Source organism: Adiantum capillus-veneris, chromosome 23, assembly GCF_014529385.1.
Source record: "Adiantum capillus-veneris isolate H3 chromosome 23, ASM1452938v2, whole genome shotgun sequence".
Lineage (NCBI taxonomy): Eukaryota > Viridiplantae > Streptophyta > Polypodiopsida > Polypodiales > Pteridaceae > Adiantum > Adiantum capillus-veneris.
In genome coordinates this window covers 72,180,282-72,324,460 of record NC_140953.1, presented here as the reverse complement: position 1 = coordinate 72,324,460, position 144,179 = coordinate 72,180,282, and the positions used below count along the sequence as shown (strand labels likewise).

The following is a 144,179-nucleotide window of genomic DNA, read 5'->3' as shown; positions in this document are numbered from 1 at the left end:
ACCATAGTATCTTTTTGCTAGTTTAGCATAATTCTTTTGATGGCCCATAGGGTTTTTTCCCGTCGTTTGCCTCAATCAAGCCTTAGGAAACTTAAGTAAGACCCAATCATTTTCTTTGAACGTTAAGGCCCTTCTGTGCTTGTCAGCAGCAGATTTTTGCCTTAGTTGGGAGATGGATATAGCCTCCTTAATCTTTTGAAAAGATGTTTGGAGGTCACGGCTATACTCATCGGCAGCGAAGATCTTCCCATGTACTTTAAGTAGCAAGGGACTTTTAGGTCTTCCTTCTATGATTTCAAAAGGTGCTTTTCCCGTAGAAGTATGGATAGTATTATTATACGCATACTCTACAAGAGGTAAGTACTTTTCCCATTGTGAGCGTTGATCTACTTCTGTAACATAGGTCTTTAGTAGATCAAGAATTGTAAGATTGGCTATCTCACTTTGGCCATCCGTTTGTGGGTGATAGGCCGAAGAGAAATTCAATCTTGTACCTAGATTTTCGAAGAGACCTTTCCAAAAATTACTTGTCATTCTAGGATCTCTATCTGACACAATGGAGGTTGGCAATCCATGGTGTTTGAAAATCTGTGATATAAAGAGAGTTGCCATTTGGTGTGCCTTAATAGTCTTCTTGACAGGGATAAAGTGTGCTTGCTTGCTAAACCTGTCGACTATTGTCCATATTCCCGTATTCCCATGGATAGATTTTGGTAATCCAAAGATAAAATCCATGGATATACTCTCCCATGGTGAATTAGGAATTGGCAATGGCTGGAGTAATCCAGGTTGCTTCCCTCTATCATACTTGGTCTTTTGGCATACTACACATTTTGAAACATACTCTTGTATGTCCACTTTCATGGTAGGCCAATAAAAGTACGTCTCTACTCCTCGAAGGGTAGGTTGAATGCCTCTATGGCTCGCATAGGGAGGGGCATGGGATTCATACATGACTTTCTCACGAAGGGAGTGGGTAACACATAGCTATTGCCATGGGAGAAGATAACCATCCTGCAAGGTGAATGGTTCCTCTTTCTTCCCCAAGCAAGGGCTGAGACATTATATCTTTAAAGTCAGGGTCAGTAGCATACTCATCTATCATAGAAGATAGATCATTGTGCGTTGCTGTTGAAACACAAGCATTAACTTTTGGTCGTCGCGAAAGTGCATCAGCCACTTGATTGTGCTTACCAGCAATGTGAGCAATGTGGAAATTAAATTGTGAAAGAAAATTTGCCCACCTCATTTGTTTGTCGGAAAGCTTTGTTTGCGTCATGAAGTACTTGAGACTTTGATGGTCTGTTCGTAAGATGAATGGTGTCCCCAATAGATAGTGCCTTCTTCATGTGTCTAGGGCATGTAGAACAGCTAACAGCTCTTTCTCATAAATGCCTAAGACCCGTTCATCCGTGTTGAGCCTTCGGCTCTCATATGCTATGGCATGCCCTTCTTGAAGCAAGACTGCTCCAAGGCAATCACCACAAGCATCACATTGGACCTCAAATGGCTTTGAGAGATCCGGAAGCATGAGGACTGGTTGGGAGATAAGTTTCTCTTTGAGCTTGTCAGAAGCACTTTGCTCCTTAGCAGTCCATGAATACTTAATGTTTTTCTTTGTTAAGTCATGTAATGGTCCTGCTATTTGAGAGAATTTTGCTATGAAGCGTCTATAGTACGCACACATACCAATAAAGCTTCTTAGCTCATGTAGATTCCTTGGATTAGGCCATGCTTTTATTACCTCCAACTTTGATGGATCCATACGGATACCATCTCGAGAAATAATGTGACCTAAGTATTGAATCTCTTGAAGGAAAAATTCGCTTTTCTTTTGATTGAGAAAAAGCTTATTCTCCCTTAATGCTTGAAAAATCACTTGGAGATGTTGCTTGTGTTCCTCCAAGGAATTGGAGTAGATGATGATATCATCAAAGAACACTCCAGTGAATTTGCGGTAGGGTCTAAAAATTTTCTCCATTAATCGATTGAATGTAGCTGGTGCATTAGTCAAGCCAAAAGGCATGACTAGATATTCATAAAGGCCAAACGTTGTTCGAAACGCAGTCTTTAGGATATCTTCATTCACTATCCTTATTTGATGGTAGCCACTTTTAAGGTCAATCCTACTAAAGTAGGTAGAGCCTTGTAGCTTATCAAACAGATCTTCTACCCGGGGTACGGGAAATCTGTTTTTGATAGTGATATGGTTTAGTGCGCGATAGTCCACACACATGCGGTATGTACCATCTTTCTTTTGCACTAAGAGGACTGGAGAGCAAAAGGGAGAGGAGCTAGGCCTCACCATTCCTTTGTCTACCAATTCTTGTACTTGCCTCATGATCTCCTCCTGTTGAGCTTATGAAACTCGATAGGGAGGTTTGTTAGGCGGTGAGCTTCCTGATAGGAGCTCAATTCGATGGTCATCATCCCCTCGTTTTGGAGGTAAGTCCATAGGGATATCATCAATGAACACATCTTGGAATCCTTTTAGAAAGTTAGACAAGTCTAACTCTTCTTGATTCCTACCATTCACCTTTGATGAAACATTAGGACCTTTTTGGGATTCTTTGACAAAAATCATGTACACAGAAACTGAGCTTTTCATTGATTTATCAAGGGCGAAAGGATTTACAAGTGGTATAGTACGACCAGACTCATTAGCATCTATATACATATTCTTTCCCTTGTAGGTGAAGTAGATTCTCCTTTCAGGGAACTTCATGTTGGCAGCCATGCGGTTGAACCATGGTATCCCTAGGATAACATCCTCATGTTGGAGAGGAGAGATGAAGAAGTCTTCTTTGTTGACATAGCTTTGGACATAAAGCCTCAACTTCCCAATCAAGGGAGTAACGGAGGCTTGTTGTCCCTTGAAAGCGGCATCGGCCGTTACAGCATCTCCCATCTCAAAAGCTTGAATGCCCAACTTGGTGGCCAACTCCATTGATATGAAGTTGAGACTAGAACCAGGGTCAAACATGATGAAAGCATCATGCTCCCTTACCTTTCCCCAAGCATAGGAGAGAGGTGATCCTTTGCAATGAGTATCCTCTTTTGAAGCTTCGATAGTGGAAGCTCTAAGAGTCTCATTGCGAGCATTTCTTTTGGGGCAAGAACGATAGCCATGTCCTTGCTCCCCACACTTAAAACATTTGTGATCCTTGAGAAAAGTTTCAAGCTCTTCAGGAGAGAGTTTATTTTTACCTTTGTAAACTCCTTTCTCCTTGGACCGATTGTTGTTGTTGTTGTTGGAATGGCCGTGGGAAAAATTTTGGGCATTAACTTTTCCCTTTGCATCACTTTTGTCTTTATTTTCCATGGGTTTGACATTCCGTCTAACCCCTTGTTGGAAATTGATGCGTGAAGCAACCATGGTATGGTGGATTACTTCGCTGATAGAGTCAGGCCGTTGAGAGTTGACATACTCGGCCATCTCCTCAGGTAATCCTGCACAGAATTGTTGTTTTTGCTCAGCAAAGTCTATCTTTTGAAAGACAATAGCCTTGAGATGTAAATCCCAAAACTTGTCCACATATTTGTGGATAGACTCATGAGAGAGAAGCCTTAAACTCCGCCATTCGGTGAGCACTTTGTCCTTTGCATCACTTGCAAGGAATTGCTTCATGATGGAAACTCATAGAGTTTTCCATGTCTTTGGTGCTTCGCCATTGCCTCGAAGACTAGCCCACCATTGACGAGCCGATTTTTGGAAGTGCATAGCTACATGGCGTAGCTTGGAGGACTCCGTGAAGCCCTCGTCTCCAAAGGCCACATCAAATTGTTGGATGAAGGCTAATACTTTGTCGGTAGCACCAAAGGTTCCATCATAGGTGAGAAAAGAGATACTCTTTCCTCCCTCTTTGAACTTCTTGAGCTTTTGTGACCTTTGCCATGCAGGGTAAGATTTGCGATGTCCTCCCCTCTTATATTCTCTAGGAGAATAGCCATAGCTTTCATCGGTATAGGAGGAAGGTGAAGAAGAAGGAGAAGAGGGTGACCTCTTTCTTGCCCTTTTCTTCCTTGGTTTCCTCTCTTCCCTTTTGGAGTGACGAGGGGAAGGACTATGGGTTAACCGTTTCCTCTTAGGAGGAGTTGGCGATCGTTTAGTCCTCCTTCTTCGTGGAGCCACATCTTCGGAGGAATTTAGGGATTCATTGCTTTCTTGATCTTTGGATTCCTCCTCTCGTATGGGAGAGAGTCTTCTTTTGGGGGTCTCTTCAAGAGGCCTCGTAAGCTCTCTCTCCTCTTGGAGAGGAAAGGAAATCCCATAAGCACGAAGTTGTTGAGTAACTTCGGCTTGCAAAGTGGGGTTGCCCATAGCTTGTTGCAACCTAGTGACAAGAGAATTAACAAACATGGGAGCATCATCATTGGCACCTTCATGTGCAAAATCAAAGTTATCAATGTTCATTCTCCTCTCTTGATTATTGTCAGCCATGCTAGTTATACTTACGTGTTTACTTAGTGTATGCTTTGGCAATTCAAAACCTTAGTTGCTACTCCTCTTAGCTTTTGAAAATAGGCACTTAAGTATCTACACCCACGCCTCGAATTGGTTAATCATAGAGAGTAGTGGAGTGAGTCTAACATAGCGAAGTTGTCGAGGGATAGCTCCTTTCGGACTTCTTATGGCTCAATAATGGTAAAGCCATAGACAAGTCTAAATAGACTCCATTATTAAGTCCAAAGCTCCCGAGGTGTGCACCATATCCCACATAGTGGGCTCAACAAAACCGATAATAGATCCCAGTCCCACTTACCCTAATATAATTAACAAAATCAACCATTAATAGGCTACTTAAGGACCTCTCTTCTTAAGCAAGAAAAGAGAAACCAAATGCTCTGATACCAATGTAATGGAAATGGCCTATGAACTTTGAGAGTAGCGGAATTAGGAAAGTAGGTGAAGCACTTTTAAGAGATTACTTTGTGAGCATAGCGGGTGAACTTAATTGATGGTAGAAACATAAACATGGTACTTAGTTAACTTGGCATGAACAATACTTTTGCAAGAGAGAGAGAGTTTAGAGAACATGACAATAGTTGAGGACCGGATTCATATGGAGCCGGTCCCCCCTCCAATAGGCATTTGTATTATAGTTTCTCCCATCAAGAGAGACTTGGTACAATACAATCTTTGTGTTCCTTGTGACCTTGGTGATGCAATGAAGATGGAAAGCTTCATGCATCACAAACATAACATAACATAAACTTGAAGAAAGCATTAACTATCCCAAGCCTCAGTCCCAAGGCCTCAAACACCTTCAAAGGTGTAGAGAGCTAGCGGGGAATGAGGATAGGGAAGAGGAAGAAGAAACATTCCATAGAAGAAAGAAGTAGTTCCTCACATATCATTACTATTCTTGCTAGCATACATAATAGCATAGTAATGGAGATGGAGAAGATGGCAAGCTTAAGCATTGAAGCATGACTCTTGGTTGGATTTGCATTCCATAGCCAAGAGTGTTGGTGTAGGCTTTCACTCTCACAAGCTTAGAGAAGGAGGTGGTGTTCCTCAACTTTCACCAAGTGAGAATAGTCTTGCCAATGAGTGTGTGTGATGGTGTATACCCCCCTAGCACCCCCCTAGCTTGCTTTGGGCGAAATTTGTTCATATTGCAAGCTCATTGGACCCCTCTCCCCTTAGCCAATCACATGCCACATGCAGTCAAGCATATGGGTATTGTTTTGACAAGTGTCCTCCTTACCCCTTAGAGAGAGAGAGCTTGAAAATATCTAGATATTTGTTAGGTGGAAGTGAAATCTCATTGGACCCCTCTTAATCCCAACCAATAGCATTCAAGCTCCCATGTGGTTAAGCTTAGTGAGAGTCTGACATGTGTCCCATGTGCTCTTTTAGAATTTCCCTAACTTTGAGATTTTTATGCATAGGAAGTTTCTCAAGCAACTTCCTCATTAAGTGAGTAGGTTCTCTTTTTGACTGAAGCATCTTACCCCCCATGCATCGGAAGCTTCTCAAGCAACTTCCTCATTAAATGTGACAAGTACCTCAAGTACCTTAGTCATCAAGCATGACAAGCACCTTAGGTGGGGTTCCCACCTCAAGCACAGTCTTAGCTTTCTTAAGATTAGGTCAGGTTCCCACATCAAGCATAGCCCTAGCTTGCTTAAGTTTAGGTCGAGTTCCCACCTCAAGCACAACCCTATCTTGCTTAAGGTTCCCACCTCGAGCACAACCCTAGCTTGCTTAAGGTTCCCACCTCAAGCACAGCCCTAGCTTGCTTAAGTTTAGGTCGAGTTCCCACCTCAAGCTCAGCCCTAGGTTGCTTAAGGTCAAAGTACTTTTAACACTAACCATTGGAGGTCTTTAATGAAGCTAACCCTAAGGTCTTTTAAGCTTCATTAGTTAACCTTGCTCTTTGACAGACCATCTCTCATTTGGGCCCCTTTACCATTGGCCCCGTGTTGAGATAGATCCGTAAGCCCATGTCTATATCCTAACCCTTGTTCCCGTTTATTATCCCATATTAAGTGATCAATTTAATATGAGAAAATCATTTGGGTTGGTTAGATATTAGATATTTGATGACACTGGCTTATCCCTTACTATTGTTCTTTCCTTGGTTATTGGTTTTACCGATAAGGAAACTTTGCTAAACTCACAGAACAATCATGGATAAATCTTGGATACGGGTAATTGGTGTATCTGGGCTATACGGACTATTTTTCGGTCGCATGTAAGTGTACTTTGGCTGTACTTTATGTATAAACTATATTAAAGCATCGGATGGCCTTTCAAAGATAAATGCCAGATTGGGAATGCCTACTACTGACCCTAATCATGGTTTTTGACTTGATCGGATGATGGGCCGAAGTATACTACAAACTCATAAGTAATTTCTAGTCAGTAGCAATAACTCAGAATATGGTTTGACTTTGAAGCACGGATGTTGGCTTATCCCTTACTGTTGATCTTCCCTTTTGCTGGGATTAACGAGAGGAGACTATGCTAACTCACATAATAATCATGGGTAGATTTTGGGTGCTGGGTATTGGGATATCTGGTATATACGGTCTCTATTTCGGCCTTGTATAGGTTTACGTAGCTGTAATCTGTGTATTCTTTATTTAGCACAGGTTGGCCTTCCAATGATAAATACCAAGTTGGGGATGCCAACTACTAACCCTAATCATGGTTGTTTTTTTTAGATCAAATGATGGGCCGAGATGTAGTGAAAACTTATATGGGATTAGTAGTTCTACAACTAACGAGATGTTCTTTGATGATTGATCATTCATATTGCTAGTTTTACCGCAATAGACTATGTTAAACTCATAGATTGTTTTAAGCTTTATCTTGGATACTGGAATTTGCATTATCTGGGGTATATGGACTGTATGCGGCCCTATATACGATATGGTTTTGGCCTTTTATCTGATCTATTTGGATATTTTAGCCTTATATCTATATTCATGTCTCCTCTATGTGGTCTATTCGGGCTCTTTTTTAGGCCTATGATATGGTATAACTCTATTAAAGGAGGTTGGCCTTCCATTGATATAGCCATGACAGAATGCCAACGACTAAATCTTATCATTATTTTTGCAGAATAGGTAGTATTCCCTTATTGATTGATCATACCTTATGATGATTTTATCAACCATAGACTATGTTAAAACTCACAAAATATTTGAAGCCTTTTCTTGGGTACTAGGAATTGAATTATCTGGTGTATACGGGCTATATTCGACCTTGGATACAGTATAGCGTAGCCTTGTATCTGGTCTATACATTATTTTTTTAGCCTTATGTATCTCTCTGTGTCTGGTCTAGACGGGCTCTTTTCGGCCTGATATATGATATTACTGGAATATGGCACCGGTTGGCCTTCCAAGGGTATTGCCATGATAGGAATGCCAACTACTATCTCTAATCTTGATTTTTGCAGATCAGGTGATGATGTAAGGTGTACTGGGACTTCAGTATTTACAGTAACTCGCTAAAATACGCTTTCAAATGAAAATTTTAGATGGCAGAATAGTGTATGGGAATGAGAACTTTTTTCAGTCGACATTATATGTCAAATTGATCTAATTTGAGGATTAACTTTGCATTAGAATAAAGGAATGTTGATTTAAACTTCGCATTAGGGTACGGAAGGTACAAATAACGAGTGGTTAGTTTTGGACATAACATTATGTGGGTTTGATTCTAGTTTATGGAACTCATGATCTGTGAGAAAAGCTTTTACACATCACTATAATTTTAGCAGCATGATTTTCTCTTTGGTTAATGCCTGGGTGACATGGATGAAAACTAGGTCACCCCAGTTACCTGTTATGCTGTTTGAAAACTAATCAAAAGTTTGTTTTCTTACTGTGGATGCAGGTAAGGGTGTCCTCTCCTTGGCAATTGATTAAGAAGATGAAGTGATGTACTTGTAACTATTGGACTATAACAAGACCATCCTACCCTTTAATGGCCTGTTACTATGATGTATTTGCTTTGGATAAACAGTCGAAAGAAATACATGACTTTGTACTTTATCTGTAGGCCAAGGTCTTTGTAGAATATCTCATGTGTTATGTATATTGTTACTAGTTAAAACTCTCTCTCTCTCTCTCTCTCTTAAATAACAAGTCTTGAGTTCAACTCTCCTTGTCGGATAGACCTTTAAGGTCTCTTGAAATAGTTTCCTACAACGTTAAAATTCTCTCTTCTTCTTCCTCTCTCTCTCTCTCCTTCTCAAAACTCATTTGATAGTATGTCTCCCTCAATTATTTATTCTGGTGATGTTGTTGTTTGTGTGTGTCTCTTATTTAAGCTATGGAATAGGATGACTCCTTGTGCGAGCAATGTTTGGAGAAAGTTTACCTAAGCTTAGCCATTAAGATGTTAGATTAACCAATTCCAAACCGGGTTGAAAGGAAGTGAAGTGGGTAAAAATAGTCCATAATGCTATAAAATTGCCGATTTTAGAGATTATTAGTACTTTTGGGTGTGCATCTTAATTGGAAGGAGATGGGCATTGTAGCTACATTAATAAAATGAAGGCCATTTTGGCTACAAAGGGCAAATGCCAAAAGGTTCTTGAGGCTTGAGAGAGAGAGAGAGAGACATTGCCTACTCAAGGGGACACACACGGGGCCACTACTATTTGTTGATACACTGGACTATCAGCATCTTCTCTCAACGACACTATGCATAGGTAGAAGGAGAGGGTTACGTGAGGAGAGGTCAAGAGTTTAGGAAACTTGTCATTTCAATAAAGAAGCTATAGAATATTATAACGTCATAGAAACAATAACAAATTATTTTAAAGATTTGAAGCATTTTAAAAAATTGAAATGATACAAAGATGACATGCATAAGTTGAGATCTCTCTCTCTCTCTCTCTCTCTATATATATATATATATATGTGTGTGTGTGTGTGTGTGTGTGTGTGTGTGTGTGGCCTCTTGCTATTGTTCCAATACAGTACCCCCCCTCCCCCCCCCAAAACCTCTCTCTCTCTCTCTCTCTCTCTCTCTCCTCCCAATAGGTATATCAATTGTTGGACCTCTTGCTATTGTTCCAATATAGTACCCCCCCCCCCCCCCCCCAAAAAAAAAATAAAATAAAAAAATCTCTCTCTCTCTCTCTCTCTCTCTCTCTCTCTCCCCTCCCGATAGGTATATCAAATGTTGGACTTGTCTTGTAACTTTAACATCTCTTTACATTGTTCCTACTCTCTTATAAATTTTTCACTCTCTTTCTCTCTCCCCTCTTCTCCTTGTCGCATCATTTGTTGGGCACTAAAAATTTTCCTCTCTCTCTCTCTCTCTCTCTCTCTCTCATGTTGATTTTTTATGAGCACCCTTGCATGCCATAAATTTAGAGAATTTATACATTTTTACGCATAACCCATAGTTTAACTCTTGAAAATAAAAAGGACAAAATAACCCAAAAATTGGTAAAAGCCCCCTCAACTGAGCAATCTCTCTCCCCATTTGGGGTACCGATGTACGTGTCTCTTTTTGTCATGTGTTTTATCCATTTTCTACGGGTGAAAAACATTAGCTACTCTTTTGAAAATACACAATGCTAAGCAAACCATAATATCCTGGAGATTTGAAGGGTGCCCTTGGTGAGACAGAGTCTCTATGAGCTCGATAGTAAAATCATTCTCTCTCTCTATCTCTCATGCATGTGCACATGCATGCACACACAGACAATGCTCTCTCTCTCTCTCTCTCTCTCTCTCTCTCACACACACACACACACACACACACACACGCACACACACTCACATACACATGCACACACAGGCAATGCGATGGTCTCTCTCTCTCATGCCCAATAATGTGAATAAGGCCCCCTTTATTTGCATGCATGTCCTCAAAGTGAGACAACCCCAAGTCGATGTTAATCGACCTTTTTTTTTTCAAACTCTTAACAAAAATACAACCTTTTAATATCAATATTGATCTTGAAAAAAACCCTTGAAAAAATAAAGCCAAATATATTTTCCAAATTTAAGTTCTTATTAAATAACAAAATCTCTATTAAAAGTATTCCTTTTTGTTATGTGCATTTAAATTGGAACATTTCTTCTATGCTATGTAAAGTGCAAAGTCATTTGACTTTAAGGTTTGAAAAGCTAATGCTTTTCATTTCTTACAATGTTACCCTTCACTTTTGCATTCTCAATCTTACCCTTTACTTTTACATTTTAGAGCATATGTTTTGTAATGCTTTCTTTCAAGTGAGCCAATGAGTGACATGTGGATAGGCTCTCCTTTCTAGAAAATTTTAAGCTCCATTATACACTATCAATACTCTCTTCTTACATGTATAGTCTATTGCATTTCTAAAAGTAATGCATGACACAACCTCTTGATAGATTCTAGCAAACATGAATATATGTAAGATGCTGCAAAGCATTCTTTGATACTAAGCTTGGGAGCTTCTCATAGACATTATTTTTCATGAGGTGCTAGTGCTTGTTCAAAAAAATCAGAAGTGTTGTACTTCTATTGAGAGAGAGAGAGAGAGAGAGAGAGAGTCCTTTTGGTCTATCTTGGTCAAACAATGCTATGAAACTTGATTATACAGATTAGATAAGTGAACATGGTGTGAAGAGACAAAAGCTACTAAACTTCTTTTGAGAATGGAGTGGGTTCTAGAATTGGTTTCAACAATAGAAACACAATTGAATTCAATTTCTATGCTCTACTCTCTTACTTGCTTCTATCCTTGCATCTTTCTTATGAGCAAGGCTTGGTAGTAGTGTACATCATAATCTCCTATGTAGTAAGAAGGACGTTTTTCCCTTGGTCTACCTAGGGTTGAGAAAAGTGCTACCAAGTTGAGAAGGACAGAATCGGTAAGCCAGTAAGTTTTTAAACATGAAGGCCATAACTGCTACATTGTGTAATTATAAAACTGTTCATGTCTAAGAGTACAATTGTGAAAAGATAAGGGCTCATAGTTCCAATATACCAATAAAGCTTCAAGTTTTAAAGACCTGAGTTGGCTTTCTTTTGTGCGCAAGCATGGTAATGGTTTACATCATCACCTAATCACAACAATGCATAAGCAGCTTAGACTGATAACGTGCATGCTATTTGTTCATGTACACTTTCACGTCATTTGCATCTTTAATTGTGATAGAAATGAAAGAAAAATAACTTCGCATAGTTGTTTATTTTTGTACGAGTTTTGGCCATTATGGTAAACTGAAGGATGTGGTTCAAAATTGAGGCTGTGACCTAAAATCATGCATTTCATTAATCTCTATCTCCCTCTCCCCGAATTACGATAGCATGTTTCTCTTTGAGAGAGCACATTGTATTCAACCATTTACATGCTTGGGCTTATTCTCTTACACACAATCTCTACTATACCAACCATTTAGCTTAGCTCCTTCGCTTAGCTCCTACTCTCTTAAATGTGAAACCGGACATTAAGGCAGTGTAGGAGAGCCTCCTTTTGTATACACATTATGTCCCTTTAAAATTTAAGAGTATGAGTATTATACCCTACTTTAGTGCTCATCTTTTCATCACATCAAATTTCTTTTCTGACATTTTAGCATGGACCATTGCCTACATTTCTTTCTCTCCCAAAACCTCCATGGATTATATTTTTAGTTGCTACCGTTATATCTATAGTCTTCAAGCATGCTACATGTTGAATTTAGTCCCATAGGACAATCTAATCTTTAAGAATGCAATGTCGGGTCTCTCTCTCTCTCTCTCTGTCTCTCTCTCTCTCTCTCTCTCTCTCTCTCTCTTTGAGGTCATTCTCTAAGATATTAAAAATCCCACCCCCTTTCCCTCCTTCAGAAAGTATGTGTGCATGTAAGTAATTGCATTCAAGAATTGAGACTCATTGCCTATATTCTTTATGTCTCTTATGTATTTCTTCTTCTTCCTCCTCTCTCTCTCTCTCTCTCTCTCTCTCTCTCTCTCTCTCTCTCTCTCTTAAATAACAGGTCTTGAGTTCAACTCTCCTTTGTCGGATAGACCTTTAAGGTCTCTTGGGATAGTTTCATACGACGTTAAAATTCTCTCTCTTGTTCTTCTTCTCTCTCTCTCTCTCTCTCTCTCCCCCTCTCAAAACTCATTTGATAGTATTCTCCCTCAATTATTTATTCTGGTGATGTTGTGTGTGTGTGTGTGTGTGTGTGTGTGTGTGTGTGTGTGTGTGTGTTATTTAAGCTGTGGAATATGATGACTCCTTGTGTGAGCAATATTTGGAGAAGGTTCACCTCAGCTTAGCCATTAAGATTTTAGATTAACCAATTCCAAACCGGGTTAAAAGGAAGTGAAGTGGGTAAAAATAGTCCAAAATGCTATAAAATTGCCGATTTTAGAGATTATTAGTACTTTTGGTGTACATCTTAATTGAAAGGAGATGGGCATTGTAGATACATGAATAAAATGAAGGCCATTTTGGCTACAAAGGGCAAATGCCAAAAGGTTCTTGAGGGCTTGAGAGAGAGAGAGAGAGAGAGAGAGAGAGAGATTGCCTAGTCAAGGGGACACACACGGGGCCACTGCTATTTTTTGATACACTGGACTATCAGCATCTTCTCTCAACAACACTATGCATATGTAGAAGGAGAGGGTTACGTGTGGAAAGTTCAAGAGTTTAGGAAACTTTTCATTTCAATAAAGAAGCTATAGAATATTATAACATCATAGAAACAATAACAAATTATTTTAAAGATTTGAAGCATTTAATAAAATTGAAATGATACAAAGATGACATGCATAAGTTGAGATCTCTGTCTCTCTCTCTCTCTCTTTCTATATATATATATATATATATATATATATATATATATATATATATATATGTGTGTGTGTGTGTGTGTGTGTGTGTGTGTGGCCTGTTGCTATTGTTCCAATACAATACCCCCCACCCCCCCAAAACCTCTCTCTCTCTCCTCCCAATAGGTATATCAGTTGTTGGACCTCTTGCTATTTTTCCAATATAGTACCCCCCCCAAAAAAAAAAACTAAAATCTCTCTCTCTCTCTCTCTCTCTCTCTCTCTCTCTCTCTCTCTCTGTGTGTGTCTCTCCTCCTGATAGGTATATCAAATGTTGAACTTGTCTTGTAACTTTAACACGTCTTTACATTGTTCCTACACCCTTAAACATTTTTCGCTCTCTTTATCTCTCTTCTCTTCTCCTTGTCGCATCATTTGTTGGGCACTAAAAAGTTTCCTCTCTCTCTCTCTCTCTCTCTCTCTCTCTCTCTCTCTCATCCTCATGTTGATTTATAATGAGCACCCTTGCATGCCAAAATTTAGAGAATTTATACATTTTTATGCATAACCCATAGTTTAACTCTTGAAAATAAAAAGGACAAAATATCCGAAAATTAGTAAAAGCCCCCTCAACTGGGCAATCTCTCTCCCCATTTGGGGTGCCGATGTAGGTGTTTCTTTTTGTCAAGTGTTTTATCCATTTTTTACAGGTGAAAAACGTTAGCTACTCTTTTGAAAATACACTCTAATGCCAAGAAAACCATAATATCTTGGAGATTTGAAGGGTGCCCTTGGTGAGATAGAGTCCCTATGAGCTCGACAGCAAAATCTTTCTCTCTCTCTCTCTCTCTCATACATGTACACGTGACTGCACACACAAACAATGCTCTCTCTCTCTCTCTCTCACACACACACACACCCACACACACACACATACACACGCACACACATGCAATGCGATGGTCTCTCTCTCTCTCTCTCTCTCTCTCTCTCATGGCCAATAATGTGAATAAGGTCCCCTTTATTTGCATGCATGTCTTCAAAGTGAGACAACCCCAAGTCGATGCTAATCGAGCTTTTTTTATCTCAAACTCCTTAAAAAAATACAACCTTCTATTTTTTTTTTAACATCAATATTGATCTTGAAAAAAACCTTTGAAAAAATAAAGCCAAATATATTTTCCAAATTTAAATTCTTATTAAATAACAAAATCTCTACTAAAAGTATTCATTTTTTGTTATGTGCATTTACACTGGAACATTTCTTTTATGTAGAGTACAAAGTCATTTGACTTTAGGGTTTGAAAAGCTAATAGTTGTCATTTCTTACAATGTTACCCTTCACTTTTGCATTCTCAATCTTACCCTTTACTTTTACTTTTTACAGCATTTGTTTTGTAAGGCTTTCTTTCAAGTGAGCCAATGACTCACATGTGGATAGGCTCTCCTTTCTTGAAAATTTTAAGTTGCAATATATATAGTATAGATTACGGTTTGAAAAGCTAATGCTTGTCATTTCTTACAATGTTACCCTTCACTTTTGCATTCTCAATCTTACCCTTTACTTTTACGTTTTAGAGCATATGTCTTGTAAGGCTTTCTTTCAAGTGAGCCAATGAATGACATGTAGATAGGCTCTCCTTCCTTGAAAATTTTAAGCTGCATTATATATAGTATAGATATAGAAGTCCTTCCTCAAGTAAGCTTTACAAAGAAGGGCATACCTTTTAAAAAAGTACACGTCTTTAAACAAAAAAACAAGTATGTTCTTTTACGTTTTGTTATAGCGTTGCTCAATCCTATACCCTTCCTCTTATGTATGCTTCTTTCCTATGCCTTCTCCCTTTTTGCCCTCTCCCTTTGTTTTTCACTTGTTATGGAGAAGGTATAATGATGAAGCGGAAGATAAAGGCCCAAAAGTCCTTGGTGTGTTAATACTCAAACGACAGTCCCTAATAACACATAATAAAGGTATGTCAGTGATCTCTCTCTCTCTCTCTCTCTCTCTCATGCCATATGTTATCATGCTTCATACTTTGGTATGCCCTAGCTTGTATCCTATAACTAGTCTTGCTTGGTGGGCCTCGCTATGTAACATCTAGATAGAATACAGTAGAATATATGCAAATTGACATTTAACATCACGCACTAAAGGAAACAGAAGCATGAATAATTTGGCAATGGTGGCACTGCGTGAAAGGCATATATACATTTGGAAAATGCTCTCTGTTTTTTAGAGGAGGAAGAGTTTAGTGCTTCAATCAATAGAGATTTTAGGAATGATTGTAAATCTGTTATTATTTTAAAAAAAATGGGAGGATACAAAGTTGTTTTAAAAATGAAATAATAGAGATTGATATGAGTATTTCAATAATGAAACCAATGTACTTGATGTGAATTTTATAGATGGGTTATGGGCACAATAATTGAGGAAAGAGAGAAAAATTGTTATTATGTTTTTTTTATTATGGGAGGATACAAAGTTAAAAAAAAAAAATGAAATAATAGAGATTGATATGAGGATTTTAATAATGAACCAATCTACTTGATGTGAATTTTTCAAATGGGTTATGGGCAAAATAATTGAGGAAAGAGAGAAACATGATATTGTGTTAGTAGAGAGAACATCAGCTTTCAATGAGACATGTATGGCAGTGGCAAGGAGAACTTAGATCTTTTTTTTTTGTTTCAAGAACATGTATTTCTTGCAGTGAGGGGGATAAGCTCGCAGAACATTATATCGAAGAAGACTTGTACTACTATGTCTATTGATGAATATTTTTTCTAGTATACGTGGTACATGTAAATTCTTGCAAACGGAAAGTATTTCAAAAATAAAATTTTCATCAAATGGTTGGTAGCGAAGAACGTCGTATCGCATTTTTGAAGGTGGTTGTCGAGTGTGCTCTGCACTCGTGCATGTCCAGGCACTTAGAGTAGATGCATATCCTATGCTGACGTGGCTCGAGTTGGGGGTGTTTCTTCGAGGCGATGTTTTGCTTGAATATGGTAACAAGTCTCTGCAAGGTTATACAAATGTGATCAGTATGTGCATTTGTGCACATTGAAGAAACATAATGTGATATGTTTTATAGAGCAGTATACCTTCGAATTGCTCATTTTGTTCTGCTAGTTATCTACGTTGCCTGCAATTGTGACATGATTAGATTTTGCACCGAGAAAACAAATAGTAGAATTATGCAAAACCGCTGAGAAAGTGGTCATAAGAATTGAGACGAAATTAGAGCGCATGACAATGTTCTCGGGGGGTGCACTATGTAATCATGTTAATTTATGACGTGAGTTCAAAAGGAGGGGTTTTAAAATGCAAAAAATTTAGGCAATTTAACAGAGATACATTAAAATAAGGGATTTTTATATTCAATTTTGGAAAGATTTCCTAAAATAAGGGGTCATTTATTCATTCAGACATGTAAAAAGAGGGGGTTTTTCAATACCCCATGAACGCACATTATATAGGGGGGTACTAGGTGGTGAACCCCCCGAGACAATGCAATAAAGAGTGGAATTGTAAGTTAACAACGTTTTCGAAAGATCAACATAGAGAAAGAACTCTTGAGATATCAGTTACTTATGTATAGAGTATTTGTTGCACGTATGCTGCAAAACAAAGTCATATAGAAATTTCATGGACTATTGGAATACCTGATCAAGTGGGCACCAAAACTTTCCTAATGAATTCCATGTACAATATGAAGTGGAATAGGTCGAAATATATCAAGAGTTGGTAGATTGAGAATTCGGAGATTTCGACAATCTGTGATTCGCGATACCATGACATATGCAAGCCCCGGTGCAAATGCATCTCCGAAGATAAGAAGAACTTTGTGGAAATTGTTGCACCATATGCCTTGTGTCCTATCATGGAGTATGCAATCAAGGGGAATGTGGATTTGTGAAACCATGTGCCATTGGCCGAAGTTCGTTTATGCTTTGTTCGACGAAGCGCCATCTTTTTCCCGGTACATTGAATGAGAACAATGATACATGTAAGTTGACCTTCGGCGTTATGTGTTATGGCATCAACAGTGCATGTTGCACCGTGTTGCTACACCGATGGGTTAAGTAGATGTTTTTAGTGATCATGCAACAAGCCCCAATTGAACTTAGGGTCTAGGAGCCATGGTGAAGTACATTTATGTTACCCGCGTTCGTCTTCATGTCAATTTTTGTAATGTCAGTTTGATTGTACAACTTATTCAAGGCAAGGTAGTTGTAGTGTTGGACGTCTGATCTATGAGTGCAAATTATTGTAGTGGAGTTGTTGATGTAGTCATGCACATGCATTTCATCTATAATGCATGCACCCAAGGTACAATTGATCTCATCTATGGTTGGTCTTCTTTCACGAATAATGGTCAAGAAACTTGGAATTAGGGTTGCAAGAAGACACACACATCTTGGAGAAGACGAAGGATCTCAAGGCACACAACAGAGAGTGTATTACTTAGTGTGCAATGGAAAGATAGATAGCCATAGAATGAATGGGCGTATATACAATGTACGGGGGGAAAAACCTCCTAGTGAGGGAAAAAATGCCCCAACGGTCCTAAGTGTGTTCACACACATCACTACCACATATATATGGTAACAAATCCCCCCTAGAGTGATGCGGTGAACGAGAGCTGGCACATGAGTAAAGGGAAGTGCCATGCCCTGAGGACATGATTAGTCCACAAAGGGGAGTAAGCTTAAAGCTTTGCGAAAAGCTTCGAATTTCTCACGAGACAATGCCTTTGTCAAAAGATATGCAAGGTTTTCTTGTGTTGGCACATAAGCCAAGCTGATCTCTCTTGCTCAGAGCCTCTCCCTAAAATAGCGATAATGCACCTCAATGTGCTTTGTACGAGCATGAAAAACTGGGTTCCTCGCAACTGCCAATGTGCTCCGACTGTCAGTGTAGATAGTATTGGTAGTGTCTTGTCCAACACCCAAATCAGCCATAAGGCGTCTGAGCCCTACACACTCAATCATAGCTGTGAAGACTACCCTCCTGTACTCAGCCTCACAACTAGAAGCGGCCACAATAGGTTGCTTCTTGCTCAACCATGATATACAGGAACTGCCAAGCATGAAACAAAAACCACTTGTGGACACTCGCGTGTCAAAACAACCAGCCCAATCTGAGTCTGAAAAAACATGTAAGTCTAGCGGCAATGATCCCCCCCTTGGGATAAAACAAGCCAAGATGTAAAGTGCCACTCAAGTAGCGGAAAATCCTCTCGACAGCTTGCCAATGCTTAGACCTTGGTCTATGCATAAATCCGTTGACCTGTGAGACTGCAAACTGAATGTCCGGCCTTGTGTTGCATATATAAATGAGGCAGCCAACAACAGTTTGGTAAAGATTGACATCAGCAAGATCACTAGCATCATGTAGACTCAACTTCAAACCTGTTTCCATGGGAGTGGCAATAGGTTTGCAATCCTCAAGTCCAAACTTACATAGCAATGTCTCTATGTAACTTTTCTGACACAAGGAAATACCACCATCACACTGCTTAAACTGTATGCCCAAATAATGATGCAATAGCCCCAAATCTTTCATCTTGAAAGTAGCATTCAAATCAACGTTAAATTGAGCAATATGTTTCTCATTTGGTCCAGTGATCAACAAATCATATACATAAACAACCACAATGAGAAGTACATCACCCTCACGCTTTACATACAATGTGCTTTCTGTTGGACTGTTACGAAAGCCTCGTTTGACGAAATGAGTATCTGCCTTCTCATGCCAAGCACGAGGATATTTCTCAACCCATACAAAACTTTGTTACATTTGCACACCTTATCCTCTTGTCCTTTCTTGACAAAAAGGCGAGGCTGTGTTACATAAACTTCCTCAAATATGTCACCATTCAAGAAAGCAGTAACAATGTCTGATTGATGTACATCCCCAACCAAAATAAGCTGCCAATGCACATAGAAAATGCACAATAGTCATATGACAAGTGGGAGTAAAAGTCTCTTCAAAATCTATGCCTTTTTGTTGTGCATAACCCTTTGCAACAAGTCGAACCTTATAGCGATCAATCTCACCATCCGGCTTGCATTTCAACTTGTAAACCCACTTCGTACCAATGGCCTTTTTCCAGGAGGCAAATCACATAAAGTCAATGTGTCATTTTCTATAAGTGCACATATTCTGTTTGCATGGCAGCCATCCAATTTTTTGAACTATGTGCTTCATCAAAAGACAGAGGTTCCTCAACATCATGTAGGCTAGACACAGCCAAAGCATACCAATTTGATGCATAAGAAGCATGGCGAGAGCGTGAACGTGTACGACCAGACAAAGGTGCATCCAATTTACTGTCACGCAATGTATGCACCAGCCATTTTCGCATACCTCTAGCCTGCTCATTTTCAGCCCTTTCCTCATCAAGTACATCATGTACATCTACATCGATAATAGGCTGATTTGTAACATTTTCAGAAACCTCCATTGGCTGTACGTTTGCCTCATTGGAATTTACATTAGAACTTCCACCACTGAAAAGAGGCAACAAAGTGTCATAAATGTCCTGTGAGCTTACATTACTGTCTCTAGTACATGACAACAAGGGTTGAACAGAATTTTCCACAAACACAACATCCGGTGAAACCAAAATACGCTTTGTTTGTGGATGATACAACCTGTAACCTTTGCTTTCAGCAGTATAACCAACAAAAAAATTTTGACAGCCTTATCATCCAATTTTTCGCATTGTGTTTGTGGCAGCAAAGCATATGCCAAACAACCAAAAACACGCATGTACTCAATAGAAGGCTTTCTATCATGCCATGCTTCATATGGACTAATAGACTACAAATCTTTAGTAGGACACCTGTTTAGTACATAAGTGGCACTCATGATGGTCTCAAGGCAAAAATAATGCGGCAAAGCTTGACTTTTGAACATACATCATGCCATTTCTGTAAGTGACCTATTTTTCCTCTCAACAACGCCATTTTGTTGAGGCATATAAGGAACTGTACATTGGTGTTTTATCCCACAACTAGCCAAAAATGCATTAAATTCATGAGACATATACTCCCCTCCTCGATCGGAACGGAAGGTGCCCATAGTACATTTCGAGACTTTTTCAGCCTTAGCTAAAAATTCTTTGGAGCACATAAAAACTTCGGACTTCGCTTTAAGCGGAAATACCCATGCATGCCTGGAGTATTCATCAATGAAAGTCACGAAGTAAAGGTAATTTTCCAAGGACGGAGTTTGCATGGGTCCATAAACATCACTATGCACAAGTTGCAACCTGCATGTGGCCCTAACTGAGCCATCCTTTGGAAACTTAGAACGCTGCATCTTACCCAAAATACAGCCTTCACAAACATGTTTGACAGGTGCTTCAAGAGGCGGTAAAGAAGCAACCATATCAGATTTTTGCAAACGCAACAAACTACCAAAATTTAGATGACCAAAACGTGCATGCCAAAGTTTTGCATTTGAAATAGCCTTTGAATCCAAAACTGCATTTGCAAAATTCTGCCCACACTTGTCATACAAAGTGAGCTTATATAGCCCACGACATAAAATGCCAGATGCAACAATTTCATCACCGAAACTAAGATCATGTACTGCGCATCTTTCATCCACAAATTTGACTACAAGACCAAGTCTAGCAAGTGCAGATATAGACAAAAGATTCTTCTTGATCCCAGGTACATAAAGTGCATCAACAAGTGTGAAAGAACTACCATTTGCAGTAGTAAGCACAATCTTCCAACTCCCTGAACTGCATAAGAGGCATTGTTGGCACAAGCAACTGAATTCCCATGAGGGACAGACTCAAGAGAGGTGAACAAATCATGTGAAGTAATGTGCTTTGTAGCACCACTGTCAAAATACCACACATGTGAATTTGCAACAACTGACATGCATGCATCATGGACAGTAGGATTATAGGTACACTCTACACTAAAAGCCCATTTTGCATCAACATTAGCAACATAGTCTCCTTTTATAGAAGACTCAACAATAGCTGCATTTGTAGTGGATCCAGCATTTGCAGTGGAACCACCCTCTTTCTTCTTAGCCTCTTTGGCCTTCAACTTAGGACACTCCTTGATTAAGTGATCCTTAGCTTTACAATAAATAATGGCAACGCATCTTCTTTTGCCCTTATCACCAAAATTTCCAGACGAATTGGTGCCAGCAGAAGCATTAGGAGCATGCAATTTTCCACTCGCAAAAGAACCATAAAAAGTGGCTGCATTGCTATTAATACCCTTTCTTTAAGCAGCAATAAAAGCCTGTCCAACTGCTGCAGGCTGTTTAGTCCCGTTTTTCTTGGAAAGTGACTCTTGCAACAGCAATGTGCATAATGCATCAAACTTTACAACTTCAAGATTTCCTTGGGTTATAAGTCTCCAAGTACTAGCAAAAGTCTGGTAAGAATCTGGTAAGGCATCAAGAACATGTTGGAATTAGGGTTGCAGAGAAACACACACAGCTTGGAGAAGACGAAGGAAGCTCAAGGCACACAATAGAGAGTGTTACTTAGTGTGCAATGGAAAGATAGATAGCCCTAGAGTGATGGGCGTATATACAATGCACGGGGGAAAAAACCTCCTAAAGAGGGAAAAAATGCCCCGGCGGTCCTAGTGTGTTCACACACATCACTATCACATGTATATGGTAACAAATCCCCCCTGGAGTGATGTGGTGAACGAGAGCTGGCACATGAGTAAAGGGAAGTGCCATGCCTTGAGGACAGGATCAGTCCACAAAGGGGAGTAAGCCCAAAGCTTTGCGGAAAGCTTCAAGCTTCTCATGAGACAATGCCTTTGTGAAAGGATCTGCAAGGTTGTCCTGTGTTGGCACATAAGCCAAGCTGATCTCTCCTACTGAGAGCCTCTCCCTGACCTAGTGGTAATGCACCTCAATGTGCTTTGTGCGAGCATGAAAAACTGGGTTCCTCACTGCCAATGCGCTCTGACTGTCAATGTAGATAGTGTTGGCAGTGTCCTGTCCAACACCCAAATTTGCCATAAGGCATCTGAGCCATACACACTCAACTGTAGCTGTGAAGACTGCCATGTACTCAGCCTCACAACTCGAAGTGGCCACAGTAGGTTGCTTCTTGCTCAACCATGATATACATGAACTGCCAAGCATGAAACAAAAACCACTTGTGGACACTCGCGTGTCAAAACAACCAGCCCAATCTGAGTCCGAAAAAGCATGTAAGTCTGGCGGCAATGATCCCCCCTTGGGATAAAACAAGCCAAGATGTAAAGTGCCACTAAGGTAGCGGAAAATCCTCTTGACAGCCTGCCAATGCTTAGACCCTAGGCTATGCATAAATCTGCTAATCTGTGAGACTGCAAACTGAATATCCGGCCTCGTGTTGCATACATAAATGACGCAGCCAACAACAGTTTGGTAAAGAGTGACATCAGCAAGATCGCCAGCATCATGTAGACTCAACTTCAAACCTGTTTCCATGGGAGTGGCAATAGGTTTGCAATCCTCAAGTCCAAACTTACATAGCAATGTCTCTATGTAACTTTTCTGACACAAGGCAATACCACCATCACACTGCTTAAACTGTATACCCAAATAATGATGCAACAGCCCCAAATCTTTCCTCTTGAAAGTAGCATTCAAATCAGCCTTAAATTAAGCAATATGTCTCTCATTTGGTCCAATGATTAGCAAATCATCAACATAAAGAACCACGATGAGAAATACATCACCCTCACGCTTTACATACAATGTGCTTTCTGTTGGATTGTTACGAAAGCCTTGTTTGACCAAATGAGTGTCAGCTTTCTCATACCAAGCACGAGGAGATTGCTTCAACCCATACAAAACCTTCTTACATCTGCACACTTTGTCCTCTTGTCCTTTTATGACAAAACCGCGAGGCTGCGTTACATAAACTTCCTCAAATATGTCACCATTCAAGAAAGCAGTAACAATGTCTGATTGACATACATCCCAACCAAAATGAGCTGCCAATGAACATAGAAAACGCACAGTAGTCATACGACAAGTGGGAGCAAAAGTCTGTTCATAATCTATTCCTTTTTGCTGTGCATAACCTTTTGCAACAAGTTGAGCCTTATGGCGATCGATCTCACCATCCGGATTGCGTTTCAACTTGTAAACCCACTTCGTACCAATGGCCTTTTTGGCAGGAGCCAAATCACATAAAGTCCATGTGTCATTTTCTATAAGTGCATCATATTCTGATTGCATGGCAGCCATCCAATTTTTTGAATTTTGTGCTTCATCAAAAGACAGAGGCTCCTCAACATCATGTCAGCTAGACACAGCCAAAGCATAACAATCTGATGCATAAGATGCATGGCGAGAGCCTGAACGAGTACGACTAGTCAAAGGTGCATCCAATTTACTGTCACGCAAAGTGTGCACCAGCCATTTTGCCATACCTCTAGCATGCTCATTTTCAGCCCTTTCCTCATCAAGTACATCATGTACATCTGCATCAGTAATAAGCTGATCTAAAACATTTTCATCAGAAACGCCCATAGGCTGTACATTTACCTCATTGGAACTTACATTCGTATGTCCACCACTGAAAAGAGGCAACAAAGTGTCATAAATGTCATGTGAGCTTACATTACTGTCTCTAGTACATGACAGCAAGGGCTGAACAGAATCTTCCACAAACACTACATCCCGAGAAACCAGAATACGTTTTGTTTGCGGATGATACAACATGTAACCTTTGCTTTCAGCACTATAACCAACAAAAATACATTTGACAGCCTTATCATCCAATTTTCTACGCTGCACTTGTGGCACCAAAGCATATGCCAAACAACCAAAAACACGCATGTGCTCAATAGAAGGCTTTCTATCATGCCATGCTTCATATGGAGTAATAGACTACAAAGCTTTCGTAGGACACTTGTTTAGTACATAAGTGGCACACATAATGGCCTCAAGCCAAAAAGAATGCGGCAAAGCTTGACTTTTGACCATACATCATGCCATTTCTATCAGTGACCTGTTTTTCCTCTCAGCAACACCATTTTGTTGGGGTGTATAAGGCACTGTACATTGGTGTTTTATCCCACGACTAGCCAGAAATGCATTAAATTCATGAGACATATACTCCCCCCCTCGGTCGGAACGGAGGGTGCCCATAGTACATTTCAAGACATTTTCAACCATAGCCAGAAATTGTTTGAAGCACATAAAAACTTCGGACTTCTCTTTAAGCGGAAATACCCATGCATGCCTGGAGTAATCATCAATGAAAGTCACGAAGTACAGGTAATTGCCCAAGGACGGAGTTTGCATGGGTCCACAAACATCACTATGCACAAGCTGCAACCTGCATGTGGCTTGAACTGAACCATCCTTTGGAAATTTAGAACGCTGCATCTTACCCAAAATACAGCCTTCACAAACATGTTTGACAGGTGCTTCAAGAGGCGGCAACGAAGCAACCATATCAGATTTCTGCAAACGCAACAAATTGGAAAAATTTAGATGACCAAAACGTGTATGCCAAAGTTTTGCATCTGAAATAGCCCTTGAATTTGCAACAACACTTGCAAAATTTTGTCCACACTTGTCATACAAAGTGAGCTTATACAGCCCACGGCACAAAAGGCCAGATGCAACAATTTCATCACCAAAACTGAGATCATGAACTGTACATCTGTCATCCACAAATTTCACTACAAGTCCAAGTCTAGCAAGTGCGGATACAGACAAGAGATTCTTCTTGATCCCAGGTACATAAAGTGCATCAACAAGTGTGAAGGAACTGCCATTAGCAGCAGTGAGCACAATCTTATCCAACTCCCTGAACTGGATAAGAGGCGTTGTTGGCACAAGTGACTGAATTCCCATGAGGGACAAAATCAAGAGAGGTAAACAATTCACGATTTGAGGTAATGTGCTTTGTAGCACCACTGTCGAAATACCACACATGTGAATCTGCAGCAACTGACAAGCATGCATCATGGACAACAGGATTGTAAGTGCACTCTGCGCTAAAAGCCCATTCTGCATCAACATCAGCAACACAGTCTCCTTTCACAGAAGACTCAACAATGGCTGCATTTGTAGTGGAACCAACATTTGCAGTGGAACCACCCTCTTTCTTCTTAGCCTCTTTGGCCTTCAACTTAGGACACAACTTGATCAAGTGATCATTGGCTTTACAATAATGGCAACACATCTTCTTTTTTGCCCTTATCACCAGAATTGCGAGACGAAGTACTGCCAGCAGAAGCATTAGGAACAGAATTTTTGCCACTCGCAGCAGAACCATAAGAAGTGGCCGCATTACTGTTACCACCCTTTCTTTGAGAAGCAATAAAAGCCTGTTCAACTGCACGTTGCCTAGTCCTGTTTTTTCTAAAAGTGACTCTTGCAACAGCAATGTGCATAATGCATCAAACTTGACAACTTCAGGATTTCCTTGGGTCATAAGTCTCCAAGTACTAGCAAAAGTCTGGTAAGAATCTGGTAAGGCATCAAGAACAGTCTGCACAAGGGAACTGTCTGAAATGACTTCACCTGCAGAAATAAGCTGCTCATTGATATCCTTGACACTAGCAAGGAAAGTGTCCATATCATCTTCCTCATGCATAATCTTTGACTCCAGCTCTTTACGCAGCAAAGCAATTTTAGCCTCATTGCGGCTTGCATAAAGACCTGCTAGAATATCCCAAGCTTGTTTTGCAGATTTTGCTTAACGGATGTGAGGAACAATGGTGCGCTTCACAGACAACGCAATCAATGCATGAGCCTGCGCATCCTTAACATCCCAACAATCTTGTTCTGCCGTAGGCAAAACAACTCTAACAACTGCAATACTTGCAGCAAGACCTGTAACATCCTCAACATCAGCTACATCCTCAGAACCAGGACGTACATCAATGCCCTGCACAATGTTCCAAACGCCTTTTGACACAAGAACATGTTGCATCATATAAGCCCACATAGGGTAGTTTTCCCCATCCAACCTGTCCTCAGCAGTAAACATCTTGAACACATCTATGTTGTTGTTGTCAGTCATGGTAAATGCTGCACCTGATGTGAAAACTGCCCGAAAATAGGAGAAACGGAGCGGGAACAACCTGTGCTATATAGCACAAACCATAGAAGACTATAAGGCACCTGTTATGCAGAAAACGGAACTGACAGAAATTCTGCACAAAATGGTGAAATAGCCTGTGCAGTATTGCCTGTAGTGGAAACGGAGGCCGAAATGAGCCCAAATCAAAATTCTGAGCAGACCGAGCTCTTCGAGCATACTGAAATCGGAGAAAGTGAGCAGGCGTGTGCTGGAGTAGCTGGCGACTAAGCTCGAGATGACGTGACCTGCTCTGATACCAATTGTTGGAATTAGGGTTGCAGAGAAACACACACAGCTTGGAGAAGACGAAGGAAGCTCAAGGCACACAATAGAGAGTGTTACTTAGTGTGCAATGGAAAGATAGATACCCCTAGAGTGATGGGCGTATATACAATGCACGGGGAAAAAAACCTCCTAAAGAGGGAAACAATGCCCCAGTGGTCCTAGTGTGTTCACACACATCACTACCACATGTATATGGTAACAGAACAGTCTCCACAAGGGAGCTGTCTGAAATGACTTCACCTGCAGAAATAAGTTGCTCATTGATATCCTTGACACTAGCAAGGAAAGTGTCCATATCATCTTCCTCATGCATAATCTTTGACTCCGGCTCTTTACGCAGCAATGCAAAATTTGCCTCATTGCTATTGGAATTAGGGTTGCAGAGAAATGCACACAGCTTGGAGAAGACAAAGGAAGCTCAAGGCACACAATAGCGAGTGTGTTACTTAGTGTGCAATGGGGAGATGGATAGCCCTAGAGTGATGGGCGTATATACAATGCTCGGGGGAAAAAACCTCCTAAAGAGGGGAAAATGCCCCGATGGTCCTAGTGTGTTCACACACATCACTATCACATGTATATGGTAACAAATCCCCCCTGGAGTGATGCGGTGAACGAGACCTGGCACATGAGTAAAGGGAAGTGCCATGCCCTAAGGACATGATCAGTCCACAAAGGGGAGTAAGCCCAAAGCTTTGCGGAAAGCTTCAAGCTTCTCACCAGACAATGCCTTTGTGAAAAGATCTGCAAGGTTTTCCTGTGTTGGCACATAAGCCAAGCTGATCTCTCCTGCTGAGTGCCTCTCCCTGACCTAGTGGTAATGCACCTCAATGTGCTTTGTGCGACCATGAAAAACTAGGTTCCTTGCAACTGCCAATGCGCTCTGACTGTCAGTGTAGATAGTGGTGGCAGTGTCCTGTCCAACACCCAAATCAGCCATAAGGCATCTGAGCCATACACACTCAACCGTAGCTGTGAAGAGTGCCCTATACTCAGCCTCACAACTTGAAGTGGCCACAATAGGTTTCTTCTTGCTCAACCATGATATACATGAACTACCAAGCATGAAATGAAAACCACTTGTGGACACTCGCGTGTCAAAACAACCAGCCCAATCTGAGTACGAAAAAGCATGTAAGTCTGGAAGCAATGATCCCCCCTTGGGATAAAACAAGCTAAGATGTAAAGTGCAACTAAGGTAGCGGAAAATCCTCTTGACAGCCTGCCAATGCTTAGACCGTGGGCTATGCATAAATCTGCTGACCCGTGAGACTGCAAATTGAATATCTGGCCTCGTGTTGCATACATAAATGAGGAAGCCAATAGCAGTTTGATAAAGAGTGACATCAGCAGGATTGCCAGCATCATGTATACTCAACTTCAAACCTATTTCCATGGGAGTGGCAATAGGTTTGCAATCCTCAAGTCCAAACTTGCATAGCAATGTTTCTATGTAACTTTTATGACAGAAGGCAATACACTGCTTAAACTGTATGCCCAAATAATGATACAACAGCCCCAAATCTTTCATCTTGAAAGTAGCATTCAAATCAGCCTTAAATTCAGCAATATGTCTCTCATTTGGTCCAGTGATCGACAAATCATCTACATAAAGAACCACAATGAGAAGTACATCTCCCTCACGCTTTACATACAATGTGCTTTCTGTTGGACTGTTATGAAAGCCTCGTTTGACCAAATGAGTATCTGCCTTCTCATACCAAACACGAGGATATTTCTTCAACCCATACAAAACTTTGTTACATTTGCACACCTTATCCTCTTCTCCTTTCTTGACAAAAAGGCGAGGCTGTGTTACATAAACTTCCTTAAAGATGTTACCATTCAAAAAAACAGTAACAATGTCTGATTGATGTACGTCCCAACCAAAATAAGTTGCCAATGCACTTAGAAAACGTACAGTAGTCATGCGACAAGTGGGAGCAAAAGTCTCTTCAAAATCTATGCCTTTTTGTTGTGCAACAAGTCGAGCCTTATAGCGATCAATCTCACCATCCGGCTTGCATTTCATCTTGTAAACCCACTTCGTACCAATGGCCTTTTGCCAGGAGGCAAATCACATAAAGTCCATGTGTCATTTTCTATAAGTGCATCATATTGTGATTGCATGGCAGCCATCCAATTTTCTAAATTCTATGCTTCATCAAAAGACAGAGGCTCCTCAACATCATGTAAGCTAGACACAGCCAAAGCATAACAATTTGATGCATAAGATGCATAGCGAGAGCCTGAACGAGTATGACTAGTCAAAGGTGCATCCAATTTACTGTCACGCAAAGTGTGCACCAGCCATTTTGCCATACCTCTAGCCTGCTCATTTTCAGCCCTTTCCTCATCAAGTACATCATGTACATCTGCATCATTAATAAGCTGATCTGTAACATTTTCAGAAACCCCCATAGGCTGTACATTTTCCTCATTGGAACTTACATTCGTATTTCCACCGCTGAAAAGAGGCAACAAAGTGTCATAAATGTCCTGTGAGCTTACATTACTGTCTCTAGTACATGACAGCAAGGGTTGAATAGAATCTTCCACAAACACTACATCCCGTGAAACAAGAATACGTTTTGTTTGTGGATGATACAACCTGTAACCTTTGCTTTCAGCACTATAACAAAAAAAAAAACATTTGACAGCCTTATCATCCAATTTTCTACGCTGTGTTTGTGGCACGAAAGCATATGCCAAACAGCCAAAAACACCCATGTGCTCAATAGAAGGCTTTCTATCATGCCATGCTTTATACGGAGTAATAGATTGCAAAGCTTTTGTAGGACACCTGCTTAGTACATAAGTGGCACACATGATGGCCTCAAGCCAAAAAGAATGCGGCAAAGCTTGACTTTTGACCATACATCATGCCATTTCCATAAGTGACATGTTTTTCCTCTCAGCAACACCATTTTGCTGAGGTGTATAAGGCACTGTACATTGGTGTTTTATCCCACGACTAGCCAGAAATGCATTGAATTCATGAGACATATACTCCCCCCCTCGATCGGAACGGAGGGTGCCCATAGTACATTTCGAGACATTTTCAGCCATAGCCAAAAATTGTTTGAAGCACATAAAAACTTCGGACTTTGCTTTAAGCGGAAGTGCCCATGCATGCTTGGAGTAATCATCAATGAAAGTCACTAAGTACAGGTAATTTCCCAAGGACGGAGTTTGCATGGGTCCACAAACATCACTATGCAGAAGCTGCAACCTGCATGTGGCCTGAACTGAACCATCCTTTGGAAACTTAGAACGCTGCATCTTACCCAAAATACAGCCTTCACAAACATGTTTGACAAGTGCTTTAAGAGGCGGCAAAGAAGCAACTATATAAGATTTCTGCAAGCGCAGTAAACTGGCATAATTCAGATGACCAAAACGTGCATGCCAAAGTTTTGCATCTGAAATAGCCCTTGAATCTGCAACAACATTTGCAAAATTCTGTCCACTCTTGTCATACAAAGTAAGCTTATATAGCCCACAACACAAAAGGCCAGATGCAACAATTTCATCACCAAAATTGAGATCATGAACTGTACATCTATCATCCACAAATTTCACTACAAGTCCAAGTCTAGCAAGTGTGGATACAGACAAAAGATTCTTCTTGATCCTAGGTACGTAAACTGCATCAACAAGTATGAAAGAACTGCCATTAGCAGCAGTAAGCACAATCTTTCCAACTCCTTGAACCGGATAAGAGGCATTGTTGGCACAAGTGACTGAATTCCCATGAGGGAGAGAGGTGAACAATTCACGATGTGAGGTAATGTGCTTTGTAGCACCACTGTTGAAATACCACACATGTGAATTTGCAGCAACTGACTAGCATGCATCATGGACAGTAAGATTGTAAGTGCACTCTGCACTAAAAGCCCATTCTGCATCGACATCATCATCACATTCTCCTTTCACAGAAGACTTAACAATGGCTGCATTTGTAGTCGAACTAGCATTTGCAGTGGAACCACCCTCTTTCTTCTTAGCCTCTTTGGCCTTCAACTTAGGACACTGCTTGATCAAGTGATCATTAGCTTTACAATAATGGCAACACATGTTCTTTTTGCCCTTACCAGAATTGCCAGATGAAGTGCTGCCAGTAGAAGCATTAGGTAAAGGGGATCGGGGAGCACCACAGACGGAGAGAGTGAGAGAGATAAGGAGAGACACACACACTCTATGGGTGGGGAGATTGTGAAGTGGCAGCTCCCCCTATACAGTATACTCACTATAAGTATAGGGTAACAGTGGACGGGCGCCCATGACTTGGGCGACCGGTCAAGGCACATAGGCCTTAACCCCAACAACCTCCCACTTAAAGGCCAATGTGCCTTTAAGCAAGATCTACTATTGTACAACTAATAGAAGGTGAGATATTCTTTCAACCTATGCCCACTGACTCTCGATGAGCTAGTCTATCCGGATCTACTGATAGACAAACATCCCGCCCTGCGGAAGCCACACAGAACTAGCTCCAAGCTCTGCAAATAGTCTACAAGAGCTCATGCACTCCTGCAAGTATCGGTCCAATACCTGCAAACCTCCCCTATGCTCTATGCCGAGATCAGTCATTGAACAACTAATCAACCCTGCTGCAAATGCTCCCACTGCAGCTGCTATGTCAGGCCTCGAGATCAGCATCTCATACATGAGGACACCGAACGTTGATGCAACCCTGGAAACCTCTGCCACCTCCAACTCAGAACTCAACTCATGGCAATCCTATCCCCTATCATAGAGACCATGGCACTCTGACTCCGAGCTCTGGAGTGACTCCTCGTGCCCACCACACATCACATGTGTACCAAGAGTATCCATCTGTCCTGAATCTGCATCAAGCTCTAGCATAAGCATATCAAGAAACGACTCCACAATAGCCGACATCTCAACATCCATGTGAGTGATCTCTGTCATCAACTCTGATGACTCATCCTGTTGTGACTCACTAGAGCTGTCCTACTCTACCTGTGCATCCGTAGACGCAACCTGCACAACAAGGTCGCTGCTCTGCACTCCATGCAAAGCATCCTGCAACCCACAAGCAAAAGAGACTCGCCTGCTCTCTCGCTCTCTACCTGGCTGCATGATCACAGAGATAACACTGTCTCTCCTGTGATCCACATGCAATGGGTAACCTGTACCACTCCTGGCACCTCTTGCAATCACTAGCGAACCCAAATGCATCACAAAATCTCGCTCTCGTAGCGAAAACATCCACAATCTCTAAGCTGACCAATCGAGATCAAACTCACTGTCAAATCTGGTACATAGCGCACATGTCGTAACAAGTAAGATGCACCACTCGGTAATGACAGTCTCACATCTCCTGCACCTACTATCGTATGCACCGATCCATAGGTCAAACGTACACTGCCAAGCATCCCGCTAGAATAGCTACAAAACCATTCACGATGCGGCGTGAGATGAAACATAGCATCTGCGTCTAGCAACCACTGCGAAGGGAGTGCACTATCCACATGTATAGCATCTCCTGCATAGCTCGAGGTAAAAGTGACATCCCCATCACTAGAATACTCCGACACTACATCTGCCTCAACTGTCAAAGCAACTGAGTCCATGGCATCACTACATACATCTCTGAGACTACCATGTCTCATACGATGTCACATACGACGAAAACAATGCCGTCTAACGTGTCCAGAATGACCACAATACCAACATGTCACCTGTCGGCGTGCTCGTGAATGTACATGTCTCACACGAGTCCGTGATGACTCAGATCTATCATACATATCATGTAATCTGCGCCAAAGTGCTCTCGAAGTAGTCTCATACATAACAAGAGCATATACAGATTCCGCAAGGTGCAAAGAGAGTGTAGATAGTGCCATCTCCTCTAGCTCCTGCCACTGATCGTCGGACATGTTTGAAGGTCTACCTGCATCACCACTCAATGGTCGATGCAACCCTCGCTGTGTCAATGCATCCAGCATACACACTCTCCATGATGCAAAGTCTGACCCATCAAACATGCACATTTCGGAGAGATCATAATCTGAGAGATCACCTGTCTCTGCCATGAGCACAATGTAGCAAACTAGAAAGCAAAACCACCTCACCAACAACACCTGGACACTGTCTACAAATATGGCCAGAAACACAATGTAAAACCTGTGAGACACACTCCAAAATAGAGCTCCCGCAATGTCAATACAAGCCTCACCTTCTCTAGTATCACACTGCAATCTGTGAGCTAATCACCAAGCCCACACTATGCGGTATCGATGCATACACATGCACAAATCTCCCACCTACAGAGAACACCACACTCAAATGCTGAGTGCAACCCGCAATCTCTACCTAGATCGCATAAATGATACGCATAGAACTCCTGGGAAAATTTCACTAGAGTTTCGACGCACAATGGCTATCAACACAAAATAACCATTGTCCTGCAAGCTCAATACAATGAGCAATCAATGCGCATCAAACTACACTCAACATACATGCATAAGCTCTGCAAAACTATGGCAAAAAATGCTCGAGATCACAAGACTCTCCCACCCAAGAGCAAACCACTGTCTCAAGCAAAGAAAGATACACAACTCCTCACTCCTACAAGAGTGGGTACAAGAACACCAAACTGTGTCCAAACTGACAAAACCTGTCAATGTGAGAGCCAAGCTCGATCACAAACTATGGCGAGTAATCTCCAACCACTATCCCAAAAAAGCATACACAAAGCAAAAGCTCAAGACACCTGCTGTGTCGAAACCGGTATGCAAGCCAAAACATTGCAGAAGATGTCCTCAACTGCAAATGGCAACACCTGTGGGAGTACTAGACTCAACCTGTTAGCCGGGAGTCAAAACTGGAAGCTCCAAATGGCCGAGCACACACAGCTCAAGACCAAAAAATCAGAGCAAAACATGCTCGCAATGCACCACCCAAAAGGAAAAACACTGCACACAAATCCTGAGTGCTATAAGCAATCGCAATCTCGATCGCACCAACAATGCGCATAAAACTCCTGAGAAAATTTCGCCAGAGTTTTGTCAGTAAAACAGCCATAAAACCAGTAACCAAACTGACTGCACGCTCAAAACCATGAGCAACCAAAGCCCATCAAACCGCACTCCAAATGCATGCACCAATCTCCACACTTTGCATACATCATTGCAAACACCTACAAATCTAGTACACAAATATCTGCTCTACCTGTGACTGCCAAAAAACATATACATTGTCGAGCTCAAAATGCAATCACATTAGTCTCTCTGAGTATCAAACCACATAAGGCATACATTGTATCCTCCCACCTGTGAGGAAACTTGCAGCAAATATCACTCTCACATTTGAGAGCAAACCATGTGTGGAATCCTCGACACACAATAAACAACTGCTGCAGCAAAAAATTCAGCATTCAGAATTTTACAATTCTGATATGACGAGCGCGTCCGGAGCGTGCCAAAACCCCAAGGTAGACTCCTGGATCACATGTATCTGAGTCCGGGTGTGAAAGCTATGCCAAAAACCTTCGTTTCGACCCAAAAACGCAGCATAAACTGCCAAAAGAGGGCTGAAAAATGCAGCTCCTCAACCGTAGCTCGAATGAAGTTTTTGATGGCTCGAATGGCTTCAAAAGGGGGGTGAAACGCCAGGACCATAAGAAGCAGCAGCAGAACCATAAGAACGTTGTTTATTGTGTGTCTCAGCAGAACCATAAGAAGTGGCTGCATTGCTGTTACCACCCTTTCTTTGAGAAGCAATAAAAGCATGTTCAACTGCACGCTGTCTAGTCCTGTTTATTCTGGAAAGTGACTCTTGCAACAGCAATGTGCATAATGCATCAAACTTGACAACTTCTGGATTTCCTTGGGTCATAAGCCTCCAAGTACTAGCAAAAGTCTGGTAAGAATCTGGTAAGGCATCAAGAACAGTCTGTACAAGGGAATTGTCTGAAATGACTTCACCTGCACAAATAGGTTGCTCATTGATATCCTTGACACTAGCAAGGAAAGTGTCCATATCATCTAATATATCCCAAGCCTGTTTTGTAAATTTTGCTCAACGGATGTGAGGAACAATGGTGCGCTTCACAGACAACGCAATCAATGCATGAGCCTACGCATCCTTTACATCCAACAAGCTTGTTCTGCCGTAGGCAAAACAACTCTAATAGCAGCAATCCTTGCAGCAAGACCTGCAACATCCTCAACATTGCCTACATCCTCGGAACTAGGACATACATCAATGCCCTGCACAATATTCCAGATGCCCTTTGACACAAGAACGTTTGCATCATATAAGCCCACATAGGGTAATTGTCCCCATCCAACCTATCCTCAACAGCAAACATCTTGAAGACATCTGTGTTGTTATGAGCCATGGTAAATGCTGCACCTGATGTGAAAACTGCTCGAAAATAGGAGAAACAAAGCGGGAACAACACGTGCTATATAGCACAAACCGTAGAAGACTGTAAGACACCTGTTATGCAGAAAACGGCACCGTGAGACAGAAACTCTGCACAAAAGGACAAAATAGCATGTGCAGCACTGCCTGTAGTGGAAACGGAGGTCGAAATGAGTCTGAATAAAAAATTTGAGCAGACTAAGCTCCACGAGCACCCCCAAAATATTTTTCAACTTGCGAACGCTCACCAAAGCTCACTAAAATCGGAGAAAGTGAGCAAGCGTGTGCTGGAGCAGTTGCGACTAAGCCCGGGAGGACCAACCTACTGTGATACCAATTGTTGGAATTAGGGTTGCAGAGAAATACACACAGCTTGGAGAAGATGAAGGAAGCTCAAGGCACACAATCAAGAGTGTGTTACTTAGTGTATAATGGAGAGATGGATAGCCCTAGAGTGATGGGCGTATATACAATGCTCGGGGGAAAAAACCTCCTAAAGAGGGAAAAAATGCCCCAGCGGTCCTAGTGTGTTCACACACATCACTACCACATGTATATGGTAACAATTGCGGCTTGCATAAAGATCATTTTAGAAATCCCAATCCTGTTTTGCAGATTTCATCGAATGAATGTGAGGAGTAGTGGTGTGCTTCACAGACAACACAATCAATGCATGAGCCTGCGCATCCTTTACATCCCAACGGGCTTGTTCTGCCATAGGCAAAACAACTCTAACAACAGCAATCCTTGCAGCAAGACCTGCAACATCCTTAACATCGCCGAACCAGGACGTACATCAATGCCATGCACAATGTTCCAAACGCCCTTTGACACAAGAACATGTTGCATCATGTAAGTCCACATAGGGTAATTGTCCCCATCCAATCTGTCCTCAGCATCAAACATCTTGAACACATATGTGTTGTTGTCAGCCATGGTAAATGTTGCACCTGATGTGAAAACTGCCCAAAAAGAGGAGAAACAAAGCGGGAATAATACGTGCTATATAGTACAACCGTAGAATATTGTAAGGGACCTGTTATGCAGAAAACGACACTGACAAAAATTCTGCACAAAATAACGATTTAGCATGTGTAGTACTACCTATAGTGGAAACATAGGCCAAAAATGAGCCCGAATAGTAAATCTGAGTAGACTAAACTCTATGAGCTTGCCCAAAATTTTTGTCCACCTACAAACACTCACCAAAGCTCACAGAAATCAAAGAAAGTGAGCAGGCGTGTGCTGGAGCTGCTGGCGACTAAGCCCGGGAGGACGCAACCTGCTCTGATACCAATTGTTGGAATTAGGATTATAGGAAAACACACACAGCTTGGAGAAGATGAAAGAAGCTCAAGACACACAATAGACAGTGTATTACTTAGTGAGCAATGGAAAGATAGATTGCCCTAGAATGAATGTGCTTATATACCATGCACGGGGGAAAAAACGTCCTAGTGAGGAGAAAATGCCCCGGTGGTCCTAAGTGTGTTCACACACATCACTATAACATGCATATGGTAACAAAGAATTGAAGCAGTTCAGGGTCTGTTGCATGTCGTATGGAGCATGACATCTCGTAGAAAGTTGCATCCAGCATGCATTACAAAGCTCATGTGCATGATTACAAACTGGGGACAACTGTGCAAGGTCACAAAGTAAGAGAACACATTTGTTGTTGAAGGGATTTGCCAATGTCAATCTCCAAGTGGGAGATTGTTAAGTATGGAGCCTGATTTACCCCTTGTAAATTTTTGTGTTAAAAACGTACATTTGTAAGGCCCCCATTATGAGGAGAAGCCATCGTGCGTGAAGAAAAAGAACTCGTCGAAAACTAAAATTTTCACGCCCAGTTTGATCCTAAGCTCGAAACTGGCTTCACGGAAATATTCCTTTTTGTCGGAATATTATGGCAGGGCGACGGTCGGAAAGTGGTTGGAAAATGATCGGTTGGCCGGTTGGCCAGTGGTCAATGGCCGGTGGTCGGAATTCAATGGCCAATGGCCGATTTCAAAGGAGGACTTGTCTTCTCAAGGGCGGCCACACAGGGGCGGATTGGAGTGTCCGACTTGGACTTATCTACACAAGGGCGGCTACACATGGCTGCCTCTTATGAGAGAGTGCAACCCTTTTGGCCTATGAAAGAAGGCCATTTCTACATACATTTCACAGTATGAAGTTGATGCAACAAGGTGGGTGTGAGGTGGTGAGAGTGAAGCAAGACGGGAGCTCCAAAAGGTATAACCCCTTTGTAACCTACTTCTTGTTTTGAAGTACTAAAGCCATTGAGTGGCTGCTTTCCCGTGGACGTAGCCCACATTAGGTGAACCACGTTTATCGTGTCTACTCTCTCTCTCTCTCTCTACTCTATAATCTCTTGCGTGTGAAAATTATCTCTTTCCATTAACTACTTAGCTACGTCATATTTCCTAACAAATAAAGTATTCACTTTCTTGTGGATTTTCCACTTTTACAATATTAAAGGCATAAAATATTGAGTGGCACATAAAAATTATAAACATGATGTGCGAAGAGTGTGGGGGTACAACTTCCAAGGAGGTCACCCATCTTAGTACTCTCACTTCACACATGACTACCTGATTAGGATTTTCGACATTGGTCTAGTCATCTAGGTCCAAATAACTTAGAATCTTCCACATCTTAAGATGATATAGACCTCTAACTAGCCAATTTGAGTCCTCTGGTAGGTTGGCAAAACTTTACCCCATCCCCCCTTGGTATCATAAGAAGATTTAAAAAATTTCTCATGTAGGAAAACGGAGTCTTTTTCATACAATGCATAACATCATGAGCTTCTGCTCGAGAGGCACCACATACCTAGCTAGGTACGATTGGGGGCAGGGGACCGCCAGTCCCCCACTGGGCCGACAATCCCTTGCCCCCAATCGTACCTAGCTAGGTATGCGGTGCCTCCCTCACAGAAGCTCATGATGTTGAGGTAAGTCACAATCTAGGAATTATTGTGAGAATTTGTCCAGAACTTCTTGTGTATTGACGTTCCAAGCATCTACAACTATACTTGCACATCGTGTTGAGGGCATGTTTCTAGCACTCAGCTTAAGAATCTTTTAGCTCATAAGGGATAAAGCATTAGTGTACACTGCCATACACACGACAAAAAAACGAGGAAAAAACGTTTTTGATAGAGAGGGCGAAGTGTATGCTAAGATTTTGCCTAATAAATTAAGGGTCGAGAAAATTGCATGTGCATCACACATGTTTGGGGAAGACTGTGCTAAAGCTATGGTTAGTTTTGATGTACATCATGTATAGGCACAATAAGTATTGTAGGTTTTCTTCAATCACTACTTGATGATAATGGTTTGCAACAACTTGGCATCATTGATAAAATTTTAGATCAGCAAGTGATGGCTTATAATGTTGAGAAGTTTGTGCAATGGAGCAAGTGGCTCCTAGGGAAGACCCATTCATGCCTAAGTGGGTACCAAAAACACTGTGGGATAGCAAGTTAGAGGCATCATCGCGATGCAAAACATAGTTTTGCCAAAGAGCAAGAAAAATTGGGCTTACATGAGCACTCTTTATGATGTAGATGAGCTTGATTTATTGAGGAGGCCCAAAGGTGACCATTGGAAAAAGCTATGCAACAAGAGATTGATTATGTCTGAAAATCTTTGTTTGTTGGGATCTAGTGGACTTGCAAGAAGGAAAGAAGCCTTAATCCTTAAATGCACTAGACATGCACCTTGTCTGATTTCCAACCATCTAAATAAGCTGAAAAACAAGGTCCTGGAGTGGATAGACCCAAAAAACCAAGAAAAGTCATCGCTAAAGATCACAAAATAGAGGGTAGTATTCATTGCACCACATACATCACCATGTATAAGCTAGTCCTTGTGTAGCTCTCAATAAAACCTCCTTTGGAATTTCAAATTACTGCATCTTACTCAATACACAACCTTCACATGCATGTTTAGGTGGGATTTTCAAAAAAGACATATTCCCCTCAAGCCATTCCCTTATGATTATGATAATATTTTGTAATGGGATTAGACACTGCCTTGGCGATTATGATGACGTCAGCGGTAAGACCTTCCTAATGCACCGATGCGAAGCCTCATTTTTGTAAAACACTACTAGTGAGGTTATTGGGTACCGCACACAGGCATACGCACCCACCCACACACAGCTTGAATGCACATACACCACCTGTCATCCTCAAAAATGGCTCGACAACCATTCTTTGACATAGAGGTTTATCCTTGGAACTGAAAAGACATTTGATAAGCATGAATTTGTACCATCTTATGTGGTAAAGAAAATCATGCCCAAGCCTTTGACAAGATAAGAAGAGTTGTTGTGAACATTCTTTCTAGTATGTCTCCCTAATTTTGCAAGCTCGTCAAATTAGGGAGAATCAGAGGAGATGCTTTTTTTTCCTTTGCAGGAAAAAGCTAGAGCGGGCATGTGGCGGAGAGAGAATGGGACAAAAAAAATATTCATGTGGCGTGGAGGAGAGTGGGAGATGATGCGCGTCGGGACTCGAGACGACCGTGGAGAGAGATTTTTTGTTGTTGTGGCCCTTGTGGATGCGTCAGGCAAGCATGCCCTTGCGCTCCAACTCCACCCCTTTTCCTTGCAAAGGCGGAGGGACAGAGATCGTTCGCTGCATGATCGGAGGGACATACAATCGGGGTGCGTGGTCTTTGAGCACGAGGCCACTGATGAGAGAGCCGAAGCCTGCGATAACTAGTTCTGATGTTGGGGATGGAGCTGATTGTGATGCAGGTGGTCATGTAATAGCAGGGTTCGAGTTGATCTGAGGTTGGACATGGACTCTCTCTCTCTCTCTCTCTCTCTCTCTTGTTTACACAGATGCATGGATGGCAGAAATGGAAGTCGACTGCCAAATGGTGGGTGACAGTGACCAGCGAGCGTGTGTAAGGCGGAGAGGGGGTATTTTTTTGTTGCAGGTCTGCGTGCGCCATAGATGCGGACAGGCGCAGCTACCAGAGATCACCTGCTGCAGCCCATTTTTAAAGCCCTTCAGCGTCCTTCTCACACACGGACACAATCCTGCCACCGAACCGAAGCCGAAGCAGATGGAAGTGAAGATGGTGAAGGAGCAGGGCAGGCTGTAGTAGCGATGGAGCCGAAAGGGGGTTTAACAAGAAGGTTGAGATTTGAGACGGATACTCTGGGCAAGAGAGATGGATACTCTGGCGACTCAAGGGATGCAAAGCCGGTGAACTGGAAGGGGCAAGCAGTGCGGGGTCGTCAGCCAGGAGACAATGGAAAAGGGGGGGGGGGGGGGGGGGGGGGGAAAGAGCGACAGGCATCCTTCGAGCTCCATGGTGACCGCAGAGGAGGCGCAGCGAGACGAGGGGTCTTTGATGTGGAAAGCGACTTTTGCTTGCGACTTTTGCTTTCCAGTTCATGATTCCAAAAGAATCATGCACAAAAATTAATTAATGAGATGCACTTTCAGTATAGTTAGTATAGTTGAAGCTATACTGAAAGATGAAAACAAACCCTTTCTAATAAGAATATGAACATATGCATCACTATAACCATAAACAACACAATCGAAACAAACTAAAAGAACAAAATCATGCTACACAAGGTTATTATACACCTCTTTCTTGGTTGCAAATGTACTAAAAGAAGCTAAAATAGCATTGAACTGTGAAATCACTTGCAATGATTTGTTCCATTGAGTTGTGCAGTCCAATACATTGCCATTATGTTACGTAGCCAGTAAAACGTTAGAGGTGACCTTAGTAAAGGCCAAGGCCACCCTATTCTTATAATGGTAAACCTACAAGAATAAATCAAATGGAGGCACATGTTAAAGGCTTGGAAGAACAAATACATGGTGTGGCCAATTGATTTATGGCCAAAGCAATCACATCCATAGCCTGTGCAATAATAGCTCTAGGTTCGACGATAATAGCTTGTGGCCCCCACAAGTAAGCGTTTATGAGATACCTCATCACCAAAAACACACTCCCATAGGCGTTCTGCAACCAAAACAATCATGATCATCAAACTCCATGAAAGTAATTAATGCCACATGGCTTATTGTTAGATGTGAGCATTTTGAAGATGTCTAGAATCTAAGCCATATTGGATACACAAAAAAAGATCAAAGCAACTGTAGATAGATAGACAAAATATCCTCCTAAAATATAAAAAAAATATGCATAATATCTCAGCGCACACATTTTGGCTACAACTTCACTGTTTATTGCAAGCTCTCTAAGTAGCACAATTTTCAACTAACTTTGGCAAGTTTTTGTGGTATGCAAATATTGCAATTATCTACTTAATGAGGTGCATATCTTAAGCCTCCCCGTCTCATTGTTGCGGTGAATATATTCCTCATACCATTACATTTTTTTAACAATTATCGTGTTAACCTCCAAAATAGGATTCTTAAAAAACGATTTCTTTTTGGGAGGAAAGATGTTCAAGAGTCATACACTGCTCATTGCTGCCTAAGTTTGTGGAGATAATTCAAGAAAACAGGGTAATAATCATCGCCATTGAAAAGCAAAAGAACTCAAAAGAGTGGAGCAAGACCCTCGGGGCTACTTTAATGGACGTGCAAATGTGGATGTGTGGGATCATTCATTGTCAAGGGGTGGCTCCCCTATCAACCGATGTATTTAAAATCTAGAGAAGTGATCATGGCTCGCTCATGAGCATGTCAAAAATTTGTAATTTTTGAATCTGATAATATAATCCACTCACCCATTGTGAATTTTGAAAAAAAAAAAACAATTATCGTATTAACAAATATAAAGGAGGTACTTTAGAGGCAAAACTAACTAGATAGCAAGAAAGTCGCTGGTGTGAATGCAATTTTCAGCTCCTACATTACCAAGCAAGCAACAAATTCCATTAACTTGAAGTCTTGAACCTTGCCTCCTTTTCACAATAAAGGCTTAGCTCAAACGTGTTGAAGAGATACACAAGCCACAAATTCCATTAACTTGAAGTCTTGAACCTTGCTTCCTTTTCACAATAAAAGCTTAGGGTAAAGGGACCAACTTAAGATCACCTAAGAGGAAACACACACTCCGAAAAGCACGCTAAACAAAATCGAATGTTTAGATGTTCAAAATGAAGATCGAGATCGTCTCTATCAATAGCAAAAATTTAGAATCAAGTTGCATTTATACAGACGAAGAACGTTTGCACAACATTTTTTATGTGTATAAAAAATGAGTGTAAATAAGAAACCAAAATGAGAGGACATTTAGAGCCATTGTGCCAACAAGGTTTGAACCCAAGATCTAATGACCATGATTGCAAATTGACTACATTGTCCACCCCAACTCTCACCCATTTGTGTCTCACAATGGGTTCGAAAGTGCACAAAAAAATTGACCCCGACAATCCTCCTGAAGGAGGGTGGTTTTTTATTGGCCCCTTTACCCTAGCTCCAACGTGTTGAAAAGATACACAACCCACTTGAATGGCTTTTGGGGAAGAGGAAAAATTGCTTTGGTTATCTATTTTCATAAAGTATAGAAATGAATATCAAAGCTTGCTAAATACGTGATTGAAACATGCCAAGACTTTAAGCTATTCCTTTCGTAATAAAGAAATAAACTATTTAAAGCTAAAACAAAACAAATGGTCAAAGGGTGTGAGTATCATTGATCAAATTAATTGCAAAAAGTAGTTTGACATGCTAAAAGCTTGAGAAGATTTCAAAACAAAATTGAAACAGTGCATTTCACCTTTCTTGGGTAAAGGAAAAAAGGACTATCTTCCTTAAAACCTCATCATAACTTTCATTAATATAACATTGTGGCTTAACAATCAACCACGAATACCTTATCTCCAAACCCAAAAAACCACCCCAAACGCCAAGGGTTTTGCCATTGGCAAACCCAAACAAAACTAAATCAGACAATACAATCATAGAGATCATACAATACAATCTTATGTTCGTTTCTCTAAGGCTGCATGGTATCTCCAAAATGAAAAATATTGGTGGAGTGAATTAAATCAGACATCCTGGCCAATGACAGAGTAAACCCCCCCCTCCCCACCCAACCACCCCCAAAAAAAAACCCCTCTCTCCTCTCTGTTCGTGCTGCTTTGTAGCCCCGCGTCGCTATATCCCTCTGCAATCTACATGTTGCCCTCCAATCCCCCCTCCACCAATCCCTCTTGTTTCTGCCATGTCGACCATCCTTGTCGTGCTTTGGTTCTCCCTTAAGAAAGGGCTCTGTAGCAACAAAGGTTGAATTGGCACCTCGCCCACCAATAGCAGCAGCAACAACAGACACAGATGGACACTCGTGCTCCGCCATAGAGGGACTTAGATAAATCCCCCTCGTCCGACCCCACTGAGCCCACCATCCGACTTGCTTTGTCACTAGCAAAGCAAGTGAGCCTCACAGCAGAGGTGGAGCGCCTTCATGCCACCTCTATCATATGCAAGATTATTGGCAATCGTCCCAATCAAGGAGAGGTACACGACCTTTTGCACGCCCGTCTTTTAGCAGAGGTGGGGAAGATCATTGACATCCAACTTCTTGGGCAAGGATACTATTAGATAGAGTTTGAGACTCCCGAGCTGGCTGCCAAGGTCATCTCGATGAGCCCACTGCCCATCCGAGCGATTAGAGCTCATTTTCAACAGTGGCGCCTTGGGTTCAAGGATGTTCTTATCAAAGAGATGGACTTGCCTATTTCGGTCTGCTTCCCTGGTTTTACGGGGCAGGAGTACTTATCGCTTCTTTCCAAGATTGGTTCTGAGATCAGGACAGTCTTGGAGACCCCGCGCACAAGATCTTCAGTTGCAGCCAAGGCTATTGGTGTGCCTTCAGTACGCGTTCTGGTTTGTGACACTCACTCTTTGAAAGGTGGTCCTTCTGCCTAGGGTGAGTGGGCCATGGTTACGCTAGAGGGTGGAGTATTCAGGACTCCAAAACCAGTGCTTCATTTGCAGGTAGATGGGCCACTTAGCGAAGGCCTATCCTCGTAGGAGATCTCGACCCACAGCGCATGCCTAGCCTCCCAAGACTGAGCATGCCTAGTAGACAGATTCCCAGGACACATAGTGGTGCATCGACAAAGGCCAGCTATTAGATAGTTGACCGTTGACAACAGTGCCCGAGCGTCGTCGACAGGGACAAGCTCGCCACACTGCCCCGACCTCTTGCAGCTTTGCACCATTGGTTTCTGACAGGGAACCGTTTTGACCCCCTCCTCCTCAGCTCCACCACCTCCACCGCCCCCCACCCCCACCCCTTCCCCCCCCCCCCCCCCCCCCCCCCCCAACCTTCTGACTCCTCTGCTCCGCCTTCTCTTCCTCCCCCCCCTCCCCCACCTCTACCTCCCGCTGCTCCTCTCTCCTCGGTGGGGCACTGAGACTCATCACCCAACCCATCCCACACTCCTCCTTAGCCGCAAGGGACTGGGCACACATCTGCAGCGAGATGATCTCTTGGTAGTGCTTTCACTACGAGTCGCACGGCCCAAGAGAGAAAGCCCCCCTTGAGGACGCACTTCTGGTTCATACCTCTCCTTTTGAGGCAATCCCTCAGGGTTTGACCAGCTTTGACATTGGTAGACGATGGGACTTCTTCGACTACAACTTCACTCGCTTCCTTGGTGACCCTTCTATCGACCTAAAGGACGCTTGCTTTCGAGTTCACGTCTTCTTTCTAGTAGCCCGAGCCACTGGATACAGCGGTAGGTTTCTCCTTTCTGTTGGATCATGCAGAGTGGACCTTGCACACAGTCCTTGATTGGCTCCGGGTCCAAGCTATTGAGTTCTCACATCACACAGGGACCTGACGATGACAGATCTCGTACAGACACTTTGGCCTTTAGCCAAGTTTAGTGTGACGCCGCCGGACACGGCAGGTTGCACGCACGTTGTGGTGCACTTGTTTGTTGACACTCAAAGCCCCCCTTGCTATGCATTTGTACATGGGGATTCTTGGACAAAGGATATAGCCCTTCGGACTGCACGCTCGGTCTGGGCCTGGGTGAGACAGTCACTTCATATGCGTTTGTCTAGAGGTCGCTCGGATGCGGATTACTCCCCATCCAAGCCGGCCTCAAAGATAGCGAGGTTGGTTGCTACTGCAATATATGTTTTTTCTCACTAACTCCATGAGGATCGTCTCATGGAATGTGCAAGGATTATGAGGGTCCTAGTTTCAATGTAGGAGGGATCAGTTGTGTCAGGAGCTTCAGCGATGCCTTGTGGGTGGTGAGATTGATATTCTTATGCTACAGGAGAATCATCTATGTGAGAGCCGCATTAGACGATGTGGTTAGCTTTTCAGTGGTCTCTATGAGAGTTTTTGGTCAACTACATTTGGATATGGAGGTATCCAGGGAGGGGCATATATGACTATTGCACTCATGGCAGCAAGCCATTATGGGCAGACTCGAGAGCCATTATTGTGCCAGACAGGGCTCAGTGGATTACTATGCAGGTTCAGGGTTGCCTCATGGGTTTCCTGAACATACATGCGCCTAATGTGGCAAGTGTATGAGCAGAGTTTTGGTCTCATATTGTAGAATCTTTGCCATATGCAGAGCAGTGGTGTATTGGGGGGGGGGGGAGGGGGACTTCAACATGTTGGAAAACCCCTCTGATAGGATCAGGGGTGGCCATGCTACTGTGCATGGGGTTGAGTTGGCTTCTTGGGAGCGTCTATGTATGACTTTGAGGGTTTTTGATGTTTGGCAGCACTCAGGCTTTGTGAGGCCCCCATACAGCTTGTCTTTCTCTTGCTATGACCGTAGACTAAGAGGAGTGAATCTATCTCGGATAGATTTCTTCTACGCCAGTGAACTCTTCTGTGACATGGGGGGGTTTGTTTGCATCCTGGCCCAACCATGGACCAGTGATCCTCACTATGATAGACATACAAAGGACGGGATGTGCGATGCTATGAAACCTTGAGAGGATCCTTCTGGATCCAGAGCTTAGAGAGCAAGTGGAGGCACTTTGGACAGAGAGCTTGGACATGCAGGACACCCCTGCTGATAGAGTGGTCTTTGGACTGGTTGAGCCTAGGCACTTCTTTCTCTAGGAGAGCTCGCTTTGCTGTAGCCAAGGAGGAAGAGAAGCGTCTCCGACGGGGCATTGTTTCCTTGCAGAGGATGCAAGAGAAACATCCAAACAGTCCTTAGCAATAGGCTAGACAAGAGTTGGTTAGCATTGAGGAGCAGTGTCATGAGTTTGCCTTCCATTGGCAGGCATCTCAATGAACCCAAGTGACTTACAAAGTTATTGGGGAGTTTTTTGAGACAGTAAGGCCATGCCATGCGCACACCAGTGTTAGCTAGTTGAGAGACCCGACGAGTCAGTTGCTTCAAAGCCTGAGAATATACGTGCATTTGCTACTGACGTTTATCATGATTTGTTGTTAGCTGAGCCTCAATCAGAGCATCAAGATGCATGTAGAGAGAAGGTTTGGGTACAGATGCCTCGCCTTGTTACTGAGGAGATGCAACAAGACTTGAGCTTCCCCTCAAGCTAGAGAAGCTCCATGAGGCCCTTAAAGCACTCCCCCGAGGTAATTGTCCAGGGGAGGATGGTTTGACTCCCAACTTTTTTTCTTGGAGTACTGGACTTGCTTGGTTCAGATCTTTGTAGCGCATTCTAGTACGTTTTGCACACTAGTGAGATGTTTCACAGCATGAGTGAGGGCATGATCTACCTTATTCCCAAGGAGGAGGCTCCTTGGATAAGATGCGACAGTGGTGACCCATCACCATTCTCAACTCATCCTGCAAAATTCTAGCAAAGGCTCTGAGCTTGAGGATTCAACCACTACTAGAGAGCATTATACATGGGACCCATAAAAGTTTTATCAAGGAGCGTAGTATCCTTTTTTGGGAGGCGTCTACCCTCGTGCGTCTCCGAGAAGAGGATCTCGTGATACTCCTCCTCGATTTTGAGAAGGCCTACGACAGAGATGACAAGGACTTCTTGGAGGGCACTCTATGCAGGATGGGTTTCTCAGATGCTTGGATCAGGGGCATGTCAGCTCTCTACGAACGTGTGCACAATCAAGTGCTCTTGGTGGGGAAAGAGGGGAAACTTCATGCTCATGTGTTCAGTCAGACAGGGTTGTCCTCTATCCCCCTTGCTCTTTCTGTTCTATGCTGAGGTGAGCATATTTTTGACTTCTCAGCAGGTTGGCTTGCGTGGTCTTGAGCTCCCTATTAGGGCAGATGAGCTTCTTGATGCTAAGTTTTCCAACGACTCAGCCTTGTACTTGGAGGGCCAGGAGGCCAATCTGCACAAGTGTGAGTAGGCTCTTGAGGTGTTTTGTTGTGCATCAGGAGCACTGATCAACTAGAGGAAGACAATAGCTTTCCGGGTTGGCAATGCTCCTACATCTGATTGGTTGCCAAGTGAGGGTTTTAGATAGATCCCCCCAAGGACTGCAGTTTGTTACTTGGGTTGTCAAGTTGGCCTAGACTTGTCCCCTGAGCAACAGACTGCTCCGCCCCTCCTGTGCATTAGGAGGAAGTTGCTGCATTGGTGCAATGGAATTGATATTTTATTATTTAGTGCAGGTGACAGGTGGAAAAGGCAAGGGTTATGCAAAAGGATATCATCTTTATGGACATTTAATTATTTAAATGCTCTTTATGAGCTAAAGCCATTTAAGTCCGACCGGCCAATGTGTATTCATTTTTGAGCATTGAAGAATCTATAAATAAATATGTGCAAGAGGGAAATGCTCACTCTTGCAAGGGGGGAGATTGCACCCAGTGCTTGTGTCTATTCTTCTCCCTTTCCTCTCTTCTCTTTCGTCGTGCTGGTGTAGCACTCCACTCTAGGAGGTGCATCCGCACGTGCCCTCTTGCTCTCTCCCACTCTCTGTCTCTCTTTGTCGTGTGCAATCTGGATTATGGTTATGCGATTCAGGTATGCACAATCGTTCATTTATGCTTAACAGTATGTTGTTTCGCGTATATTTTGCAGGCCCATCCACGCATCCGTTTGTAGCAGTGGTATCAGAGCCAGCAAAACGCTCTTGGTAATGTGGATATCACACCGGCAAAGAGAATCAATGATGGGAATCATACTGAGAGCTAATCTTATTTATTTTTTGTAATTTTATTAATGGTAACTCACTATAACATATGCGCGGTATTATCGCTCACATTACCGCAAAAAAAAAAAAAATTTGTAATATGAAATTTCCCGTATGCGGAAAAGACTACGGCAAACAATGCGGTAATGGTCTAGCGGTAAGGTACGCGGTAATGCCTGCGGCTATATTTTCGCGCCTATTACCGCGGGCTTTACTGCAACAATACTCGCAACAATTACCGCGTAAACATTATCGCGATCATTACCGCAGATGGGTTTATTATAAAAAAAAAGATGACCGTTTGGATTATCCTTTGCAGGACCATCCAAAAAGTCATCTATTTTTTTATTTATTTAAAATATTTTACAAAATTATTATTAATTACAAAAAAATATCACAATTGGACAATACATTGAGCCAAAAAAAGATTGATAATTTCATTTACATAAGTGGAATTACAATTGGAGGAGGTATTGAGCCAAAAAATGATAGGTATTACATTTACATAAAGGGCAAAAAAAGCCCGCGTGTACAAAATAGAGGATGGTCATGTGGGATAGGGCAAGCGGGGCCCGCGTATACAAAATAGAGGATGCTCATGGGGGAGATGGCGGTATTTTGCGTGGAACTCCTTGACTCTCCAAACCAGAAAAAGAAACAATTAACACTTTGTTATTTAATATTTGATATAAAATCAACAATTTGATAATTTAAATAAGATTAAACTTACATGTTGCAGACTTCTGCACGCATTTTCGAACTCCTCTCGAGAGACCATTTGATTTTCAAACAACCAACACCAAGTTTGATACTCGGTATGGTTCTCTCTATATCTCTACACATCTCTGGTTGGGCGACTCATGGTAATGTTATACTGACAAAAAATAGCAACAAATTAATTAAATGAAAAACATTAGATTTTTTACAATAAAACTAATATTTTTACTTACATATTTGTCTTTCCAAGCTGTTTTTCCTCCCGAACCATAATGCGTAGGAGACTGATGGGATCTGGCCTCAACTTGACGCGTATACATCCTCGCACCCGTTGCCCTTTCGTCCTCTTTCTCTTCCATAGCTGTCTCCCACTCCACATCATGGACATTTCTTGGCCGATAGCTGTGCTCTGGAGACCCCATTTTCTTCTTTGCAGCTCTCCTCACACTAGATTTTTTGTTCTTGAGAAATGTTTTGACATGCTCTTGCAACCATTGCCTTGAGAATTGTTGCCCCTCAAGGTTGGGAAAACGCATGTGCATGGTTGTCTCTATATATGTGAGGTTGTAGGGATCTTGCTGATCAAATTTAAGAAAACAATTGATATATGTCGAGTGGATTAATTGGTTGACGTGTGTGCGGAATCTCCTGCCCTGCGCTGTCCCGAGATCCACCATACCTCCTCTATGAACCTGGTAGTATAACCCGCGAGCATCTGGTGAAGGCATGTCATGGTCCTCATCTTCTGTTGGAGCAGGGAGCGGTGACTGTGGAGGAGAATCTGTAGTACTCTCCCCCCCCCCCCCCCCCCCCCTAAAACAACAACTAGCTCCGCTTCCTTGTCGAGATCGACCGGCGCTAGCGCGCGAGCTGCCCTGGCGCGCTGACTGCCAGAAGAGCGCTGACGTGAATCTGGGGCAGAAGGTGGGATAGGTGATGGATAGGTGGACGCCCGTGGCGTCGGACCCTGGGGCGTCAGACCCTATGAAGGAAAAGATGAACCTGGAGCTGTAGGTGGAAAACTCTGCAGGTATGGAGTGCCACCAGTCGGAGTAGAGACCTTAGATAATCCAAAAGCTGCTAGTTGCTAGCTGCGCCGATGAATAGTGTTGCGTAAGGGTCTGCTGCGAACCTAACCACTCAGCCCGAAGACGCAATGCCCTCTCCACATCTGGATTGGTCACAGGTACGGCAGCGGACCCACCAAGAGCGTCCCGAAACCAGCCGAACCTTGATGCTGACTGCTGAGGCGACGAGTGTGAATGATAGGCAGAGAGAGCGTCGGGATATGACATCCCGTCTGCCATGAAATCCTCAATGCTGCAAAAGCGTGGTGTGGAAGAAGAAGACATGGTCTGCATTTATTACGATAAAGATTAAACTAGGGTATAAAATTCGAATATATGATTAAAAATTTACACATTGATTTTTTCAAACATTGGATTCTCTATAGTATCCAATGTTGAAAGAATCCAATGTGGAAAGAATCCAAGGTGTGTCTACAACCTATAAAAGAGTCTTGCAAAGCCTTGAGTGCTAATAAGATATTAGTGTGTGTATTGACTAATAAGAGATTATTGTGTTTATGATTAGTGTGACCGATTGCGCGATCACTTGGACGGCCATTGGGGCCTAATACGTCACCTACGACTTAATCATGGAGGTATGTTTATGTTTTTGTGTTGATTATTGTTTAATTTAACATAATTAGTGTGTGTAATTGACATATTCGCACACTAATTAGTGTGTAATTGACATGAACACACACTAAGTAGTGTGAGTAGAGATGGAGGAAGAGCTCAAGGTAGTGAGGTTCGCGCTCTCGGCTTCTGTGGAGAAGACGATGAAATTCGAAATTTAGAGTTTTGAACTTTGCAGGGCACGCGGGTGTCCCTATTTATTAAAAAAAATTGAAAATTGATTTTCCGCTCCTATTACCGCGGCGCAATTTCGGCCCATCCACATAGATGGCCACGTTCTGACATTATTACTATTGATTTCCAAAATCTATTGGTACTATGTTTTTTATAAAATGTATATAAAATGAAAGTATTCCTAGTACTTTGAAAATGATATTTCTACCTAAAAGTTTTGATTACCATGCATGTTAAATTACTTTTTACTGATATTTTATTAACCTTTTTTGGTAATTTGATTTTAATTAGTGTATGTAATTTATTAATGTAGGTTGCTTGGGATGATTTTGGCCCGTCCACTGAACCGGATAGATCACGGTGGTTGGCCGAGCGATTACCATGCCCATGCGTGCGGTGCAAATGCGCCATTGCTCGACTTCGACGGATATGCTTGAGCCATGTAGAAGATTATGGACTATATTGGGACGATCCTCGCAAGCGTGCACGGATGAAAACAAACGATCCGCGAATTGTAGCGGCTATTGACGTCACCCTTCATTGGCATGTGGTTGGTGGAGAAGGGGAAAGGAGGGTGGAAGAGCACATGCGCCAGGAATCCATTAGAGAGGGAGGAAGCACATCAAATCATCCAACTGCTGCTCCCTCTACGAGTGACCACATCCCATCTCCTTACGTGGATGCAGAAGACGACCATTTGCATAGAATGGTTGAGGATCTCCTTGCACGAGAGGAGGAGCATGAACCAGAGTGTGCATGCGAAGAAGCTTCCGAAAGAACGAGGAGTGAGCTACTCGATTCGGCACACACCGCACTATATGATAGATGCTCTTACTCCATTTTAAGGGCATCTCTCGAAGTCCTTAACCTTCAGGCGATGTTTGGATGGAGCAATGCTAGTGTCAACGCACTTTTGAGGTATGTATACAGATTATGAGGGATGCTTGTGGAGTGCATAAATTAGCTTTTAATGTACTTTCTTCTTGTGATAGGTTGCTAGGAAAGATGCTTCCAGCTGGCAATCACATGCCAGAGAATAGACGAAAAGAACGCAAAGTGGTGACTGGATTAGGGATGGATTATGATCGCATTCATGCTTGCGTGAACGATTGTGTGCTCTTTCGTAATGAGCATGCCGATTGTGACACATTTCCATCGTGCGGGGAGCCTAGGTTCAAAGAAGGAATGCAGAGCAACAGAATTCCACGTAAAGTTTTAAGGCATTTTCCACTCATCCCTCGCATCCAACACATTTTTAAATCAAAGGGTACGAGCGAGCTTTTGAGTTGGCATGCAAAAAATCGCTCCACAGATGGTATTATGAGAGTGCCAGCTGACTCACCAACGTGGAAGCACATAGAGGACACAAGGCCAGAGTTCAGGGATGAGTCTCATTACTTGAGGATTGGGTTAGCTAGTGATGGAGTAAATCCATTTGGGCACCGCTCTACATTCATGGAGCACTTGGCCGCCGGTGGTGGTTGTAAACTACAATATTCCTCCTTGGGAGGCAACAAAAAAGGGAAACATTTTACTATCACTTCTCATTCCAGGAAAGCCTAAGGTAAAAAACATGGATGTATATCTGCAGCCTCTTATTGAAGAGCTTCAAGAACTATGGAGAGGCATAGATGTCATTGACATTTCACGGCCACCACGAGACCGCAAAGGCGTCATCAAGTGCATCCTCATGTGGACCATGCATGATTATCCAGGATTTGGAGAGGTATCTGGTAAGTATGCACATGTTAATTGTACTCTTTGCTTTAGGTTTATCATCTCATGTTAACTTTTGTTTACCTCTTGGCAGGATTGGCAACATCTGGACATAGTGCGTGTCCCACTTGTGGCCCTTCCCTTGTGACAGAGAGACCTCCTCTTCTTGGGAAGGTGATCTATCCCAACAACCATCGCTTCCTGCCTCCTTCACATCGTAGATATGCTCCCCCTATCAATGGATTGCAGCCGTTCCATTGGAACATGGTTGATTGGGCAAAGCATTGGGAGGAGCATCATGGTACCTCATCGCCTCCCAATGGGCTGCCAAGGGGTATGTCGAGGTACTCAATCTTCTTGTCGCTCCCCTATTGGGCTTCGTTGAAAATTCAGCACTTATTGGACCCTATGCATGTGTTCAAAAATGTTGGGCAAGCTATATGGGATCACATAATTGGCAAGAAGGATTCATTGGGTGCTAGGGAAGATTTAAGAGCCATGAGATGTCTCCCCCCTTCAGCCACGCCCCGCATGGGGGAGTGGGGAAAGATGATTCTCCCAAAAGCACCGTGGATACTGTCAAAGGCAGGACAAAGCAAGTTATCGCATCCATCCGAACTCCAATAGGATATATGCGGTCACTCAAAGGTGCTTTCACAAAAACCAAAAAGGGTGGCTCCACTCAATTGTATGGATTGAAATCCCATGATTGGCATAAAATCCTTCAGGTAAGAGTAGAACAGTTTGTGGTGTCTATGTGTCCTTATATATAGGTTGACATTCACTAAGATGTTTTATTGTTTGTAGTTTGTACTTCCCATAACTTTTAGTGGTTATGGAGACACTAAGGTGAAGGCTGCAATATTCAAAGTGGGTGAGATTGTGAGGTAATGGGTTTTTTTCAAGTACTATATCATGTTGTGCCTGCATGAACAATGGAATTTTTTTTCATCTACTATATTATTTGTGCCCTGTAGATTTGTGAGCTTCAAGGAGATAGAAGTAGAAGCCATACCAGTAGCCCATCAGCTAGCAGTAGAGGCAGTGTGTGCTATTGAGGATGCATTCCCACGTACAATCCTTGTTAGCCTAGTACACCTATTGCTTCACCTTGTTGAGGAGATTGCCATTTGTGAGGTGGTTCACTCTAGATGGATGTTCTTCTTGGAGAGATTCTTGAAGACTTTAAAGGATTTTGTTAGATTGAGGTCACAATCGGAGGTACGCAAAATCAATACAATATAGATAGCATTTATACGCTATGGAGTTACTAATAAAAATATGTGGTTTTAATGTTTTCAGGCGAGCATGGCAGAAGGTTGGGTGGTGCAAGAGGCATTTGTGTATGTCTCACAGCATCTCATCACAGTGGATCCATCATTGCCTCGTCTGTGGAGTGAGGAAGACGATCCTAGGAAGCACTCAACCATTCCCAGTGGAAAAGGCTCACTCTTGGTCATGGATAGAGAGTTTCATGCCATAGTCAACAACTATTGTTTACTCAATGCCACTATCATGACCAAATGGGTCAATATGTACTTGGAAGCCCGCGCAACTAGAGAAAGGGATAGAGATGCATGGAAGAGGTCCCATGGAGGTAGACGTGCACCTCCTTTTCCTAAAGAGCTTGCAAAATATCCTGATTTGATTCAAGTAGAGTGGATCCATAATGCCATGACCAATGCCAAAGTGCAAGGAGAACAAATAAGCCCTAAAGAATGGGAGTATGCGCGAGGATGCTTGTGCAAGGTGAGTGTGTATATGTTATGTATGCATGTATACAAATCACTTAATGAAATGCGATGTAACCTCTTATGCATTGTGATTATAGGGTCTCATTTTCAACTCCATTTGGTCCGAAGGCCGACATTTCCGCACCCGCAAGATAGATGAGCGTCGGACCACAAATGATTGTGGCGTGATGGGAAACTTTGACACAACAACAAATGAGGTCAGATATTGTGGTACTATAGAGAGAATACTCAAAGTGGATTTCAGATCTTTTCACAAATTCCTCTTTGAGTGCCGATGGTTTGCGGGTGAGGTCAAAAGACATGAAAATGGGCTCATTATGGTGGATTCCACCCAATTCCATCGGGGAAAAACTGGCAACTTGGTGTATCCTAGTAGTTGCGAGTAGGTAATTTAGGCTATGTGCAATTAACTTAAATTAAAAACTTAATATATGTATATCAACTTATTCTTTGTGTGTGACGTGCAGGTCTTTTATGTGCCATGTATATATCAAAGAAGACTTTGGTATGTCATTCCAGTCACGCCGCGGGGTAGATCTATCTTTGCAGAGACGGACATTGAGCCAGTAATTGATCCCATCATAGCATCACCACAAGATGCAGAGGAAGATGTAGTTGAAGTTGAAGAAGGTCAGCCAAGCCTTGCAAATAGTCATCTTGAGGAGGAGGAAGAGGGAGAAAGCGATGATGATTCTACAAGAGGTGATGGAGAGGAGGAAGAATTTCTAAACTTGTTTATTGATTTGAATACTATGGGTCTAAATATGGATCCTAGTGCTTGTAGAGATCTTATACAAGATGAGAATTAATAAAACTCTCCATTCTTTCACTTGGTGTAGTATATGATTAATTCGCAAATGTTTCGTTATGTGCTTATGAATAGTATTTGTAATGGTTTGTGCTTATGAATAGTATTTGTAATGGTTTTGTTGTGAGTTCAATGATTTATGTATAGAACTTTTAGAGTAAAAGAGAGATTAAGTGAAGTGAGCATTCTGGAGAGTGTAGGAGTTGTAGTGTGTAAATACATTTACAGTTGTATTGGATTTAAATGGCAACCCGCGGGAGAGGGAGGGGGTCTATGGCCTTAGCGATAATGGGCGCTGCAATAATAGCGAAAATATACGTGGTAATACGGGCGGTAAAATACCGCTTGAACAACAAAAGGGTTTCTCTCTCTTCATTTCGAATTCCTCTCTCTTGTTTTGCGGTAATGGTCCGCGGTAAACACCACGATCTCTCATAGTGACTTTGTTGGTCAATTCCACTGTTTGTTCTTTTTTCATTTTTAGTTTATCATTCTATGATTTCATTAAACAAAACCACTTGGATCACACGGCTGAAATAGGCTAAAAAAGATTAGTTAGATTAGGAAGTTAGGTTCGGGTATAGCGAGCTTGATGAGATGCATATAGCCAATTGCATGGAGGTGAAGAAGAATAAGAAAGTTTTTAACACAAAAGACAATTACGTAAAGGTATAATTAATGAAGAGCGAATAAGTAGTAGAGAATTCTCTATTGTAGGAGCAATCCCAAACAACGTAAGGGAATAAGAACAAGAATTAGAAGCAAATATGTTTTTGTGCTTCTCTTCTCCCTAAAAGTTCTGTGATTCAAGGGTGATGAGGAGATTTAATGTCCTCTCTCTTGCACGATTTGGATGTGATTTGTTGATGCTCAATATGTATCCTCAAAATTGCCAAGTCAAAACCATAGGAACGGGTCCTGAAGGACCACAACTCTAAAAATATATATTTTCCAAAAGAGTGAATAGATATATATATTAGCTCTTAGGTATCGCACAGGCTGCGCGTTGTGCAGAGAATCCCGTGCCGATTTGGAGTTGACGGGCAAGAGCGAAGAACATACTACACTGATTGCTGGAGGAAACGGAGCCAAATGGCACAAGACTGGGTATTGTTCAGCAGCAGCAGTCGACATGCACGCAGTAGTCATGGTGCAACGTCATCAGCCAGTTTCTTTGAACTTTTTGGCGCCACCATTGCATACCAACTAGCCGCCATGCATGGTGTCAATGCCCACAAAGGAGCGCACATCATTCAGAGCCACTGAACGAGCCAGCGGTTCTCTCTCTCTCTCTCTCTCTCTCTCTCTCTCTCTCTCTCTCTTGCATGGTGTGGTAGACAGATAACCACCCCTCTCCCTCTCTTCTTCAACCACCCCCCCAACTCACCATGCGGCTGACACTCAACTGCCTGTTTCTCTGCAGGAGCAGTTAGCGCCTCTCTCTCTTTCTAAACTGGCAGCATGCACACATGGAGACGATCAACTGCCGCCACCTAGTCAGATCTTCAAGGAATTCCACAACAGAAGAGGAAAGCGGTGAGCTGGCGTGCTCTGAGTACCAGTAGGCCCTGGAGACTTCTAACACTTCCATGGACAGCACAACACCAACTATTGTCCCTACGCCTGCACCCCTCAACAGCCCACTATCTATTGCACGGCCTGCCAAGGCTCCAATCATTGCCCCTGTGACTGCACCAACTACAACAAATACGTCACCAGTGAGGGCGCCAGAAAGCGCACCGGCGAGTATGCAAGGTGCATTGCACACGGAGGTAGGGAGAACCAAGCTTCCAGTAGCCACCCCTCCCACGCCAGACATTTGCATGCGAGCCACCCCTTCGAATACCATCGTGGCCGCAACCTCACTGAAAGTCTTACCAACCACCTTCGTGGCCAGCAACCATAACGCTGGGGCAGTTCTCATCCGATGCATGGATACTCGACTGCATGAAAATGCTAGCCATAACCACTCCCACACACATGACCGTATAGCGCCACCTTTTGCTGACTCGCTGTCATCCACTTCTACCCTTGCTGCGTGCCTACTTTTTCGCTTACCATGCAAGGCTTTGGGCGCTCATGCGGCATCCCCAATGGTTGCTGATGCATACTTAGTCCACCTCTGCTGGTACTTGCGCTCCAATATCACCTTCGAGCGATTCCACAAGTGGCTTCACCAATCTCATCATCCTCCCTATACTAAATAGTCTCATGAGTCGCGTCAACATAGTTCGAATTCTCTGCCTTGAGCCTTAAGGAAAAAAATTAAACGTTACAGAAATATATTGCTAATGGCCGGGAACTCTGCTGCAATTGTTTTTGCCTTCATCATGCCATGTGGTAGTATCCCACAATATGGAACCCACTTTGGCAGAGCAGCTCTCAGTTTGCGTGTACCGCATTGCATCTTGTGCTTTGTGTACCAACCAAACTAAAACCAACTACTGCCCCCCCCCCCCCCCCCCCCCCCCGAGTTGGGTTCTCTCGAGGAATAGTTGCCCCTTTGCGGTGGAAACGGCAAACGCTCACCTTTTATGGCAGAGAGCGTCTTTCTCTGTCTCTCGCCCTTGACTCCAACTGTCGTGCAAGCCCAAGATGAGGTATGCCACGCCATGACAAACCTCACAAACATGATGAATCTACATGGGATCATAACCATACGCTTGGTGCTCGATGTATTGGGAAAAGCATGAAAATTACAGTGATCACAATGATAGATATGCTCGCCACTATCCCAACGATGCAAATTCTCATCTTTCTGTGACCATCAATTCTCCTCAGACCTACTCATTCAAAAACCACTACCGGGTTGATCTCAACTGCATGCCACAGTAATAAATTGTATCAAATCATAATACTCCCCTACACTCCTTATTGTAAATTTTGGCATTTAGGCCCACCAAAGTTGCGTTATTCTAATTCTACTGACATTTTTTTTTATCTCTTAAGAGCTCTCGAACTTAGCGTGATCATTCCTGACCCCACACGCACTGGGGATTCTCCTTGAGGAACTCATTATTCTTGGTGCACATATGTTGTCGTTCTTATCAATTTTTTCGTATCAACTATAGTTTGCAATCGAACAAAGTATATTTATAACCAGCTCTAAACTAACATGCAGCAAAACCTTCCATGTACATTGCTCATAGGTCGTTTTTACATATTTTGTCCATTTCTTTTTTTTTAATTACGAGATAACAATGTGATGTGCTTTGCCCACATCGACTTCATTACCCAAATATGTCAAATCTCCCACATTTGACAAGCATGGACCACTCTTTCCGTTCCTTATCACATATTATCTATCAAGGCAAGTGTTGCTGGTACCGACTAGTTCGCATCACAATGCACTTCAGCTCTCCAATCTATGGCACTCTTAGCAGTCCATTAGAGGCTTTTAACACTTGAGTCCCACTTTCCATGGGGCATTTTTAACGTCTAGTGAGAAAAGTACACAATTCTCTAGTCTCTCCAATAGCCTCTGTAACATTTCTAGCAGGCTCTTATTGATCCTTTTCTATTTTCATTTTCATTATGATTTTTTTCCCAATGCTTGTCATGTTGTTTTTTTCACTGAGCATGCAGTTGTGTGTGACCTCCCGGCGTGTACACAAGATACATTTTGTACCATTCAATAGTAAAGTGTAGTTTTACTTGATTTTAGACAAGTGAAGTTTTTATTTTTAAACTTTTCATGTACACTATGTTTTTGCAAACTCATTTTATATCTTAATCCCATGCATAAGAGATTCCATGAGGATGTGCCACCATAGACAAAATTTCTCACTTTCTCGAACCCTACTCTAAGTCACATATAAGAATATGTATCACTCTAGTCACATTAATTAGAATCAATTTCTAAGTAGTTTTTCAACTAACATACTTAGCTTACATTTTTGTTGAACCTCTTCAATGTAACTACCTTTGAAAGCATACTTTAAATGACCTTGGCATTGTTGTTCCACAAGTATTTACATTTTATTTCCATGTTTATATTCATCATTGTTAGCATTTTAAATAATCCACAAGGTACATAAGGGTCATGCTCTGTATTAATCGCTAGCAACCTATTGTCATTTAACCTCTAGAATCTACGTACGTCTCCTTCATAAATTAATGTTCGTTCATCAATTGATGTTATTTACACTGTACTTACTACTTGCACCGTATGAAATTTTTATTGACATGATTATTCATTAGCTATGCAGCTCCTCATATGAGCTAGGGTGCTCTGGATATCAAGCCACAGTTTGTAAGTGCTTTGCTACTAGAACATACTATAATTTGGTGTCAAATAAATGGCAAATGTTTTCTTTTTATGCCTTGCTTGGTCCATTGGTCACAAACACACAATTTTGCTAGTTTAGGGAGTGTGTAAATGCTCATCCTGGTTTAGAGTCTCTGATTTAGGCAACACCAGTTATCTGTGCAAATCTGCCAATTTAAGCAGCACACTCAAAAATTATAGTCACAATGATAAATGCAGATCCGTCAATCTAGGCAGCATTAGTGCAGATCCGCCGATTTAGGCAGCACCGTCTCATCGGTGTAGATTCGCCGGTTGAGGCAACACCGATCACAAAATCATGCTGCAGTGGCTGGCCACCACTGCAACTGGTATGATTTTGTTGCCCGGGTACATAATGAAAGTGATTTGGATTTAGACCTATCTTGGGCAATTGGAATTGGATTGGGATTTGGTATAAGATGATTTTCTGTCACGACAATATTTCTGGAATGGACATTGAGAGTAATGAGAATTGATTATTGATGATGAGTGTGACCAATGATATCCTGATTTCTCAGGGTATGACATATACTGCTTATTCTAGTGCTATGGGACACTAGAATAGGTAGTATTTGGATGACGAGAGGCATAATCAATGTTGTTTACTTTCATTTTTTTCTTTTACTATGTGATATTTACGACAAAGATTTTTAATCACTGTTTTTGGCTAGTATCGTTTGCAGATTTCTTATCTTTGCAACTCAGGACAGTTGCTTTCCAACGGAGAGGTATGTAATGGAATTGATATTTTACTACCTAGTGCAGGTGACAGGTGGAAAAGGCAAGGGTTATGCAAAAGGATATCATCTTTATGGACATTTCATTATTTAAATTCTCTTTATGAGCTAAGGCTATTTAAGTTCGATCGGCCAATGTGTATTCATTTTTGAGCATTTAAGAATCTATAAATAAATACGTGCAAGAGGGAAATGCTCACTCTTGCATGGACAGAGATTGCACCCAGCGCTTGTGTCTATTCTTCTCCCTCTCCTCTCTTCTATTCGTCGTGCCGCTGTAGCACTCCACTCTAGGAGGTGCATCCACATGTGCCCTCTCGCTCTCTCCCACTCTCTCTCTCTTTGTCGTGTGCAATCTCGATTATGGTTATGCAAATTCGTTCATTTATGCTTAACAGTATGTTGTTTCGGGTATATTTTGCAAGCCCGTCCACGCAATTGTTTATAGCAATGCTTTTCCACCCGTCACCTACACTAGATAACAAAATATTAATTCCATTACAATTGGAGTTCGACACGACACGCTTTTGTAGCTAGTTGTAGTGGCCAACCACGTGCTGTTGGCTACTATGTGGCACATTACGTTGTGATCAATTCCATTACAATTGGAGTTCGACACAACATGCTTTTGTAGCCAGTTGTAGAGGCCAACCAAGTGTTGTTGGCTACTATGTGGCACATTACGTTGTGTTGAATCTTCACGAGCTCTTGTATCAACTGGCTAGAGAGGCCGATCAAGAACTTTCTTTGGTCAAGCGTGACACCCAATTCGCTCGGGCCAAAGTAGCATGGCAGGTCATCACCTTACCTTGTTCTCAGGGGAGAGCTGGGGATCATAGACCCAACACAACAAAGTAGAGCCCTTCTTGGGAAGTTTGTTGTCAGAGGATTGCTTCCACTTCCATCAGGTGGATCTTTAGATAGATGCATAACTAGTGAGCAAGAGGTTGGAGGATCGGTTTGCTGCGAGCCTGCTTCGATCTTGAGAGAATCTGAGGAGTCGGTTAGAGAAGCACCAGCCCACTTACATGGAGAAGCACTTGAGACAACCCCTTGTTTGGAGCCCCATGGTTAGCACTCAGAGAGGCCACATGGTTGGTAGTAGGCCTCATGTTTGTTGGGATCCCATGGCAGAGGGCCCAATCCATAGTCTCAAAGACTGGCTTAAATTTTCAAGTTTGCCAAAGGAGACAGAGAGCATCCAACTACGAGGCATGAGAGGGGTGCTAGGACATTATAGAGGCATTACCAACTGAGTGGTTCACCCCTCCAGAGATGACAACGCCCAGATGAATGGGGACCTTTACGTGACTGGAGGTCCTCATCGCACTGTGCTTGCTCGAAGTCCGTACCCCCCATGTTTTTTGAGATCTAGGGAGAGAGCCGCCTTCACAAAGTCTTTGGTAGAGGCTCCACAAGTTAGAGAGTGCTATTTTCAGAGGATACGAGTAGTGGGCATCTATGGAAGGACTTGTGTCACAGATCCTGACCTAGTAGATCTTGAGACAGGCCACTGGAGGCTTTGGGCTTGGGAGAGCTACCCTCTGGCACAAGTGCAATGGGGCCCAGGAGAGTGGTTTTGCAGTGAGAGGTGTGTGCTGAAAGCTCGTATGTAGCCTGGCACTCTGGTTCATTTGGCAAGCTTGCCCTTTCCCACCAACAAAGACTATTCGTGACTTTTTGGTTGGAGTTGATTCATACTCTCAAAGATTAGATCAAGATACTTCAAGGAAGCTCTAACCACATACGAGAGCATAGAGAGGTTTTCTTGTGACTCTGGCAACCAGGACCTTTCTTCACCATGGTCCAAGGTACGCCCATATGACACTACCGGCTACCTGTGGCTCTTTCATCCTCCAATTTTGTGATTTAACCTCATTGCACATGCTTTGTTTACTCACTAGGAGAGTCTCCCTATGCTTTTGATGTAGCCCTCTCTAGTATAGGTGGATTGTAGCCCTGTGGGCAGTTTTAATTAACTAATGTAAGGATCTTTTTCTCGGATTTTTTTTTGAAAAATACTGACTCCAAGATTTACAATTTCTATGTGGCATATAATTTCACACCAACAAGGCAAGATTGAAATAATTTAATATCTAAATGATGCCCACCATTTCACATAAATGAAAAACCTTGCAAAAAAACATTGTAAATGCAAGAGTGAAGGGTGATGGTGGAGGAGATGAAAAGCCTTAAGGGATTGGAAAGTCAAAAGACTTTAGGTATAGAAAGGGGTTATGAAGCGAGCATTGTTCATTTCATTTCTTACCTGTCATTGTCTTTTCTTCTCTTTTTCCTAGGAGTTTTATAACAATCTCTATGTTTACACGACTCAAATACTCAAAATATAATATATACAAATTTCCTGTAGAGCTTGATGCGAAGAGCATAAAGACTAGCATTGCTTTAAATTATTGTGCCTAGGCTGAGATAGAAATAAAGAGTATAGGGGCAATAACTCTTTCTACTACCAATATACACAGCCTTCAATGCTGAACCTTGCCGCTGTACATTCAACAAGAAGAATAAAACCTACCCAGTGCTAAGTTGAATTAATAGGTCAATCTTGTTGTTGAGTTAATTAAAAACTGAACCATATGCTATCAAACAATCTATACACACTACACTCTCAATGGGCTGCAATACATTCAAAATCATAGACTCCCTCCAAAACTTTGTAAACTCCGCATTTTTGAGAGCTGATCTGAAGCTCCAGCAAGTACAAGCCTACGCAGCTAACACAAATCCGAAGCTCTTCCAAAAGCAACTCTCGTAAGAGGATGATACTCTTATCATAAAGAGTCACATTTTGTATCTACTCTTACTTCGCTCGCACCTGTGCATAACAAGAAAAAATTATATATATATGTATGTATCTGTATATGTATATCCACACACACACACACACGTGTGTGTGTGTGTACATACGTATATACATATATATAGTCGTAGGCTGCATTTTTTTCAATGATGCAAAACTACCTTCTTTATATGTATGTATATGTATATGTATATCCACACACACACACGCACGCACACACCTACACACACACACACACACACACACATATATATACATATACATATATATATATATATATATATATATATATATATATATATATATATATATATATATATATATATATATATATATATACATGTAGACATATACATACATACATATATATACATATACATACATACATATATATATGTATGTACATATATATATATATATATATATATATATGTATATGTATATATATATATATATATATATATATATATATATATATGTATATGTATATATATATATATATATATATATATATATATATATATATATGTATATGTATATATATATATATATATATATATATATATATATGTATATATATATATGTATATATATACACACACACACACACACACACACACGTGTGTGTGTGTGTGTGTGTGTGTACATAGTATATACATATATATAGTCGTAGGCTGAATTTTTTGCAATGATGCAAAACTACCTTCTTTGAGAAAGGCCTCCTTCATGGATTTGAACAGCCCTTCTTGAGCAGCTAGAAGTTTTTCCTGCTTGCTCTTTAGCTTCTCTATCACTAAAGGCAAAGTTGCAGAAGGATCTCGCCGCACGGTATATTCCAGGTTCGCTCCGCATTCGTCAGTGATCCCATTACAGCATCGCCAATCTAATACTGGTGTTCAGAAAAAACATCCCAAAGAATATGCATATCAATGTAAGTGCTAAACACAGACCTGTTTAAGATGATAATGAAAGTGGTTTTATGCACTAAATTTGAAGAATTGCGGCACCTGATCATTGTGACTTCACAGCCGTACTAAGATATCTTTTAACTGCAGTTTCATAACATTGAATTGCATTTTCCTTGGGAAGCATGGAGTAAAGCCAACTGTTGTGGGTGAGTGTACTGTCTAGAGCAAAGATTTTTCTTCAGACCAGCACAAACCCAGGATAAGCCCAAATTCACCCAAAAAGTGAACTGCTAGGTATAGACTTATGGTAGTCATCCACAAGACTATAAGCATCAGCTCCATCATGCATAAATACTAGACATACCCACCAACATCGTCAGTGCTCCACACACACACACACACACATATATAAAGATCTACGCACGGAGTTCCTGTCATAAATCAAGAGATGCAGGGCAGACTTGGCATCACTAGGAAAGCCACCAACGTTAAGGTGACATGGTAACTGAAATTTTCCAGGGACACCCCATGACATGCGAAGGATGAATAAACATGACAACAAAGTAGTCTGTTTCACATCAAGTATAACCAGAGCTGTTTAGATAAAAAGGTGGGAACCCTTTTCAAGTACTCTAGAGCACTTGAGCACTTATTGGCTTCATCCACCCTTTACACAGAGATGTGCGAAGCCACATCAGACCTAGCAAAGTTCTGCACAGTGGTAGGACCTGGAGTGACAGCATGTTAGGGATCAGAGGGATCGGAATCGGCAGCAGCACAGTAAGTTCTCAAACACAGAGACAGAGAAAGGCAGGTTGACAAGGACATGCACAACCTATCCTTGTTTATAGTCGGGTAGTGAGACAGAGGTTGGATGAGGCAGAGCAGCCCCCAGAAGACCTCCTAAAGAGAGGTTACTAGATCAAGATTGAAAGGATGTCCTAGACCAACTGGATAGGCAGACAGCGTGAGGACCAGCAATCAGAGGCGGTGCAGGATCAGCATGAGATACCCCACGATAGGCCAGTTCAGCAGCCTTTGGATTCCTTGGAGATCCAATCGCAGGTGCCTCTTATAGAATGCAGTAATGGGGGTGAGCAGGAGAGTGAGTCTCCTCAGTTTGCAGAGGAGTTTGACAATTCAGCAAGTTTTGCATCACCAGCAGATGTCCTGATATCTAAGATTTTTCCTGCCCAATTCTTTGCGGTTGGTCCATGGAGATTTCAAGATCTCTCTTTGAGGAGCGGACCACTGTGTCAACATGTTTTTCCTGCAGTTGTCCGGAGAACTCAGATTTTCCTTGGTCCAACAGAGCACCCATGATCAGATTCAGGAGTATGGGCTCTACAGGAGGGTTTCTTTTGGACAAGGGTGTCTATGATACCATTCAGGACCAGACGGTTGAGGCCAGCTACTTCATGGATATTAGAAAGTCTGCAGATTTGTTTGAAAGTCAGTTTAGTGAGGCCTTAGGGAAGTTGGTTTGGTCAGAGAGATGTGCATCTTGGTACCTTCCCTTTGGCTTTCGTGGTGGATGACGACTGTGTCCCTCCTGCCTCTCTTACAGTATAGCTGTGCTGTACATCTGCATCCTTTTTTGGGGTACAACATTACGCATGTTAAGAGTGGATGTGGATGATTTCGGAGGCACAACCCAGGGGTTTCACAGTCCCTTGGCTTTTGTGAGCTGCTAGAGGAGGCTTTTTACAACAAATACTTTATATCAGTCAAATACCTAGCATTGGATTTGTGGTTTTTTCACTACATTGCGCGAGGCCGACAAAGCTTTTGGCAGATATGTGTAGGCTTATCACAGCCAGAGAGCTTCATACTCACTTCCTGATTAAAGTATCTTTATCCCTTGATGTATCCTATGATTTGTTTTGGGATTTTTCCTCATGATCTCATTGTATCTTTCGGGATTTTTCTCATCTCTCTTGTATATGATTTTTTGAACAAACACAAAAAAAAACAGTATGCATCACATCCAAGATCAAGAAATATGACTGTTAACATATTCAAAACATGGAACGAGCTTGAGTAAATCTAGTGCAATCGTACAAGTACCCACTTCATTGCTCCTTGCTAAAAGGACGTAAACACTTGTACAATGTTGGAAGAGAAGCTTACCTGTTAGATAAGTGTCCACCAAAGAAATATCCCCGCCAGTGCTGAGCCTTTGAAAAAGCACCTCCATTCGCCGTATGGCTGCCCTTGTGGACTCTAAAAGCACATCCAGTTCACAGCTGATAAGACAACTACATGGAATAAGAAATTGGCCACTAAAAGAGGTCATCATTTAAAAAAATGCGAACAGAAAATCAATCACATTTTATGTGCCCAAATAAACCTGTTGACACAAGAGCAAAAGAAATCATTGCAACTATAGTAGCTTGCACATCAGCAAAATCATAACGCGGGAAAAAGACAGCATCATCAGCGTTGGCTTCACCTACAAGGCTACCAAAAGGTAGCACAAAGAGGCAGCCAGACGTTTGAACCCACAAGTTGATGCGTAGCTATTGCATGTAGTAATGCACTTGGACCATCCCCATCGGAAAGGACAGCATAAAGTGCAAGCATATGTGCGCTACTCATCACAAATGCCTGAAGAATACTTAGGTTATACAGCAAGTACACAACAATTCGTAACTTTGGCCTTAAAGTAGCCCATCTTGCACATAGTAAGCGCCATCAAAAACTAAGTCAAAAGTCTAGTACCACGTTCTGCTAAGGAACACAACCGTGACTAGTATGTTCACACATCAGTCAATCTGTTGACAAGAGAGTGGAGTGCTCCCCTGTATGCAGCAAACACAGCATCAAATCAAGTGCTAAGGTTGAAGGTTATTTGCCAATTCACCCTCCACTCTATCCAAATTATTTGGCATCACCAAGTCACACTTAGCCCACCCTCAAATAATTTAGAAAGATCTACCCTTTACCATTTCTTGCTCTTACGGATACCTATCAAAGTGGATCACGACTAAGTATTAGGAGACCATTTACTGGACATTATCCTTCTTTTAAAGAAAAATTGAGAATCCTTCAAATATATTTAGTTGTACTGTCAACTCATGAACATTTCTGTTTTATGTCTATGTATATTCAATAATTGTTAATAGTACTCCTAGTCAGCCCTTGTACCTGATTCGGCAATTTTAAAGTTTTTTTAAAAAAATGTGCAAAAATACATCAAGAAATTTTCTGGTCAGGATCTTCTGACAAAGAAGCTTCTGTTGGTGAAAGCGACTCTGCCCATGAAACTTCTATGAGAGATTAGTGTCTGCAACATATTATCTCTAGATAACTGGTTTATTGGTTCATCTTGATGGGTTTGATGTGAAATGTCAAACCAAGGTGTGATGACTAGTGATTGACCTTTGGATGAGTCTAATGTGAAATGTTGGACGAGGAGGTGAAATCCAATGTGAAATGTCCAGATCAGGATACGAAGTCTAATGTGAGATGTTGGAGAAGCATGTAAAATTTAATGTAAAATAATGAACCACTTTCTGTGACTTTATCACTTCACGGGCTCTTCTCAATTCAGCTCCTCCTCCATCACAACTCTAATACCATGTCAAAGTCGACAATGTGGAAGTGGAGAGAGAGAGAGAGAGAGAGAGAGAGAGAGAGAGAGAGAGAGAGAGAGAGTCACTTGAACCAATCAACCTTGGCAATGAATAATTGATACAATGTACAATGGGGCCAAGGGGTCACATATATTCCCACCTCAATAAATTGTTCTACCCAAGCTTTGACAAATAAGGAATACATGCTTGCAAGCAATGATTACTAAACTTTTGTGTCGTCCCTACAGGTGTAATCCGAGATGATTACTCTTCTTTTGAGGGGAGGGAATGTCACCGAATTGGCCCATAGCCATAGATAGTGATGACTATCTGCACTAGTTCCATGTCTTTGTTACGTGTCACAAACTGATGACATGGCATGCCAACTAATGGACAAATTGTCCCAACTTATGGAAAATTGACGAGAGGCCAAAAGGGACACTAGCATAAAAATTGCGAACGACCTGCTGATGTGGCTGGCTATACGGACGCCGCAGATTGCGTTGGCTGCTGACGTGGCAAAACGTACGGATTTCCGCAGATTGCGCTGGCAATGCTGACGTGGCACAATTGTACGGATTTGCGTGAACAACACTGGCTGCTTTTGGGCCTTCTGCTTTTGAACTAGAAGCTTTTGAGTTACTTCTTTTGGGCCTCTGCTTTTGGCATTCCTTTCTAAGAATAAAAGGAACCCAAGGGGCCTCACTCTGCAAAGCATTTGGAAGGAGAGTTTGAGAGTTGAGGACCTGTGGGAGTTGTACTTTGCTCAAAGATTAATACAAAAAGAAATACCGAAAGGGGTGCCAGTCTTTGGGGCCAATCTCTCTTGGCACGGAACTACGCCAGGCCATGTCGACTCAATTGAACTGTGGTTTGTCTGTGAAGTGTTTTAAGTGAATCTCTCTCTCGTGTCGCAACAGATTCTAGGCTTGGGGTGTCCAAGTTTGTTACAGTGGTATCATAGCTAATCGATTTCTCTTCTACCATGAAATCCGATAGATTTCATCACTCACCAGACCTCCCTCTCTCTTTTATTTTGTACCAGTTTGAACTATTTTGTCTTTTCCGATAGACAGAAGACATACACACATGTATACTTGATTTGTCTCCTAGGCCGACTTCAACCTCACATAGACGTTAAAGAGCCGAGACAGGTAGATTTCTATATATCGCTATATGCTACTTCCCTCCAAGTACATCAGTCTACTCCTCACCTAAAGGACAGTCCCCTTTCTTCATATTGAATAATGACATATGGGAGTTCTCTAGAGATGGAGACATCGTTCTCTTAGGAGACTTTGATGCCAGAACGGCCAACTCTCAAGCAGTATTCTATGATACTTCTGAGGAAATGCTCAGAGAAGTGGATTTATCACAGAGGGGGCTTACTAGAAACTCACAGGATAAAGAACACACTGAATATGGGAGACATCTCATGGAGATGGCAACTATACATGGTTTGGCCATACTTAATGGTCTAGAGAATTTCCCTTTATCTGGGGGATTCACATGCTTCCCGCACAAGCATGGGGCCAGTACAGTGGATTATGTCATGACTTCACCAAGCTTTATTTCTAGTATCAAGGACTTTAAGGTGGGACCAAGACCGGTTGGGATTGCAATGGATCATGCTCTCTTGACCTTATCAATCTCCTTCCAATACAATGCCTCTCAAGTACAAAGGAAGAAGACACACACAAGATATACTTTCACGCCAGAGAATGATTCAGTCTCAGCGTCACCATGAAACGAGTTTCAGCAAGTAAGGACAGGTGAAACGTTTCGCTCACCAAGTGAAACACAAGCTGTTTCACTAACAACAAGCTACCTTGGTTTTAATTTCAAAGTCGCTATCGCACGTTTCGGTCTCATGTTTCACTGTGCTCTCATTTTGGACTGAAACGTTTCGCGGTGAAACGTTTCGGCCTTGAAATGTTTCGTGGTTACGCTGTTCAATCTATGTGGAAAAGATCTATAATAGGATGTGGGCAGCCGAGCCAGTATATACTGTAGAGGAGATTACTTCTCAGTTAACAGAGATACTACATGGAGCAGCACAAGAGGCATACCCACATACTCAAACTGATCAGAAGAGAGGATCTGGGAACATGCCTCAAAACAGTTGGTATGACGAGGAATGCAGAGAGACGAGAACTCAGGTCCAGAAAGAGCTTACACTTGGGATCATCACATATAAGCAGTCTCGGATTGCTCTTCGGCGTATAGTACGTCGCAAGAAAAGGGCATTTTAAGCCAAACTGGAGAAGGATTTATATCAGCTCTTCTTGAGTCAAAACTCACATGCGGCCTGGCGCTTATTTCACGAGCACTCACCGCCTCCGACGATTACTTCTCCTGAGATTTGGGGTCAATATGTAACATCATTATATATGGTATCTGGACAGCCTCCATTACCAGATCCGCTAGAGCCATGCCCTGCTACTAGTACTTTCTTTACTACGGAAATGGTGAAAAAAGCCATTGATAAGATGAAGACAAGAAGAGCATATGATCATGATGGTTTAGTAGCAGAACATCTGATCCATGCCAGGGATCTACTTTCAGAAGTCCTTGCTCGTCTGTTTAATCGGGTCATGTGTGAAGGATTACCTGAATCTTGGAAATTATCTACTATCGTACCTATTTTCAAGTCAGGGGATCCTATGATACCCGGGAACTACCGTACCATTATGGTAGGTCACACATTGACCTGACTGTACGCATCCATTCTTGAACAAAAATTGAGTAGATGGGCAGAGAATGAGGGCATAAGGGCAACAGGACAAGTTGGATTCAGGAGGGGTTATTCCACTTTAGATCATATTCTTACGCTCAGAGCCATTATTGAGGAAGGAAGAGCAAGCAGGGAAAGGATGTATTGTTGCTTTGTGGATTTTCAGAAAGCTTTTTATACAGTACCAAGGGCCAGATTGATGCGCAGGATGCAAGAGTTAGGGGTCCCCAAAGAGATTATTTGGGGGATCATGGCCTTATACGGGTCAGTAACTGGTTATGTACGTACTCCAGAAGGGGATTCCGACATTGTTCATTCCACCGTTGGAGTAAAGCAGGGATGCCCACTGTCCCCTACTTTATTTGGTATGTACATAGATGAGGTATCAGATTACATTGATACAGAGAGTGACAGAGGTGCTCAACTTGCAGGGTCATGGATCCCTTTGTTGTTGTATGCAGATGATATTGTATTGATAGTAGAATCACCAGATGGAATGCAGAGGCAGCTAGATGCATTACATAAATTTGCGGAGGACAGTGGACTGTCGGTAAACTTGGGTAAAACCAAAGTTATGGTGTTTAACACCACACCGCAGTGGGTTAGAAGATCGGCACCTACATTTGCATATGGCCAGGATACAGTAGAGTACACAGAGGCATACACATACCTTGGTGTGGTATTTGCAGGACCGAAGTTTACTCTTAAGAAAGCAGCGGATGCTAGATTGTCCAGAGCCTTTGTGGCCTTGGGAGGGTTGGAGAGGATGTATTCACAAGTGCAGTTTCAGGAACCACGACAAAACTTTGGCTCTTTGATACTGTGGTGGCTTCGGCTATGCTTTATGGGGTCCAGATTTGGGGACCATCTGTGGATCAGGATAATTGGAAGTCAATGGAGAGACCATTGGTATCTATGATTTCCCGAATGATTAGAGCCAAGGCCTCCGTACCACACGCGATTACCCGAGCGGAACTAGCTGCCCCTCCGATAGAAATTGAAGCTCTTACCAGATCAGTGTCCTTTATACATGGTTTGTGGGATACAAATAATTGCCAATATACTAGACTCGTCCTCGAATCCTCTCGACAATTAGCAATGAAAGGGGATACATCATGCTGGTATGCGCAACTGTCTTCATGGTTTCAGAGACACAGATTCAGTATGGAAAGATTACCCCCCTTCCAATACTCTCTTGAGGCTCCATCACTCGCAATTACACGAACGGAGATTAATAAAATCATCCGTCAGGATCTTATACAGTTGGATACTAAGAGGACATGGGTAGACCCTACACAAGAATTGGGCATGAAGATGGCCGACTACAAAGAAAACTTCCTACAGCTATCTGAAGATGGATTTGTGATTCGCCCGAGCTACATGGATACCCACCTGTCTCATGGTTTGAGATGTGCTATTGGTCAGATTCGTACATCCTCACACCAGTTAGAAATTGAATTTGGCAAATTTAGGGGAATCCCACCTGAGAGCAGAATTTGCAAGTTATGCGGAATGGAGCCGGAGACAGAATTACACTACATATGCCACTGCACCGTATACTATGAGATACGTGGGCGTTTCCATTGCCTATTTAAAGAAGGCTTTGGACCTCTAGATAGAGTCATGCAATACCAAGATCAAAGATGCTTAGGCTTGTACCTACTGGAACTACATCGGCATAGGGATAATCTAATGAGAAGACAAAGAGCACTATAGCCTCAGAGGCAGATCACAGATTTCTTCAGATCGAGAGAAGCAGGAGTGGCACGAGAAGCAAGAGGCCAGCAGCCAGCACAAAGGAATACCCACATTCATACCAAAGGCACCCTCATTGACAGGGCGATTGAGCTTAGGAAATCGAGACGACCACGACTGAGATGCAGAAGCAGACTTCACCGGAGGAGACTACAACAAAGGATTAGAAGCATTCTAGCCAGACACCCAGAATGCTCCTAAGAAGTTTATTTAATGCTTTGTATTTAGTTTTTCACATTTATTTTCACACTTTCACACTTTTCAGTACTTTAGTACTAAGGTACCCAGACATTGTAACAGATTCACCACTTTTGTATCAGTTTGGTCTCATAGGTCATTCTGGCCTTTTGAAGACATTAATATAACATTTCATTTCATCTCTCTCTCTCTCTCTCTCTCTCTCTCTCTCTCTCTCTCTCTCTCTCCATGGAAGAGAAGAAGTCCTTCTTGAAGAAAAGACCAACTCTTAAAGAGACTGGCATCTTTCTCGGGGATGATCTCACCCTCTCGCAGATCGCTCATATGCAGGAAGTAATGCCGGAGATTAGAGTGGCAAGGGAGAAAGGCAAGATTGCCTTTTACCGAGATGGAAGAGTGGTAATACTAGAGCGACGCTCCACATGACGGTGCGAGACTTATGGGACCACACTCAAAGTGGCTGCCTGGAACTGTAATGGATCTATGGCTCTTGATGTGGGTGCTTTTGAGGATAGCTTTACTGGAAGAGACATCATCTTTTACTCTGAGACACACCAGGGCCCTGGGCAATCCATGCCTCACATCAGTGGATACAGGTGGGAGACAGCTTACATACAGGAGACACGCTCAGAGCACAGAGGACGGGGCTCGGGGGGAGTGGCAGTGTTATTTAGAGAGGATTTACAGCCATTGATACATATAGCCCGCAGGGATGAGCAGGCTAGGTACATGTGGGTGAGATTGAAAGCAGAGACAAGAAGATATCTCTACCTTGCTATTTGCTACTTTCCCCCGAGTACATCAGTTTATGCATCACCCAAAGGACAGTCCCCTTTTTCTATTTTGGATGATGACATATGGGAGTTCTCTAGGGATGGTGACATTATCATCCTAGGGGACTTCAATGCTAGGACTGCCCATCACCAGACAGTGTTTTATGATACTTCAGAGGAGATGCTAAGAGAGGTAGATGTAGAGACGGGCCTGTCCAGACTATCACACGATGTGGAATATACTGAGTATGGGCGACACCTGATAGACATGGGCACCGCGCATGGATTGGCCATCTTGAATGGCCTACAAAGAATTCCTGCTGCGGGAGGTTTTACATGCTTCCCACACAGACATGGAGCCAGCACAGTGGACTATGTCATGGCACAGCCGAATCTCATCTCTAGTATCCAGGATCTCACAGTTGGGCCCGGACTGGTCGGGGTGGCAGTGGATCATGCTCTGGTGTCGATGACCATCTCCTTCTAGTTCAATGTAGCACACAGGCCACGGGTAGCAGCCCCTACTCGCTACACCTTCACGCGGGAGACGGATTCTGTATACATAGACGGGATCTACTGACGCCTATGCACTGAGGACCCGGGGCGACCTCTGGAGGAACTAACTACTATACTAACACAGACATTACATGATGCAGCAGCAGAGGCATACCCACACACCTAGCCTGAGCAGAGACGCCGATCAGGGAGCATGCCTCAGAACAGTTGGTACGATGAGGAGTGCCGCCAGACTAGAGCCAGACTTCAGAGGGAGGTGCTTTTGGGGGACGTCACTCACAGACAGTCACAGATTGACTTCCGGCGCCTGGTGCGGCGGAAGAAGAGGGCTTTTTTGGCTCGACTCGAGCAGGATCTATACCAGCTATTCTTGAGTCAGGACTCGCGTGAGGCGTAGCGGCTCTTTCATGAGCAGTCCCCTCCCCCTGCTATTTCCTCCACGGAGACCTGGGATCAGTATGCATCATCTTTGTACACAGTACCCGGACAACCGCCCCTTCCCAACCCCCCCGATCCATGCCCACACACATGTGCTTTTTTCACCGCCGCTGAGATGGTGAAGAAAGCTATTGACAGGATGAGGACTAGGAGAGCATATGATCATGATGGCTTAGTCGCTGAGCATTTCATGCATGCTAAAGACCTACTAGCAGAGCTTATAGCAGTTATGTTTAACCGTGCCATGTGTGAGGGCCTACCGGACACTTGGAGCCTATCTACGATCATACCTATTGATGCATGGTTTTTAGGACCCCTTCTGAAGATGCAATAAAGGCACAGTCAGTTGTTGGGGAGATGAGGATACTCTAGTCCAAGGGATCTCGAAAGAGAAGAAAAAATCTACTTCATAAGCACCAAAGAGTAAAAAGTGCCATGGACAGAAGATACGTGGGAACGAGCTCTTATGCATGCCTACAACCTATATCTTACAGAATAGCCCATTCTAGGTGTGAATTTCTAGTGAAATTTACACAAGGATGTTCGTGTGGACTCACAGCACAGCATACTCCGTTTTCACTTTTTTACCGACAATAAATATTTTTTACCACAGTAAATATTTTTTACCTACAGTAAATATTTTTTACCTACATGGTAAATACAAATCACTTTTTACCTACAGTAACTTTTTTACCCATGGTAAATATTTTTTACTGCACCATAAGTATTTGGTAGGTAACAGTTCACTGTTACTAGAAGCAGTGATTGGGCATCAACAATGCAGTTACAGGAGGAGAAAAGGAGAAAATGTTATGGTAAAGGTGAGTCAACAGGGATAAAGACTTTTGAGTTGAAAAGAGACATGCTGATTTTTTCAAAGAACACATGTCAAAAGAAGCCATGGTTGAGGATTTTTTGAGAATTTGATATTCAGGAGGACCCAACTGCCACCTCCCCCCCGCAGGTCCTCCCCTGACATGTGCAGAACATCTAGTTTCAACAGCCACCTTACCTGCTCTTAAATGCTGGTCAAGGCCTTATCCCCATGTGTCACAATCAAAAAAATCAGCATTTACCCTCCCCTCTCACATCACTCTAGAGAATATCTTGATGGTGACATATCAGGTGACCTCAATCTGTTGACCACCCTAAGCAAAAAGTAACCCCAATCAGCGGATTTAAGCATGTTTATCCCTAATCCTAAACCCTCTCAGAAACCTATATAAGGAGGCCTTCTCTCACTCAAAACCAACACTTCACCCACTTCACCAAGCAACGAAGCTGACGACATTGCTCACAACGAGGAGCTATTTATGGAGCTCTACTCTCTCTCCCTCTCTCTCTCTCCCTCTAGTATGCTACATTACTAGCCCTAAAACCTAAATAAGGAGTCTTCTCTCATGCTCCATGGCCACCATCCTCGTCATCATTCTCTAAGGTATTGATGTGTTGCTAGTAGGATCATACCTACTTGCTGGGTTGATTGTTTTTGACACGGGATTATGCCATCCTTGGCTTGCTTCTCTATATCCTTGTTATGTATGATCAGATGCCGTTGTATTGTTAAGTTGATGTCTTGTGTATATATATGCTACATAAGGTCCCTAAGCTTCGTTTCTATGTGTTTTGCCATATGTTTTGATGCCATCATAATGCCAGAAGTCTCACTTGCCTATGTGCGCTATGTGTGAGGTCCCTAAACCTCTTAATTTAGGGTGGTGCCCCCTTTGTTTTGTTCTTTGCTTGTTTGCATGAGGCGTGGTTTGTGGAGTGTGCACGAGTACAGAGGCCACCCGATTGCACTGCTCTTTTTCCCGCTATCACCTATCTTCAAGTCAGGAGACCCCATGGAGCCTGGGAACTATCGCACTATCATGATTTGACACACACTGGCACGGTTGTGTGCATCCATTCTTGAGCAACAGCTGAGTAAATGGGCAAAGAGGGAAGGAAGGCGTGCAGTTGGGCAGGCAAGGTTCAGGAGAGGCTTCTCTACTCTTGACCATATCTTGACACTCAGGGCCATCATCGAGGAGGGCAGATCTCATGGGAGACGGATCTATTGTAGCTTTGTGGACTTCCGCAAAGCTTTTGACACAGTACCCAGAGCTAGATTGATGCGCAGATTACAGGAAATGGGAGTACCCACAGAGCTCATTTGGGGGATCATGGCATTGTACAGATCAGTAGTAGGGTATGTACGCACCCCTGAAGGACTTTCTACACCGGTTCACTCCACTATTGGGGTGAAGCAGGGCTGCCCGCTCTCTCCTACTCTTTTCGGTATGTATGTGGATGAGGTTTCTGACTACATTGAGAGCGATGGTGATAGAGGTGCACAATTGGCAGGGACATGGATTCCACTTTTGTTATATGCTGATGATATAGTGTTGATCTCCGAATCTCCAGAGGGAATGCAACGTCAATTGGATGCTTTGCATAGGTGTGCCCACGAAAGTGGTTTGTCTGTCAACCTTGGTAAAATCAAGGTTATGGTGTTTAATACCACCCCGCAGTGGATCAGGAGGTCAGCACCTACATTCACATACGGCCAGGAGACTGTGGAGTACACAGAGGCTTACACTTACCTTGGAGTGGTTTTTAGCGGACCTGCATTCTCACTCAGAAGAGCAGCAGAGACCAGACTGACTAGAGCCCACGCAGCATTGGGTAGATTAGAGAAGATGTGTTCGCAGGTTCAGTTTCAGGAGCCCCGGACGAAGCTCTGGCTCTTTGACACTTTGGTGGCATCAGCACTGCTCTATGGAGCTGAGATATGGGGACCTTCATTGGATCACCACGCGAGGCCGGGGCGCACAAATGGATTGGGGAACATGGAGAAACCTCTCGTCTCTATGATCTCGCGGCTCATTAGAGCCAAGGCATCAGTACCACGGGCCATTATCCGAGCAGAGCTAGCGGCCCCCCCACTAGTGGTGGAGGCGCTCACCAGATCAGTCTCCTTCATAAACCGCACATGGGAACTTCCTAGAGACAGATATGCTCGCATAGCACTTGAGTTCTCTCGACAGTTAGCCATACAAGGAGATACAACATGCTGGTATGGGGAGATGGCATCATGGTTTCAGGCGCATGGGTTCAGCATAGACAAGCTGCCACCATTCCAGTACTCATTGGCTGCACCATCTCTCACTCTTACACAGTCAGAGATCACCAAGCTCATCCGCCAAGACCTGACCCAACTAGACACCAAGATGACATGGATACAGCCAGCACAGGAATTGGGCACGAAGATGGCTTTCTACAGAGACCACCTTCTCCAGCTTGCGGAGGATGGTTTTGTGACGAGACCCAGATACATGGACACCCACTTGTCCCATGGGATACGATATGCTATTGGCCAGTTACGCACATCTTCTCAACAGCTGCGGATTGAGACTCGGAGATACAGCGGAGTACCAGCAGAGGCCAGGACATGCCCGTTGTGCGACATGGAGCCTAAGACAGAGTTGCATTATACATGCCGCTGCCCCGTCTACTACGAGATATGAGGCCGCTTCCATTGCTTGTTCAGAGAGGGTTTTGGACCACTCTCAAGAGTCATGGGATACGAGGATCAGAGATGCCTTGGTTTGTTCTTGCTCGAGCTACGCAGACATAGAGATAGCCTGATGAGTGGCGAGGCTAGCCAGTCTCAAAGACGGATCACAGACTTCTTCAGAGCAGACATGGGACAGCCGCAGGAGCCACTCCCACAGCAGAGATCCCCCTCGTCTCACACCAGAGGCACACTGATCGACCGAGCGACTGAACTGGGGAAATCCAGGCGCCCACGACTGCGGAGGACCACACAACATCGACGGAGGCTACGTCAGAAGATTCGGAGCACTCTGGCCAGGCATGCACGACGCCCAGTCAGACTACTAACCATGGAGGAGATTGATGAGATCCGCCAACGACCGATGCTAGATCTCCTGTGATTCAGCTATCCCAGCAAGCCGCCCCTTTTTTGCTTAGTTCACATTGACTAGTCTAGGATCCCATAGTATATATCTTTGTTTTGTACTGTTGTTAGTTTGTTACTTTGACTTTGTATCAGATCCACCACCTTGTAACTTTCTGGTCTCATAGGTCACTATGGCCTTTTGAAGACGTTAATATAACATTTCATTTCATTTCATCTGTGTGTGTGTGTGTGTGTGTGTGTGTGTGTGTGTGTGTGTGTGTGTGTGTGTGAGAGAGAGAGAGAGAGAGAGAGAGAGAGAGAGAGAGAGAGAGACAACGCACTAAATTACCAATCAAATGGAATTTTTAATTTGCATGCATTCAACCACAAAGTCAAATATTACATATTCGCAAGAATGACAAAATCCATGTTTAACTGTCTTTTGAGCTTTTTTAGAAAGTGTTTTGATACAATAAAAGAACAAACAACTGCCAACCAGACCTCCATCGGCATGACAACAAATCTGAAAGATGTGTCACCCTGACCCATCCATTGATTGCATCAAAAGATAGCATGGTTAGGTAAGAATAAAATACCAGTCTTCCTCACAGTCCTGCAACTTCTTTTCATAAGTACTCTTTTTATTGCGCCCCAGGTGAAAGTTTTGATGATCAGAGGGAACACAGACCCAATGATCATTCAGCACTGCGGCTCTCAATGGATGAAGAGTGCTTGCTTGTCTCATATACTGATGGTTAGAAAACAAGTAGCCAAGTTAAAAGTTGAAAGTCTGGCTGAAAATGGGACAAGAAATGTATACAAAGTGCACCTTGATTGGTAGCAAACGATAGCTGGGAGTACAGGTCATGCTACTAGAAAGATCAAGGTTCAATACAGATTTACACCAAGGTTGCACCTTGGACAACGATGATGTTCTCAAATCTCTCTTTCTGCTCAAGCTTTGCAATTGCCCTCTATGGACAGCATCCCTTTTCTTGTTTCTGATAGGGTGATTGGCACAACCCATGTCCTTTGAGAAGCTCTTGTCAAGAACTATACTCTGCCCTTTGCAAGCATCCTTTGTGTCTACAACCACAAGGCAAGTCTAATTCGCTTAGAATTAAACCTTGTTGATTTTTTGCAGTACTTTACACACATGAATGACCTCCAAGCACATTCAGTCCAAATAGAAGCCACCGAAAATTCTGTGTCTTTGACATTATAAAGTAGAATACAATTTCATGATTACGCTATCAAATCACATTGCTAATCTTTGTCCTAAAAAAAGGTTGAACAGTTTGTTCCATGCGTTCTTCATTATGCTATTAAATCACATTGCTAAACTTTGTCCTAAAAAACAGGGCAAATGTTAAGTATCGGGGTGCTTGCCCCTGTGTAGGTTCAGGTGACCGACACAGCCGGTCACGCACCTTTTGGGGTGGGCGAGCACCTCGGATAACATTATATGCAGGGGCAAGCAGCAACTCTCGAGTGCCTGCGTGCGGGCGTAGTAGTAGAGGCTCAGGCTGCCATCACTCAGGTGCCCGGTTCGAGACGTGTCAACTCCGCGTTGACCTCTGTTTTAGTCAACCGGTTTTTGCCTGCTCAGTTTGACTGGCAACCGGCTGGGGGTTGCTTGCCACGATGGCAACCGACTTTGTTTTGAGGGATCCGTGCAGACGTGCTGGACTCTTAAGGCTGAAATTATGTAACACTTAAATTTTGGACGCTAGAGGCAGGTGATAAAACTGGCTGACCAAATCTTTCAGCTCACAAGCCACTCTGATATAGAAATTATCAAATTCATATGTAGCCTGCAAGTAACCAGCTTCTGACTGTGCAGCAGCAAGACAATATACTGCATTGTCCTTACAGAGTAAGAATATACAGCAATTCAGATGAGCTTCAGAAACTTGAATAACAGAGTGATAAGGTTGAGGGAATCGAACACAGCGCTAGAGTGCTCCACGACAAGATGGTAGAGTTTGTATGTTCCAGCAAAAGACCAGCATGCCTCTACTCTCTTAAGTACTGCATGCTAGTGTTGATTTGACTTGAATAGCTCTAAGAATTCCTACATGCATATTAGAGATCCCTTGCAATAAAATTGAGCTTATACAACAGAACAGGTGAGAAAATCCAGAATGTACTAGAAGAAAATCAGTAATCTCATGCTGGGATCACGCAGCTCCGTGTTTATGCACGCACGCGCGAGAGAGAGAGAGAGAGAGAGAGAGAGAGAGAGAGAGAGAGAGAGAGAGAGAGAGAGAGAGAGAGAGAGAGAGAGAGAGAGAGATGAAATGATATATTAACGTCTACAAAAGGCCAAAATGACCTATGAGACCAAACTGATTACAATGGTGAGTCTAGTACCAAGTCTTGGTACAAACAAAGAAAACTACAAACTAGAAACTGAGATAGGAGTGCTACCGACTCCTATGGGTGGCTGGTAAGCTGAGCAATGGTATAATTCCACAAAGGTACAAAGTGGGGATAAGTGTCACCATGATACAATATAGCAATAGCATGAAGCCTATCCTGATCGACACTCTGGGTGTCGTGCTAGAATCTTGTGGATCCTCTGCCGCAATCTCCGTCGGTGTTGCGTGGCCCCCCTCCTCAATCGTGGTCATCTCGATCTCCCCAACTCTATAGCTCGGTCAATGAGAGTACCACTGGTGTGTGTATGGGTGGGAACCGAGCTCTGTGGAGGTGGTGGCCCCTCTACCTCTGTGGTACTCAAACTGAAGAAATCTGAGATGCGTCTCTAGGACTGTCTCTCTCTATGCACTCTCAATAGAGAGTCTCTATGTCTCTGTATCTCAACTTTCAAGTAGAAATAATCCGAGACATCTCAGATCCTAATATTTCATGACTCTATCTAACGAGTCAAAACCATCTCTGAATAAACAGTGAAAGTGTCTCTGAAACTCATGATAGATTGTGCAGTGACATATGAAGTGAAACTCTTGTCTCTGGCTCTGCATGGCATAACTGACATATTCTCCTATTTGCTGGTATGCCTCTCTCTGAATCTACCCGTCACGAGGACGTGGCAACTGCTAACCTTAGTTGTTGGTTTCTTTCCAATGATTTTTGTTTAATTTTTGAGACCCTCTTTTTGAAGTTGCAAATGGTCGGACATTGTATGGCCAATGTGAACGGTAGTTTCACCCGCAGACGGGAAGTTGGTCGGCACTGGAATCCATATGGTAAGAGGATGTCTAGGCTCAGAGCAAGATCATACAGGTCCCCCCCGTCGCACTTAGCAAGTTGGTGGATACTAGGAAGTGAACTCAATAAAGGCATAAAGTCAAGGTGGGATCACCAACAAAAAGTATCCGACAGTTGGGCCACATTGCACTTTTGGATGCGGTCCCAATGAGGATAGATGGTCAGAAGACCAGCGGGAGCCCAACGGAAGCATCTCCTAAAAATTAGGGAACTGCTATTTTGGGCCGTGAAATGTGTTCGCGTCATTACCTTCGGTATGACCAAGGGAACATTTTATTACTCTGCTGCAAAGTCAACTGATGCACAAGTTGAGAGATTTTTAAGCAGGAAGCCCAATGCAGGGAAATTGCATGTATGAGTGCCAAGTGGCACTTTGTGGTCAATTTACAAAGTCTGGGAGAACAGAACCCGTAACTGACTTTTGAGAGCAGTTTTGGAGGCTGTTAACTCTGATTTTCAGCCATTTCTCTCCATTTTTGAGCTTCCCATGACTTTGCCTAGGTCCAAGGAGCTCATTTTCAGCATTGGAAGGCATCAGATGCATGTTTACAAGGCTGTTTTGCTGCGTTTTCAGCGATACGCAGGTTTTGGCAGCCATGGAAATCTTCTCCTTTTTGCATCTATTTGTTCACAAATGCATTACAGGTCAAGGGCAGAAGAGAGGGCGCTCGATTTATGCTGGGGGGATACTTCATTGAGAGCCTGTCACAGGTTAAGAGCTATGGAGTGCTTCCTTTCCCTCTCATGTATAGTGTGGTGCTAGGAGTGATGCCCTGCACACTACACACTGCTCTCTCTCCCCCCTACGTGCAGTTATGTGATGCCCCACAAGAGGGCTACTCATTTGACTAATGTACAGTTGTGTGGGTTCATGCTTTTGTACTGAGGCAAGAGCCTCCTTGAGCAGGAACAGGGGTAGCTAACTGTTGCTCCAAAGCAGGCACTGGTGAGGGTCATAACCTCACCGTACACGTGCAAAATCAGCGCTGTGTATGCGCTGTAAATTCACTGTTTTTCAGCCATACGGACGCCAGGATCATTGGGAATCGTGCCCCACTGGCAAAGGACAGATAGGAGACTGTTTGGGGCTGAAAACAGGGCAAAAACAAGTAAATACAGCGTGCTGAATTTACTGTTTTTGGACAGGAATCAGAGGGTATACAACAGTGCAAGCGAGTTCCAACAGGGGAATTGGTTTCGCGCAAGTTTTGGGGCTATTATGCTGCCGAAATTTGGCCAAATCAAATGGTATCTAGGTGGATACACGTGAAGGATTCCCGGGACCTTACCTTGTAATTTACCCTCCTAAAGAATAAAGAAATACCGAAAGGGGCGCAATTTTGGGGCCTACTGGTTGTCGGCGTCTGCTCGGAGCATTCTAGCTTCCGAGCCGTGTGTGTATTCAAGTGTTAACTCCCGTCGCAGGTTTTCTTTGCAAAGTGCTCCGTGTGTGTGTCTAAAGTAAAGAATTTCGGGTGAAAGCCAACGCCTACCGCCCTACGGGCCAGTTTCACTACCTGTCTCAATCCCAAGCTGGTGTGAGGATGTGCGTATCTGGCCTATGGCACATCGTAACCCATGAGATAGATGTGTGTCCATGTAGCTGGGCCGTGTGACAAATCCGTCTGTCGTGAGTTGGAGAAGATGCTCTCTATAGAAAGCCCTCTTCATACCCAACTCCCGCGATGGCTTTATCCATGTCCTCTTGGTATCAAGCTGGATAAGATCCTGCCCAATGAGTCTAGTAATCTCCATCCGTGTAAGAGCCAAAGATGGTGCATCAAGAGAAAACTGGAAAGGGGGCAGCCTGTCCATGCTGAAACCATGAGCTCATATGTGCATACCAACATGATGTATCTCCCTGTAATGCCAGCTATCTGGATGACTCAAGAGCAAGCCTAGCATATATGTCCCTGGTGGTGTCCCATAAGCTGTGTACAAATGATACTGATCTGGTAAGTGCCTCAATCTCCATAGGTGGGGCAGCCAGCTCCGCTCGTATGATGTCATGTGGAACTGAGGTCTTGGCTCTAATGAGCCTAGAAATCATAGATACCAAGGGCCTCTCCATATTACTCCATCCAGCACTGTCAACAGATGGTCCCCAAACCTGAAGCCCGTAGTGCATAACTGAAGCGACCAAAGTGTCGGAGGGCCAGAGCTTTGTTCGAGGTTCCTGGAACTGAACTTGCGATCAAATCCTCTCTAAACCGCCTAGGGCTGCATAAGGACGAGTCAGTCTAGTGTCTGCTGCCACTATCAATGTGAACCTCGGTCCACTAAAGACCACCCCAAGATATGTGTATGCATCAGTGTACTCCATACTGTCCTGACCATATGTGAATGTAGGTGATGATCTCCTGACCCACTGTGGTGTGGTATTAAATACCATGACCTTGGTTTTACCAAGGTTGACAGACAATCCACTATACTTTGCCAAACTATGCAATGCGTCCAAATGTCTCTGCATACCCTCTATTGAGTCTGATATCAACACAATATCGTCAGTATACAATAAAAGAGGGATCCATGTCCTTGCAAGCTGAGCACCTCTATCTCCTCCTCTGTCAATATAATCAGAGACCTCATCAACATACATACCAAATAAAGTAGAGGACAATGGGCATCCCTGTTTCACTCCAATAGTGGAGTGAATTATGTCAGATATCCCCTCTAGTGTGCTTACATGACCCATCACTGAACTGTACAATGCCATAATCCCCCATATCAGTTCCGTGGGTACCTCCAATTCCATAAGTCGGCGCATCAATCTGGCCCTCGGTACTGCATCAAAAGCTTTGCGGAAGTCCACAAAGCTGCAATATATCCGTTTACCATGTGCTCGACCCTCCTCAATGATAGCTCTGAGTGTAAAGACATGATCTAGTGTGGAGAAATCCCTCCTGAAACCAGCCTGTCCAGGTGCCCGTATGCCCATAATCTCTGCACAGTTGCTCAGCCTATGCTCAAGGATGGATGCATACAACCGTGCCAATGTGTGTCCTACCATGATAGTACGGTAATTCCCCGGCACTGTGGGGTCTCCTATCTTGAAGATAGGTACAATAGTAGACAATCTCCAAGACTCAGGAAAGCCCTCGCACATGACACGGTTGAACAACAGTGCAAGCATCTCTGCCAACAAGTCCCCAGCACGTATAATGTGCTCTGCTACCAAACCCTCATGATCCTGTGCCCGTCTGGTCTTCATCCTGTCAATGGCCTCCTTTACCATCTCAGTGGTAAAGAAGGTGCTCGTAGCCGGACATGGCTGTGGTGGATCTGGTGGTGATGGCTGTCCAGGTACAATGTATAATGATGTTGCATACTGCCCCCATATCTCCGTGTATGTAATCATTGGTGGGGGAGACTGCTCATGGAATAGACGCCAAGCCTCTCCTGAATCTCTACTAAGGAAGAGCTGATATAAATCCTGCTCCATCTGGACCAAGAAAGCTCGCTTCTTTCGTCGTACTAGTCGTCGTGTAGCAATACGAGACTGTCTATAGGTGATCACTCCCAATGTAAGCTCCTGCTGGATCAAAGCTCTCCTCTGTCGACACTCCTCATCATACCAGCTGTTCTGAGGCATGTGCCCAAAACGACGCCTCTGACCAGGCTGAGTGTGTAACAAAATGCTGACGTGTCAAAGCCTAAAGAATGGAGCCAACTTACAGATATGGCCAAGGTGCCTAAATTGTCACAAAGTGATGACGTGGCTGCCCGAGAGCAGAAACCCTAACCCTAATTTTTGCCAAAACCCTAACTGCTGAAACCCTAATTCTGAAAACCCTATCCCTAAAACCTGCAAACCCTAATTCTGGAAACCCTGACCCTAAAACTTGCAAACCCTAATTCTGGAAAACCTAACCCTAAAACTGCAAAAACCCTAACCCAAACCCTAAGAAGAAGAAGCAGAAGAAGAAGAAGAAGTTTTACAGACTTACAAAGTCTTGACGAGTGACCTATTTTTAAAGAAGAGTTCCCACCAACTTACGGGACCCCGTCCGATGGGGCCCAAGTGACATAAAGGCATTAAAAATAAAGCAGAATACACTCAAAGGACTTTGCACATCAAAGTATGATGACGTGGCACCTGTACGGACGTTTCGGAATTCACGGCGGATTTTTAGGAAAATCCTGAAATTTTAGAAAAGTGTCTTTTTGGGGTCAGCTTTTCATTTGATGCTTTTAGGCTTTGGGCCTTTACATATGAGCCTTGGGGCCCTCTCTGGCACTCTCAGCGCGCAGATTGCAGAGGAGGTGCTCCCCGGTTGTTGTACTTTGCGAATCAGCAGTAATATAAAGAAATGTCGAAAGGGGCGCCAAGGTTTGGGGCCAATACTCTCTGGGATGGAATTCCGCCACTCTGTGTCGCGTCGTCTCTCTCTCTCTCTCAGTTCAGTTGTTATTGAAGTGCTAAAAGTCTGTTTAGTTTGTTCTTTTCTATTGGCACTTGGTGCCCGTCTTGTGAGTGGTATCAGAGTATCAGGCGTGTGCTTTTCTGAAAGCATACCGGTCCTACAAAAGAGCAGACAAAGCTATTGGAATTTTATTTGAGGCATCTTCACCCTCCACTTCATCGCGCATCGGGCACGCTCCAGTCTTCACCGCTCATGTCTTACAGGGCATAAGCCAATTAAGATCACTTGCAAGAGAAGGATCCATATTTGTTTCAAGTCACTGTTCTTCTCAGAAGCAGTGCCATGCAGATGTTGATGTCTACAGCTACCGAGCAGCATACTCCAAGTACTTGGCAAGCTTTCAAGGAAAAAAAAAAAATTGTCCGAAGTTATATGGTTTCTGACAACTTCCTTCAGAGTGCAACTTCTGGCAGAGTGGGGTATCTTGAAATGCTTGCCATGGAAACCCTAGCAGATTATATCTTGAAATTTCTCGACATCTCTCAGTAGATGTCTCTTCACGAGCAGATGACCTTGGAGGTTCGATGCGATTGTTATCTCTTGGGACTACCATCGCTGCCAAAGAAACACTGTCTGTCCAAGAGCTGATGGACCATGCTGTGCTAGGCTACGACCTCATGAAAGGAACCTAACACTAATTTTTGGTGCAGGTCAAGATGGAAAATCAGTCGACTTTTTAAGCTCGACTAATGTCGAGATTGCTTTTTTAAGTTTGAGTTCTGTTTGATGATCCTGTTTGGAATTTGTTTGAAATGGATAGTATCTGTTTTGAACCTGTTTTGGTGCCGATTTGAATTGTTTTGACTCTGGTTTGATACTGGTTTCAATGATTGGTGATTTTACTCCCGGATGGAGAAGTGAGAAATACTGTTTTGGTACTGTTTGAACCTCGGAATGACGCATGCCGATGCCTGGGGAGCGTTTCGTTGTATGTTTGAAAACCTTGGAACGACGCAGGCCGATGCCTGGGGAGCGTTTCGTTGTACCTCCGAACGACGCACGCCGATGCTTGGGGAGCGTTTGGTTGTATGCTTGAACCTCCAAGCGACGCAGCCTGCGGTCTGGGGAGTGTTTGGTTGTACAGTCCTCAGAGCTCATGGTCCAGACCTTTTTAGGTTATTTGCAGGGGGAGTGACGAGGTAGTCGTTGAGTAGCTTCATATCGCAGACCGTTTGTCTGAAAGGAGTGCTCAGCGGCGTTGTTTGTTGTGTCTTGTAACTTGCATATGTAAGCATTTGTGTTGCATTGTGATGTGCCAATTACTGAATATTCCTAATTGGATGAGATTGCCTGGGTATGTAATTTTAGTGCATCAAGACACCCGTGGAAGATCAGTACGGTCTGGGTGTGATGGCTAATATTACTATACTACGCCGGAATATCAAGAGTTCCGATCTGGAAGAAAGGAGAAGCTAACTCCTTGATCAAAAGAGCAGAAAGGAGAAGCTAACTCCTTGATCAAAACAGCCGAAAGGAGAAGCTAACTCCTTGATCAAAAGAGTAGAAAGGAGAAGCTAACTCCTTAATAAAAAGAGCAAACTCATTGTCCCTCGGAATGACCCTCGGAAATTTTTGAGCTAACTTGAGTTGTTTTGCAGATATGCTGTAATCGCGGACGATTACTCTCTTTCAAGAAGGGGAGATGTAACAAAATGCTGACGTGTCAAAGCCTAAAGAATGGAGCCAACTTACAGATATGGCCGAGGTGCCTAAATTGTCACAAAGTGATGACGTGGTTGCATGAGAGCAAAAACCCTAACCCTAATTTTTACCAAAAACCCTAATTCTGGAAACCCTATCCCTAAAACTTGCAAACCCTAATTCTAGAAACCCTAACCCTAAAACTGCAGAAACCCTAACCCAAACCCTAAGAAGAAGCAGCAAAAGAAGAAGAAGAAGTTTTACAGACGTACAAAGTCTTGACGAGTGACCTAATTTTTAAGAAGAGTTCCCACCAACTTACGGGACCCCGTCTGATAGGGCCCAAGTGACATAAAGGCATTAAAAATAAAGCAGAATACACTCAAAGGACTTTGCACATCAAAATATGATGACGTGGCACCTGTACGGACGTTTTGGAATTCGCGACGGATTTTTAGGGAAATCCCGAGATTTTAGGAAAGTGTCTTTTTGGGGTCAGCTTTTTATTTGATGCTTTTAGGCTTTGGGCCTTTAAATATGAGCCTTGAGGGCCCTCTGGCACTCTTCAGCGCGCAGATTGCAGAGGAGGTGCTCCCCGGCTGTTGTACTTTGCGAATCAACAGTAATATAAAGAAATACCGAAAGGGGCGCCAAGGTTTGGGGCCAATACTCTCTGGGGTGGAATTCCGCCACTCCGTGTCGCATCGTCTCTCTCTCTCTCAATTCAGTTGTTATTGAACAGTTGTTATTGAAGTGCTAAAAGTCTGTTCAGTTTGTTCTTTTCTATTAGCACTTGGTGCCCGTCTTGTGACAGAGTGTGTGGGTATGCCTCTGTCGCTGCCCCATGTAATGTCACTGTCAACATAGATGTGATCTCCTCCACTGTGTATACTGGCTCTGATGTGCATAAAAGTCTACGTATCTCCTCTGCATAGACTGAGTCGGTCTCTGGTGTAAAAGTATAACGTGGATATCTACCACCCCGTGAGGCTTGAGATGCATTGAGACTTATAATGTCAAAAGTGCATGATCTACTGCTATCCCAACAGGCCTAGGCTCCACTGTAAAATCCTGAATGTGAGCGATAAAGCTCGGATGTGCCAGAACATAGTCTACAGTACTGGTCCCATGTCTGTGTGTGTGGGGGGAGAGAGAGAGAGAGAGAGAGAGAGAGAGAGAGAGAGAGAGAGAGAGAGAGAGAGAGAGAGAGAGAGAGAGAGAGAGAAATGAAATGAAATGATATATTAACGTCTACAAAAGGCCAAAATGACCTATGAGACCAAACTGATTACAATGGTGAGTCTAGTACCAAGTCTGGATACAAACAAAGAAAACTACAAACTAGAAACTATGATAGGAGTGCTACCGACTCCTATGTGTGGCTGGTAAGTTGAGCAATGGTATAATGCCACAAAGGTACAAAATGGGGATAACTGTCACCGTGATACAATATAGCAGTACCATGAGGTCTATCCTGATGGACACTCTGGGTGTCGTGCTAGAATCCTGTGGATCCTCTGCCGCAATCTTCGTCGATGCTGCGTCACGCATAGTAACAGGGAATGGCCGTTTTCAGGTCTCCGTTTCCCGTTCCCATTCCAAGTTCCCGTTTTGAATCCCCGTTCCGTGTTTCAAACGTGAGTACCCGTAACAAGGAATGGCATTTTGTTCCGCGTTCCCGTTCTGTTTTCCCGTTCCTGGTAACTATGGCTGCGTGGCTCCCTCCTCAGTGGTGGTCGTCTCGATCTCCCCAACTCTATAGCTCGGTCAATGAGGGTACCACTGGTGTGTGTATAGGTGGGAACCGAGCCCTGTGGTGGTGGTGGCCTCTTTGCCTCTATGGTACTCCAGCTGAAGAAATCTGAGATGCGTCTCTGGGACTGTCTCTGTCTATGCCCTCTCAATAGAGAGTCTCTATGTCTCTATATCTCAAGTAGATATAATCCGAGACATCTCTGATCCTGATATCTCATGACTCTTATCTAACGAGTCAAAACCATCACTGATTAAACAGTGAAAGCGTCCCCGTATCTCATAGTAGACTGTGCAGTGACATTTGTAGTGAAACTCTGTCTCTGGCTTTGCATGGCATAACTGACATATCCTATTGTCTGCTGGTATGCCTTCAGCCTGAATCTACCTGTCTCAATCCCAAGCTGGTGTGAAGATGTGCGTATCTAGCCTATGGCACATCGTAACCCATGAGATAGATGTGTGTCCATGTAGCTGGGCCGTGTGACAAACCCGTCTGTTGTGAGTTAGAGAAGATACTCTCTATAGAAAGCCCTCTTCGTACCCAACTCCCATGATGGCTCTATCCATGTCCTCCTAGTATCAAGCTGGATAAGATCCTGTCGAATGAGTCTAGTAATCTCCATCCGTGTAAGAGCCAAAGATAGTGCATCAAGAGAATACTGGAAAGGGGGCAGCCCGTCCATGCTGAAACCATGCCTCTGAAACCATGAGCTCATCTGTGCATACCAACATGATGTATCTCCCTGTAATGCAAGATGTCTGGATGACTCGAGAGCAAGCCTAGCATATCTGTCCTTGGTGGTGTCCCATAAGCTGTGTACAAATGATACTAATCTGGTAAGTGCCTCAATCTCCATAGGTGGGGCAGCCAGCTCCGCTCGTATGATGTCATGTGGAACTGAGGCCTTGGCTCTAATCAGCCTAGAAATCATAGATACCAAGGGCCTCTCCATATTACTCCATCCAACACTATCAACAGATGGTCCCCAAACAACCTGAACCCGGTAGTGCATAATTGAAGCGACCAAAGTGTCAAAGAGCTAGAGCTTTGTTCGAGGTTCCTGGAACTGAACCTGCGAACAAATCCTCTCTAAACCGCCTAGGGCTGCATAGGCACGAGTCAATTTAGTGTTTGTTGCCACTTTCAGTGTGAACCTCGGTCCACTAAAGACCTCGGTCCTGACCATATGTGAATGTAGGTACTGATCTCCTAACCCACTGTGGTGTGGTATTGAATACCATGACCTTGGTTGTACCAAGCTTGACAGACAATCCACTATCCCTTGCAAAACTATGCAATGCGTCCAAATGTCTCTACATACCCTCTGGTGAGTCTGATATCAACACGATAGCGAGGCCAAACTGATACAATCTTGGCGGATCTAATCCAATGTCTGGGTACAAAAATAAAAATGAAGTAAAGTGAAAGACTAAAATCATCATCATCATCATCATCTTCAATGCCCAAGGATGCCCGGCATCGGGCGTTGTCCGAGAAAGTACTGCATCGGTCGCTGAAGAGCTTTGTCAATGTCCACCTCTGTAAATAGTCATATTGGGCATCTCCCATGTCATGCTAGAATAGTCCTGATCCTCTGATGGAGCCTTCGTCGATCTCGTGGTCGCCCTCGTAGACGTGCATCTAGCTCTCCCGAGCTCAATGGCTCAGTCAACTAATATACCTTTGGTATAAGTAGGCTCTAAAGTCCGTTGTGAAGTATGCTCATTTGGTTGTTGAGTCCCTGCTCTAAGGAAGTCAGTTATCTCCCTCTGTGAATGTCTCCCACTGCCTGAGCTCCTCAAGAGACTCTCCCTATGTCTGCGCAGCTCTAGCAAAAACAAACCGAGGCATCTCTGATCCTGATATCTCACGACTCTAGCCAACGGTCCAAAGCCCTCTCTGAATAGACAATGAAAGCCGCCTCGTATCTCATAGTATACCGGACAATGACAAATGTGATGTAACTTTGTCTTTGGCTCTATATGACACAACCGGCATATCCTGGCCTCTATCGGTACTCTCCTAAATCTGCCAGTCTCATTGCTAATATAAAAAGTAGTACTGAAAGGCACGCCAGACTTTGGGGCCATTACATCTAGAAGCGGAACTCCGCTGCTTCGTGTCGCGACTACTTCAAGATTTTAAGTTCAAGTAATAAAGTTTTCAAGTTTTGTTCATGTGTTGCGGTGTTGATCAGTGGTATCACAGCTTCAGTTGATTCTTCTTGTACAAAGGATCCCGTCCGACTTTTTGCAACATGTGCCATGGATCCTACTAGAGAATCTGATCAAGAACGTGAGCGTCTCCCGCCTACACTTTTGCAGAAAGATGACTCTACTCGTAATGGAGATTCAAACAACAACACATTGACAAATGCTGAGTTTGATGATCCCCTCGAGGAAACTCCCATTAAGGATCCACAGTTTGCAGATCCTCACCAGCAATTGCAAGTTAGCACCTGTGCGAAGCAGTTGATGAGGTATGCAAAGGATCCAAATTATGCAAAGTTTCTCAAGAATCAACCAGTTCCAAAATTCTATGAGAGGTGGCAGAAGGTCGCCAATCTGCCATAAAAGTGGAAGCACAGCCAAAAGCGGACAAGACGCTCCTTCTTTAGACAGAAGAAGACACTAAATGATCTATGAAGCGTAAAATCAACAAACAGCTAAACCACAAGAAACACTCACCCAAGGGACGAAAGTCCAAGTCTTTCTCCAACCATCTGGCCAGCAATCTACTTTTGAAGAGCTTACAAAGAAGGGGTTACAAGAATAATCGTCGTTCAGACATCGACACTACTAAAGATTCTGATTCCTACACCTTTGGGACCACCTTTAGCAAAAAGAGGAAACATTTGAGTCAAGAACCAAAGTACGACAAGTTTGGGCAATAAGGAATTCAAGGCTAGGAGCCAAAGTATTAAAGTTTGCCACTTTCTCTGGCCACAAGGATAACTATCAAGCCTTGTCTTTTATTCAGCAGTCTGACTCGCTTTCACCAGTGGCAATTTCACTAAAGCCTCAAAGGTCTGGAAGGTTGCATCCCACCTAAAAGGGAATGCCCAAACTTGGTAGTCTACACTTTTACTACCTGGGAAAGCTCCTAGAAACTGGGAATATATTTGGTTAACTCCCCAATTTGAAGCCGATGTTTTGATGGCTTGGAATTATCTGCAAATGGAAGAGGAAGACAATATTTCTACTTACAAATCAGAGGTATTGGGATACGTTTTAACCAGTGGCTTCTTTTCGTAAAAGCCTCTCTGAAAGAACAAGTGGAACGATATTATTGCGGTCTACCTAAAGAGATACAATGTTACTGTCTGAAGCAAAGATCTTTAAGTGTCAACAACTCATGGAGCATGCTGTGGACAGTTTCTCGTTGAGAACGGGATCATTGACTTATGTTATGGATGAGCCATTGACTAAAGCTGCAGATAAAGAAGCATCAAAGGATAAAAGAAATCCAAAAAGTCAGTGCAAAAGAAGAAGTCTACCACCCCTCACATGTCTACCGAGCAGAAGGCAGGGTATTTCAAGCAAGAAAAGTGCTTCAAGTGTGGAGAAACACGACATATTTTGGCCAACTTCCAAGTGTCCTAAGAAAGAGAAGAAGCCTCGAGACTAACCGGAAACATCAAAAGTGGCAGAGGAGCTAAGAAAGGGAAAACCAAGGCCAGACTTGTACCAGATTTCATGGGGATGCATGAGGATCACACTGCTCTCAATACACACTTTAGGATCAAAAGCCCTTATTTTCTTTGACAACGTAGCCAAGGCAAACTTTACCTCGAAAAACATTGCTGCTCATATGAGAATCAAGCTTGAAGACATGGGGCCATAGATGGATGTAGTGTTAGCGGAACCCAAACATGAAGTTGCCATAACTCCTATCATTGGCAAGCTGAGGCTGCATTGGCAAGATTACGTAGGGCACGAGGACTTCAACCTTTGGAAGGGTGTCATGTTCTTTTAGGGATGCCTTGGCACGCCCAAAATAGTGTTGTGGTGGACTATGGAGCTAAGAAGATTGCGCTCAAGAATATTAAGGGTAGGGAAGTAATGATTGATGTAAAACTCAAAGGCAAGTCAATTCCCCCTGTATCGGCTTCAGCCGTTTCAAAATTAATAAAATCAAGCCTTTTTTATTTCTACATCTTCCTCAATGATGTGGATGATCGTAAGGAGTCCAATTTGTCAAGAGTTAGAGTCAAAGCGGCATATTTATCTTCAAGCTCATGTCGATTGTTTCTCAAAGGGCTTGCCTAGTGAGTTACCGCCTGAAAGACCAAAGGATCACACCATAGAGCCGATCACATGCAATACTCCTCCGAATCGACCCCCTAACCAAGTACGTTGGGCTCAACAAGAAGAGATCATGAGTCAAGTACAAAACCTTCTTGAGGAAGGATTGATCCAACATAGTACCTCACTTTTTTGTTCTCCGGTATTGCTTGTTCAGAAGAAAGACCGATCTTGGGGGATGTGTATCATTTACAGGGCTCTCAATAAGATTACTATCAAGAACAGGTTTCCAATACCCAAGATCGATGATTCACTTGATAGATTCTAGGGTTCTACTTGCTTTAGCAAAATCAATCTTAGAAGTGGCTATCATCAGATCAAGATTTCCCTTGGAGATGTATACAAGACCGCGTTCACGACATCCTCGGGATTGTACAAGTATTTTGGTGATGCCTTTTGACTCACAAATGCTCCTGCAACATCAAGATGATGGCTCGGATCTTTAGAGTATATCACCAATTTGTGGAAATATTCTTTGATGATATCATTGTTTTCTCCAAATCCGAGAGAGAACACTGGGAGCATTTGTTGAGAGTGTTTCACGCATCAAGGGAACAAAGATTGGTTATTAATGGGAAGAAAAGTGAGTTCTTCCTCCCAAAAATACAGTTTTTGGGACACATTGTCTCGTCAAAGAATGTTAGCATGGATCCTATGTCACAAAGTGATGATGTGGCAGAACAATACGAAGAAGAGACTCTGCATCAGTGGACAAAAGCAACGAACGATCGAAAAACCCTAAAACCTGCAAACTGTTGGCATGGCAGCATGCCCATAATTTGTGCTGACATGCTAAAGTAGCGAGTTGTATGGATAGCCTTGAAGGATTTTGAAACGTGAGCTTTTGGAGCAAAAGCTTTTAGAGCAAAAGCTTTTAGAGCAACAGCTCTCAGTGGCCCTTGGCGCCTTGTTTTTAAGGCCTTCCTACGTCTTTATAAGTGAGCCCTTAGGCCACTCTATGGGAGAGAAGCTATGGAAGCTTACAGAGAGACGGACCCTCCGGAGTTGTAACATTGTAAACATCAATAAAGAAAGAGATACCGAGAGGGAGCCAAGCATTGGGCCAGTGCATTTGGAAGCTCTCTCTCTCTCTCAATTCAGTTTGTAGCAGTTTTTGTTTGTGTGCTGCTATTGATTTCTCACTTGCGTATCCAAGCATGTTACAGTGGTATGAGTGTAATAGAGTTGGACACGCCACGCCAAAGATCGAGAGCAACACGTGTGAGAGAAACTGAAAAACAATTGAATTGAACTAAGAGAGAAATGAAATGAAATGAAATGTTATATTAACGTCTTCAAAAGGCCAAAATGACCTATGAGACCAATCAGTTACAAAATAGTGAATCTAATACCATGTCTGGGTACAAAAGAACTAGAAAAGAACTAGAAGTGGAACAAAATACTACTACTACTACTACAATCTAAAACTACGTGGGTGTAGCAGCTGATACAATAGGTACCCGGTAAACTGGATGTAACAGTGTGTGAAACAAAGATGGAAGAAATGGTGAGAGAGAGAGAGAGAGAGAGAGAGAGACAACACGGCGAAGTTCCACGCCCAGATGCACTGGCCCCAAAGACTAACGCCCCTTCTTGGTATTTCTTATTATTAAGCTTCAACAAGTACAAAGTCCTCTCTCTGGCAAGCTAATCTCTCCTAAGAAGAGGCCCTGGCACATTTAGGGCAAGGCCCTTGGCCTTGCCCAAAAGCAATTATGTTGTTAAATGGACTATTTTCTTTTTTTGAGTACTTTCTACTTATTGAAATTAGGATATTTAAATGTATACACCTGAACTGTAAAGGTTAGAAATTGTAGATCTACTAGAATTGATAAAAGCCATCAGGAACGGAGAACTCTGATGTGTCATATGGTGGGTGACATTAAGCATCGCAAAGGAGTTGCATCGTTAATTCGGTGGGAGTGACCGGAAAGCGGATATTCTTGATGCGTCACATGATGGGTGACGGGGAGCATCAGAAAGGGAATATTTCATTGGTCTATCACGAAATCCGAACTGGAAAAAGAAATACGCGTTAATGAGAATCTTTTTCTAAAAAGTGGAATATTTTGAAGTGCTTTCGGGAAAAGCAGATGCTTTCCCGCAAGGAATCCGTGTTTGCATTGCATCGGTGCTTGAGAAGTGCATTCAGGGACACCTTGGAAGTGTTGTCTAGCATCCATTTATAGCTCACTGAGTTTGATTGAGTTTTTTAACAAGTTCACACGTGTTAAAATTGAACAACCGCCCACTTAATAAGTGGACAGCCAGTAATAAAAAAAAGCAAGGCTCTTTTTAGGAAAAAGGGAGCGCTAACTCTTAGGCTGAAAATAATCTAGTGATCTCTCTTCTCCCTTGCACAGCCAAAACTGTCGTTAGTCTTCTCTCTCCTCTAGCGCTCCCTCTACAGCTATTGTTGCCGGCTTCCCACCCTTTCTCAGGAGTTCATAAATTTAGCCAGCCTTCTCTCTCTATCTCTTAGTTTTGCCAGCGCTATCTGCTATCTCCTGAAGACTGTCGTCGGGAATCTGCCAACGAACGTGCAAAGCCTACATGCGAAGGTCGCTTTTCCGGACTTGGAGCGACAAGTACTGATTGTGAATACGCTCTACGAGTAGCTGTTTCGTGCTTGTGCTTTTGCAAGTACTCCGTCGCGGAGAAGAAGCAAGGAGGCCTCGGCCTACGCTCAAGGATTCCCGGAACGGAATCACGAACGGTCTGCAGAGTTTCACACTCCATGTGCAAACGGAATTGAGAGCTCGCCTCTAGAAATTTCCCGCACGCGAAGGAATTGACCATCAAGTCTGAGATTTAGAATGGAGGGGTTAGGGGTTACTCCGGTTCTTGTGCTTATAAAAAGATTCTTCCTAATAAAGATTCTCTTTAAGGGGGGGAGGGGGGACCAACCCATCTTCTGGTCCCCAATACTATGTCGATCTTCTTCCTCGTCTATTTTGGTTGAAAGTATATTTATTTTCAGCTTGTTGATTATTCGTGTGCGCCCCCTTTTGTGACAGTGGTATCAGAGCTCTGATTCCTCCATTTCTCTGTAAAGGAGGACGATTCCGAGAAGGAACGGGAAGAACCATGACGAGCCACGTAAGAACAGCTGAAGACGAACTTCAGCAAGTATGAGTTCATGTAACAAACTTGGACACTCCAAGTCAAGATTCTACCGCGACACAGCAGAGATTCACTTCAAAACAATTCACAATTCACAATTGGTTCGAAATGGCCCGGCGGAGTTCCGTGCCTAGAGATGTTGGCCCCAAAGACTAGCGCCCCTTTCGGTATTACTTTTTGTATCGATCTCTATTCAAAGTACAAGAGAGTGGGAGGGTTCTCGCTCTCGGAATATGCATCCAGATGCTCTGCGGAGTGAGGGCACTGCCCACCTATTTATTTGTTACAAGGGATGCCCAAAAGCAGTCTTTTAAAAGCTCTTTAAACATAAAGCAACTGTAACCAAAAGCTGCCAATTCAGCCAATGAGCGCTAAAGCGAAATCTCCGTACAAATGCCCTCTTTTTGCGGCGCAAATCACGGAAGTCCGTACAACATGCTACGTCACCAACCCGCCGCATTTCACGAAATCTACCACGTCAGCCTGTCTCCGCAATTCACGGGCCTGCCAGCCGGGGTGTATGTGTGTATCCAGGCTGCCACGTCACTGGTTTGTGACATACCTCCCTCTTGAAAGCATTGTAATCGCCCTCGATTACGCCTGCAAAATAGACAGAAGCCAGAAACTCTCTTGGCAAACACTGACTGTTAGTATCGACACACTAGGAACAACACATCTAGCGCATCGACAGTCACATCACAGGACATCACTTGACATCACATGACAAATCACATTCAACAATCATTCTAATCTCAGACCATGATTAATAGGCAACGTATTTAGCCATCTCATCTAGATCCAGTCGGGACCTCTCAGATGGCCGATTGACTAATCCTTATTGCAATCATGTCAGTTATCTTTGGACCAAGAGGGGGATTTTTCCCTCTTAAGATTGGTTATTGGCAATGGTTGATTTAGGCACATGACTTTTCTTGTGATTTGATGTACGATCTCGGGCAGTTTGAAGGTTCAATTATGTTTGGAGACAAATCAGTGGCTCTCGTACATAGCGAGGGAACAATGGAGCTTATTCTCGATGGTAGAGAGGGAATGTACATCTCCCATCTCCCAAGTTCATTATGTGTCTCGTCTTCGTTACCAAATCTTGTTAGTGTATGAGCTTTGCAAACTTGGCATCATTGACGAGCATAGCGTGTCACATGACACATCCAACCCTATGTGTCTGTGGACAAGCTACAGCATGACCAGGGTTCAGTTCAGTCAAGTCAGTCTAGAATAGGAAGTGATCTGGCACTTTTGTGAGTATGTTCGCAGACCGTGCAGACCAGTCACGTAGAGTAGATGCATATCCTCCGGCTGCACACAACATGATCATCACATTACCATCAGAATCCATCAGGGGAATTTTCCAGTGCATTAAATCTATTTTCCCTACTTTTGACATTTCTCACTTATTATTTTAAGTGACTTTTGTTGGGAACTAGATAGGGCAATTTTACTAAGATAATATATAAGCAAACCAGAGTTAGCACTTTCTCGCAGAAGAGGCAACAGGAGCATTGCTCAGCAGGCACCTTCTCAAGCAAGACCAACCGCAAGAACCCCTAGCGTTTCCAGCACCATACCACAGCCTGGCGTTTTTCCACAAGGATTCCAGCGTTTTTTGACCCTAAAGCCCAGCATTTCCATTCCTTGGAGCCTGGCGATTTCAGCCAGCAAATGGACAGGATAGCAGCGATTTTCAGCAGCCTATAGACAGCCTTATCTTGTGTTTTTGAACCAGCCCATGAACCTGCGTTTTCAGCCAGCATACATGGCGTTTTTCAGCAATGCAGGCCAGTGTTTTTGCTAGCAGATCCAGCGGTTGGAACAGCCATAAGAACAGCGTTTTCAGCCAAAGAAAGCAGAGTGTTTTCAGCCCTCAAGTCGGTGCCACAATTACAAGTTCGAAGCATTCAGTTTTCAGCATTAGACTCGTCCTTGTCATCACCTCCGTCGGCCTGGACATAGCCATTAGATTTGAATCAGCATCTTGACCAGATTGCGCAATCAATAGTAGACCACTCTCACCTTCGAGAGTGGGGAGCTTGGAAGAGGGTTTTACAATGTCTCTGGTGTCGTATTCTCTTCTCTCTCTATCTCTCAGTCTCATGCACCTTCATTCACAGTGTCCAATCACTTTGTTTGTGATCACTTGCACTCTCTCATTAGAGCACGGAGGGCTCTCGCTTCCAAACCTTGAGCACAGTTCAGAGCACTCATCTTGAGCAAAATTCAACATTCATTCCGTTGCACCTTACATTGGTATCAGAGCTTTGGCAGTGTTCTGTATCACTCAAGGAAAGAACCACAAGAACCACAGAATTGTTTTTGCTTGTTGCGGTCGGACGTAACCCAAGACTTCTTGGGCATGTCGATTCCTAATCTTGTTTTTGAAGAGTGACAGGAAACCCAAGAAAGAAGGGTTTGTCCAGCCTCCCCTTGTGACTCTTTTCACTCATTGAGAGCGGACCGTGCACTTAGTGGCCGGCCAATCGACGTGAGGTGGGAAAAAGCAACCTTGGTGTGAGCGCAAAGCGCAAGGCCACCAAGCGGTACGCCCGCGGAAAAGAGCAGAACTTGGGTGAAGAGAAGATCTTCTCTAACACAGATTGCAAGCGAAAGAAGAACCCCAAGAACCTCAAGAACTCAAGACCCCCAAGAACCACAAGAACCCAAGTTCCTCGTGAACTTAAGAACCAAAGATCACAGTGTATGGTCATCACCCGAAGCGGAATGATACTTCGCATGGAGGTGGTGAGCATGGGAGTGGCGAAGAAGAGTTTTCCCCACCAGGAGGTTTTCCCGACCCTCCCCCTTCCCCATCTACGCCACAGATTGTACCAAATCCTATGGAGGCTTTGGTCAAGACAATGTTGGACATGATGGCACAACAAGAAGCGAATCGTTTGGCGGCCGAGGAAAGACATGCAGAGCGTGCGGCACAGAGTGAACGTCGCATGCAAGAGTTGGTCCGACATGTTCTCACCTCGAAGTCCGAGCCAGCCAAAGATTTCGGTGTTGGCGCAAGCCGAGATTCGGACTCCAACAACCCAGTCACAGAGAAGATCAAGTTCCGTAAGTATGATGGTAAGATGGATGCTACGGTTATTCATTCTTGGTTGCATCAATTTAATGCTTATTTTGCGACAACTAAGAAGACATGAGATAGCAAGGTTTTGACGGCAGCCACGTACCTTGCCGGTAATGCCATAAATTGGTACCACGCATGGCAAGAGGCACAGTTAGCCGCGCACCTAGAGGAAGCCAACGAATTCATGCCCCTTTCCTTCAATTAGGCTGATTTCCAAGACAAGCTCAAGACACGGTTTATGCCCCCACAATACCTAGCACGATTAAAGGACGATTGGCGCGGTCTCAAGCAAAATGGTATCCAAGTTATGTCTTTGTCTAATCGTGTTTTGCAGCTCGGCACTCAATTACGCAAATCGGATGCGGAGCGCAAGGAGGCATGATGTCGAGTATATCAAGTATGATGTCGAGGTGCTCGATCCAATCGATCTCAACAAGGCGGTAGTGATTGCTCTCGCACAGGAGATGAAGCACAACAAGGGAAAGCCTAAGGAAAACAAGACTTCGACAAGTACCTCTCAGAACCCTCAGAACAGTAAGAACCATAAGAATGGTAAGAATGGTAACTTTTCTAACCAATCTTCCAATAGTCTCTCAGAAACGAACTCTCAAAATGAACCTAAGGGTAAAGCTAACACAATTGCTAAAGCTAAGCTCACTCCATATGAAAAGGTAGCACAAGGAATTTTAGGAGGATACATCACATCGGACGAGCAAAGCACTTATTCTAAGGAAGGTCATTGTTTTCATTGTCACATTAAGGGTCACATAAAAAGAACACGTCCTAAGCTTGACTCTAATGAATCTAAAGAATCCACAGAACCCACTTCCTCTGTCATTGCAATAAATGACACCACGAGTGTGCCCCAAGTTTCTCATGACCCTCCCCTTGATGAGTCTCTCATTAAATGTTATGGTCACATGACGGGGCAGCCTTTTGTCATATTGTTTGACCCAAGCAGTATGCATGATGTGATCAATCTCTCTCTTCTTGAGAGAGCCCGCCTAGAGGTTAGTCAGAAATCTCCTCTCGAGGTCTCTGGCTTCGCTCCCGGTATGACTCTCTCATCACGAAGGAGTGCCTTGATGTGTTGTTTACAATTCAACAAGCTGCTTTCCGTAGAAAATATTTCATCTCTCCTCTTTCCGGATGTGATATGATTTTGGGCATTCAATGGTTTCGTGAGCATAACCCTCTCATTGATTGGGCGGAAAATACGTTCATTTTCAATGCCAAAAGTGACTCTCCCGTTGTCATTTGTGGAGAGCAAGTTATTCATTCTCCATCTCTCATTTCTAATGTGCAGGCGAAGGTTGAACGGATTCAGGAGAAGGAGACTCTCTCGGTCTCGTCTTCTCCAATGCATGATACACAGGATTTGCATGATTATAAGCATGATGATTTGAATGATAATGATGAACATGATCATTTGCATGGTCAAGATGTGATTTTTCACGAGCATGATAATTTGTATGACCATGATGTAAATGTGCACAAGAATGATGGGTTAGTTGATACTTTTTCTAGTGAAGCTAATCTCATTGCAGAATCGATCGATCACGAAGAACCGATCTTGGCTCTCGAGCCTAGGTCCAAAGAACGCTTACACGAAGTATTATGTGTTCGTATGATTCGTCAGTACGCATTGTTCGAGTGTTTCATTCGTGATCGTTTCCTGTATTTTAGTCAGCGTCGACAAGCTACAGCATGACCACGGTTCAGTTCAATCAAGTCAGTCTAGAATAGGAAGTGATCTGGCACTTTGGTGAGTCTGTTCGCAGACCGTGCATGACCAGTCACATAGAGTAGATGCATATCCTCCGATTGCACACAAAATGATCATCAGAATCCATCAAGGGAATTTTCCAATGCATTAAACCTATTTTCCCTATTTTTCACATTTTTCACTTATTATTTTAAGTGACTTTTGTTGGGAACTAGGTAGGCCAATTTTGCTAAGATAATATATAAGCAAACCAGAGTTAGCACTTTCTGGCAGAAGAGGCAACAGGAGCATTGCTCAACAGGCACCTTCTCAACCAAGACCAACCACAAGAACCCCTAGCGTTTCTAGCACCATACCACAACCTCGCGTTTTTCCACAAGGATTCTTGCGTTTTTTGACCCTAAAGCCCAACGTTTCCATTCCTTGGAGGCTGTCGATTTCTGCCCATTCAATCTGGCAATTTCAGCCAGCAAAGGGACAGGATAGCAGCGAGTTTCAGCAACCAATAGACAGCCTTATCTTGCATTTTTGAACCAGCCCATGAACCTGCATTTTCAACCAGCATAAATGGCATTTTTCAGCAATGCAGGCCAGCGTTTTTGCTAGCAGATCCAGCGGTTGGAACAGCCACAAGAACAGCGTTTTCAGCCATAGGAAGCAAAGTGTTTCCAGCCCTCAAGTTGGCAGATCATCCCCCGACTTGGTGCCACAGTTACCGGTTTAAAGAATTCAGTTTTCAGCATTAGACTCGTCCTCGTCGTCACCACCGTCGGCCTCAACATAGCCATTAGATTTGCATCAGCATCTTGTACCAGATTGTGCAATCACTAGTAGACCACTCTCGCCATTGAGAGTGGGGCCCTTGGAGGAGGGTTTCACGTCGTCTTTGGTGTCGTATTCTCTTCTCTCTCTATCTCTCAGTCTCATGCACCTTCATTCACAGTGTCCATTCACTTTGTTTGTGATCACTTGCACTCTCTCATTAAACAACGGAAGGCTCTCCCTTCCGAACGTTGAGCACAGTTTCGAGCACTCATCTTGAGCAAAGTTCAACATTCATTCCGCAGCACCTTTCATTGGTAACAGAGCTTTGGCAGTGTTCTATATCACTCAAGGAGAAAACCACAAGAACCACATAATTTTTTTGCTTGGTGCGGTCGCACGTAACCCAAGACTTCTTGGGCGTGTCGAAGAGTGACACCCCTTGTGCCTCTTTTCACTCATTGAGAGCAGACCGTGCACTTAGCGGCCGGCCAATCGACGTGAGGTGGGAAAAAGCAACCTTGGTGTGAGCGCAAGGCCGCGAAGGGATGCGCCCGCGGAAAAGAGCAGAACTCAGGTGAAGAGAAGATCCTTCTCTAACACAAATTGCAAGCAAAAGAAGAACCTCAAGACCCTCAAGAACTCAAGACCCCCACGAACCCAAGAACCCAAGACCCACAATAACCCAAGTTCCTCGTGAACTTAAGAACCGAGGATCACAGTGTATGGTCATCACCCGAAGCGGAATGGATACTTTGCATGGAGGTGGAGAGCATGGGAGTGGCGAAGAAGAGTTTTCCCCACCAGGAGGTATTTCCGACCCTCCCCCTTCCCCATCTACGCCACGGATTGTACCAAATCCTATGGAGGCTTTGGTCAAGACAATGCTGGACATGATGGCACAATAAGAAGTGAATCGTTTGGCGGCTGAGAAAAGACAGGCAGAGCGTGCGGCGCAGAGTGAACGACACATGCAAGAGTTGGTCCGACATGTTCTCACCTCAAAGTCTGAGCCAGCCAAAGATGTTGGTGTTTCATCAAGTGGCGCAGGCCGATATTCTGACTCCAACAACCCTGTCACAGAGAAGATCCAGTTCAGTAAGTATGATGGTAAGATGAATGCTACGGTTATTCATTCTTGGTTGCATCAATTTAATGCTTATTTTGCGACAACAAAGAAGACAAGAAATAGCAAGGTTTTGACGACAACTATGTACCTTGTTGGTGATGCCATAAATTGGTACCACGCGTGGCAAGAGGCATAGTTAGCCGCGCACCTAGAGGAAGCCGACGAATTCATGTCCCTTTCCTTCAATTGGGCTGATTTCCAAGACAAGCTCAAGGCGCGGTTTATGCCCCCACACTACCTAGCACGATTGAAGGACGATTGGCGCGGTCTCAAGCAAAATGGTAATGCCAGTTATGTCTTTCTCTAATCGTGTTTTGCAGCTCGACACTCGATTACGCAACTCGGATGCGGAGCGCAAGGAGGCATTCCTTTATGGATTGGACGAATATATCAAGTATGATGTCGAGGTGCTCGATCTAATCGATCTCAACAAGGCGGTAGCGATTGCTCTCACACAGGAGATGAAGCACAACAAGGGAAAGCCTAAGGAAAACAAAACTTCGACAAGTACCTCTCAAACCTCCCAGAACGGTAAGAACGGTAACGTTTTTAACCAATCTTCCAATAGTCTCTCAGAAAAGAACTCTCAAAATGAACATAAGGGTAAAGCTAACACAATTGCTAAAGCTAAGCTCACTCCAGATGAAAAGGTATCACAAGGAATTTTAGGAGGATACATCACGTCGGACGAGCAAAGCACTTATTCTAAGGAAGGTCGTTGTTTTCATTGTCACATTAAGGGTCACATCAAAAGAACACGTCATAAGCTTGACTCTAATGAATCTAAAGAATCCACAGAACCCACTTCCTCTGTCATTGCAATAAATGACACCACGAGTGTGCCCTAAGTTTCTCATGACCCTCCCATTGATGAGTCTCTCATTAAATGTTATGGTCACATGACGGGGCAGCATTGTTTGACCCAGGCAGTATGCATGATGTGATCAATCCCTCTCTTCTGGAGAGAGCCCACCTAGAGATAAGTCAAAAATCTCCTCTCGAGGTCTCTGGCTTCTCTCCCGGTATGGACTCTCTCATCACGAAGGAGTGCCTTGATGTGTTGTTTACAATTCAACAAGTTGCTTTCCGTAGAAAATTTTTCCTCTCTCCTCTTTCGGGATGTGATATGATTTTGGGTATTCGATGATTTCGTGAGCATAACCCTCTCATTGATTGGGCGGAAAATACGTTCACTTTCAATGCCAAAAGTGACTCTCCCATTGTCATTTGTGGAGAGCAAGTTGTTCATTCTCCATCTCTCATTTCTAATGTGCAGGCGAAGGTTGAACGGATTCAGGAGGAGGAGACTCTCTCGGTCTTGTCTTCTCCACTGCATGATACACAGGATTTGCATGATGATAAGCATGAGTATTTGAATGATAATGATGAGCATGATGATTTGCATGATCAAGATGTGATTTCTCACGAGCATGATGATTTGTATGACCATGATCTGATTGTTCACAAGAATGATGGGTTAGTTGATACTTTTTCTAGCGAAGCTAATCTCATTGCAGATTCGATCAATCACGAAGAAACGATCTTGGCTCTCGAGCCTAGGTCCAAAGAACCCTTACAGGAAGTATTATGTGTTCGTATGATTCGTTAGCACGTATTGTTCGAGTGTTTCATTCGTGATCGTTTCCTGTATTTTAGTCAGCGTCGACAAGCTACAGTATGACCAGGGTTCAGTTCAGTCATGTCAATCTAGAATAGGAAGTGATCAAGCACTTTTGTGAGTCTGTTCGCAGACTGTGCATGACCAGTCACGTAGAGTAGATGCATATCCTCCTATTGCACACAACATGATCATCAGAATCCATCGGGAGAATTTTCCAATGCATTGAACCTATTTTCCCTATTTTTAACATTTTTCACTTATTATTTTAAGTGACTTTTGTTGGGAACTAGGTAGGCCAATTTTGCTAAGATAATATATAAGCAAACCAAAGTTAGCACTTTCTGGCAGAAGAGGCAACAGGAGCATTGCTCAACAGGCACCTTCTCAACCAAGACCAACCACAAGAACCCCTAGCGTTTCCAGCACCATGCCACAGCCTGGCGTTTTTCCAGAAGGATTCCAGCGTTTTTTGACCCTAAAGCCCAGCGTTTCCATTCCTTGGAGCCTGGAGATTTCATCCAGCAAAGGGACAAGATAGCAACGATTTTCAGCAGCCTATAGACAGCCTTATCTTGCGTTTTGGAACCAGCCCATGAACCTGCGTTTTCAGCCAGCATACATGGCATTTTTCAGCAATGCAGGCCAACGTTTTTGCTAGCAGATCCAACGGTTGGAATAGCCATAAAAACAGCGTTTTCAGCCATAGGAAGCAAAGTGTTGTCAGCCCTCAAGTCGGTAGATCATCCCCCGACTTGGTGCCATAATTACTAGTTCGAAGCATTCAGCTTTCAGCATTAGACTCGTCCTCGTCGTCACCACCGTCAGCCTCGACATAGCCAGTAGATTTGCATCAACATCTTCTACTAGATTCTGCAATCAATAGTAGACCAGTCTCACCATTGAGAGTGAGGCCATTGGAGGAGGGTTTTATAACGTCTCTCGTGTCGTATTCTCTTCTCTCTGTTAAAGAATAAAGAAATACCGAAAGGGGCGCCTAATTTAGGGGCCAATCTGGTGTCGGTCTTCTCATCCAGGTGCAATCTGGCAGCCTGTATCCCTTTCCCCTCTCTTGTGTCATTATAGCACAGGTAGAATAGACGACTAATAATGGGTGAAAGCTAGATCAAGGTTTGAAGTAAAGTCTACCACCCTTTTTGAATCTAACAGACCGATTTCATGGTTCCATCGACGGGATTAAATCACTTTTTCCTCAAAAAGTGAGCCTTGGTCAGTTTGGGTTAAAGACACAGAGAGAGTTTGGGATGACCTTGAAAACACAGAGAATTTGAAAGTAGATCGAGTGGATTTACAGGTGAGAAAGGCTACGAGAGTCTTTCTTTGGATACAGGTGAGAAAGGCTACGAGTCTTTCTTTGGATTTACAGGTGAGAAAGGCTACGAGAGTCTTTCTTTGGATACAAGTGAGAAAGGCTACGAGTCTTTCTTTGGATACGGGATGGATGGCAACAAGGAAGAGGGTTACTCTTCAGAGGATAGACAAGCTATTCCAACTGCACATTGACGAGAGTTCAGGCCAAGCAGAGAAAGCTTTGCAGGTTGTTACTGCTATGACCATGTTCAAGCAATTGATGGAGAATCCAAGATTTATGGAGTTCATACAATCTTCATCAATAGCACATCAACTTCAAGGCAGTTTTGGCATGCCAGGAACAGTGTTTAGGGGTATGCAAGGCATGGTGCCCAACCCCATGTATGCAAACATTGGTTTGCACCCAGGATTTCAGGGCACACAAGGTCAGTTTGGGGTGTCACAAGGCAACTTGGGTATGGCTGGTTTTGCAATCCCATCAGTGAATATGACACCTGGACATCAACATGTTACTGGCCAGGGAGTACAGATGGCTCCCACAAGTGTACCCATTATGCAAACTCTCTCTTTTGACAATTTGGAGTCAATGGATAAGCTAAAACCATACAAAGAAGATGATCAGTGAGAGTCCATTGACACATTCAATGGCTTTGATGAGAGGACAAAGGTTTTCTCTTTCCTCGAACAGTTTGACAAAGCATTTGTTCGAAGGAGCATTTAAAGTCAGGAAAGCTGCCACTTTTCTGAAAAAAAATGCAAGTCAATGGTGCAAATACACTGTTGTTACAAGGACAGATTCCTTCCACTTTGAATGATTTCATACAGGTACCGAATTAGCTAAAGGCTAATTCAAAACAGGTACAGGATGATTTAACAAGATTTCTTGCGAGAAATCTCGTGTAAATCAAAGGGCAAGTAGTCCTATTGATGCAGAAGATCAAAGGCGGCGAATTGGTGCGATTGGCACGCAAAACAAAGCCCGAAAGAAGAAAATACAGCTTGCTGTATTTTTCTACAGATTTAGGGTTTTGACCCTATTTGATGCCTTTTTGTCCCAAGAGCTTCGGGGAAGCTAGAGGACAGTAATACAAGTGATCTGGAGCATTTTAGGAGCTAAAAACAGAGAATTCAGCGTGCTGAATTTCCAGGACAGGTTTGCAAAAGTGCTCTATTATGCGTGGATAATCACTTGGATATGTGGATTTTTGGTTGTGAAGGTTTCTACTACAGTTATGCTGTCAAAATTGGATCAAAAAGAGAATTCTCGGCCCAATAAAAGTGACAGCATAAGGGTAGATCACAGGTTAATCTCCAAAGATCAAGATGAAGAGCAGAGAAAGATTGTTTTCGATGCTCAGTATGCAAATCAGTGATTTTGCATAAAAACTGAAATTGCCTGAGAGTTGGAAGATTCACAATGCGTTTCACGTGAGTCTTATCAGACCCTATGTGGGTGATGTGCCAGAAGATATGCCAGCTGAAGATCAGCCGGAAGTCGAGGAACTTGACGAAATCTTGGTCCCGGAACAGATTTTGGCACATAAAGAAAGAAAAGAGAAGGCAAGGTTGCAAGGTGCTGTTTGGTAAAGTTCAAAAGCTATTCACCTCTGGATGTCAAGTGGATGGAAAAAAGTGAACTTGCAGAGTCACTAAAAGTATGGGAACTTAAAACCTTGGTTTGCAACCTACCTTGACCCCTTGAGATTCAGAGCTACATGGATTGTCAGTGTGACAATGGCTTCTAAAAGAAATGATGTATATGTTACTTACAATGAGCTCAAATGAAGTGCATGTTACATGAATGTTAGAGCTGTACAGATTGTTACTTTGGCAATTGCTCTTATAGAATGTCCAAAAGTTTGTTTAGTGCTATAGAAGTGAATATTTCTTGTCAGTTTGTCAAGGGTACAACAATTATTTCTATTGAAGAGTACATGTGTAACTGCATTCTTAAACTGTCGGTTTGGGTATGCTCGAAAGGTTACTGGATCCAACGTGTACTAAAAGACAGTGGCAAAATGTGACGCTTCCATTTTGTCATTGGAAAGTTATGGACTCAAAGCAATGGCACAGTGTGACGCTTCCACTATGTCATTGGGACAGGGTTCACACGCATGCAATACATGTGTCAACGAGGTGTTGACTGTGAGCATGTATGTGTCGTACATGTGTCGACACGGTGTCCGGACACCCGAGTGCTAACTTTAAGCATGTACGACATAGGTGCAAACGAGGACGTTTGAGATTTCAAGAGGGGGGTATGTCACCAACCAGTGGCAATTCCATTTTTGTTTATTTTCGCTTTCTTTGGGGAATTTATTTGTTTTACCTTTTGGAAACACCCCTCTGGAAATCTAATTGTCCTGCATTGCATAGCTAGTGTGGAACTGTTCAGAGAGAGTCCAGGCCTAAGGGCTAAAGAGCACTAAGGTTGGACAAGGACTATGGTTAGCCAAAGTGGGGTCATTGGCCAGCCAAAGCGGAATCCTTTGCTACATAGGCTACAATTGAGTTCTGGGTGTGGCTGCAGTGTACAAAGAGGGTCAGATGACCTAAAAGAATGTAATGGCAGAAACTGCTAAATTTTAGGGACTGCTATTTTTGGACGGCAAAATGTCTTCGCGTCATTACGTGCAGTTTGACATGGGGATCATTTTGTTACTCTGTGGCCAAGTCAACAGAGGCTGCAGGTGAGATATTTTTAGACCCGAGGGTCTAAAGCGGAAAAATGCACAAATGAGTGACACTTGGCACTCTGAGGCCAGTTTACTACTTAAAGAGAAGGCAAAAACGTGATTTTCAGCTGTGAGCTCGTTTTTGAGTGCTGTCAAAGGTGGGAGAGCTTCAATGGAGTGCTGGCTTACCCTCTATGTACAGTGAGGTGCAGGATGTCATGACCTGCACACCTCTCACTGCTCTTCTCTCCCCTATTCTTTATGGATATGCCCCTCTAGTGGGCTTTTCAATTGACCAATGTACAGTTGTGTGGGTTCATGCGCGATTGCCGAGGCAAGAGCCTCTTGCACAGGTACTGGATTAGCTAGCGGCTAATCCCTCGCAGGTACAGGTGATTCGGAGAGGTTTCACGTGCGAAATCTCGTCCGATTCAAAGGGCAAGTAGCCCTACAGGTGCGGGAGCTCGAGGACTTGCTACGGATGCGACCGGCACGCGAAACGGAGCCCGAAACAGTGAATTACAGCCTGCTGTGTATTTTTGCAGGTTTAGGGTTTTGGCCCTAAATGGACCCTAATACCCCCACGAGGTTCGGGGACGCGAGGGGACCGCTGTACAGGTGATCTGGCGCATTTTCGGGGCAGAAAACAGAGAATTCAGCGTGCTGCAGATTCTCACCAGGTTTTGCAAAGTGTCCGTATGCATCGGGAAAGTCATCCAATGCGTGGGAATATTGACTGTGAAGGGTCCTAGTACAGTTATGCTGCCGAAATCAGGCCAGAACAATTGAAATTCAGCCAAGATTATGCGGGGCAGCTTGTAGGGAACCACAGCTTTTATTCCCTCTGTTAAAGAATAAAGAAATACCGAAGATAATATACACGTCTTTGAAGGGGACCTCTGAGCTCGCTACTATTGCCCACCTGCGCACGCCTAGCTTCACTCCCCCCCCCCCCCCCCCCCCTCCTCAGCCTGCTGCCTCTCCCCCCTCCCCCACTGCCCCGCTGCCCACCCCCGTGCTGCCTGTCATCCTGCGCCGCCCCCTGCCTGCCCGCACTGCCTCCAGCCCGCCCGCTGCCGCCCTCTGCCTGCCCTCCGCCGCCCCCCCCCCACCCCACCCCACCCCACCCCGCCTCGATTTCTCCTCGTCATCTACTGCAGTTCGGCCTCCTCGGCATTGCTTCGTTTTTGGGGCAGTGTCTCCTGCGCCTGATTGCAACGTCCGTCCGTCAACCTCTTCTTACGACACAGCAGAAGACACAAATGGAGGCTCCAGCTTCGCCACAGAGGGACTCGCCAGAAGCCCCCTCGCCCGACCCCGCTGAGCCCACCATTCGACTTGCTCTATCGCCGACAGAGCAAGCGAGCCTAGCCGCTAAGGTAGAGCGTTTACAGGCGACTTCGGTCATCTGCAAAATTCTCGGCACCCGTCCTAGTAGAGGAGAGCTGCGAGACCTTCTCCAGGCCCGCCTTCTCGAGAGGTGGGCAAGGTCTTGGATGTCCAGATTCTCGAACGCGCGTACTACAAGATCGAGTTCGAGACCTCCGAGATGGCTTCCAAGGTCATAGCTATGAGTCCACTGGCCATCCGAGCATCACGCGTCCACTTTCGACAGTGGCGACATGGTTTTGACCCGACTTCGGATGTGCTAGTAGAGGAGGCAGACATCCACATCTCAATCTGCTTTCCGGGTTTACGGAGGGAGTACCTACCACTTCTTTCCAGGATTGGCTCCGCCATGGGGACTGTCCTGGAGACACCTCATACGGCAGCATCAGTAGCTGCCAAGGCGGCTGGCATCCCCTCAGTTCGAATTTTGGTCAGAGATACCCACACGCTCCCGAAGGTCATCCTTTTGCCTCGGGTGAGTGGGGGTTGGTTTAGACAGAGTGTGGAGTACTCGGGCCTCCTAAACCAGTGCTTCATTTGCAAACAGATGGGCCACCTAGCGAAGGCCTGTCCATGGAGGAGGCCACGACCTGCATCTCAGCCTCAGCCCCAGCCTGCCAAGGCTGGGCCGCAGCCACAGCAAGCGGCACAGCGCACAGATTCAGAGCCACCCTCCGAGCCTAGGGCTCCAGCGGAGGAGGGGTGGCAGCAAGGCCATGGCCGTCGACGCCAGGGGCCACAGCGACAACCTGGCACTCAGAGTGGCCCTCAGGTGCCTACTCAGCAGCAGTGGGTTCCCACGGGGAACTCCTTTGGTCCTCTTGAGCAGGAGGAGCCCCCTACGCCAGCCTCCACCTCCGCTTCACCCTCGCTAGCCGCCCCCCCTTCAGAGTTCCCCTCCTCCTCCTCATCCTCCCCCCCGCCCTCTGCTCCCGTCCACTCCCCACCTCGCCCCTCTACCTCTATCGCCCCACCCCGCTCCTCTTCCCCTCCCCCCCCCCCCCCCCCCCAGCTCCTTCTCCCCCCTCCTGCTCCAGTTCCACAGTCGACTCAAGAGACTGGTCCCTCGCCGACGGCTAGGAGATCTCTTGGCTGCGCCTTTGCCACGAGTCGCCTAGCGAGAGAGGGTCAGTCCTTCTTGCGGCCTCCTCTGCAGATTCAGACATCTTCCCTTGCAGCTATCCCTCGTGGTCTGACGAGCATTGACCTCCGACGCCGCTGGGATTTCTTCGACTACGGGTTCACTCGCTTTCTCGGCGATTCCGCAGCAGACCATGAGGCAGCCTGCTTCAGGGTCGATGCTTTGTTCCTCGCCGCTAGGGGGACAGAGGCCTTGGACTCAGCAGTTGGTTTCTCCTTCCCCCTCTGTGGTAGGGCCGAGACACAGTGGTCCCTCGACTCAGTGGTGGGATGGTTGCATACACAGGTTCTCGAGTTCTCTCACCACATGGGAGAACTTGGAGTTACAGATTTGCTGCAGACTTTGTGGCCACTGGCCAAGTTTGCGGTGACACCCCCAGACTCAGCAGGATGTAGGCACATTGTGGTGTACTTTTTTGTTGATACGCAGTGTTTGCCTTGCTATGTATACATTCATGAGGACTCCTGGACAGAGGAGGTTGCTTTACGCAGGGCTCGCTCTGCTTGGGCTTGGGCTAGGCACTCACTGCAGTCTCGCCTATCTAGAGGACGCTCGGATACGGATTACTCCCCATCCAAGCCTGCCTCGAAGATAGCCCGTCTTCCTGCTGCGGCAGCATCTGTTCTCTCTCGCTCCCCATGAGGATCGTCTCGTGGAACGTGCAGGGACTAGGTGGGCCCCAGTTTCAGCGACAGCGGGGCCCATTGCGTCAAGAGCTTCAGCGTTGCCTTGTGGGAGGAGAGATTGATCTCCTTATGCTTCAAGAGCACCATCTGTCTGAGAGCCGCATTCGGCGATGTGGTCAGATTTTGCGTGGACGATATGATACCTTTTGGTCAGCTGCTTTTGGACCTGGAGGCATCCAGGGTGGGATATGTATGACTATTGCGGATTCATTGCAGCAGGCCATTGTGGGCAGAGGGATTATTGTGCCAGGCAGGGCTCAGTGGATTACTATGCAGGTTCAGGGTGGCCTTGTGGGCTTCCTGAACATCTATGCGCCCAATGTGGCGAGTGCTCGTGCAGAGTTTTGGTCACAGATTGTTGAGTCTTTGCCACAGGCTGACCATTGGTGTGTAGGAGGGGACTTCAACATGTTGGAGGACCCTTCTGACAGGATTGGAGGCAGCCATGCTACTGTGCATGGAGTCAAGTTAGCAGCTTGGGAGAGGTTGTGTATGACTTTGAGGGTCTCGAATACATGGCAGCACTCTGGCTTTGTGAGGGCTCCAGCCAGTCTTGCCTTCTCTAGATCGGACCGCAGAGTGGGAGGAGTGAATCTATCGCGGATAGATTGCTTCTACACTAGTGACCACTTCAGTGACTTGGGGAGATCAGTGGGCATCCTGGCAGGGACATCCTTCTCGGACCATGCACCAGTGATCCTCACAGTGGCAGACAGGCAGAGGAGTGGGAGCACGATGCTTCGCATCCCAAAGCGGGTCTTGTTGGACTCAGCACTCAAAGAGAGCGTAGAGGCTCTCTGGACAGAGGGCATGGACAGCCAGGCTCTACCTGCAGACAGAGTGGCCTTAGGCCTAGCTCAGCTTAGCCACTTTTTTCACCAGAAGTCTCTGGCTCGCCGGGCTGCAACGAGAGAGGAGGAGCAGCGTCTCAGACGAGGCATTGCTTCACTACAGAGGATGCAGGAGCAGCATCTAGACAATCCATGGTTGGAGGAGCAGTTACAGCACACTCGACAGGAGCTTGCTTGCACGAGGAGAGGCGTCATGAGTTTGCCTTTCACCAACAGGCATCTCAGTGGACTCAGGTGGGTGACAGAGTGACAGGTGCTTTTTTTGAGACAGTGGGACCTCGGCACTCGCATGCCAAGGTCAATCAGTTGAGGAGACCCGATGGGTCAGTTGTTTGTGAGCCCAAGGATATGCGTGCAATTGCTACTGACTTTTACCGTGAGTTACTGTCGGCTGAGCCCCAGTCAGAGCGGCAGGATGCATGCAAGGAGCAGGTTTGGGCACAGATGCCTTGTCTTGTGACTGAGGAGATGCGCCAGAGGCTAGAGATGCCTCTTCAGCTTGAGGAGCTGCACACGGCTCTTAGGGCCCTCCCTCGTGGTAGCTGTCCAGGTGAGGATGGACTGACTTCCAGCTTCTTCTTGGAGTACTGGGACCTGCTTGGCCCAGATCTTTGTAGTGCCTTTCAGTACATTCTGCACACAGAAGTGATGCCGGATAGCATGAGTGAGGGCTTGATTTACCTCATTCCAAAGGAGGGTGGCTCCTTGGATGAGATTCGACAGTGGCGCCCCATCACCATCCTCAACTCAGCCTACAAAATTCTTGCCAAGGCTCTGAGTTTGAGGATTCAGCCACTTTTGGAGAGCCTTATACATGGGACTCAGACACGTTTTGTCAAGGAACGCAGTATCCTTGACAACATCTTCACTTTCTGGGAGGCTTCTGTTGGGGTTAAGGCCTATGTGCCTTGACCGGTCGCCCAGGTCATGGGCGCCCGCCCACTGTTACCCTATACTTATAGTAAGTATACTGTATAGGGGGAGCTGCCACTTCACAGTCTCCCCACCCACATCGTGTGTGTGTGTCCTCTCTCTCTCACTCTCCGTCTGTGGTGCTCCCTGATCCCCTTCAATTGGTATCAGAGCTATGGTGACCGCGAAGAGCACGACGGCTTTGAGAGCTTCGAGGCGATAGCTCGCTCGTTCTCGACGGTGGAGTTTGATCGCAGAGTTTCACGGAGAGCGATTTTCGCTTGAGGAGCATTGTCTTTGGAGCTTAGGAGCTTGGTGTAGTCAAGCTTGGTCGAGGAGGCGGTTGCGGCTTCCTTGGTGAGAGGAGCTTTTGAGCTCAGTGGAGCTCGTTAGAGAAGTGCTCGGCGGAGGAGAGCTTGACATTCGAGTGCTTGGATGCTGTTGTGACAGAGCTCTTGCGTTGGAGCTTGCATTGAGAGGACATTGCATCACGCAGAGTGGAGCAGGAGCAGGTTCAAGACTGTGTGCAGCTCGTTTTTGCCATTTTCGGGCTCTAAAACGCAGTTTTTTGCGTAGCTCCGTCATACAGAGTCAGATCTACATGATCCAGGAGTCTAGGTCAGGGTTTTGGCACGCTCCGGAAGCGATGGTGATGTCTATTTGCTGAAATTGTGCTTTGAATTACAGCAGGTACAGCAGCAGGTTTATTTGTGCACTTTCGGGTCCCAAAAACACTGTTTTTGGTATATCTCACACACACGGAGTATTTTCTGCAGCAACCAGCAAATTCATAGGTGTACACAGGTTTTTGGATATGCATTTGTCCAGAGAGCCACTCATGCGAGAGTGAGCTATGTTGCCATGGTCTTGGCGGTTTATGTATGCCATATATGGATTTGTGTATTTGTTTATGGCTGAGATTATTTGAGTGGTACTCCGGCAAGAGCGGGTATGCTCATATGTATGACTTTGTGAGGTGATTCCGGTCGAGTTTATTCCCGGATTGGCCATCGTGGCATATATTATTGTCTCTTTGAGGTTTGCTGTTGAGATTTTGCTCCAATTACAAAGGAGACTCTGCCAAAATTTTGTCAGATATTTATGCGCGATTAAGTCATATTGACTTGTGATTTTGTGCAAGGTTTTGCACGGTTATTGGTGCAACTTTGCATCAGGTTTTGAGCCATATTTGCAAACTTTTGTTGATGCGATTCGAGCCAGTTTAGGGCTGACTTGTATTGACATTGTGGGAGCTCTATTTTGGAGTGTGTCTCACAGGTTTTACATTGTGTTTCTGGCCATATTGGTAGACAGTTTTCAGGTGTTGTTGGTGAGGTGGTTTTGCTTTCTAGTTTGCTACATTGTGCTCATGGCAGAGACAGGTGATCGATCAGATTGTGACCTCTCACAAATGCGCATGTTTGATGGGTAAGACTTTGCAACATGGAGAGAGTGTATGCTTGATGCATTGACACAGCGAGGGTTGCATCGACCATTGAGTGGTGATGCAGGTAGACCTTCAAACATGTCTGACGATCAGTGGCAGGAGCTAGAGAAGATGGCACTATCTACGCTCTCTTTGCACCTTGCGGAATCTGTATATGCTCTTGTTATGTATGAGACTACTTCAAGAGCACTTTGGCGTAGATTACATGATATGTATGATAGATCTGAGTCATCACGGACTCGTGTGAGACATGTACATTCACGAGCACGCCGACAGGTGACATGTTGGTATTGTGGTCATTCTGGACACGTTAGACGGCGCTGTTTTCGTCGTATGCGACATCGTAGGAGACATGGCAATCTCAGAGATGTATGTAGTGATGCCATGGACTCAGTTGCTTTGACAGTTGAGGCACATGTAGTGTCGGAGTATACTAGTGACGGGGATGTCACTTTTACCTCGAGCTATGCACGAGATGCTATACATGTGGATAGTGCACTCCCTTCGCAGTGGTTGCTAGACGCAGATGCTATGTTTCATGTCACGCCGCATCGTGCATGGTTTTGTAGCTATTCTAGCGGGATGCTTGGCAGTGTACGTTTGACCGATGGATCGGTGCATGCGATAGCAGGTGCAGGAGATGTGAGACTGTCATTACCAAGTGGTGCATCTTACTTGTTACGACATGTGCGCTATGTACCAAATTTGACAGTGAGTTTGATCTCGATTGGTCAGCTTAGAGATTGTGGATGTCAGATTTCGCTACGAGAGCGAGATTTTGTGATGCATTTGGGTTCGCTAGTGATTGCGAGAGGTACCAGGAGTGGTACAGGTTACCCATTGCATGTGGATCACGGGAGAGACGGTGTTGTCTCTGTGATCATGCAGCCAGGTAGAGAGCGAGAGAGCAGGCGAGTCTCTTTTGCTTGTGGGTTGCAGGATGCTTTGCATGGAGTGCAGAGTAGTGAGCTCGTTGTGCACACAGTTGGGGCACGACTTGAGCAGTCACACAGAGAGGTGACAGAGTCAGACATGCATGCTTTGCTAGTGACTGAGCAAAGCAAAGAGTCAGTTGTGCGAGATACTTCTATGCAGGATAGACAGGTAGAGCGATCTTGCTCTAGTGAGTCACGACAAGAGGACGTTGTGCAAGAGTCTATGCATACGGAGTTAGAGCATGAGAGCTCTAGTGAGTCACAGCAGATTGAGTGGTCATGTTTGCATTGGATGATTGTAGAAGAGACTGAGATGTCAGCGATTATGCAGTCATTCCTTTCTATGCTCGACAGTGAGCATGGAGATATAGTTGTGCAGGATATGTCTTCCAGCAGACACCTAGAGCAGCTGGTTTGCTCTGCGGTTGCACGATAGGTTGATGCGTCTTTTGAGGATAGTCAGGAGATGCATGTGGTTGACGCGCCTTGTCAGTCACAGATGCCTATTGTCAGGGATATATATGTTGATGCATGCTCCGTAGAGCTAGCAAGGCCCGCTAGCATTGCATCGGCATTCGGTGGTCTCATGTATGAGATGCTGATCTTGAGACCAGATATCATAGCTGCAATGGGAGCATTTGCAGTTGGGGTTGTCAGTCGTTTGTTGACTGATGATGGCATAGTGCACGAGGGAGATATGCAAGTATTGCGTACATACTTGCAGTACGTGTGCGGTACGTCTGGTGGTGTATGGACTTACACGGGAGCAGGACAGCCGGATGCACACGATCACAGCCAGCCAGTGGGCATCGGTTGAGAGCGGTTTTCTCTCGCCTTTTGTAGTCTTTAGACTAGGTTCTCTTGCTTAAAGGCACAGTCGCCTTTAAGTGGGAGATTGTTGGGGTATAGGCGTCTGTGCCTTGCCCGGCCGCCCAGAGTCTGGGCGCCCACTGACTTGTATACCTTATACATAGCATAAGTGTATAGGGGGCTGCTCACTCTTTTGAGTCTCCCCACCCACATTGTGTGTCGTGTCTCCTGATCAGTCGTTCGATGACTGATCTCGGCATAGAGCATAGGGGAGGTTTGCAGGTATTGGACCGATACTTGCAGGAGTGCATGAGCTCTTGTAGACTCTTTGCAGAGCTTGGAGCTAGCTCTGTGTGGCTTTCGCAGCGGGATGTTTGTCTATCAGTAGAGCCGGATGCACTAGCTCATCGAGAGTCAGTGGGCATAGGTTGAGAGAATCTCTCACCTTCTATTAGTTGTACACTAGTAGATCTTGCTTAAAGACACATTGGCCTTTAAGTGGGAGGTTGTTGGGGTTAAGGCCTATGTGCCTTGACCGGTCGCCGAGGTCATGGGCGCCCGCCCACTGTTACCCTATACTTATAGTGAGTATACTGTATAGGGGGAGCTGCCACTTCACAGTCTCCCCACCCACATCGTGTGTGTGTCTCCTCTCTCTCTCACTCTCCGTCTGTGGTACTCCCCGATCCCCTTCAGCTTCTGCCCTAGCACGGCTCCGTGGGGAGGACCTTGTGATTCTTCTTCTCGATTTTGAGAAGGCATACGAGAGAGTTGACTGGGAATTTCTAGAGGGCACTCTACGCAAGATGGGCTTCTCAGATGCTTGGATCAGAGGGGTGTCAGCTTTGTACAGACAGACTCACAATCAGGTGCTTTTGGTAGGAGGTAGAGGTGAGCGCTTCATGCTCACACGATCGGTCAGACAGGGTTGTCCTCTTGCCCCCTTTCTCTTTCTGTTCTATGCGGAGGCGATGAGCAGATTTTTGGTGTCACAGCAGGTTGGTCTGAGGGGCTTAGCACTCCCTATTCGGCGAGATGAGCTTCTGGACGCTGAGTTTGCCGACGACTCAGCCTTGTACTTAGAGGGCCAGGAGGCCAATCTACACAGATGTGAGCAGGCTTTGGAGACCTTCTGTTGTGCATCGGGCGCACTGATCAACTGGAGAAAGACAGTGGCTTTCTCGGTTGGCAGTGCTCCTGTGCCGGATTGGATGCCAGGGGAGGGTTTCAGGTGGATTCCCCCAGGGACTGCAGTTCGGTACTTGGGTTGTCAGGTTGGTTTGGACTTGTCCCCCGAGCAGCAGATTGCTCCTCTTCTCCTATCCATCAGGAGAAAGCTGTTACATTGGAGCTCAGCACAACTTTCACTGGCTGGTAGAGTAGTAGTTGCCAACCAGGTGTTGTTGGCGACTATGTGGTACATCACTTCTTGCTGGATATTCTCGAGTTCTTGTATCAGCCAGGTAGAGAGGCTGATCAGGAACTTCCTTCGGTCAGGTCGTGACACTCAGATTGCCCGAGCCAAGGTGGCTTGGTCGGTCATCACACTTCCTTGTTCTCGGGGAGGGCTTGGGATCATTGATCCAGCACAGCAGAGTAGAGCCCTTCCTGGGAAGTTCGTAGTCAGAGGACTTCTTCCAGGCGAGGAGCCCTGGAAGGAGTTCTTGCTGCAGAGGCTTCGTGCCAAGGTGCCTCAGTCAGGAGGCCCTTGGCAACCTTCGACCAGATGGATCTTTACAGAGTTGCGCCGAGTTGGTTTGAGCAAGAGATCGGAGGACCGCTTCGCTGTGAGTTTGCTTCGATCTTGGGAGCTCTTACGGCGTGGCCTAGAGCAGAGACAGCCGACATGCACGGAGGAGCACCTACGGCAGCCCCTCGTCTGGAACCCCATGGTTAGCACTCAGAGAGGCCACTTGGTTGGGAGTCGGCTTCATGTTTCTTGGGGTCCCATGGCAGCAGGTCCAGCGCGCTCTCTAGGTGACTGGCTAGAGTTCACAGGTTTGTCAGAGGAGGTGCAAGGTTTCCAGCTACAGGGCATGAGAGGGGTGCAGAGCATGTGTCAGGACATCTCAGAGTCAGTTCCAGCTGAGTGGCTCACGCCTCTCGAGCCAGTAGCACCCCGGTGGATGGGAGCCTTCACAAGAGTGGAGGTTCTCATTTCAGTCAGGGCCTTCTCAGAGATTGTCCCAGCCCTGTTCTTCGAGCTTCAGGGTGGGGGACGATTACAGCGAGTTGCAGTAGAGGCCCCGCAGGTAGCAGAGTGCTGTTTCCAGAGGATCCGAGTTGTGGGCATCTGTGGGAGGTCTTGCGTCATAGACCCTGACCCAGCAGCTCTTGAGACTGGACACAGGAGGCTATGGGCTTGGGAGTGTTGTCCACTCGCACGAGTACAGTGGGATCCTGGTGAGTGGCTATGGAGGGACCCCTTCTCTTCTGCAGACCGCCCAGGAGTCCCCTTCTTTCAGTACACTGTTCGGCTTGGACGTCATATACTTGCAGCACATAGAGAGGCCCGCCCCGCTGCAGCACATCATTGGCAAGAGGAGGGCCTCACAGTCGAGTTCTTGGCAGCCTTTTGGCAAAGGCTGTGGGACTCCAGACAGGCGAGGCACGTCACTTTGTTTCAGTGGCTGGTTGCACACAGAGCCACAGCAGTAGGGAGTTGGCTTGTGCATAGTGGTCTCTCGGCCGCATGTGCAGCCTATGACCAGTTGGTGGAGAGTCAGCGTCATTGTCTTTGGGACTGTCCCTCGGCCCAGCAGGTGTGGCTACGAGTTCTTCGGCTGATGCCTGCTCTCTCCACGGCTTGACAGTACACTTGGGGGGCAGTGGCCTGGTCCACCCTCACGGGCCCGGCACTTTAGTTTGAGCTATCTTCCACCAGCAGGATGATAGTGATGCAGGGGGGGCGACCTACACTCCAGCCTGCTACAGAGCTTACTCCACAGGAGTGGTGCAGTGAGAGAGAGGAGTGTTGGGAGCTCATCAGTGGCCTGACACTTTGGTTCATCTGGCGGGCCCGCTGTTTCCGCATCTTTGAGACTCGCCCTGTGCCACCAGCAAAGACTGTTCGTGACTTTTGGCTAGAGCTGATCCATACTCTCAGAGGAGAGCTCGAGGGACTACAGGGTAGCTCCGACCGCATGCGAGAGCGCCGCGAGACTTTCCTTCGACTTTGGCGCCCTGGGCCTTTCTACACCATAGTCCAGGGGGTGCTCAGATGGCACTATTGTCCACCTGTGTGGCTCTTCCCTCCTCCCATCTCTTGATTTAGCCTCATTGTATATATGTTGTTTTGTCATTGGGAGAGTCTCCCCATCATGCTTGTTGTAGCCCTCTCTTGCAGAGGTGGATGTAGCAGAGTTACCGGGGAACGCCCCCTAGCCCCCGTTCCGGCGTTCCGGGGGGCAGTTCCCTTCCCGAACGTTCCGAAACGTCCCGGAACGTCTGACGTTCCAGGTGGCCAGTGCAAACCGGAATGGCCGTTCTGGAACGTTCCGGAATGCCCCCGGAATGTTCTGGAATGCCCCTGGAACGGCCAACGGCTACAAACAAATTCGGCAAAAATTGGAAAAATTGAAGTAAATGTTTGGGCTTCTTTTTGAAGTGTGCAAGGCCTCAAGGACTCATAAAATGCACCCCCCTCCCCCTTTCTCTCCACAAGCTAATCCTCAAGGGTCAAGCTCTCTCCCTCTCACACTCTCAAGATCTCTCCCTCTCAAGACTCACTCTCTCAAGGCTCAAGGCTTCAAGCCTTCAAGCTCTCTTCCTCTCCCTCCCACTCTCTCAAATCTCTCCCTCTCCCTCTCACTCTCTCGAGTCTCTCCATCTCACTCTCTCAAGCTCTCTCTCTCTCTCATCTTCATCTAGTCATAGCAAGGTTGAATGTTCTTCAAAACGAGTTTTTTGTGAGTATTAGAGTCAAAGCACTCTAATACTCCTTGTATTTAAACACAAGGAGCTAAAAAATGCACTATTTGGGTGTTTTTTAACCTCCCGTTCCGCGCCGTTCCCGTTCCGGACCCCTAGCCGTTCCCCCGTTCTGCGGGGATCCCGTCGCCGTTCCCGTTCCGCGTTCCGGGTAACTATGGGATGTAGCCCTATGGGCAGTTTTCATTAACTAATAGAAGGATCTTTTTCTCGAAAAAAAAAAAGGAAATACCGAAAGGGGCGCCTAATTTAGGGGCCAATCTGGTGTCGGTCTTCTCATACAGGTGCAATCTAGCAGCCTGTATCCCTTTCCCCTCTCTTGTGTCATTATAGCACAGGTAGAATAGACTACTAATAATGGGTGAAAGCTAAATCAAGGTTTGAAGTAAAGTCTACCGCCCTTTTTGAATCTAACATGCCGGTTTCATCTGGTGTCGTATTCTCTTCTCTCTCTATCTCTCAGTCTCATTCACCTTCATTCACAGTGTCCATTCACTTTATTTGTGATCACTTGCACTCTCTCATTAAAGCACAGAAGGCTCTCCCTTCTGAACCTTGAGTACAGTTCGGAGCACTCATCTTGAGCAAAGTTCAACATTCATTCCGCTGCACCTTACATAGTGTGTCAATTCGAGATAAAGCTTCGAGCTTGGAATTCATAGGGGGTAAAACAATTTGTGGATTGTATCCCTTGATCCTGTTTGTCACGGGGACCGGCACCACGTGCCAACGGAAAAGAACAGACTGAACAAATTTAAGCACTTCAAATAACAACTGAACTGAAAGAGATGCACGAGACGAGACAGGGAGTGACAAAGTTCCACCCCGAGAGAGCACTGGCCCCAAACCTTGGCGCCCCTTTCGGTATTTCTTTATATTGCTTGAACTCAGTACAATCCGATACTCGCGCTTTGCACCTTCACCCAGAATGAGTGCTTGGCTCATATTAGAGGCCCTTGGCCTATGAAAAGTAGTTACACGAAAAGCTTCAAACTCAAAAGCATCTGGCCCCAAAAGCTGGCGTAAAAAACTGTCAGCGCAAACTACGGAATTTTGTACAGGTGCCACGTGCCATTGTTAGCAAGTTTCGCGGGACCGTTCGTACAATCTGCCACGTGAACGATTCTGGAGCTCTTTTCTACCCGCCTCTTCATTCAAGAAGATCTCGTTCAGAGAACAGATTGAGCGGTTTACCTTGGGTCTACCTACAGAGATCCGAGATCACTGCTTGGAACAGAAGTCAGCTTCTATTCAGGAGTTGATGAGTCATGCGAAGCGGGGCTTTGCCATTCACTCTGGCAGTCTGACCTACCCCACAGATGAGGCCATGACACAACGAGCCGAACAGACTTGTGGGAATGAAAGTAGAAAGAAAAAGAGCAACCCAGAGAAAAAGGATGCACGACCCAAGCTTACTCCTCAGGAAAGAGCTCGCTTCATCAGAGAGGGGAAGTACTTCGGATGCGGGGAACATGGACATATCTCCGCGAAGTGCCCTAAAAAGGCACAAAAGAACAGAATGATAAAGACGACGACAGGCCTGAGAGTTCGAGAGCAGCTGAGGAACGTGGCAGAAAAGGCAGATAGAAAAGCAAAACTGGTACCACATGGCGTGGGACCTGCACCGAATCTAATGAATGAAAGTACAAACTTTGCTGCTTTTGGGACAAAGTGAAGGATCAGGAAGCTCTTTTGAAGGAGCCAAGGCCAACTTCTTTTCACTTGGAATTGGCGGCTTGATTTGGAATTACGCCCGACAGACTGACGCCACAGGCGGAGGTAGTTCGACTGGCACCCGGATGGGATTTGCCATTACACCGAGCATTGGCAAACTTCGTTTGCAATGACAGGGGTGTTCAGGGCACGCGAGTGACGTTCTACTCAGAATCCCTGGGTACCACAAGAACTACGCCGTGGTTGACTACCGGGCCGAGAAAGTGACTTTGATAAATGAAGGGCTTCGAGATTGTACTTGATGAACTTCAATTTCTTACTCATTCTTTTGGGAGAGAACTGAACGATGGATAAAGGTTGAATATGTTTTGACCTGATCAAAAGAACGCCAAGATTTTTCTCCACACTCATGCCGATTGCTTTTCAGAGGGGCTTGAAGATCAATGATCAAACCATTGATCTAATATCTGGAAGCACGCCACCGAATCGGCCACCTTACCGTGTGAGCCGAGTACAAAATGAAAAGATTATGAACCCAGTGAAAGACCTCTTGGAAAAGGGTCTTGTCCAGCCTAGTACTTCACCGTATTGCTCTCCAGTGTTGTCGGTTTTGAAGAAAGACCGATCTTGGAAAATGTGCATCGATTATAGCACTCTCAACGAAATCACCATCAAGAACAGATTTCCGATTCCTAGGATCGATGATATACTCAACAGGTTACAGGGATCCTCGTGCTTTAGCAGGATTGACTTGAAGAGTGGATATCATCAGATTAGGATAGCGCCAGGAGATGTCTACAAGACAGCTTTTCGGACGACTTTTGGGTTATTTGAGTTTTTGGTAAGCCTTTTGGCTTAACCAATGCTCCTGCGACATTTAACCGGATGATGGACAGGATTTTTCGAGAGTACAGACTATTTGTTGGCACTTTCTTTGACGACATCATTGTTTTCTCCAAGAATGAGGCAGAACACAGAGATCATCTGCTTCAAGTCTTTCAGGCATTACGAGATCACACGTTAGTGATTAATGCAAAGAAAAGTGAATTTTTCCTACCAGAGATACACTTTTTGGGACACATTGTGTCAGCAGCAGGAGTGCAAATGGACCCGGCCAAGATAGAGACTATCCGTGATTGGCCCGATTTGAGGAATGTCCATGAAGTTAGAAGCTTCTTGGGACTGTGTTCGTACTGCAGGCGGTTCATACGAAAGTTTGCAGAGGTTGCTTCCCCTTTGCATACCTTGACACAGAAAGGAGTACCTTTTTCGTGGGGACCCACACAGGTGACTGCCTTTCGGACATTGAAAGAGAAATTGACTATGGGACCTATTTTGACTTTGCCGGACTTGTAGAAGTCATTTGAAGTATATTTTGATGCTTGTGGTCGTAGTCTGAGTGCGGTCTTGATGCAAGAAGGCCATGTCATAGCTTACGAGAGCCGTTTGTTCTCTAGGCCGGAGATGACAGCACAGATTTATGAGAAAGAGCTTTTGGCGGTTATCCATGCTCTTACTCAGTGGCGGCATTACCTACTCGGAGTGGATTTTACTGTCTTTACAGACCATCAGAGTTTGCGCTACTTCTTGTCACAGAAGCAGCTTTCGGAAAAGCAGATGCGGTGGGCGAACATCTTGTCACAGTTCCACTTCCAGATTGTCCATGTGCAGGGACAGAAGAATGTGGTGGCAGATGCTTTGTCTTGGAAACCGTTGGTTCTGGCTATTTCCGCGATACATCATAGGAGCTTCGAGGATATGGTCGATCAGTACGTCACAGATATAGATTTTGCAGATATTTTCACACGGATACGGGATGGGGAGACAGTAGCGGGATACTCCCTTCGAGAAGGCTACTTGATGAAAAAGACTATGTTGTGCGTTACACAGCCGTTGAGGAAAAAGGTTATGTGACTGAATGCCACTGTCCACCTTTTATGGGTCACCGCGGCATTGCTACCACCATGAAAGGGGTAGAGACATACTTCTATTGGCCGTGACTCAAAAAGGACGTGGAAGAGTTGTGCGCAATATGCCAGAAGGTCAAGTTTGACAGGCATAAGGCACAGGGATTGTTACACCCTTTACCCATACCCACCCGCCCCTGGGAAAGTATTGAAATGGATTTCATTTTTGATCTCCCGATTACACAGAATGATCACGATGATTTTCCGATTACATGGCACGTCTGAGATGATTGTCTCAGACAGAGACTCCAGATTTATGAGTTTGTTTTGGAAGGCAATTTGGGAGAACATTGGCACGCGGTTGCAGTTCTCGTCATCGTTCCACTTGCAGACTGACGGGCAATCTGAGATTGCCAACTCAATGATTTTAGATTTATTGAAGTCTTGTATCTCGGATCAGAAGACTCAATGGGAAAAGAACCTATCTTTGGTGGAATTTGCCTACAGTAACACGATACACTCTTCGACGGGAAGACGCCATGTGAGATTGTTGAAAGTGTTGCGAAGGTTCCATCCTTCCTGAGCACGAAAGATTAGATATTGGAAGCGGATGAATATTCGCGAGATTTGAATACGGCTTTTGCCAAGGTTCGCGAGACTTTGCAGAAGTCTCAAGAACGACAGAAAAAGGCAGCGGATCGCCATCATCGCGACTTGAAACTGAAGGAGGATGATTGGGTACTCTTACTTTTGAGAAGGCACGCCTAAGAAAGAAAAAGGGAAAGGAGAGGCTTTTTCCAAAGCTTAGTATGTGATACTACGGACCTTTCCAGATTACTGAAAAGATAAGGGATGTCTCCTTCCGATTGAAACTGCCAGATACTTGGAGGATTCACAATGCATTGCATGTGAGTCTCTTGAACCCTGTTAAGGGTGATGTGCCTGATGATGGGGAGCCTGATGAGCAACCCGCAGTGAAAGAAAACCAGGAGACCCTTGTTCTTGAACAGATGTTGGCACATACGGATACGAAGAAAGGTAAAGTCCGAAGGCGGTTCTTGGTTAAGGTTCTTGGTTAAATTCAAGAACTTTCCTGCATTTGATGCGAAGTGGATGGAGGAGGAGGACCTAGCAGATACTCCTCGGATTGTGAAACTTTACCTCGATGTTTTGGTTTAGCATAGTCTACTCCAAACGGAACCCAGAATTCAGCTTGGCCGGAGATCTGGTGCAGTGGGATGCACAAGAGGGGAGTCACTCCGCTCCCTTGTCAACAGATGCCTTGATTTTGATACTAAAGTCACTGATGTCTCTTTGAGCTTCAGGGATACTGAGAGCTAACAGTATTCTGCTGGATGACTTTATGAAATGGAATTCCTGATTATGATACTGATTTGTTCTTGACTTCTTGTGAGTGCAGGAACTGATAAGCCGAAATGACTGCAGCATTTTGGTCTAATTGATCTCGAATAGACATGGTTGCAATAGGGGTTAGTCAATTGGACATCGATGAGGTCTCGATTGGACCTAGATGTGATTGCTAACTACATTGCCGATAAATCATGGTCTAAGATCCGAATGAATGTTGAATGTCATGTGATGTCCTGTGATGTCTGGTGATGTGACTGTCGATTTTGTATATGTGCTAGATGTGTGTTCCTAGTACGTAGGTACTAACAGTCAGTGTCTGCTAAGACGGTTTATGGCTTTTGTCGGTTTTGCAGGCGTAATCGCGGTCGATTACAATGCTTTCAAGAGGGGGTATGTCACAAAGTGTTGATGTGGCGGACAGCAGAAACCCTAATTTCTGCCAGAAACCCTGAAATTCCTGCAAACCCTGATTTCTGCGACGCGAATTTTACTTTTTTTTATAAAAAAAGAGAAAAGACTCTCTAAGAGAGAGAGAGAACTGATGCTTTTTATTTTAAAAGCTTTTGGGGCTCTGCTTTTGGGCATCCCTTGTAATCTTTAAATTAGTGGTGAGGGTCTCACTTCTCAGAGCATCTGGACGCAGAGTCTGAGAGTGAAACCCTAACCGCTCTCTTGTACTTTGATGATTGATTAATACAAAAAGAAATACCGAAAGGGGCGCAAGTCTTTGGGGCCAATATCTCTAGGCACATAACTCCGTCGGGCCAGTGTACATCTATTGTGATCTGTGACTTGTTTTGAAGTGGTTATTTTGTGCTGCGCGGTTGAGTCTTTCCTTGGAGTGTCCAAGTCTGTTACACATTCCCCGCTTGATTAGGGTTTCCAGTCAGCAGTTAGGGTTAGGGTTTCCAAAAATTAGGGTTTCTGGCAAAAATTAGGCTTTGCAAGAATTCTAGGGTTTCTGGCAGAATTTAGGGTTTCTGTTGTCGGTAGCCACGTCATCACTCTGTGACAGCCAACTTGTCTAATAGGCCAACTAGTCGACAAGAGTGGTCAAGTGATCAAGTGGGCTAGCAAGTCTAGTGGTCTAGCAAGGCAAGTGGTTGTCAAGGTGAGCAGTAGAAGGTGGAGAGAGAAAGAGGCGATCAACACTCAGAGACAGATGGAAAAGGCTGGCAAGCCCTAATAACTTCAGATGGCAAAGCTGCTGTGTACAAGACAAAATGAATGGGAGAGTGCAGCCCATCCCTCCTATATATAGGAGAATAGGGGAAAGTAGGGCAAACTAGAAACTCCAACGACCTAGCACAAAAACACCCATGAATATGAAAAAATGGAAAAGGACCAGAATAGGTCCGACCGGGCAAAGTACTAAGCAAAACCCTAAATGTGCCTTAAGATCCCTGTCCACAACAGGTGGACACGTGGCCAACCCACAACCAAGGGCCAGTGCATGTGACGTGTGTGGAGCCTGTAGACAGGGTACGAAGCATCTGGAGATGAAGAATCTAACACCCCCCCCCCCCCCTCCACAACAGATACGGAGTCGTCGAGGAAGAAGATGCAACACGCCTGACAAATCTGGAGTGTGAAAAGAAGAAGCGCTAGCCATACAAAACGACGAACTGTCCACCACCAATGTGATGATGACCAAAGCGAGGTCAAGCTGGTCAAGTCGCACAAGGAAGCTGACGGAAAGGCTAAAGACAGAACAAGTCGCTGAAGAGGATATACATGAGGGAAAGATGGAAGATGAGCAGGGAGTTTATTGGTGGAGGTCAGCAAAAGAGAGAGAGAGAGAGAAAAGAGTTACAAGGGATGCCAAAAGCAAAGCCCCAAAAGCTTAAAAATCAAAAGCCTAAAAATAAAGCAAAGGCTCTTTCTCTCACAAGCTCCTTTGCGTAGGAAAAAGCAGCATCCAAAAACTGTCAAAAAATAAAGCAAATCAGCCGCAATCTTTCGGCCTCCGCAATTTCCGCCGCAATCTACGGACGTCCATACTGCTGCCACGTGTCATGCCCAAGATTAGGGTTAGGGTTTTTGGCAAAATTTAGGGTTTCAGCACTTAGGGTTTTTGGAATTAGGGTTTTTGGCAGAAATTAAGGTTTTCAAAATAAGGGTTTCTCTAGCAGCCACGTCATCACTTTGTGACGCCTCTTGCCCACTGGATACCAATTAATGGCATCACCGGCAAGATACATGGCTGCCGTCAAAACTTTGCTATTGCTTGTTTTCTTAGTTGTCGCAAAGTAAGCATTAAATTGATGCAACCAAGAATGGATAACATTAGCATCCATCTTACCGTCATACTTACTGAACATCAACTTCTTAGTGACTGGGTTATTGGAATCTGCATCTCTACATGTGCTACCTGATGAATCGTCAACGTCCTTGAGTGGCTTGGATTCCGAGGTGAGTACCTGTAGGACCAACTCTTGCATGCGTTGGTCTCTCTGCGCCTCTCGCTCTAACTCCATAGCCGCTTGCTTTTCTTGGACCGGTATTCGTTGAGCTTCGCGCACTTGCTCGCACTCAAGCTTCATAGTTGTCTTTCTTTCTTTGGTCGCTATGCGTTGAGCTTCGCGATCGCGATCTATGGCGGCACGTTGCACCTCTTGTTGTAGCATAGTATCCATCATCGACTTGACCAAAGCCTCCAGAGGATTTGGTGCAACCGGTGGCGTAGGTGGGGATAGGGGAGGATCGCGGAATAATCCTCCTGGTGTAGAAATTTTTTCTTCTCCAACTCCACTTTCATCACCTTCATGCAGAGTATCCATTCCAATTGAGTGACGGCCGTATACTTAGATCTTGGGTACTTGAGGTTCTAGAGGTACTTGGATCCTTAGCTTGCAATTGATGTTTGAGAAGGCTTTTCTCTTAGCCGAGCTCAACTCTTCCTTGCGAGCATACCTCTGACAGCCTTACGCTCACACCAAAGTTACTTTTTTCCACCTCACATCGATTGATCGGCCGCTAGGTGCACGGTCCGCTCTCAATGAGTGAAAAGAGGAACAAGGGAAGACTCGACAAGCCCTTCTTTCTTGGGTTACCGGCCACTCTTCAAAAACACGATAGGAATCAACACGCCGAAGTGAACTTGGGTTACATGCGACCGCAACAAGCAAAAAAAAATCATGTGGTTCTTTCCTTGAGTGATACCGAACATTGCCAAAGAGCACTAATACCAATGTATGGTGCAACGAAAATGAATGATGATAGTGTTCAGGATGAATGCTCCGAACTTTACTCAAGGGATTCTTTTTACTTACAGAAGGGAGAGCCTTCCGTTGTTCTTAGAGAGAGTGAGTACAATGACCAAAACAAAGTAAATGCTAATGTGATTGAAAGTGCTGAGAGAGAGAGAGAGAGAGAGAGAGAGAGAGAGAGAGAGAGAAGATACGACACCAAATGGGGTCCCAAACCCCTCTCCAAGGACCCCCCTCTCTATTGCTAGAGATCCAAGTTAACCAACTGTACTTACAAAGCAACACGCTTCATAGAGGCAACATGCTCATGGATAAGACTCCAAATGATCTCAAATCTACTTGGCACTCGTCGTTGCTTTCACATGATCCAAAATCGATGGGATGCAGTTCCAAATGATAAAAGACCGCACTTGAGCTTAGGTACGCTTCCAATCCCACAAAAATAGCAACGGTTCACCTTTAGAGGAGGTCAAAGCGTTGCCATCTCTTGTTGGCCAAAAAGTTCAAGTCTAGACGAAGGGAACCCTCTGAAGCAAAGGGGCGGCAAGCCAAGGGCCCCCACCCGAGGCCGACCTCTACCCGACATAAAACTCGGCTCATTCTGAGCAATCCTCTGAAGCCGCTCCCCACTCATCCCCACCCAACGAGCCTCCCTACTCTTGATGGGAGGAGCAAGCCAAACAGCACAAAGCAACGTCCCCGTGAACCCTAAAATGACATTTTTACTTACTAAACAAGGAATTGATACATGAATGTTCGACGTAGCCTTTATAAGAGCCTCCGCAATAATTTTGGCAAGCCTCTCACACTCAAGCTTTGATGATGCATCAAATCAGTATACCAGAGAAGAAATGGAATTACGAATAACATCTCACTCTTGCTTGCAAGCCTTGCTAGATATCGCTTCTCACTTCAACTGCCTCAAAACTCTCTTGTCAAGTTCAAAGAAATTCTCTTGGACCTCCTAACATATACATTCTTTTGTGATCGAAAATTCTCCTCAATATTGTTATAAGCACACTAGAGGAACATCATCATTGTCAATACTAAATAAGGGGCTATAGAATCCCAGGAACCCTGATGGGTTCACGAAAAGCAGGTGGCATCTCTATCGAAGAGCAAACTCGTGGAGGTGAATCTACATTGGATCCCTACGTACGTAAACATATCTGACTGGAGGAGCCTCTATTGCCTTTTTCTAGGGTCGTCCACATCATGAGAACTCTCTGAAACATCCTTCTTCAATCCCATGGTCAAGATACTCCAAGGTCGCAAAAGGAAATCTTTGCTTCTCGGCTCTCTCTGCCTCTAACGTCCTAGTACCATGTGATAACTCTATTTGTCCCTCTTGAGGCACTATATGATGTCTTTGCATTGAGACTCTGTCCTCCTAGTACTTCTAGCTGTCAAACGCTCTACTCTGCCACATATAAAGCAGTGTCCCAATAATCCAACGAAAAATACCTTCTCTCTCTCTCAAATATAGAGCTGGATTATTCTCCCTCTCTCCCTCTCTCTCTCTCTCACACACACACCGTGCAGCTCGATCTTCACGCGTGCGCGCTGTACATTAGTGTTCTCACACAACAACTGCACACACTTGCGAGAGAGAGAGAGAGAGAGAGAGAGAGAGAGAGAGAGAGAGAGAACCTTGTTCTCTCATGATACCGTCGCCTGCATGGTTTTCATAATCCCATTTCCATCATATGACTGAGAGCGGGACCTTTGAATTTTCAGTAAGTAGTTCTCTTATTATAGAACTTACCTTTAGTGGCGAGCACATCACGTCGCATTGCCTCACGAGTCACACACGTTCCAGTCGATGTAAGTGGCATGTCCATACTCCACCAAAGCTTGCCTGACTGGGGACCTACTCTAAACTCTTATAGGTTGAAGATTTCTTTGAGAATAATAATCTTTCTCTATAATAAATGAGCTAGAGCACCCTGAAAATGAAAGGAGCTCAGCATCTCACATGTGGCAGCCTAAAGTAAAAGATAATTCCCTAAAAATACTTAGAGGTTTGGATTATTTGTTGCTTGTTGCAATGTATGGAGTTAGAATCACACGGCGCACAATACTAAGCATCCTCTCTCTCTCTCTCTCTCTCTCTCTCTCTCTCTCTCTCTCTCTCTCAAAACCAACCAACCAACCTACGCACACATGCACAAAAATGGCATTTGAGTGCTCTACCTCTAGATTGATGGTTTTACGTGTGACAATATTATAAAGATTTACATAGATCAAAATGTTGGCAAATGATTGTAAATCATGTGGAGTATTTTTGTGAGTCCCGTAGTAAGTTGGTTCTTATTTCTCTTGATTTGTGTGTGCTGTACTGCACCCTAGCACAAAGGCAACTATAAACTCTATAAAATCATTACCCATCTACCCCTTTCTACTAGTTACCCATAGGAGTGGTGTCGTCTCCCACCAAACCCTGTCGTAACACTCCTTCCCATTTGTGGAAGAGTTTTCATCCTTGGAAGCAAGAGCAAAAATTTCTTCTTGAGGATTCTATTTTCTCCCAAGTAAAACACTTGTCTTTTCACTTGAGAAGCACATGTTTTCTTACATAATGCCGTGTATGATGCTCATGGGCATGTAAGATACATTTGGGCTAATGAGATGGAAACCAAAGTTTCAAGAACTCATATGTCAACCACATTGTTGTTATATTATCATGGTACGTATGTGTGTGAACATATACGTACCATGATACACACATACGTATGTGTGTGAAATCATGGTAGTGATGTGTGTGAACACATTTAGGACTATCAAGGAACTTTTTTTCCTTTTAGGAGGTCTTCATCCCTTGGCTTGTATAGACACCCATCACTCTAGGGAAAGATTTATCTTTGTATTTGTAGACTGGTAATATACTTCCTGTCTGTGTGATCTTGAGCTTCTCCTCCATCTTTATGTGCCTTTCTACAGCTCTATTTCCAAAAACTGGTAGCAAAGCATGCATCAATGTCCAAAGCAGTATTGCCAATGGCACTCTAGCTCACGTTTTCTCTGATTGAGGTGATTTTTTATGAGCATTCGTAGGGCGACATAACCTTGGAGTAAGATCTTTGATCTTGGGGATATCAAAATTTTGATTTGGGTTCATTTCGACCTTCATTTCCACTAGGATTCCACTACTGGAAGTATTGCACATGCAATTTCTTCCTTTTGTGTAGGTTTTTTGCTAGTGAAAATTTATGTAAAATAAGCTCTTTGTACTCTGTTGTGGGTCATGCTATATAGCATAGAATAAGCAGTTTTTCTTCAGTAAAGGTAGTCTTGCATCGAGTGAAGTCATCGGATATGGCTGATAACAATGATGTTTTCTTCATGTTGTTTGCTAAGGAAAAACTTGGATGGGGACAACTATCCACTTTGGGCATACATGATGCACCATGTCCTTGTTGCGGAGGGAGTTTGGAACATTGTGGAGACTTATGATGGAAAACTAGCTTCTATGGAGGATGGTGCAAGTTCTAGCAATTTTGATATTTGAGTTGTTTTGCCTACTACTACTGATCAGGCATGTTAGGACATGCTCATGCATTGATTTGGCTTTCTATTAAGCGTTCCAATACTCCACACATTCACTCAGCACAAATAGCAAAATATGCATTGGTGTAGGCTAGCTTTTTTGTAATTGGGTATAAATTTAACAAAAGTTGCCTACTTGCATAAAGAGCTAGTCTCTAGGGTTATGCATGAGAACGATGGTATGGATGTGTCTCTTACCGAGATCAAAGATCTCAATGAGAAATTAATTACCACCATTGATGAGATTTGATAATAATCTTGTGCAAAAAATTGTTCATGATTTGCCAAATTCTTATCAACTTTTGCCTCCACCTTTAGGTTTGTGACAAAGGGTAAAGATTATGTGAAGTTTGATGGCCATATCTTTGTATTGATACAAGAGGTCCAATCTAAAAAAATGGGCTAAGTGACAAGCTATTGAATAGGCATTTTGGATGTTGTTGTTGCCACTTCCAAAGCTTCTACATGTAGCAACGATAACTTTGAGAAGTCGGATGATAGGCAAAAAGAAGTTAAATTGTAATTTTTGTAAGGTAAATGATGATCTCATCAGTCACGTGTGCCAACAATACCTCATTCAAGGAGTTGGGAAGATTGTGATTATTGCTGCAAGTGGTAGCTCTTTGACACTTTCGGATGCTTTGTACGTACTTGGGATCAAAAAGAATATTTTGTCTCTATTTGCACTTGCAAAACTTGGTCTTATAGTCAAGTTTGTGGATGACAAATATATTGTGCATAATCTAAGTTTTGGTGATCCTATTGTAGCATCTAGTACATTGTTTTATGGGTTGAAGAAGCTATTTTAGATGCAAAACTTTGGCATGCTCATTTTCATCATCTGAATTTCTTCAGTTTATAGTGTTTGTAGAAATTTGATATGGTTTCTTTGTGTACCCCTCTCGAGGAACCATTGAAACGTGTATGTGAGGTATATATTTTGGGCAAAATGTAGTATTCTAAGTCTCCAAAGTATGGTTCTATGTGGGGTACTCATAACTTGTAGCGTTACATAGCAATGTTTGTGGTCCAATTCACACTTCTTCTTTTGAGAATCCTTTGTATTTTGCGACTTTCATTGATAATTGCTCCAAGCACGCATGAGTGTAAAGTTTGAAGTTTTTATGTGCTTAAGAAATTTTCTCTTATTCCTAAAAATGAATTTGGTTGTAGTGTGGGCACCATCTGTTATCATTGAGGGGGGGAGTATATATGTCGAGCTAGTTCATTGCATTTTCTGGCTAGTCATGGGATAAAACACTAATGTACAGTGCCATATATCCCTCAACAAAAATGACATTGTAGAGAGGGAAAAAATCATTTTTGGAGATGGCATAACGTATGGTCAAAGGCCAAGCTTTTCCACATGTGTTTGTCTTGAGGCTATCATGTGCACTATGTATATACTAAACAATTGCCCACTAAAGTGTTGCAGTCTATCACTCCTCCTTACGGGTCTTGGCATGGCAAGAAGCCATCCATTGGTCATTTCCCTGTATTGGATTGCTTGGATTATGCTTTAGTGCCTAAGCAACATCACATAAAATGGGATGATAAGGTTGTGAAATGTATTTTTGTTGGTTCTAGTCTAGAAAGAAAAAGTTACAAGTTGTATCATCTACAAACAAAGCTTATCTTGAAGCCAAATTCAAGCTCTTCAAGCCCAAGTTCCCTCAAAATGCCCAAGAAGAGAGAATTCCTACAAGGCCTCCTAGTGAGACCTCCAAAAGAGGAATCTCTTTGAATAATGAAGAGGAGATACTAGAAGGACCTCCAAGGTAAATTGTTCAAGAAGAATAAGTGCACCCTAAACTCGCAAGGGAGAGGTATGAAAGTGACACTCCATGTACCTCCAAAAGTGATGCTGCCCCGCCCCAAGAAGATGACGTGCACGACGGTCACCTACTCACCCCAAAAGAAGAAGAAGTCATCAAGCACTCCCTCCCATGCTAATTCAAAGAAGGGAGAAAGAAATCCAAGAAAGAGGAAGCGAAGAAAGCGATCACCATCTTCGCCTTCTTCCTCCTCTTCCTCTTCATCATCATCACCATCTTCTGATACAGAGGACAATGACTTGTCACCACAGAGAGAGAAGAGAAGGGGTAAACGGAGGCTCTATATGTGGCATGGAAGAGGTCATGTAAGTTGAATAAATTCAAAGAGGGAGGAAATAACATATGCTTTCTTACCTATGATGGAACCTTTGGAGCAACTGACAAAGTACTAGCCTTTATCCAACAATTTGATGTGGCTTTTGGAGATGAATATTTCTCGGAATCTTCAAAGCTCCAAAGAGTTTCTATGCATTTTCAAAAGTCAAACCATCAATGGTGGGCAAGCCTACGTAGTCAAGGTGAAGCTCCAAATATTTGGAAAGATTTGGGGATTGCTATTACAAAGAAATTCCTTCCAAGTGATGCCAAACATAAAGTCCGCATGGAATGGTGAAGCGTGAGGGTGGCCCCATATGAGTCTGTCCCAAAGTATGTGGATAAGTTTTTGGGAGTTTCATCTCAAAGCCACAATCTACAAAAAGATAAAACGTTGCACAACAAAAGCAACAATTTTGTGTTGGCCTATCCGAGGAGATGAGTGAGTATGTCAACTCACAAAGCCCTAAAACTATTAGGAGGTCATACACCATACTATGGTATCATTTCCAACAAGGGGATCAAAGCCAGCAGAAGCCAAATAATCAAATGAGCCAAAGGGGAAGAACAATGCTACACAGAATACTCCCAAGGCTGACAACAACAATAAAAATAAACAATATCTTAAAGAGGTTGAACGTTATCGTAAACGCAACAAGTGTTTCACGTGTGAAGAGCAAGGTCATGTTTCCCGAGCATGCCCTAAGAGAAATGAAGGTAATGACGCTCCTAGAGTCACCATGGTGGAAGCTTTAAAAGATGCCATTGCAAAGGAGCACCACTCTCTTTATGCTTGAGAAAAGTAAGAGAGCAGAACGCTTTCATATTTGTTCCTAGCTTGGTAGCTAGCTCAACATAAATAAAGTTGTGGGTAGAGCCAGGGTTAAACAATATGAAAGTGGATGGATCTCTCATGCAGCTCTCAAGCATGAAGATGTTATCCTAGGGGCACCATGGTTTGATCACATGAGTGCCACTATGAAGTTTCCAAAGAGCTAGGAAAGGTTGTTTCACTTGATGTTAATAGTGCGGGAAACACTATACCCCTTGAACAGACTCAAACTTTAGACAAAATAATGAAAATCTCTCTTTCTTGTTACATGGTTTTTTTCAAGGAGTCTAAGAAAGATGCATGTGTTCATAATGAAGTTAAAAATGAAACTAAAGAGGAGTTATAAATTTGTAGTTTCCTAAATGAGTTTTAAGATGTGTTTACAGATGACATTCCCAAGGAGCGACCTCGACATAAAAGGGGACAAGATGATTATTCCATAGAAATTCTACCTAGTAGCTCACCTCCTAATAAGCCTCATTATCGAGTCTCACCGGCTTAGCAAGAGGAGATTATGAGGCAAGTGAACAAGCTTGTGGAAAAGAGAATGGTCAGGCCTAGTTCATCTCCATTTTGTTCACCTGTTCTCCTGGTACAAAAAGAAGATTGTGTTGGGGTATAGGCGCCTGTGCCTTGCCCGACCGCCCAGAGTCTAGGCGCCCACTGACTTGTATACCTTATACATAGCATAAGTGTATAGGGGGATGCTCACTGATTGAGTCTCCCCGCCCATATCTGTGTGTCGTGTGCTCTTCTCCTTCCTCTTCTCTCCTGCACAGTTCCTTCAATTGGTATCAAAGCCAAGTTTAGTGCGTTTTTGCGTAATCGCGCGCGCGTGTACTTTTCAGGAAAATTCTGGATCCGGAGCTTGGAAATTCACACTCGGCGTTCCGGGAGCATTTCCATCAGGCGACCTAGGGTTTTACCCCCCTTTCAAAGCTGTTTATGCCCTCAGAATTTCGTTCTGAGCACTACATCAGAAGATAGGTTTTAGCCGCAAAGAAACCCGTCAAGTGTAGATTGGCAAGCAGGAGGTGGATTGGTTTGATTTGCTCGATTGTGAGCATTTGCAGGTGTTACAAGATCGGGTTTGACTCCCAGGTACAGGTTGAGTCTAGTACTCCCACAGGTGTTGCCAGTTGCAGTTGAGTGGTTCTTCTGCAGTGTTGTGGCTTGCATACATGGTCTTTGAGCGGGTAATGCTCTATGTATGCTTATGTGGTGAGCACTAGATCTTGTGAGCAAGTGTAGAGGTTGGTTGTGAATGATATGTATGGTCACCTGTGGTACTCTTTGTGAGAATTTGTTGGACACACCATGCATGTATGTTGAGTGTAGTTTGATGCGCATTTATTGCTCATTGTATTGAGCTTGCAGGACAATGGTTATTTTGTGTTGATAGCCATTGTGTGTCAAAACTCTGGCGAAATTTTCCCAAGAGTTTTATGCGCATAAGTTGATGCGATCCAGGTTGTGATTGCGATTGCACTAAGTGATTACGTGCGGTGTTCTCTGCAGATGGGAGCTTAGTGCATGTATGCATCGCTATTTCACAGTGTGGGCTTGGTGATTAGCTCACGGTTTGACAGGAGTACATTTACCTTGGCACACTCACAAAGTGAATATTGTGATGTATGCTTGTGTGGCTACGAGCTAGGTATCCGGATTCGAGCACTAATGGCTTGAGGTTTTTCAGCAGGTTTCAGCTACAGGTTTACAAGTTTACAGGCAGGTTTGAGGGCTTATTTGGGCGCTGAATTTTCAGCCATTGTTTCCTCTTTGTAGGTGTCCATGTATGGCTCAGTTGTAGGCTGATCTGGGACACGTTTGTGACTTGTTTATGCAGTTGTTTAAGAGCTGTTTTTTGGGGCTGTTTTGGGGCTGATTTGCAGCCATATTTTACAGCCATACAGGAGCTTGGTTTACACTACAGGATCCTCGTATACTTGGCATTTGGGATTTGCATCATTGCCATTTGTGGAGCACAGTGTGGTTACACTACTGCGAGAGATTTTATGCGTGGATTCGCATGAGCATTGTAGGTGCTGGTGAGCTCTTTTTTTTTAGAGAATTTTCTCATTGCAGGTTGCTTCTTTTGGATTAGTTGAGTGCATTTCATTGCTACCGTACCTAGAGTAGAGTTACAGCTCTTGGTTATTTTTGACATTCACTTATAGTAGTCAATATGTGTGAGACTTTCGAGTTTAGGACAATGACTCATGAGAGACGGCGTTCTCGTTCGTGTCTACACTTGAGATGTTGGCATTGTGGTCACACAGGGCACATTAGACGACGATGCTTTCGTCGAATGAGACAGCACAAGAGACATGCTAGTCTCAAGGATGCAGTAGATGCTATAGGCTCCGTTGACTTGACAGTTGCAGGATCAAATACAGTGTCTGAGTACCCTAGTGACAGTGAGGTCACATTTGCTTCCTGTATTACTCCTGATTTTTTGACGTCTGAGGATAGTGCACTTCTTTTGCAGTGGGTGCTAGACATGGACGCTACTTTTCATGTCACTCCGTATCGTGACTGGTTCAGTAGCTATTCTAGCAAAGTGCGTGGTAGTGTGCGATTGGCAGATGGGTCACTGCATGAGATTGCTGGTTTGGGAGATGTGAGACTGTCATTACCAAGCGATGCATCGTACGTGCTCAGAGATGTGCGTCATGTGCCAGATTTGACGATGAGTTTGATCTCCGTTGGTCAGCTCAGGGATACCTTATACATAGTATAAGTGTATAGGGGGCTGCTCACTGATTGAGTCTCCCCACCCATATCTGTGTGTTGTGTGCTCTTCTCCTTCCTCTTCTCTCCTGCACAGTTCCTTCAGATTGTACTCATAGAATGTTATTGGACTATCCGACGATTAATTGGATTAACCATAAATAATAGATTTCTTATTCCCAGGATAGAAGATCTATTCAATATAGTTACAATGGCCTACCTACTTTAGTAAAATAGATCTCAAAAGTGGCTATCACCAAATAAGGATAGTGCATGAAAATATTCATAAGAGCCTTCCGAACAACTTTTAGCCTATATGATTTCTTGGTACTCCCTTTTGGACTTACCAATGTGTCGGCTACCTTCATTCAAATGATGGAAAGGCTCTTCATACCTCATCAAAGCTTCATAGGAGTATTCTTTGACGACATTATCATCTACTCAAAGTCTATTGAGGAACATAAGTAGCATCTCTAGGTAATATTTCAAGTTTTGAGAGACATTAAGCTTCACATTAATCAAAAGAAAAACATTTTTTTAGTAAAAGAGATTCAATATTAATGTCTTATTATCTCTCAAGTAGAGATCCGAATGGACCCTACAAAGTTGGAGGTAATAAAATAATGGCCTATACCAACAAATCTACATGAATTAAGAAGCTTTATAGTAATGTGTGCATACTATAGGTGCTTCATAGAAAAATGCTCATTCATAGCAAGCCCATTGTATGATTTGACTAAAAAGAATGTTAAATTTGTATGGACTGCAAAAGAGAATGAAGGTTTTTAAAATCTAAAGGCAAAGCTTATCTCTCAACCTGTTCTAACATTACCAGATGTTTCAAAGCCTTTTGAAGTCCACCAATGTGATGCTTGTGGACAATGCCTTGGAGCTGTTTTGCTTCAAGAAGGGCATGCCATAGCATACGAAAGTAGGAGATTGGATGACCAAAAAAAGAATCTATGCATATATGAAAAAGGGCTTTTAGCTATCTTACATGCCCTAGATGCTTGGAAGCATTAATATTTTGCGTGTAGATCATCAATAACCTAAATACTTTTTGATGCAAACTAAATTTAGTGACAAGAAAATGAGGTAGCCAAACACTCTCAAAATTTAATTTTCTTATTTCTCACATAGCTGCTGGTAAGCACAACCAAGTGCCCGATGCACTTTCACGAAGGTCAGGAGTGAATGCTACTCATTATCTACTCACAATGATCTATCCTCTATGATAGATGAGTACTCTACGGATCCAGACTTCAGAGATGTAATGTCAACTATTGCTCCAGGGAAGAAAGAGAAACCATACAATATACAAGATGGTTATCTTCTCTATGGAAACAAATTATGTGTTACACATAGTTTACCTCAAAAGGTTCTGTACAAATCTCATGTTCCACCTTATGCGGGACACCGAGGGATTCAAGCTACTCTCAAGGGAGTAGAGATATACTTTTATTGGTCAACAATGAAGGCAAACATACCGGACTATGTTGCCAAATGCATTGTATGTCAAAAGACAAATTTTGATAGAAGGAAGCAGCTTAGATTGCTTCAACCATTGCCTATACTTGATTCCCCATGGAAAATTATATCCATGGATTTCATCTTTGGATTACCCAAGTCCATATATGGGAACACGAGAATATGGAAAGTAGTAGACCAGCTTAGCAAGCAAGCGCATTTCATACCGGTCAAAAAGACTATTAAAGCACACCATATAGAAACCCTCTTTATCTCACAGGTCTTTAAGTACCATGTCTCAAACGTCTATGATATCCAATAGAAATCCAATAATGTTTAGTAATTTTTCCAAGGGTCTCTTTGAGAATTTGTGTAAGTTGAATTTCTCCTTGGCCTATCACCCACGAACGAATGGCCAAAGTGAGATAGCAATTTCAACTATCATTGATCTACTTAAAGCCTATGTTATGCAAGTAGATCAAAGAGATCAATGGGAAATGTATTTACCCTTACTAGAGTATGCGTACAATAACACTGTACATACTTATACAGGTAAGGCACCCTTCAAGGTAATCGAAGGAAGACCCAAGCTCCCATTGATAGTCAAGACACTTGGGAATATATTTGTTGCTGATGAGTATAGATGATATATTAAAGAATACTTTTAAAAGATTAAAGAAGTTATATCCATCACATAATAGAAGCAAAAGGCTACTATTGATAAGCATAGACGATCCTTGATCTTCAAAGAAAAAAATTGGGTATTGCTCAAGTTTCCAAAAGCAGTCCTAAGTCACACTACGAGCAAGGGAACACAAGGACACCCAACATGTCACCATAAACATTATGCTAAGTTAGCGAAAAGATATTATGGCCCATTTTCAAATTCGTAATCCTATTAATGAAACAACTTATAAGTTAAGGTTGCCAAGTACTTGGTTCATTCATAATGCCTTTCATGTGAGCCTCTTGAAACCTTATAAGGGTGGTTCACCCAAAGAACCAGTAATTGAAGAACCATCTAAGTTTGAAGGTCAAGAAGAAACCTTGCAGCCAAAGAGTATCCTATGACATGAAAACAAGGTTTTAAGAAGTAGTAAGACTATCCGATGATATCTTGTCAAATTTAAGAATTATCCTTTTGAAGATGCAAGGTGGATGCAAGACATCCAATTAAAAAATAATGTAAACCTTGTAAAATACTTACAATGACTACTGTCAAAGGTAAGAATCAAGTATGAACAAAGTATATTTTATAAAGAATTTTGTCTTGTTTTGACTCTAAGATTTATTTTAAATGTTCATAAGCTTTAAGTGTATGCATGCCATAAATCATGCTTGCGGCAACTTAGTGTCTCAAGCATCTAGTAGACCTTGCCAATCTACTATGAAAGATGATTAGGGTTAAGTAAATACATGCTTGCGACACCTAAGCCTTGCAAGCACCAACTGAAAATAGTATCACCACTATGGAAGAATGTCGACGGGTAAAAAGGGATCCTCTACTCAAAGCAAAAGGACTAACTATGAGTTTATTTTTCTACCCCATAGTTGTCATTTCAAGGAAGAGGTAATGTCGTGGATATTAATATCTAACCTTCTAAAAGTATTTTCCAACTAAATTTGGCTACTCAAGTCTAGAGAAAATAAAAAGATAATAAGTGAAATTGATTAAGTGCTAATGGACCACAACCCGGTCAAGGCTTGGGACAAAAAGGGGAAAGTCCATAAAAGAGCAATGCCAAATTGCTAATTAGTTATCTTAGTCATAGGGAGAAGTCAAGGAAGGATAATTGTGTCTTGGGCAGCATTGACCAAAGGTACAGGAGAAAAGAGATGACCTAGAGCAATTATAGAAGTCTAAAGATAAAAAGTGATTGTGCTAAGCTGAAGTCATTAGAATAACTCTTTAGACTCCGAGCATGAAGTCTGGGAAGCCTTAGCTGGGTGAAATTCTAACTTGCTACAAAATGTCTAATTTTAGTAAGTTAGTACTTAAGCATACACGCATTTGAAGAGTCACTTTTAAGTCATTTATTAATAAGTGACGCTGACATGACTTTTATAAAAGCTAGGTAGAAAAAATGGTTAAAACACCTATATAAGCAACCCATTGGTCCCCATTTGGAGCATCAGAAGATCACTACCCAGTATCCAACAGTACCAAGTACCCATCAACACCCTAGCATTTTTCCCTCAAGCATCATCAACACCATCGCCAACACCTTCAGCATCAGGAAATCAGCCATGGCATTTTTGCATCACTTTAACCCAGCGATCAGCAATAGTTAAGCTAGCATTTTTGAATCAATTTAGCCTAAAAGTCTCAATTTAGCCAGCATTTTTGCCTAATGTATGCCAGGTGTGATGCACTTTAGAAAGTACGAAAAGTGCTTAAGGAGCTTCTTCTCCGGTATGTCGACTCTTTGAGTGTACTAATTTTTGGATAAACCCAACAAGGGGAGGGCCAGGAAGCTTTGGGCTATTTTCAACAGATGCAAACCGGGCGACATCTCTCAAGTTGCAAGCACCTATGCTTACATCTTGAAGGCGTGTAAAACTATGCAAGACACGGATATTGGCAAACGAATTCACAGTGATATTATTAATCAGGAAATGTTGCAAAAAGCCATCATGCTTGGCAATGCCTTGGTCGGCATGTATCCTCCATTGGTTGTAGGATATGCCGAACGGGGGCAAGGCCAAGAAGCTCTCGGTTGTTTCCACCGGATGCAAAGCAAGGGCATCTCTCCAATTGTAATCACTTATGCTTGCATCTTGAAGGTGTGTGGCAGCACTCAAGATGCTGATATGGGCAAAAAGACTTCACGATTATCTATGTTAGTTATCAAGGGCTGTTGAAAGAAAACATAGATGAAATCACCTACGCTTTCTCCTTGAAGGCATGTGGCTCTACACATGACACTAATATGGATAAAAGGACATGTTGTTAGTTAAGGGCTATTGAAAGAAAACTTCATACTTGGGAATGCATTGGTCAACATGTATCCCAAATGTCATCTACTCCAAAAAGCACAAAAATTGCTTCAAGAGGTGGTTGTTCGGGATGCCCTCTCTTGGAGTGTTTTGATTGTGGGATATGCCCAATAGGACATGGCGAGGAAGGGGGGAGAGAGAGAGAGAGAGAGAGAGAGATCAAATAATTTATCATAATGAGCTATAACAAGCTCATTCACTTCATTGTTTCCATTGGGGAACACATCTAGTGACCAAGCTATTGAAATCCAAAAGGAACTCGTTCCTAGTCTAGCTATCATCTTGTGATTTGTCTTGAAGAGATGGTAATTGTAGGTAGAGTTTCCAGGCAGGATGCCATCCACAAAAGCTCCACCTCTATGTGCATATGTAATCACTTTCTGCATTTAAGTATGCACTCCACATAGGGTGCCATCCAGCTCTGTGCACGCCCGGAAACCCTCAACCTCTTTATAACCTTATACTTGGAAAATCTTTGAGTGCTATAAAGCACGGCCACCTCGCTTGTGCATATTCACTTTGTCTTTGTGTGTGTGTGTGTGTGTGTGTGTGTGTGTGGAGCCTGATAGATAGCTATACTTCATATTAAGGGGCTAGGCTTGCAACCCCTACATCCTAGACACATTGACGCATTCGTGCGCGCCCGCGCGCGCGCACACACACACTCACTCACTTTCTTGATTGCAATATGGCAAGAGGTTCCAACACCAAGCAACAATAGAAAATGACAATATTGAAGGTGAAAGAAGATGTGTGTGTGTGTGAGAGAGAGAGAGAGTGTTAACCAACGACGGAGACCATTGGGGTGATGCGATTACAAGTGATGTAGTGGAGTTAGCACCGAGCAAATAGGAGGCTTGGTGCCTGCCCAACGTTCCCCATCGCTTGGCGCTAAGCTTGGACGTCGGTCCAGTTAACATCTGTGGATATCACATTGCTTTGAGTGAGGGGCCAAGCTTGTTGGTCCTATAGGTGCTTGAGTGATCGCCAATGAGAGGTGCACCACATAGCTCATTTTATACTATTTTTACTTTGATCGGCCACTATGGGCGCCCATGTGTGAAAGGGTCAGATTGTTATAAAAGGTCCATTTTGACCTAAAAACCTCATTCTTTGAGGTGTAAGCTAAGAAGTTCTCTTGCTCTACCTCTATCTACTCCTCCTTCTTGTGCTCACGTATGTATGTGTGTGTATGTATGCTTGAGAGAGAGAGAGAGAGAGAGAGAGAGAGAGAGTTACGACGGCATCGACGGCAGCTCCTTATTCTTTGCGGCACAGGATCCTTCACGATGGAACGGTGAGTGATACACCCCTGCCCCTCTGAGCTTTCTAGGATCTTCTAGTTGTGTGCTTGCAGCCGTTCGTGGCTCGCACACAGTGTTTTGGCAAGTTCCCAGCCTCCGACAAGTTCCCAACCTCAGACACGTGTGGCAAAGCGCACATTTTTGGCGCCGTTGCCGGGAACTGCCTTGCACTAAGCTTGAGGAGCACTCAGTGCTACCTCTTGAAGCTATTCTTTCATCTATTTTGGTGTTTTTTGAGTTGGGATTAGGATATATTAAATGGATGTAATGTGCAGGTTTTAGCACGATTTGTAAGCTCTGATAAATACTACAGTGTACATATTTTTGTTGGATATGCTAAGTTCTGTAATGTGCAAGTGTTAGCAGACGTGTTAGTTAGTGTAAATCTGTAATGTGCAATAGATAGTGAGTAGATTGAGTAGTCCGTGAGTGAGCAATTTGCCGTGTTAGGAAGTGTAGACAGTGTGCAATTTGCTGTGTTAGACA

The 144,179-nt window shown here is 43.9% G+C and overlaps 1 protein-coding gene across 3 annotated transcripts; it reads right to left on the bottom strand.

Annotated features, from left to right (window-relative positions):
• Positions 1-62,340: 62,340 nt before the first annotated feature.
• Positions 62,341-130,563, bottom strand: LOC147427959 (paired amphipathic helix protein Sin3-like 2). 3 transcript variants are annotated; one of them, XM_086497567.1, is made up of 6 exons: positions 130,433-130,563; positions 78,417-78,673; positions 78,184-78,335; positions 65,822-65,937; positions 63,487-63,672; positions 62,341-62,798 (listed from the first exon to the last, which is right to left on the bottom strand). In XM_086497567.1, the coding sequence occupies exons 1-6, from the start codon at positions 130,506-130,508 to the stop codon at positions 62,755-62,757; spliced, it is 831 nt and encodes a 276-aa protein (XP_086353693.1). In that variant the 5' UTR covers positions 130,509-130,563; the 3' UTR covers positions 62,341-62,754. The 3 variants fall into 3 exon arrangements, with proteins under 3 accessions (XP_086353693.1, XP_086353694.1, XP_086353695.1); XM_086497568.1 differs by lacking the exon at positions 130,433-130,563 and adding an exon at positions 130,318-130,432; XM_086497569.1 differs by lacking the exon at positions 130,433-130,563 and adding an exon at positions 102,652-102,672.
• Positions 130,564-144,179: the final 13,616 nt, after the last annotated feature.

Coding starts and splice junctions, on each gene's coding strand:
- LOC147427959 (XM_086497567.1), bottom strand. CDS start 130,508: ATGGACATGCCACTTACATCGACTGGAACGTGTGTGACTCGTGAGGCA. Junction 78,674..130,432: donor TGATGTGCTCGCCACTAAAG/GTAAGTTCTATA, acceptor TTGTGGTTGTAG/ACACAAAGGATGCTTGCAAA. Junction 62,799..63,486: donor GGAGGCCTTTCTCAAAGAAG/GTAGTTTTGCAT, acceptor TGTTATGCACAG/GTGCGAGCGAAGTAAGAGTA.